The sequence below is a fragment of the Convolutriloba macropyga genome, chromosome 2 (assembly GCF_964194025.1).
Source record: "Convolutriloba macropyga chromosome 2, txConMacr16.3, whole genome shotgun sequence".
Lineage (NCBI taxonomy): Eukaryota > Metazoa > Xenacoelomorpha > Acoela > Convolutidae > Convolutriloba > Convolutriloba macropyga.
The window spans coordinates 51,570,977-51,698,919 of NC_134469.1; the positions used below are offsets into that span (position 1 = coordinate 51,570,977).

Genomic DNA, 127,943 nt, shown 5'->3' on the forward strand with positions numbered 1-127,943 from the left:
TCTCTCTCTCTCTCTCTCTCTCTCTCTCTCTCTCTCTCTCTCTCTCTCACTCACTCACTCACTCACTCTCTCTCTCTCTCTCTCTCTCTCTCTCTCTCTCTCTCTCTCTCTCTCCTTGAGGGGTTCCTGTGGTGTCGGTCATGTTGGTGACGACGTTGATTGTAGTGGTTGTGATGATAGAATGCGGAGGCGGTAGTTATCTTGCAGCTGTTGGAGGATTTGGTGGAAAAAATTGGTTGTGGTGGTACTGCTTCTGGTGAAGCTGATTGATGGTGTTGGTGGTTGTGGTGGTGGTGGTGGAGGTGTTGTTGTAGTGGGTATTTTCATCTTTTTAATGGTGCTGGTTGTGTTCCTGTTTCTGTTGGCGCTGATGATGGATATGATGGTGGTGATGGTGTTGGTGATGTTTGTGATGATGAGGTTCGTGGGTTTTGTGGTGATGGTTGTTGTGATGCGGCTGGTGGTGGAAGTACTGATGATAGTAACAGTGGTGGTAGTGCAGGTGGTTTTTGTTGTGGTGGCTATTGTGCTGGATCTGTGGGTGGTTGTAGTATTGATGGTGGTGGTTGTGAAGATGATAGTGACGTTGGTGGTAGTGGTGATGGCAGCGTTGTATTGGTGGTGGTGGTGGAGGTGATGGTGTTTGCGGTGGCTGGAGTGGTTGTGCAGATGGAGATGATGCTAGTGGCAGTAATGATGGTGATGTTGATGATGTTTCTGTTTGTGGTGGGGGTTGTGTATTGGAGGTGGGGGTGTTAGTAGATGGTGGTGGGGCTGGTGGTAGTGGTAATAGGTTTGTGTTGATGGCAGTGGTTCTTGAGGTGGCCTTGGTGGTGTTGGTGGGTATGATTGTGATGAAGATGGGGATGGTGGTTGAAGATGTTGTTTGCGGTTGTGGCTGTGTTGGCATTGTTGGTGATGTTCAGCCCAGGAACTTCGCAGAAATTATGTACTATAAATTGAAAAACGATAAAAAAATTCAACCCAATTTTTGCACACACTTTTGCGTGAAACAGTGAAAATCAGAAGAGATTTCACGAAATAATGAATCGCTTATATTACATAAATTCAGTTTTTCTATTCGTTAGCCTAGCATATCATCACTGCTTCTCAGCTTAGATTTTTCTTAAAACGTAGCCTTTTCAATCGTAGTTATTTAAAAGTGTGGCATTTCCAAGCATAGTTCCTTTTTAGTCCTAACGGTTCTGAGCGTTAATCTTGCATCATTTTAACTGTAAGTCTTCTGTTTCTGAGACTCGAACTGACTTTTTGCACGCTTGTTGTCAGCTTTGTCTATTCTTCTGCCACTGTACCACCATACGCTTGGTTTTTTTAGAACTGTATATCACGTACTCTGCCCAGAGAGGCCCCAAGTCTTGGGGTGAAGTTCACGAATTTCACCTGCAAATGATTTTTTTGACAGAAAACGTGTAATTGGGCGCCAAATTTGTAGAAGAGTTGCCCCTCATTAAATTAAAAAACATCGGATCTTCATGATGTCAACCTTAACTCTGCTCAGAGAACCGCAAGACTTGGGTTCTGCGCTTCCCAGAAAAACCCGTCTTGGCCTCTCTCTGCCCAGAGATGTCTCAAGTCTTGGCTCCGCTACCCAAGTCTTGGCATCTCTCTTCCAAGACTTGGCCTCTGGAAAATCTCTGAATCAGGCCTGATGGGCTCTGGGGGTTCGGTACGGGGTATTTTGGTAGATTGAATTCATTGAAGGGAGCTGACTTTTATTGAAAATTCAGCGGTAAATTCTAATGGGAAAAAATGGATTGCAACTGCCGTCCAACGGATTCCATGACCCCGCCAACAACTCGATTTCTTTTCCCCGTGTTTGTTCTCTTGTTTTATGCGTACATTTTGGACCAAAAATGGCACTTTTTAATCATGCAAAATGTAAATAAAAGAATAACGATGTCATTTATATGCTTACTTTTGGAATCAAAATCAAAGCTGAAAGACGCATAACTTGGTAAGAAGAAGGAAAAATTCGGCCAAGCACAGTCAAAAATGGAAAAGTGGGTTATTTAGGATTATTGCTGAATATTATCTTCGAAGCAATAAGTCGAATGCTAGGCGAAAATTGCATTTGATATTTATTCAACTCACATTTTAAATTTTTGATCCCCAGAACGCAAACTCTCAACAGAAACTACCAACAAAAACTAAAGTTTGATTCAAAAATCACTCACATTTTTAATGCTTTAATTGTTTGTAAGCATTATAACAAAATATGTAATAATAATAACTGATATTGCTCACATGGGCCTATAGGACTCCCTTACAAACTGATAGTACTTTGATTCACGCTTACAACACGTTGGACAGTCAGTCTCGCACGAAGTTATTATGTAACATTTTGAATTTGTTTGTAATAAATGCAAACGTTTTTCATTAGGGAAGTTGAAATAAGCTTCTGAGACTCATAAATCTGCTTTGGTATTCAAACATTGGCTAACATTGGTAAACCAAGACGAAATTTGTCATTGTTTGCAAATTCGTTAAAAATACTTTAAAGAAAAAATTGAAGCACCTAGCGGTGCTTCACGACACATGCTATACCACTTGGATGCTACAACATCACTTGAGCTTGGTTTCAACAAGATCACATGGTCTCGACTCTCTTAAAGTATAGCTGCAAATTTTCCTGAATTTCAGAGAAAAAGAATGTCCATTTTCACATTTAAATTTCCTCAATCAGCGTTGCATCAACAGCTCTAAGTTTCGAAAAAGGCAACCTTTTTTAAAATGGTGGCAACTCATGGATAATGTGACCCCTTGTGACAGACGATGTTGTTTGAAAATATAGTGAGAATGCACTTTTATACACTCATCAACTAGTAGTCTAGCATTTTAAAAAAAATTAGTATTAGGGCTGGTTTGTCAGAAAACATTCTCAAAGTCAATTCAAATAACGTCTATCAAAGAGTTTATAGTTTTTTGGTTGAGTACTTGAGTCTCTTTTCATGTAAGATGAACGCCATTATAAGAAACTATTTCTATAAGATCAATGCTATAATTTAAGCATTGATTATAAGTTAGATCAACCTAAAGTAAAGGCCAAACTGCCTAGAGCTAACACCTAATAACAAAGAAAAATTAAGCCAGGCGCAGTCAAAAACAGAAAAAAAGAGTTATTTAGAATTATTGCTGAAAATTATCTATGAGGCCGAAAGCTAGGCGCAAATTGCTTTGACTTATTTTAAGCTCCTAATTTAAATTTTTGATCCCCAGAAAGCAAACGCTCAACAAAAACTATCAACAAAAACTCATGTTTGAATCGAACTTCTTTTCACATTTTTCAATGCTTTAATTGTTTGTAAGCATAATAACAAAATATATAATGAAAACGATAACTGATATTGCTCAGGTGGGCTTATAAGAATCCCTTATAAACTGATAGTACTTTGATTCACGCTTGCAACACGTTGAACAGTCCGTCTCGCACGAAATTATTATGTAATATTTTGAATTTGTTTGTAATAAATGCAAACGTTTTTCATTAGTGAAGTTGAAATAAGCTTCTGAGACTCATAAATCTGCTTTGGTATTCAAACATTGGCTTACATTGGTAAACAAAGACGAAAATTGTAATTATTTGCAAATTCGTTAAAAATAAATTAATGGAAAAATTGAAGCACCTAGCGCTGCTTCACGACACATGCCATACCACTTGGATGCTACAACATCACTCAATTGAGCTTGGTTTCAACAAGATCACATGGTCTCTACTCTTTTGAAGTATAGCTGCAATTTTTGCTGAATTTCAGAGAAAAAGAATGTCCATTTTCACATTTAATTTTCTTCAATCAGCTTTGCATCAAGAGCTCTAACTTTCAAAAAAGGCAACTTTTTTAAAATGGTGGCAATTCATGGATAATGTGACCTCTTGTGACAGAAGATGTTGTTTGAAAATATAGTGAGAATACACATTTTTTGCACTCATCAACTAGTAGTCTAGCATTAAAAGAACTTAGTGAATGCGTTGGTTTGTTAGGAAGCAAAGTCTATTCAAAAAGCGTCTATCAAAGATTTTATATTTTTTTGGTTGAGTACTCGGGTCTGTCTTTATGTAAGATGAACGCCATAATAAGATATTATTTCTTTAAGATCAATGCTAAATCTTAAGCATTGATTATAAGTAAGATCAACGGTAAAGTAAAGGCCAAACTGCCCAGAGCTAACGCCTAAAATTAAGAATTCAAATGAGTAATAATTAACACCTACAGGAGCTTAAATTCTTTATTATCTTCACTTGTATTTTTTATAAAGCCAACATTTGAAGCACCCAATTGAAATAATACCTATGCCTGGAAACTCTATAATAATGTGAAATCAATGATTGAAAACACTAAATTAGGCCAGATTAACGCTAAAGAGGGTGATCATTTCTTTTCAACTTGCTGAGCTTTGATCTTACAAAAACTCAACACAATCACTACCACATTTTCCACATTTTTGCCGCTGAAACTAGGTGGGATATAGGGATATGGGATACTAGGTGGATATGATAGCTAGGTTAGGCATTTGTTGGATGTTGGTGGTATGACAGTGGTCACTTTGAAACCAGAGGACCGAAATAACAGCATTTGAATTTAATAAAGCTTTAAAAAGTAAAACTGATTTTTTGAAACATTCAATTTATGCAATGATTTAAAAAAGTTAAAACATAAGCATTTTTGGTTTTGTATGAGACCTTCAATGTTTAAATATTGGATGATTTTTTTCTCAGAAGCCATAGGAACAATTCAGTTTCCTGGCAAACATTTAAGACTTAAATGGTGAACGTCAGTGAAAATGTTGTCATCCGTATTGTTATTTTCACGCAGACTTTTAATTGTTGTTACAAAAAAAGGTTTTCATTCTGTTTTTTTTCGCCCACATTTGTATTAGCCTTAAGAACGGCATATTTGTAGTCTATGCCGAGCGAATTTTCGTGTGATATGTATAAATATTTTTAGCCAACATGCCATGATGCAACTAAATTTTGAGAAACTTTCGCATAGAAAGCAAACATTTTGAAGCAACTCTTGTTCCTGGCAATAAAATCTTCTGATTTTCTTAAAATGTTATTGAGGAACTCATCTGTTGCTTTTTGTATTCGTCATGAATTTTGTTACTGTTGGTTCCAAAGATTGAAATATCCAGGTTGTAATTTGCCATGATCACAAACTTGGTACAACCAAAATGAGGCCGTAGCAGACCAAATGACCCTACGGTCGACTGCACCTTATCTAAACCGTATCTGATCAGATTCTACTGCGCTCTAAATCTTTGATCTGACTGAAATGCCTTCCGATTGATCTCTATCAAACTGAAGTTGTTTTTGTTGTAGTTGTCGTAGATAATTTGCAGCCGCAGCAGTAGGAACATTGTCCCTGTTGTCATGGTTAGACTAATGACAGTTGTTTCTGAAAAATTTGCAACCACAAATAATTTACAAAGTGCGGCTTTTTTCTGAAAATTTTTCATTCTACATTGTGCAAAAAATGCGGTTTTTCAATTCAATTTTCTTGCTCGTATCTCTTCACTTACCCAACCAATTGGTGAATCTATGTTTTCAATAAATTTTTTTCTAGCTGTTTCTGCGCGTTTCTTCGACATATTGAAAGTTTTCGGCAGTCGCTCATGGTCGTATTGAACATCCTACAGTACAAATTCGCATTTTTTGCTTTGAGCAGCTAACTTTATGAGTATCAAAATGTCATTCAGTTGATAAAACAGCGGGAGTGAGAGAATATTCAGTTGTCATAATTAGTTTATACAACTTGTTTCTTTGTTGTCTGTAATCCATGTCACTGCTTTCTTTTGCAATTTTCGACAAGCAGAATTTCACGTTTGGACAACACCACGCACGGAAAACCATACAGAAGGTCAGAAAAAAATGAGTATTAAAAACTCAGTTTTATCAATGTTTTAAGGTTTGGCTGCAGGTTTAGTCCTCCTAATAACGAGTGTTAATAATAAAAGAAAGAAAGTTTTGAAGCAGTCGTTTGTTTTTTATGCCACTATTGTATGTTATTGAGTCGATAGCTGACATTTTGTCGGCATTTTTTCATTAAAACACTTTTTTGTTCTTTAAAATTACTTGTAAAGGGGACCGCAAATTGCTACCGGCTGCCCCATTAGTTCTGATGAGGGTCCTCATACTCTAAATGAACTGTTATGAGAATGCTGCAGTATTGTTGAATATCTCTTTGTCAAACATTTAGAAAAAACTGTGCAAAAAGTCTGTGATTGAAATGAGTTCTGATCAGACACATATGAATGCAATTGTTTCTAATTAGACACAAAGGCGCATGAAAACCTTATAATTAGACGCAACTGCCCGTGAAATGGTTTCTGATCACACTCAAATGCGCGCTAAATCGTCTCTGATCAGACTCAAATGCGATCGGGACTCAATCCCACCGTTAAATTTAGAGCGCAGAAGTAGCGTGAGTGTGCTCGAGTGAGTCTGATCAGAAAAAAACTAATAAACTGAAAAAATTAATTAACGCTGCAAATGACAGTGTGAAAATCTGAGCTCACAAATAGCTTCAAAGTTCTCAGAAGGATGGAAAAAGATTGCAATTTACATTCTCATTTGAAGACAGTCACTGATTTTAATTATTTTTCCAAATGTTGTTAATAAACATTAATTTTCCCAACACCATTCAATCTTACAAATTTTTTGGCAGGTTCGCAACAACATGTATTGATAATATATTTCGAATTTTAAAACGCGTCAACAGATTGGGAGTCAAATCGACTTTTATCTCGCTGATCAGAAGATTCTACAATGACTTCTGCGTATCACTAGGAATCATTTCCCTCAATTTTGCTAAATGAAATTCTTGAACAGATTGACTCATTTTTGAAGGATACTTTGATTGAGGTAGGAGCTTTTGAAAATTAACACAAACATGTATGTCCCACAATCATTAACATTCCTCATCGGATGTTCACTTGTGGTGATGTTTGTACAAATTCAACAAGGAGAGTGTGGCGTCAAGTCTTTGTCTCTCAAAGGACACAATGAACACAGGAAAAATGCAGGACTCAAGAAACTCAAATGGAGCAAAAAGTTGGCAAGCGGAGCACAAAAGGAATCCATTTATTTCCATAATATAACTTTTTTAAGCCGAAATTTCTACCCAACTGATCATAAAAATTGACTTCACAGTGAAACAAAATTTGAGGCATTATGTTAAGGCATGCAAGATCTTGGCTTTGTTGTCAGCTTGAGATGCCGGAGCAAGATCTGGTTAAGCGAACACTTCATGATAGATCTTGACATGTCTTAATGAGATCTCGGTAAAATATTGAACTTCTTGACACACGAGCAAAGATCTTAGAAATTCGATCATATCTTGACCAAAGTTTAAATTTCCAAGAGGATATGACTAAGAGAGTTCAGGTTTCGTTTCACTGAGTTGATTAACAATTGGCCCATGCTACGGATCACCAGTTTCTAATTATCAAGAGATTAAACTTTTGTACTTCTCAATACAAATATCAAGGAAGCTTATTGGCAGCCGTCGTTTTTGTTTTTTCATCGTCTTGCTCTCATAAGAAAAATTCCAGTCATTTTTTTAAGTGAAAAATGGTTCTTTGAAAAAATAAGTAAGCGGCGAACTCGGCAATTTTATCTTATATTAACAACTTGTTGTTGATAGCCTGAGATTGAGCTTTTTCGTGTTGAAAAGTTGGGGTTTTTTCATGTTTCACTCCACACAGTGTTTTTGCCCGTATACTTAGAAATCATGCGTTGCTATGTGCGCCTGGGGGGGGGGGGCAAAAATTACAGAACCATCTATAATAGCCCAACAGTTGCTCCGTGACTCTTAAAAAATGTGCAATCTAATCAAGCAACAAATTCCAACTTGCATACATACAAATATACATACATACATACATACATACATACATACATACATACATACATACATACATACATACATACATACATACATACATACATACATACATACATACATACATACATACATACATACATACATACATACATACATACATACATACATACATACATACATACATACATACATACATACATACATACATACATACATACATACATACATACATACATACATACATACATACATACATACATACATACATACATACATACATACATACATACATACATACATACATACATACATACATACATACATACATACATACATACATACATACATACATACATACATACATACATACATACATACATACATACATACATACATACATACATACATACATACATACATACATACATACATACATACAATACATACATACATACATACATACATACATACATACATACATACATACATACATACATACATACATACATACATACATACATACATACATACATACATACATACATACATACATACATACATACATACATACATACATACATACATACATACATACATACATACATACATACATACATACATACATACATACATACATACATACATACATACATACATACATACATACATACATACATACATACATACATACATACATACATACATACATACATACATACATACATACATACATACATACATACATACATACATACATACATACATACATACATACATACATACATACATACATACATACATACATACATACATACATACATACATACATACATACATACATACATACATACATACATACATACATACATACATACATACATACATACATACATACATACATACATACATACATACATACATACATACATACATACATACATACATACATACATACATACATACATACATACATACATACATACATACATACATACATACATACATACATACATACATACATACATACATACATACATACATACATACATACATACATACATACATACATACATACATACATACATACATACATACATACAACATACATACATACATACATACATACATACATACATACATACATACATACATACATACATACATACATACATACATACATACATACATACATACATACATACATACATACATACATACATACATACATACATACATACATACATACATACATACATACATACATACATACATACATACATACATACATACATACATACATACATACATACATACATACATACATACATACATACATACATACATACATACATAACATACATACATACATACATACATACATACATACATACATACATAACATACATACATACATACATACATACATACATACATACATACATACATACATACATACATACATACATACATACATACATACATACATACATACATACATACATACATACATACATACATACATACATACATACATACATACATACATACATACATACATACAATACATACATACATACATACATACATACATACATACATACATACATACATACATACATACATACATTACATACATACATACATACATACATACATACATACATACATACATACATACATACATACATACATACATACATACATACATACATACATACACAAAAACGCACACACACACAGATAATGTATATTTATACTTATATATAATGTATGTACACACAGATAATGTATATAGATATAAATATATAATAAATGTATACAGATATATATAGATATAGATATATAATAAATGATAAATAAGATCTATATACATTATCTGTGTGTACATACATTATTTAATTGAATTATTTAAAATGTTAGTCTATTTTCTGAAACAATTATCTCTATATTAAATCGTAAACAGTTTTGACATATTTGAAGACGTAGAGCAAAACAGACTCTGTGTGATATTGATGGAAGTAATTGATACTGATAACAGTTCGCTAAAATGTTGGCCGGGCATGGATGCAAATTAATGCAATCTCCACTAACTGGCAAGTATGGAGAGAATTTGGCAGTGATCAAACATGGAAGCGCATCAGGTATCCATCTGTTTAAATATTCGACAAAATTATTAGCTTTTCAATGGAGTGCGTCGATATTATGTTTCCGAATCGAGATAAGAATTAATTTTGTATTGAAAAAAATTTTTCTTGTGAGATATTGCTAGAGAGTTAATTTTGCAAAATACTTGTTAAATTTTGAACGATTAACCCAATTTTCACATGAATTTTGCACTTTTTTCAAAATGGTACCAAACAGTGATGCCCGCCAAGTCTGTAAGAAAACGTAAATCTTGCAGGGCCTTGTAAGAATTTTGTAATATTTTACAACGTCTTGTGAGAATCTGTTATATTCTCCCTAGTCTATAGATCTGGAATTTATTTAAATAAGGACCTAATAATACAAGTAGGGGACGGGGGGAGGGGGTAAACATAAAATTAAATTAGCCGAGACGGTTGAGGCTAATAGTTAAACTGAAGGCTAGCTAATTCATAAGTCCAGCAAAACTTTTTTCGTATACAATTTTAGTGGAGCACTGTCTTTTCATGTGTCCAGCCAAATTCTTCTCATAAGCCATGTTTATGCTCTTCGGCCTAAGTCTTGCATACCAAGACAACTTTTCATTAATATTTGTATTTCTGAAAGTCGCAACTATGGTAGCAAATCAAGCTCTATAAATACATCATAATTCGCGCCATTGGCACACAAGTTATGGTCAAAAACGGGAAATCCCTTACTATAAATAATATTGAAAGTGAACGTCAACCACTTCTGACTTCTTCAATAAAATCAACATATAAAAAGCTTCAACGAAAATAGGTTGGGGGAATGAAAATCATGAAATGAAAGGGTTTTGGAGGACGAAAGTGTAGGTGGGGGGGGAGGAAAATGAGGGTGTGGGGGAGATAAAATATAAAGGAACTTGGTTCCTTTACACTCCCGGCAACAAAAGCAAGCATTTGATGAAAATGTAAACACAATAAAGCAAAAAGTTTTCATTCCGACAATGAGTTTTGTGTGTGTGTGTGTGTGAGTGTGTGTGTTCCGATGAACTTGTTTCAGTGACCCTCCGGCGCACCTGACGATTGTGGGAACACACGGCTTAGGGTTACTGCTGGTCTTTGTACCATTCCTGTAGCCGTCTGGATGTCGAAACTCCTGGCTATCCCGTCTGAACCTCTGTGTGCTTTCACAATCTTCCCAAGAGGCCAGATGCCTCAGGGTGTGAACTCCTTGAGCACCCACACAATGTCACCTTCATCCAGCTCATCATGTGATCTTTGCCACTTCGTTCTCTTGTTGAGCTCAGGAACATATTCCTTCAGCAACCTGCTCCAGTAGTGATCAAGTAGTGTCTGCGTCAACTTGAAGTCCTTAGTGGAGAACCGCTGGTTGCTGTTCACAAGAGGTTTCAAACACATGTGAGGTCGGCGAAGGAGGAAGTGATTCGGAGTAAGTGGTCCCTCATCTGAGATGCTGCAGCCCACATGAGTTAGTGGCCTGGAGTTCAAAACTGCCTCGGCCTCTGCCACAACTGTCTGGAAAACTGAGAGTGCTAGTTTCCGACTGCCCAGCACTATTAGTAGACTCCTCTTCGCGGTCTGTATCAGCCTCTCCCAGACTCCTCCGAAGTGTGGTGCCAATGGAGGGTTGAAAGTCCACTGAATGTTCTGTTGAGCCAATTGCAGTCTGATGTACTCATTGTCTGGCTTGTAGCTTCTCTGGAACTTTAACTTCATTGCTTGGTTGGCTCCAATGAAGTTTTTGCCATTGTCACTCACAATGAGGTCAGGGTATCCACGTCGTGAGACAAATCTGCGGATTGTCATGAGAAGACAATCAGTTGAGAGGTCATGGCATACTTCTAGGTGGACAGCTCTGGTGACCAGGCATGTGAACAAGCAGACGTAGTGCATCTGGGTGCCCTCTCTCTTGTCCTCAATGTAGAAAGGTCCAAACATGTCCATTCCTGTGTTGACGAAAGGGTACTGCTTGTTTGCATCTGGAAATCTGAATTCAGGAAGATCAGCCATCTTAGGTCTCACATTGTCTGCCCTCCATCGTCTGCAAATGAAACAGTATTTCCCCAGACTTCGCAGCACTTTTCTCAATCCAATCATCAAGAAAGTCTGTTGCAGGTGAGCCTTCACATGTTCCACACCCTGATGGCCACAGTCATGGTGCGCCTTTTCAATCAACAGTCTTGCAATTTTGCTCCTGCTATGGAGAAGAAGCGGATGTTTTGCATTGTAGGTTAGAGGTGCCTTGTTGAGTCTTCCTCCTACCCTCAAGAGTCTGTCTTCATCTAGAAAGTGTGTGAAGGGCATCAGCTTGTCTCCTTTCTCAAGATTGCCTCCCTTCAACAGTGCAGAAATTGTTCCTGAGAACAACTCGTTTTGGGACATTTTGATGAGGTAGTTCCTTGCCCTGTTCTCATCTGATGCAAAAGTGTTAGTGTTGGATTTCTCAGGTGATTCGTTTTGTCTTCTAGTTCGAACTTTTGCCCTGAAGCGTCTTATTGCCTGGAACACCATTCTAGTAGAGTTGAGCAGTCGACTCCATGTTGAAAATTTGTCAACCTCAATGACCGGCGTCTGAAGTTGTGTCGCTTGTGTGGCGCATATGTGGGGATCACTGTCCTCGGCAAAAATCCAAGAGTCTTGAGGTTTGCTCAGAAAGTCCGGTGGTTAGAGCCACAGCTTTGGTCTGATGGGGTGAGGCCTCGTGTTCCATGGTCAGCGGGATTCATCTTTCCAGGGATGTGTCTCCAATTCTCTTGGTTGGAATTCTCGTGAATTTTGGTTAATCTGTTGGCAATGTACATTTTCTGTCTTTGCTTGGATTGGATCCAACCAAGTGTAGCGGTGCTGTCTGTCCAAAAGTGTTTTGAACTTATTGTAGTTGTCATCTCGCTCTCACAGAACCCAGCTAGCTCTGCTCCAAGTGTTGCAGCTTCCAACTCCAGTTTTGGAATGCTCAACTGCTTGATCGGTGCCACTTTTGTTTTACTAATCACATATCGGGATGTGGAAGATCCATCGGCGTTCGTTGTCCTCACATAAACTATGGCAGCAATTGCACTCATTGAGGCATCAGTGAACGTGTGAAGTTGATGGGTTCCATTGGTGCTGGGAATCAAGCATCTGGGAATTTCAATTGGAGTCATGTTGTCGAACTCATCCATCCACTCCTGTAGTTCCTGTTGGTAGCATTCTGACACAGGTTGATCCCAGTTTCTTCCCTCTTTAATGATTCTTTGGAGGCTGCATCTAATTCTGATGGCAAAGGGTGATATCAGTCCGATTGGATCAAACAGAGAAGCTGCCATTGAAAGAACCTTTCTTTGGGTCATCTGTTGTCCTGTGTAGAGAAACTTCGGTTTTGCAAACATCAACTTGTCAGTTTTTGGGTCCCACGTCTGACCAAGGATTCTTTGGGCTTTCATTTCCGCCTTGTCTTCTTCCAGTAGGTTTTCTAATGCGGCTGGTCTGTTGCTCAAGAACTTCGTCAGATTGAATCCTCCTGTATGTAAAACAGTTTTGATCTCCTCTGCACTTCTGCGGGCCTCCTCTTCAGAAGGGTAGGTCTGCATGGAATCATCCATTGTAGAACTGCTGCATGATTGATGTGTAGGCCTCTGGATGTTCTTGTTTGTGGTCATTTGCACACTTCTGCAGAACAAATATCGCACAAGAAGGTGAGCATGTGGCCCAAAAATGAGTCGATTGTATTTGAAGATCTTTTCATTGCCATCCTCTGTCCAGAGAAAACGGAGATAGTCTTGGTCTTTTGGTTGGATGCCAATCTGCATGAACATTGCCTCGATGTCCGCTGTGATTGCCACTGAGTACTGTCTGAAGCGGAGAAGAAGGCCATGCAGGTTGCAGAGTAGATCCGGCCCTGTCAGCAATGCATCATTGAGTGAGAGTCCTTTATATTTGGAAGCAGCGTTTGTGACTCTGTGGATTTTGTATGGTTTCTGTTTGTTGATCACTGGGTGATGGGGAAGGTACCAGACAGAGTGTCTGCAACTGGGGTCTGCAGTTGTGATGTAGTTTTTATCCAAATCTTTTTTGATTGTTTCCTCATAGCGGTCTCTCAAGTTTGTGTCCCTCTCCAACCTCTGCTGCAGAGCGTGCCACTGAACTTTGGCCATGAAGTAGTTGTTAGGTAGTGTGATGTCTTTCTTCCATGGAAGTCCAATCTGGTATCTGTCACGAATGTGTCTTATGGTATCATTGAGGATGGAAACCGCCTCCTTGTCATTTGAAGACTGTCCCTTTGAAGAACACTGATTGAAGTTCACTCCTTCAATTGTCCAGAAGAGCTGGAGAAGATCTTCATCTGGATCGTCTTGCCGTCTCTTGATATGATTGAAAAGTGTTATGTTTGTGCTGTTTGACTGTCCGACCCTCTTCTGTGTGTAACTCTGAGGAATGGGCCCTGTCAGTGTCCAGCCAAGCAGAGTGTTGACTCCGTATGGTGTACCAGTGGGTCCCGTTGTGAACTGTCTGGGAACTGTTGCTGTGAATGCGTCTGCTCCAATTAGTATTCCGATCCGGTTGTCCCTGATTGTTGGAAATCTTATGCTCTGGAGGTGAGAATGGTCTCTGCAGATCTCATTCAACATTTCAATTTGAACTCTTGGCATGCGAAACTCGTCCATTGCTGTTGCGTACACAGGGATTCTGATCACAGGACAACTGCTGTACAAAGCTCCTATGCCGATCATGACATCTGCTGTTTTGACTGAGTGTTCACCATGAAGTGAAGCTAGTGGTAGGGTTATGTCTTTTGGTTGTTGAACTTGAAGTGCATCAGCAACCTTCTGTGTTATTTGAGTATTGTCACTGCCACTGTCCAGCAATGCGTAGGTTTCAATGCAAAGATCTCTGTTGAAAAGTGTTACTGGTATTGCCTGCAACTGAATCTGCGGTCTGATCCAAGAAGTCTCCTGCTGGTTGCTGCAGGTGTAGTTTCGTTGCGGAGTAGTTGCCTGCTGCTGAGCCACAGTGCGTTGATTGCTACTCTGCTGTCTGTTGTTGTTGTCGTTCTGCGTGTTCATCGGCTGAGGGTGAAAACCATTTTTGTTCCAGTTGCCCCTATGTGAAGTACTGCTGTTAGATCCACCATGTCTGTTTTGAGTTCCACTCTGTTGGTTGTAGTTTGAACTCGTCTGCTGCCTTTGGTTTTCATTGTTAAAGTTACGTCCATAGTTTGACTGGTTTTGGTTGGTTTGGGGTCTGAAGTTATTTTGTGAGTTTTGGTTCCAGTTCCCATTTGGTTGTGCATATTGTTGCATCTGCCTTGCATCTGTCCTATGGAGTGTTGAGTGATGGAAGCCATTGCATCTGTCCACAAGGCACCTTGTTTTTGATTGACAGAGACCCTTTTCATGACCTCTTAGACAGTTAGGGCAGAGATTGAACCTTCTCACACAACACTGTCGGTCATACACTGTTTTTTCCAAGTATTCGGGACATCGACCAAGGTTGTGGTTTTGTGAGCAGAGTTGACATGACACATCTGGTGGCCCCCTTCTAGAAGAACTGTTCACTCTGGTTCTCTGGTTCCGTTGTGGGGAGATGTCCTCACACGCCTCTGCGTAGGAGTCAATCCAATCAGCAAAGTGGGTAAGGTTAGGTTGCAGCAAGGCTTGGCTTCTTGTGTGTTGATTCCATCTGATTATCATGGTAGCGTTCAGTTTTTCTCTGGCCATTCTCAGGACGGCTGAAGACTTGAGGTCAGCTTCAAAGTTGTGAAGCCTGAATGTTTGTACCAGTCTCCTCAAGAAGGATGAAATGCTCACAAAAGTGTTTGGTTCGTCCAGTCTGGGTTTCGGCCACTTCTCCAATTGATCTAGGTATGCAGCGACAATATGCTGTGGTTTGCCAAACTTTCTGGTCAGTTCAGCGATAGCTTCATGGTAGTAGTCCCCATTGTATGAGTATCCACTTATGGAATCTCTTGCCTTATGTGTTACAGAGTTTTGGAGGTATGTCATTTTTTGAGCGGCTGAGAGGCCACTGTTGTTGTGAATGGTCGCTTTGAAGAAGCTGAACCACTGGTGCCATTTCAAAGGATCACCTGTGAAATTATCAATTGATATCTTGGGCAAACTCATTGTGTTCTGTATCATCAGTGCCTGGTGTTGCATCCAGTCTGGTGGAGAACTCGGGAAACTCGGGAAGCCATTGTATAGGTTGTTGTTAGAGCCGTTGTTATAGTGTACTTCATGCCCGGTACAACTGTTCAGTGGTTGTTGATTTTGTGGTGTGTACCTATGGCTCATGGTAGGACCAGCTTGGCTATTGATGTGAAAAGAAAGTGGTTGTTGCAAATGCCCAGCTCTATCCTCACTCTCATGTTGGTTCTGTCCTCGAACATGGTTCTCTTCTCTCGATCGAATTGAATTTTGCCAGCCCTCATCTATTCTCAAGACCCCTGTGAGAAATTCTCTGTTCCTTCCTCTCTCTTCAATGTTAAAAACGGGTTGAGAATTATCAGGGTCTTCTGAGTCGGACGAGTCAGCTTTGTTTGTTTCCTGATTGTTGCGGCTTGCCAACTGATGTTTCATTTGTTTCATTGCTCTATTGCGTAAAGGGTACTGTTTTCTCAGCAGATTAGGGGAAGGCGCTGCTGATGTGTTGAAAGCAGATTCAGTGTCACTTGCCTCCGTTCTGTGTGCTTTTGTTCTCTGTTTGCATTTCAGCTTGGTTATGTTTCTTTCAGCAGATTCATTAGCAAGTGTTGTCAACTCTTCACTTGTTAGCTGCAGCTTCATGAGTTCACTGCAACTTCTGTCCAACTGCTCTTTTTGAGACCTCAAAAGTTCCAAAGTTTCACGTAGTATGCTTAGACCTTCGTTACTATTGCTTTGTTCTTCGAAGAGGTCTTTTACTGCGTTCCACTCTATCACTTTCAGCTGAAGTTGTTGCTTGAGGCTGTTCTTTGCTGTTGATGATGCTTTGGACTTGTTTGGCATGTTGATTGTGTTAGAAGACTTTTCTTATTTTACAAAGTTTATACTGCACTGTTACTGCACTATGTTTCCTTGTAACAGCCCTATTCTAGTTTTTGTTATGTTAAACCTATTATTTAAATGAGGCTGTTGCTTACTGTGCTTAGCTAATGCTTTTGTTTAATGTTTGATTGCTATGTTTATGCTTGTCGCTATAACTAAGTGATGTTTGATACAGATATGATGCTAATCAGAAGTTGCATAGAGTTAAACTTTTCCACTAATCAGTGAAATTCTTACAAACTTAGATAAATTAGATGTTTGTCTGGTTGCCTATTTGATTCTCGAGCGCGACAGAAGGAACCCTAACCTGTGGTGGTTAACTTTCGACTATTGTGTGTGTCTACTGACACTGGTGGGGGGATAACTTCACGTTCCTATAAACCTTAAGGTAGCAAGGGCATACCAGGCCTTGCAACTAATCCTAAGTTAATGTGTGTGTTGGTGGTGCTTTAAATTTCACCTAGAGGAGGACCTACTCCTTTCAAAACTAATGCGGAAAGATACTATATTGATCCAACGATAACTAGTCGCCTATTAAAATCCAGCCTTTGAAATGAAGACATTCAAATCCGCAAGCAAGACCAGCCCATCTGTCGTGACTAGGCATCCCACGCAAGCATCCTTTTCAGGAGAACTCTCATCTCAGTCTTCACTTCTAGGGCCAGCCAGATTAAAAATCAGTTGGATCATTTGTGATTGTGATGTTTTTGATTAAAAAGTGTGAAGTTATCAAAACCAGAGTTTAAAATGTGCTAAGTGTCAAATGTCTAAGTTCCCCCCTATAAAATCAAAAATTCCCCAGTCTGCGTCGAGCAAGTTTCAAAGGTCCTTTTTTGACCCTAGGATACGCCAGAAATGTTTATGCTCTTCGGCCTAAGTCTTGCATACCAAGACAACTTTTCATTAATATTTGTATTTCTGAAAGTCGCAACTATGGTAGCAAATCAAGCTCTATAAATACATCATAATTCGCGCCATTGGCACACAAGTTATGGTCAAAAACGGGAAATCCCTTACTATAAATAACATTGAAAGTGAACGTCAACCACTTCTGACTTCTTCAATAAAATCAACATATAAAAAGCTTCAACGAAAATAGGTTGGGGGAATGAAAATCATGAAATGAAAGGGTTTTGGAGGACGAAAGTGTAGGTGGGGGGAGGAAAATGAGGGTGTGGGGGGAGATAAAATATAAAGGAACTTGTTTCCTTTACAAGCCATTACCCCTACTCTTGTATCGTTTTACACCTAAACACAATACCTCCCTATTATCTTGGGGGGGGGAGGGTAATTGCAACACTGGCAGATTCTAAGTCAAGGACATTGTTGATTATCCAATTTCCCAAACAACTGAAATCGATCCAGTCAATTTCCAAGACACTTCAAGATATTTCCAAGACATTTCATTGCCCAGCCAGATTCCAGGAGACGTTTTTTTTCATTCAAAAATTGAGGACAGTTCTTTTAGTTCCAGTTGTTTTAGTCAAAGTCGAGGACATCACGCAAAGTCCAGAGAACTTTTTGTATTAATAGACTGATAAAAGCAGTTTTTTCATGCTTTTAACCGGTCCAGGACAATCTTTTAATAAGTACTTGTCTAGCCTACAAGTCTAGGTTTTTTAAAAATTTGGGTTGTTTATCGAATAATGTTGTTTAAACCATATTGCTCAAACGATATTGTGAAATTAAATCTTGGAAATTTTATGCATAATCCAGAATGGGTATGCACCTATGATACGGAATGATACGGACCTAAAGTTGCAGTATAGTTTCTAATTTGGTTTTACTTGTCTAATGAATCGTGATTAGCAGAAAGTGATAGTTTTGCGCAAATTCAAGTTGAAGCGGACAATTTCGAGCATTTTAAAAACTTTTTCCGTTTCTTTTGATTCATATCGCATTTACTTTGCATATGTGCTACAAATAAACATCGGTTTTCAAATATGGCACTAATCTAGACTTTGATAAAAAATATTTGGAAGGTCGCATGAAATTATTAAAGTTGTCTGTGCACCCGGTGCGCAGTTTCCCGAAATTTTTTGCAAGTTCTCATTTTTTCCCCGTTTTGTTCCCAATATTTTTCCCAGTGGGAAAAAAATGGGAAAAATCAGGATTTGTAAGTTTATGTAAGTATTTGTAAGATCCCATTTTTTCCGAGTGGGAACAATGGGGCACAATTTTTTCCCAATGGGAACACTGGGAAAAAATTGGGAAGCTAAACGGGATTTTTAGGGAGAAAACAGGTCCCGCCAAGAAAAACGGGAAATTTTAGGGAATCCCGTTACAAATTAAGGGAAATTTCCCGGGGAAAAAACGGGAAATTTTAAGGAATTCCGTTTTAATTTACAGTTAAAAACCAACAGACGCCAGAACCCCGGGTTAACCAAAATTAAAAGTGATAAATAAAAGTCATTAGGAAGAAACAAATAAAACCATTTGTACACAAAAAGCACACCGCGATTGTCAAAACGGGTGCATCATTTCTTCCCAGAGATCTGTTTTCCACTTTAACGGTGGCTCCTTAGGTTTAGAACAACATAACTAAAAAGAAATTTGAAAAACAAAAACTTCATTAAGAAGAGAAATTATTTCATTTCACCCCAAAAGCAGTCTCTCGACGAACCTACCAGGAGAAATCAACCTCATCAAGCCACACAATTGGCTTATTGATTACTCAAAAAGTGAACAGCCACACAATCGGCTGTCACTTTTTGAATTGAAAGCATAGTCTCCCAGCCCCACAATCAGCTTAGAGAGAACACTTTCATTCGGGAAAAGCAGCCCAGGGCGTTGCTCGTATCCTAGTTTAATCAAACAATTGACAAAATTGCAAACGAAGTAATAAAAAACTAATTGTAAACTTATAATCGTAAGTTTCATCAGATAGATCGGATTATTGACAACCAAATTATTAAACAAAAACTCAGTTCATTGTTTTTCATTGCGTGAACTGCTTTGTGTTGGAACTCAATTCTCACTTTTTTCACAATTATAACACGTCAAAGTACTCAAATTAACAAAAAATTTAGGCTCAAGCTCCAAGCATTTTTCACACAACACGAAAGAGGGCTTTTGGTAGACAACAGCTACTTCTTGTCGACATATGGGACAGCTTGGCGCGTTGCTTAGAAACTGTTTTTAGTAATTAATCAGCCAAGTTCTGATGCAACCAGGACAAGCAGCGTGCACAATCAAACCCGTTTCATGCAGAATACAGTTTTCTTCCATTTCCTCCAAGCAGAAGGGGCAATATGTATTGCTTGAAGACATTTCAAACAAAATTTGAAAAATATACGACAATTAGAGCAACAATTTCTGAAAAATATATAAAAGCAATATAACGGACTATTACAAAATCAGAAACATATCTTCACTTTTTCTAACGTAACGAACTGAATGTACAAAACTTTAATTTAGAAAAAAAGTTGTCAGATTTTCCCTCAAATGACTTCTATTTACCTCAGGGCCAAGTGTTTTAATAGTAATAGATATTGACTGAACATGAAAATTTGTCAACTATAATTTTGGGGACCATCAATTAAAAATTAAGTTTCAAACAATCCAATTACAAACAAAAACTTAATCACGGAACAGCTATTAAGCAAAACTGGAGTATTAATAAAATAAACTCAGAGAGATCTCCAAATGCGCTTTTTCAAATTTCAGCTATTCGTGCTCGAAAACGTTAACCAGGGGCACAAAAAAATAGCTTAGGTTTCTCAGAAATTGATTGCTGGCTGATAGTCAAAATAGTTGAAGATCTTTTGACCTGATATTAACTGCATACTTCACAGCTAGACTCAATCGGTCGAAACTCAGATACTACATCGAAGACCAGAATAGACGCTAGTTCTTGCAAATTGTGATTGAAAAAAAAACGCAAACTTGACCTACGCCTTTATCACCACCAGAGACAAAAGATACATAGGAGTTTTTTGCAGAACTGTGAACTTCGTTTTAATTTACAGTGAAAAACCACAGACGCCAGAACCCCGGGTTAAGCAAATTTAAAAGTGATAAATAAAAGTCATCAGGAAGAAAATGACGTACGCAACCGAGTACTATCTATAGGAGTTTAAAAAAAGGCCGCAAGCCAGCCCGCAGGCTGGCTCACGGCCTTTGAACAATCTCACTATTTCGTTTTAAAAAAAAATGATAAAAACATCAAACTTTTTGGCTCTTGGATAAAGAAGTAAACCGCGACTGTCAAAACGGGCGCATCATTTCTTCCCAGAGATCTATTCCCCACTTTAACGGTGGCTCCTTAGGTTTAGAACAACACAACTTAAGATAAATTTGAAAAAAACGTCATTAAGAACAGACAAATTATTTCATTTCACCCCAAAAGCAGTCTCTCGACGACCTTAGAATTACACCAGAAAATTTTTATTAGTGCAAAATGACGTACGCAACCGAGTACTATCTATAGGAGTTAAAAAAAAGGCCGCAAGCCAGCCCGCAGGCTGGCTCACGGCCTTTGAACAATCTCACTATTTCGTTTCAAAAAAAATGATAAAAACATCAAAGTTTTTGGCTCTTGGATAAAGAAGTAAACCGCGACTGTCAAAACGGACGCATCATTTCTTCTCAGAGATCTATTCCCCACTTTAGCGGTGGCTCCTTAGGTTTAGAACAACACAACTTAAGATAAATTTAAAAAAAAAACGTCATTAAGAAGAGACAAATTATTTCATTTCACCCCAAAAGCAGTCTCTCGACGACCTTAGAATTACACCAGAAAATTTTTATTAGCGCAAAATGACGTACGCAACTGAGTACTATCTATAGGAGTTAAAAAAAAAGGCCGCAAGCCAGCCCGCAGGCTGGCTCACGGCCTTTGAACAATCTCACTATTTCGTTTCAAAAAAAAATGATAAAAACATCAAACTTTTTGGCTCTTGGATAAAGAAGTAAACCGCGACTGTCAAAAGGGGCGCATCATTTCTTCCCAGAGATCTATTCCCCACTTTAGCGGTGGCTCCTTAGGTTTAGAACAACACAACTTAAGATAAATTTGAAAAAAAACGTCATTAAGAACAGACAAATTATTTCATTTCACCCCAAAAGCAGTCTCTCGACGACCTTAGAATTACACCAGAAAATTTTTATTAGTGCAAAATGACGTACGCAACCAAGTACTATCTATAGGAGTTAAAAAAAAGGCCGCAAGCCAGCCCGCAGGCTGGCTCACGGCCTTTGAACAATCTCACTATTTCGTTTCAAAAAAAATGATAAAAACATCAAAGTTTTTGGCTCTTGGATAAAGAAGTAAACCGCGACTGTCAAAACGGACGCATCATTTCTTCTCAGAGATCTATTCCCCACTTTAGCGGTGGCTCCTTAGGTTTAGAACAACACAACTTAAGATAAATTTTAAAAAAAAACGTCATTAAGAAGAGACAAATTATTTCATTTCACCCCAAAAGCAGTCTCTCGACGACCTTAGAATTACACCAGAAAATTTTTATTAGCGCAAAATGACGTACGCAACCGAGTACTATCTATAGGAGTTAAAAAAAAAGGCCGCAAGCCAGCCCGCAGGCTGGCTCACGGCCTTTGAACAATCTCACTATTTCGTTTCAAAAAAAAATGATAAAAACATCAAACTTTTTGGCTCTTGGATAAAGAAGTAAACCGCGACTGTCAAAAGGGGCGCATCATTTCTTCCCAGAGATCTATTCCCCACTTTAGCGGTGGCTCCTTAGGTTTAGAACAACACAACTTAAGATAAATTTGAAAAAAAAACGTCATTAAGAAGAGACAAATTATTTCATTTCACCCCAAAAGCAGTCTCTCGACGACCTTAGAATTACACCAGAAAATTTTTATTAGCGCAAACTGACGTACGCAACCGAGTACTATCTATAGGAGTTAAAAAAGGCAGCAAGCCAGCCCGCAGGCTGGCTCACGGCCTTTGAACAATCTCACTATTTCGTTTCAAAAAAAAATGATAAAAACATCAAACTTTTTGGCTCTTGGATAAAGAAGTAAACCGCGACTGTCAAAAAGGGCGCATCATTTCTTCCCAGAGATCTATTCCCCACTTTAGCGGTGGCTCCTTAGGTTTAGAACAACACAATTTAAGATAAATTTAAAAGAAAAACGTCATTAAGAAGAGACAAATTATTTCATTTCACCCCAAAAGCAGTCTCTCGACGACCTTAGAATTACACCAGAAAATTTTTATTAGCGCAAAATGACGTACGCAACCGAGTACTATCTATAGGAGTTAAAAAAAAGGCCGCAAGCCAGTCCGCAGGCTGGCTCACGGCCTTTGAACAATCTCACTATTTCGTTTAAAAAAAAATGATAAAAACTCCAAACTTTTTGGCTCTTGGATAAAGAAGTAAACCGCGACTGTCAAAACGGGCGCATCATTTCTTCCCAGAGATCTATTCCCCACTTTAGCGGTGGCTCCTTAGGTTTAGAACAACACAACTTAAGATAAATTTGAAAAAAAAAAACGTCATTAAAAAGAGACAAATTAATTCATTTCACCCCAAAAGCAGTCTCTCGACGACCTTAGAATTACACCAGAAAATTTTTATTAGAGCAAACTGACGTACGAAACCGAGTACTATCTATAGAAGTTTAAAAAAAAGGCCGCAAGCCAGCCCGCAGGCTGGCTCACGGCCTTTGAACAATCTCACTATTTCGTTTAAAAAAAATGATAAAAACATCAAACTTTTTGGCTCTTGGATAAAGAAGTAAACCGCGACTGTCAAAACGGGCGCATCATTTCTTCCCAGAGATCTATTCCCCACTTTAGCGGTGGCTCCTTAGGTTTAGAACAACACAACTTAAGATAAATTTGAAAAAAAACGTCATTAAGAAGAGACAAATTATTTCATTTCACCCCAAAAGCAGTCTCTCGACGACCTTAGAATTACACCAGAAAATTTTTATTAGCCCAAAATGAGGTACGCAACCGAGTACTATCTATAAGAGTTAAAAAAAAAGCCGCAAGCCAGCCCGCAGGCTGGCTCACGGCCTTTGAACAATCTCACTATTTCATTTCAAAAAAAAAATGATAAAAATATCAAACTTTTTGGCTCTTGGATAAAGAATTAAACCGCGACTGTCAAAACGGGCGCATCATTTCTTCCCAGAGATCTATTCCCCACTTTAGCGGTGGCTCCTTAGGTTTAGAACAACACAACTTAAGATAAATTTAAAAAAAAAACGTCATTAAGAAGAGACAAATTATTTCATTTCACCCCAAAAGCAGTCTCTCGACGACCTTAGAATTACACCAGAAAATTTTTATTAGCGCAAAATGACGTACGCAACCGAGTACTATCTATAGGAGTTTAAAAAAAAGGCCGCAAGCCAGCCCGCAGGCTGGCTCACGGCCTTTGAACAATCTCACTATTTCGTTTCAAAAAAAAAATGATAAAAACATCAAACTTTTTGGCTCTTGGATAAAGAAGTAAACCGCGACCGTCAAAACGGGCGCATCATTTCTTCCCAGAGATTTATTCCCCACTTTAGCGGTGGCTCTTTAGGTTTAGAACAACACAACTTAAGATAAATTTGAAAAAAAAACGTCATTAAGAAGAGACAAATTATTTCATTTCACCCCAAAAGCAGTCTCTCGACGACCTTAGAACTACACCAGAAAATTTTTATTAGCGCAAAATGACGTACGCAACCGAGTACTATCTATAGGAGTTAAAAAAAAAGGCCGCAAGCCAGCCCGCAGGCTGGCTCACGGCCTTTGAACAATCTCACTATTTCGTTTTAAAAAAAAATGATAAAAACATCAAACTTTTTGGCTCTTGGATAAAGAAGTAAACCGCGACTGTCAAAACGGGCGCATCATTTCTTCCCAGAGATCTATTCCCCACTTTAGCGGTGGCTCCTTAGGTTTAGAACAACACAACTTAAGATAAATTTGAAAAAAAAACGTCATTAAGAAGAGACAAATTGTTTCATTTCACCCCAAAAGCAGTCTCTCGACTACCTTAGAATTACACCAGAAAATTTTTATTAGCACAAAATGACGTACGCAATCAAGTACTATCTATAGGAGTTTAAAAAAAAGGCCGCAAGCCAGCCCGCAGGCTGGCTCACGGCCTTTGAACAATCTCACTATTTCGTTTTAAAAAAAAATGATAAAAACATCAAACTTTTTGGCTCTTGGATAAAGAAGTAAACCGCGACTGTCAAAACGGGCGCATCATTTCTTCCCAGAGATCTATTCCCCACTTTAGCGGTGGCTCCTTAGGTTTAGAACAACACAACTTAAGATAAATTTGAAAAAAAAAACGTCATTAAGAAGAGACAAATTGTTTCATTTCACCCCAAAAGCAGTCTCTCGACTACCTTAGAATTACACCAGAAAATTTTTATTAGCGCAAAATGACGTACGCAACCGAGTACTATCTATAGGAGTTTAAAAAAAAGGCCGCAAGCCAGCCCGCAGGCTGGCTCACGGCCTTTGAACAATCTCACTATTTCGTTTAAAAAAAATGATAAAAACATCAAACTTTTTGGCTCTTGGATAAAGAAGTAAACCGCGACTGTCAAAACGGGCGCATCATTTCTTCCCAGAGATCTATTCCCCACTTTAGCGGTGGCTCCTTAGGTTTAGAACAACACAACTTAAGATAAATTTGAAAAAAAAACGTCATTAAGAAGAGACAAATTGTTTCATTTCACCCCAAAAGCAGTCTCTCGACTACCTTAGAATTACACCAGAAAATTTTTATTAGCGCAAAATGACGTACGCAACCGAGTACTATCTATAGGAGTTTAAAAAAAAGGCCGCAAGCCAGCCCGCAGGCTGGCTCACGGCCTTTGAACAATCTCACTATTTCGTTTCAAAAAAAAAAATGATAAAAACATCAAACTTTTTGGCTCTTGGATAAAGAAGTAAACTGCGACTGTCAAAACGGGCGCATTATTTCTTCCCAGAGATCTATTCCCCACTTTAGCGGTGGCTCCTTAGGTTTAGAACAACACAACTTAAGATAAATTTGAAAAAAAAACGTCATTAAGAAGAGACAAATTATTTCATTTCACCCCAAAAGCAGTCTCTCGACGACCTTAGAATTACACCAGAAAATTTTTATTAGCGCAAAATGACGTACGCAACCGAGTACTATCTATAGGAGTTAAAAAAAAGGCCGCAAGCCAGCCCGCAGGCTGGCTCACGGCCTTTGAACAATCTCACTATTTCGTTTTAAAAAAAAATGATAAAAACATCAAACTTTTTGGCTCTTGGATAAAGAAGTAAACCGCGACTGTCAAAACGGGCGCATCATTTCTTCCCAGAGATCTATTCCCCACTTTAGCGGTGGCTCCTTAGGTTTAGAACAACACAACTTAAGATTAATTTGAAAAAAAAAACGTCATTAAGAATAGACAAATTGTTTCATTTCACACCAAAAGCAGTCTCTCGACTACCTTAGAATTACACCAGAAAATTTTTATTAGCGCAAAATGACGTACGCAACCGAGTACTATCTATAGGAGTTTAAAAAGAAGGCCGCAAGCCAGCCCGCAGGCTGGCTCACGGCCTTTGAACAATCTCACTATTTCGTTTCAAAAAAAAAATGATAAAAACATCAAACTTTTTGGCTCTTGGATAAAGAAGTAAACTGCGACTGTCAAAACGGGCGCATTATTTCTTCCCAGAGATCTATTCCCCACTTTAGCGGTGGCTCCTTAGGTTTAGAACAACACAACTTAAGATAAATTTGAAAAAAAAACGTCATTAAGAAGAGACAAATTATTTCATTTCACCCCAAAAGCAGTCTCTCGACGACCTTAGAATTACACCAGAAAATTTGTATTAGCGCAAAATGACGTACGCAACCGAGTACTATCTATAGGAGTTAAAAAAAAGGCCGCAAGCCAGCCCGCAGGCTGGCTCACGGCCTTTGAACAATCTCACTATTTCGTTTAAAAAAAAACGATAAAAACATCAAACTTTTTGGCTCTTGGATAAAGAAGTAAACCGCGACTGTCAAAACGGGCGCATCATTTCTTCCCAGAGATCTATTCCCCACTTTAGCGGTGGCTCCTTAGGTTTAGAACAACACAACTTAAGATAAATTTGAAAAAAAAACGTTATTAAGAAGAGACAAATTATTTCATTTCACCCCAAAAGCAGTCTCTCGACGACCTTAGAATTACACCAGAAAATTTTTATTAGCGCAAAATGACGTACGCAACCGAGTACTATCTACAGGAGTTTAAAAAAAAGGCCGCAAGCCAGCCCGCAGGCTGGCTCACGGCCTTTGAACAATCTCACTATTTCGTTTCAAAAAAAAAATGATAAACATCAAACTTTTTGGCTCTTGGATAAAGAAGTAAACCGCGACTGTCAAAACGGGCGCATTATTTCTTCCCAGAGATCTATTCCCCACTTTAGCGGTGGCTCCTTAGGTTTAGAACAACACAACTTAAGATAAATTTGAAAAAAAACCTCATTAAGAAGAGACAAATTATTTCATTTCACCCCAAAAGCAGTCTCTCGACGACCTTAGAATTACACCAGAAAATTTTTATTAGCGCAAAATGACGTACGCAACCGAGTACTATCTATAGGAGTTAAAAAAAGGCCGCAAGCCAGCCCGCAGGCTGGCTCACGGCCTTTGAACAATCTCACTATTTCGTTTAAAAAAAAACGATAAAAACATCAAACTTTTTGGCTCTTGGATAAAGAAGTAAACCGCGACTGTCAAAACGGGCGCATCATTTCTTCTCAGAGATCTATTCCCCACTTTAGTGGTGGCTCCTTAGGTTTAGAACAACACAACTTAAGATAAATTTGAAAAAAAAACGTTATTAAGAAGAGACAAATTATTTCATTTCACCCCAAAAGCAGTCTCTCGACGACCTTAGAATTACACCAGAAAATTTTTATTAGCGCAAAATGACGTACGCAACCGAGTACTATCTACAGGAGTTAAAAAAAAAGGCCGCAAGCCAGCCCGCAGGCTGGCTCACGGCCTTTGAACAATCTCACTATTTCGTTTCAAAAAAAAAATGATAAACATCAAACTTTTTGGCTCTTGGATAAAGAAGTAAACCGCGACTGTCAAAACGGGCGCATCATTTCTTCCCAGAAATCTATTCCCTACTTTAGCGGTGGCTATTTTGGTTAAGAACAACACAACTTAAGATAAATTTGAAAAAAAAAACGTCATTAAGAAGAGACAAATTATTTCATTTCACCCCAAAAGCAGTCACTCGACGACCTTAGAATTACACCAGAAAATTTTTATTAGCGCAAAATGACGTACGCAACCGAATACTATCTATAGGAGTTAAAAAAAAGGCCGCAAGCCAGCCCGCAGGCTGGCTCACGGCCTTTGAACAATCTCACTATTTCGTTTAAAAAAAAATGATAAAAACATCAAACTTTTTGGCTCTTGGATAAAGAAGTAAACCGCGAATGTCAAAACGGACGCATCATTTCTTCCCAGAGATCTATTCCCCACTTTAGCGGTGGCTCCTTAGGTTTAGAACAACACAACTTAAGATAAATTTGAAAAAAAAACGTCATTAAGAAGAGACAAATTATTTCATTTCACCCCAAAAGCAGTCTCTCGACGACCTTAGAATTACACCAGAAAATTTTTATTAGCGCAAAATGACGTACGCAACCGAGTACTATCTCTAGGAGTTAAAAAAAAAGGCCGCAAGCCAGCCCGCAGGCTGGCTCACGGCCTTTGAACAATCTCACTATTTCGTTTCAAAAAAAAAATGATAAAAACATCAAACTTTTTGGCTCTTGGATAAAGAAGTAAACCGCGACTGTCAAAACGGGCGCATCATTTCTTCCCAGAGATCTATTCCCCACTTTAGCGGTGGCTCCTTAGGTTTAGAACAACACAACTTAAGATAAATTTGAAAAAAAAACGTCATTAAGAAGAGACAAATTATTTCATTTCACCCCAAAAGCAGTCTCTCGACGACCTTAGAATTACACCAGAAAATTTTTATTAGCGCAAAATGACGTACGCAACCGAGTACTATCTATAGGAGTTAAAAAAAAGGCCGCAAGCCAGCCCGCAGGCTGGCTCACGGCCTTTGAACAATCTCACTATTTCGTTTCAAAAAAAATGATAAAAACATCAAACTTTTTGGCACTTGGATAAAGAAGTAAACCGCGACTGTCAAAACGGGCGCATCATTTCTTCCCAGAGATCTATTCCCCACTTTAGCGGTGGCTCCTTAGGTTTAGAACAACACAACTTAAGATAAATTTGAAAAAAAACGTCATTAAGAAGAGACAAATATTTTCATTTCACCCCAATAGCAGTCTCTCGACGACCTTTGAATTACACCAGAAAATTTTTATTAGCGCAAAATGACGTACGCAACCGAGTACTATCTATAGGAGTTAAAAAAAGGCCGCAAGCCAGCCCGCAGGCTGGCTCACGGCCTTTGAACAATCTCACTATTTCGTTAAAAAAAAAATGATAAAAACATCAAACTTTTTGGCTCTTGGATAAAGAAGCAAACCGCGACTGTCAAAACGGGCGCATCATTTCTTCCCAGAGATCTATTCCCCACTTTAGCGGTGGCTCCTTAGGTTTAGAACAACACAACTTAAGATAAATTTGAAAAAAAAGCGTCATTAAGAAGAGACAAATTATTTCATTTCACCCCAAAAGCAGTCTCTCGACGACCTTAGAATTACACCAGAAAATTTTTATTAGCGCAAAATGACGTACGCAACCAAGTACTATCTATAGGAGTTAAAAAAAAAGGCCGCAAGCCAGCCCGCAGGCTGGCTCACGGCCTTTGAAAAATCTCACTATTTCGTTAAAAAAAAAACGATAAAAACATCAAACTTTTTGGCTCTTGGATAAAGAAGTAAACCGCGACTGTCAAAACGGGCGCATCATTTCTTCCCAGAGATCTATTCCCCACTTTAGCGGTGGCTCCTTAGGTTTAGAACAACACAACTTAAGATAAATTTGAAAAAAAAACGTTATTAAGAAGAGACAAATTATTTCATTTCACCCCAAAAGCAGTCTCTCGACGACCTTAGAATTACACCAGAAAATTTTTATTAGCGCAAAATGACGTACGCAACCGAGTACTATCTATAGGAGTTTAAAAAAAGGCCGCAAGCCAGCCCGCAGGCTGGCTCACGGCCTTTGAACAATCTCACTATTTCGTTTTAAAAAAAAATGATAAAAACATCAAACTTTTTGGCTCTTTGATAAAGAAGTAAACCGCGACTGTCAAAAAGGGCGCATCATTTCTTCCCAGAGATCTATTCCCCACTTTAGCGGTGGCTCCTTAGGTTTAGAGCAACACAACTTAAGATAAATTTAAAAAAAAACGTCATTAAGAAGAGACAAATTATTTCATTTCACCCCAAAAGCAGTCTCTCGACGACCTTAGAATTACACCAGAAAATTTTTATTAGCGCAAAATGACGTACGCAATCGAGTACTATCTATAGGAGTTAAAAAAAAGGCCGCAAGCCAGCCCGCAGGCTGGCTCACGGCCTTTGAACAATCTCACTATTTCGTTTAAAAAAAAAATGATAAAAACATCAAAATTTTTGGCTCTTGGATAAAGAAGTAAACCGCGACTGTCAAAACGGGCGCATCATTTCTTCCCAGAGATCTATTCCCCACTTCAGCGGTGGCTCCTTAGGTTTAGAACAACACAACTTAAGATAAATTTGAAAACAAAACGTCATTAAGAAGAGACAAATTATTTCATTTCACCCCAAAAGCAGTCTCTCGACGACCTTAGAATTACACCAGAAAATTTTTATTAGCGCAAAATGACGTACGCAACCGAGTACTATCTATAGGAGTTAAAAAAAAAGGCCGCAAGCCAGCCCGCAGGCTGGCTCACGGCCTTTGAACAATCTCACTATTTCGTTTCAAAAAAAAATGATAAAAACATCAAACTTTTTGGCTCTTGGATAAAGAAGTAAACCGCGACTGCCAAAAAGGGCGCATCATTTCTTCCCAGAGATCTATTCCCCACTTTAGCGGTGGCTCCTTAGGTTTAGAACAACACAACTTAAGATAAATTTGAAAACAAAACGTCATTAAGAAGAGACAAATTATTTCATTTCACCCCAAAAGCAGTCTCTCGACGACCTTAGAATTACACCAGAAAATTTTTATTAGCGCAAAATGACGTACGCAACCAAGTACTATCTATAGGAGTTAAAAAAAAGGCCGCAAGCCAGCCCGCAGGCTGGCTCACGGCCTTTGAACAATCTCACTATTTCGTTTCAAAAAAAAATGATAAAAACATCAAACTTTTTGGCTCTTGGATAAAGAAGTAAACCGCGACTGTCAAAACGGGCGCATCATTTCTTCCCAGAGATCTATTCCCCACTTTAGCGGTGGCTCCTTAGGTTTAGAACAACACAACTTAAGATAAATTTAAAAAAAAAACGTCATTAAGAAGAGACAAATTATTTCATTTCACACCAAAAGCAGTCTCTCGACGACCTTAGAATTACACCAGAAAATTTTTATTAGCGCAAAATGACGTACGCAACCGAGTACTATCTATAGGAGTTAAAAAAAGGCCGCAAGCCAGCCCGCAGGCTGGCTCACGGCCTTTGAACAATCTCACTATTTCGTTTCAAAAAAAAAATGATAAAAACATCAAACTTTTTGGCTCTTGGATAAAGAAGTAAACCGCGACTGTCAAAACGGGCGCATCATTTCTTCCCAGAGATCTATTCCCCACTTTAGCGGTGGCTCCTTAGGTTTAGAACAACACAACTTAGGATAAATTTGAAAACAAAACGTCATTAAGAAGAGACAAATTATTTCATTTCACCCCAAAAGCAGTCTCTCGACGACCTTAGAATTACACCAGAAAATTTTTATTAGCGCAAAATGACGTACGCAACTGAGTACTATCTATACGAGTTAAAAAAAGGCCGCAAGCCAGCCCGCAGGCTGGCTCACGGCCTTTGAACAATCTCACTATTTCGTTTCAAAAAAAAAATGATAAAAACATCAAACTTTTTGGCTCTTGGATAAAGAAGTAAACCGCGACTGTCAAAACTGGCGCATCATTTCTTCCCAGAGATCTATTCCCCACTTTAGCGGTGGCTCCTTAGGTTTAGAACAACACAACTTAAGATAAATTTGAAAACAAAACGTCATTAAGAAGAGACAAATTATTTCATTTCACCCCAAAAGCAGTCTCTCGACGACCTTAGAAATACACCAGAAAATTTTTATTAGCGCAAAATGACGTACGCAACCGAGTACTATCTATAGGAGTTAAAAAAAAAGGCCGCAAGCCAGCCCGCAGGCTGGCTCACGGCCTTTGAACAATCTCACTATTTCGTTTAAAAAAAAAATGATAAAAACATCAAACTTTTTGGCTCTTGGATTAAGAAGTAAACCGCGACTGTCAAAAAGGGCGCATCATTTCTTCCCAGAGATCTATTCCCCACTTTAGCGGTGGCTCCTTAGGTTTAGAACAACACAACTTAAGATAAATTTAAAAAAAAACGTCATTAAGAAGAGACAAATTATTTCATTTCACCCCAAAAGCAGTCTCTCGACGACCTTAGAATTACACCAGAAAATTTTCATTAGCGCAAAATGACGTACGCAACCGAGTACTATCTATAGGAGTTAAAAAAAAGGCCGCAAGCCAGCCCGCAGGCTGGCTCACGGCCTTTGAACAATCTCACTATTTCGTTTCAAAAAAAAAAATGATAAAAACATCAAACTTTTTGGCCCTTGGATAAAGAAGTAAACCGCGACTGTCAAAACGGGCGCATCATTTCTTCCCAGAGATCTATTCTCCACTTTAGCGGTGGCTCCTTAGGTTTAGAACAACACAACTTAAGATAAATTTGAAAACAAAACGTCATTAAGAGACAAATTATTTCATTTCACCCCAAAAGCAGTCTCTCGACGACCTTAGAAATACACCAAAAAAATTTTTATTAGCGCAAAATGACGTACGCAACCGAGTACTATCTATAGGAGTTAAAAAAAAGGCCGCAAGCCAGCCCGCAGCCTGGCTCACGGCCTTTGAACAATCTCACTATTTCGTTTCAAAAAAAATGATAAAAACATCAAACTTTTTGGCTCTTGGATAAAGAAGTAAACCGCGACTGTCAAAAAGGGCGCATCATTTCTTCCCAGAGATCTATTCCCCACTTTAGCGGTGGCTCCTTAGGTTTAGAACAACAGAACTTAAGATAAATTTAAAAAAAAACGTCATTAAGAAGAGACAAATTATTTCATTTCACCCCAAAACCAGTCTCTCGACGACCTTAGAAATACACCAGAAAATTTTTATTAGCGCAAAATGACGTACGCAACCGAGTACTATCTATAGGAGTTAAAAAAAGGCCGCAAGCCAGCCCGCAGGCTGGCTCACGGCCTTTGAACAATCTCACTATTTCGTTTCAAAAAAAAATGATAAAAACATCAAACTTTTTGGCTCTTGGATAAAGAAGCAAACCGCGACTGTCAAAACGGGCGCATCATTTCTTCCCAGAGATCTATTCCCCACTTTAGCGGTGGCTCCTTAGGTTTAGAACAACACAACTTAGGATAAATTTGAAAAAAAAACGTCATTAAGAAGAGACAAATTATTTCATTTCACCACAAAAGCAGTCTCTCGACGACCTTAGAATTACACCAGAAAATTTTTATTAGCGCAAAATGACGTACGCAACCGAGTACTATCTATAGGAGTTTAAAAAAAAGGCCGCAAGCCAGCCCGCAGGCTGGCTCACGGCCTTTGAACAATCTCACTATTTCGTTTCAAAAAAAAATGATAAAAACATCAAACTTTTTGGCTCTTGGATGAAGAAGTAAACCGCGACTGTCAAAACGGGCGCATCATTTCTTCCCAGAGATCTATTCCCCACTTTAGCGGTGGCTCCTTAGGTTTAGAACAACACAACTTAAGATAAATTTGAAAACAAAACGTCATTAAGAAGAGACAAATTATTTCATTTCACCCCAAAAGCAGCCTCTCGACAACCTTAGAAATACACCAGAAAATTTTTATTAGCGCAAAATGACGTACGCAACCGAGTACTATCTATAGGAGTTAAAAAAAGGCCGCAAGCCAGCCCGCAGGCTGGCTCACGGCCTTTGAACAATCTCACTATTTCGTTTCAAAAAAAAATGATAAAAACATCAAACTTTTTGGCTCTTGGACAAAGAAGTAAACCGCGACTGTCAAAACGGGCGCATCATTTCTTCCCAGAGATCTATTCCCCACTTTAGCGGTGGCTCCTTAGGTTTAGAACAACACAACTTAAGATAAATTTGAAAAAAAAACGTCATTAAGAAGAGACAAATTATTTCATTTCACCCCAAAAGCAGTCTCTCGACGACCTTAGAATTACACCAGAAAATTTTTATTAGCGCAAAATGACGTACGAAACTGAGTACTATCTATAGGAGTTAAAAAAAAGGCCGCAAGCCAGCCCGCAGGCTGGCTCACGGCCTTTGAACAATCTCACTATTTCGTTTCAAAAAAAAAATGATAAAAACATCAAACTTTTTGGCTCTTGGATAAAGAAGTAAACCGCGACTGTCAAAACGGGCGCATCATTTCTTCCCAGAGATCTATTCCCCACTTTAGCGGTGGCTCCTTAGGTTTAGAACAACACAACTTAAGATACATTTGAAAAAAAACGTCATTAAGAAGAGACAAATTATTTCATTTCACCCCAAAAGCAGTCTCTCGACGACCTTAGAATTACACCAGAAAATTTTTATTAGCGCAAAATGACGTACGAAACTGAGTACTATCTATAGGAGTTAAAAAAAAGGCCGCAAGCCAGCCCGCAGGCTGGCTCACGGCCTTTGAACAATCTCACTATTTCGTTTAAAAAAAAATGATAAAAACATCAAACTTTTTGGCTCTTGGACAAAGAAGTAAACCGCGACTGTCAAAACGGGCGCATCATTTCTTCCCAGAGATCTATTCCCCACTTTAGCGGTGGCTCCTTAGGTTTAGAACAACACAACTTAAGATAAATTTGAAAAAAAAAACGTCATTAAGAAGAGACAAATTATTTCATTTCACCCCAAAAGCAGTCTCTCGACGACCTTAGAATTACACCAGAAAATTTTTATTAGCGCAAAATGACGTACGAAACTGAGTACTATCTATAGGAGTTAAAAAAAAGGCCGCAAGCCAGCCCGCAGGCTGGCTCACGGCCTTTGAACAATCTCACTATTTCGTTTCAAAAAAAAAAATGATAAAAACATCAAACTTTTTGGCTCTTGGATAAAGAAGTAAACCGCGACTGTCAAAACGGGCGCATCATTTCTTCCCAGAGATCTATTCCCCACTTTAGCGGTGGCTCCTTAGGTTTAGAACAACACAACTTAAGATAAATTTGAAAAAAAACGTCATTAAGAAGAGACAAATTATTTCATTTCACCCCAAAAGCAGTCTCTCGACGACCTTAGAATTACACCAGAAAATTTTTATTAGCGCAAAATGGCGTACGAAACTGAGTACTATCTATAGGAGTTAAAAAAAAGGCCGCAAGCCAGCCCGCAGGCTGGCTCACGGCCTTTGAACAATCTCACTATTTTGTTTAAAAAAAAATGATAAAAACATCAAACTTTTTGGCTCTTGGACAAAGAAGTAAACCGCGACTGTCAAAACGGGCGCATCATTTCTTCCCAGAGATCTATTCCCCACTTTAGCGGTGGCTCCTTAGGTTTAGAACAACACAACTTAAGATAAATTTGAAAAAAAAAACGTCATTAAGAAGAGACAAATTATTTCATTTCACCCCAAAAGCAGTCTCTCGACGACCTTAGAATTACACCAGAAAATTTTTATTAGCGCAAAATGACGTACGAAACTGAGTACTATCTATAGGAGTTTAAAGAAAGGCCGCAAGCCAGCCCGCAGGCTGGCTCACGGCCTTTGAACAATCTCACTATTTCGTTTCAAAAAAAAATGATAAAAACATCAAACTTTTTGGCTCTTGGATAAAGAAGTAAACCGCGACTGTCAAAAAGGGCGCATCATTTCTTCCCAGAGATCTGTTCCCCACTTTAGCGGTGGCTCCTTAGGTTTAGAACAACACAACTTAAGATAAATTTGAAAAAAAACGTCATTAAGAAGAGACAAATTATTTTATTTCACCCCAAAAGCAGTCTCTCGACGACCTTAGAATTACACCAGAAAATTTTTATTAGCGCAAAATGACGTACGCAACCGAGTACTATCTATAGGAGTTAAAAAAAAAGGCCGCAAGCCAGCCCGCAGGCTGGCTCACGGCCTTTGAACAATCTCACTATTTCGTTTCAAAAAAAATGATAAAAACATCAAACTTTTTGGCTCTTGGATAAAGAAGTAAACCGCGACTGTCAAAAAGGGCGCATCATTTCTTCCCAGAGATCTGTTCCCCACTTTAGCGGTGGCTCCTTAGGTTTAGAACAACACAACTTAAGATAAATTTGAAAAAAAACGTCATTAAGAAGAGACAAATTATTTCATTTCACCCCAAAAGCAGTCTCTCGACGGCCTTAGAATTACACCAGAAAATTTTCATTAGCGCAAAATGACGTACGCAACCGAGTACTATCTATAGGAGTTAAAAAAAAGGCCGCAAGCCAGCCCGCTGGCTGGCTCACGGCCTTTGAACAATCTCACTATTTCGTTTAAAAAAAAATGATAAAAACATCAAACTTTTTGGCTCTTGGATAAAGAAGCAAACCACGACTGTCAAAACGGGCGCCTCGTTTCTTCCCAGAGATCTATTCCCCACTTTAGCGGTGGCTCCTTAGGTTTAGAACAACACAACTTAAGATAAATTTGAAAAAAAAACGTCATTAAGAAGAGACAAATTATTTCATTTCACCCCAAAAGCAGTCTCTCGACGACCTTAGAATTACACCAGAAAATTTTTATTAGCGCAAAATGACGTACGCAACCGAGTACTATCTATAGGAGTTAAAAAAAAGGCCGCAAGCCAGCCCGCAGGCTGGCTCACGGCCTTTGAACAATCTCACTATTTCGTTTCAAAAAAAATGATAAAAACATCAAACTTTTTGGCTCTTGGATAAAGAAGTAAACCGCGACTGTCAAAACGGGCGCATCATTTCTCCCCAGAGATCTATTCCCCACTTTAGCGGTGGCTCCTTAGGTTTAGAACAACACAACTTAAGATAAATTTGAAAAAAAACGTCATTAAGAAGAGACAAATTATTTTATTTCACCCCAAAAGCAGTCTCTCGACGACCTTAGAATTACACCAGAAAATTTTTATTAACGCAAAATGACGTACGCAACCGAGTACTATCTATAGGAGTTAAAAAAAAAGGCCGCAAGCCAGCCCGCAGGCTGGCTCACGGCCTTTGAACAATCTCACTATTTCGTTTCAAAAAAATGATAAAAACATCAAACTTTTTGGCTCTTGGATAAAGAAGTAAACCGCGACTGTCAAAACGGGCGCATCATTTCTTCCCAGAGATCTATTCCCCACTTTAGCGGTGGCTCCTTAGGTTCAGAACAACACAACTTGAGATAAATTTGAAAAAAAAAACGTCATTAAGAACAGACAAATTATTTCATTTCACCCCAAAAGCAGTCTCTCGACGACCTTAGAATTACACCAGAAAATTTTTATTAACGCAAAATGACGTACGCAACCGAGTACTATCTATAGGAGTTAAAAAAAAAGCCGCAAGCCAGCCCGCAGGCTGGCTCACGGCCTTTGAACAATCTCACTATTTCGTTTCAAAAAAAATGATAAAAACATCAAACTTTTTGGCTCTTGGATAAAGAAGTAAACCGCGACTGTCAAAAAGGGCGCATCATTTCTTCCCAGAGATCTGTTCCCCACTTTAGCGGTGGCTCCCTAGGTTTAGAACAACACAACTTAAGATAAATTTGAAAAAAAACGTCATTAAGAAGAAACAAATTATTTCATTTCACCCCAAAAGCAGTCTCTCGACGACCTTAGAATTACACCAGAAAATTTTTATTAGCGCAAAATGACGTACGCAACCGAGTATTATCTATAGGAGTTAAAAAAAAGGCCGCAAGCCAGCCCGCAGGCTGGCTCACGGCCTTTGAACAATCTCACTATTTCGTTTCAAAAAAAATGATAAAAACATCAAACTTTTTGGCTCTTGGATAAAGAAGTAAACCGCGACTGTCAAAAAGGGCGCATCATTTCTTCCCAGAGATCTGTTCCCCACTTTAGCGGTGGCTCCTTAGGTTTAGAACAACACAACTTAAGATAAATTTGAAAAAAAACGTCATTAAGAAGAGACAAATTATTTCATTTCACCCCAAAAGCAGTCTCTCGACGACCTTAGAATTACACCAGAAAATTTTTATTAGCGCAAAATGACGTACGCAACCGAGTACTATCTATAGGAGTTAAAAAAAAGGCCGCAAGCCAGCCCGCAGGCTGGCTCACGGCCTTTGAACAATCTCACTATTTCGTTTCAAAAAAAATGATAAAAACATCAAACTTTTTGGCTCTTGGATAAAGAAGTAAACCGCGACTGTCAAAACGGGCGCATCATTTCTCCCCAGAGATCTATTCCCCACTTTAGCGGTGGCTCCTTAGGTTTAGAACAACACAACTTAAGACAAATTTGAAAACAAAACGTCATTAAGAAGAGACAAATTATTTCATTTCACCCCAAAAGCAGTCTCTCGACGACCTTAGAATTACACCAGAAAATTTTTATTAGCGCAAAATGACGTACGCAACCGAGTAATATCTATAGGAGTTAAAAAAAAGCCGCAAGCCAGCCCGCAGGCTGGCTCACGGCCTTTGAACAATCTCACTATTTCGTTTAAAAAAAAATGATAAAAACATCAAACTTTTTGGCTCTTGGATAAAGAAGTAAACCGCGACTGTCAAAACGGGCGCATCATTTCTTCCCAGAGATCTATTCCCCACTTTAGCGGTGGCTCCTTAGGTTTAGAACAACACAACTTAAGATAAATTTGAAAACAAAACGTCATTAAGAAGAGACAAATTATTTCATTTCACCCCAAAAGCAGTCTCTGGACGACCTTAGAAATACACCAGAAAATTTTTATTAGCGCAAAATGACGTACGCAACCGAGTACTATCTATAGGAGTTAAAAAAAGGCCGCAAGCCAGCCCGCAGGCTGGCTCACGGCCTTTGAACAATCTCACTATTTCGTTTCAAAAAAAAATGATAAAAACATCAAACTTTTTGGCTCTTGGATAAAGAAGTAAACCGCGACTGTCAAAACGGGCGCATCATTTCTTCCCAGAGATCTATTCCCCACTTTAGCGGTGGCTCCTTAGGTTTAGAACAACACAACTTAAGATAAATTTGAAAAAAAACGTCATTAAGAAGAGACAAATTATTTCATTTCACCCCAAAAGCAGTCTCTCGACGACCTTAGAATTACACCAGAAAATTTTTATTAGCGCAAAATGACGTACGCAACCGAGTACTATCTATAGGAATTAAAAAAAAGGCCGCAAGCCAGCCCGCAGGCTGGCTCACGGCCTTTGAACAATCTCACTAATTCGTTTAAAAAAAATGATAAGAACATCAAGATTTTTGGCTCTTGGATAAAGAACTAAACCGCGACTGTCAAAACGGGCGCATCATTTCTTCCCAGAGATCTATTCCCCACCTTAGCGGTGGCTCCTTAGGTTTAGAACAACACAACTTAAGATAAATTTTAAAAAAAACGTCATTAAGAAGACAAATTATTTCATTTCACCCCAAAAGCAGTCTCTCGACGACCTTAGAATTACACCAGAAAATTTTTATTAGCGCAAAATGACGTACGCAACCGAGTACTATCCATAGGAGTTAAAAAAAGGCCGCAAGCCAGCCCGCAGGCTGGCTCACGGCCTTTGAGCAATCTCACTATTTCGTTTCAAAAAAAAAATGATGAAAACATCAAACTTTTTGGCTCTTGGATAAAGAAGTAAACCGCGACAATCAAAACGGGCGCATCGTTTCTTCCCAGAGATCTATTCCCCACTTTGGCGGTGGCTCCTTAGGTTTAGAACAACACAACTTAAGATAAATTTAAAAAAAACGTCATTAAGAAGAGACAAATTATTTCATTTCACCCCAAAAGCAGTCTCTCGACGACCTTAGAATTACACCAGAAAACTTTTATTAGCGCAAAATGACGTACGCAACCGAGTACTATCTATAGGAGTTAAAAAAAAGGCCGCAAGCCAGCCCGCAGGCTGGCTCACGGCCTTTGAACAATCTCACTATTTCGTTTCAAAAAAAAATGATAAAAACATCAAACTTTTTGGCTCTTGGATAAAGAAGTAAACCGCGACTGTCAAAACGGGCGCATCATTTCTTCCCAGAGATCTATTCCCCACTTTAGCGGTGGCTCCTTAGGTTCAGAACAACACAACCTGAGATAAATTTGAAAAAAAACGTCATTAAGAACAGACAAATTATTTCATTTCACCCCAAAAGCAGTCTCTCGACGACCTTAGAATTACACCAGAAAATTTTTATTAGCGCAAAATGACGTACGCAACCGAGTGCTATCTATAGAAGTTTAAAAAAAATTAGTAATATAGTTTAACTTAGGCACACAGTTTCAACACAAGGTTATGATCTATCACTGAACGAGAATACCTACTATAAATAAGCGGTTGGATATCTTCAATCACGTTCGAAACTTGAGCAAACAACGCTAACGAAAAACCGATTGCCAACTTTATGTAGAATACAGGAAGCTGAAATGTTTTTCACGTCAACAACAATCAGATCGTCTGTTATTTCTTCAACTAAGAAATGTTTCGCCGTTGCATATCCTACCAACTCCAAACTGTCTTCTAGTTTAATATAAACACCTGCTTCCTCGTCACTTTGAGGTTCTTTTCCGTCCAAGAGTTCCAACATTTTGTCTTTCAACGTCGAAGCTATTTTGGGTTGCTTTATCTGCACGGACGCCGACCTTTGCGGTACGTCAACGTGGATTGCATGGAGCTGACCCAAAGTATCCGCTCCATTATCCTTATATAATAAAACATGGACACACGATCCAGTGGTCAGCCAATTGCATCGGTCATTGTGGCAATAAAAGTTATTTGAGTTCCAAGTAAAAGACTGAGCTGTGAGGAGTACATCGAATGACTCCCCCTTTTTGACGGCAATTTCTTTTTCATTTTTCAGAGTTAGTCCTCCAATAGAAACACCTGCAACAGGTTCCCAGGGAATATTGTTGAAGAAGCGCCTTTGATGTCGTCTCACGGCCAACATTGTAGCTTTCCTGGAACTGGTATTTGGACCTATTGCTCTTTTCAAATGATAATTGGCAGACTCAAAAGGCATGCAGGAAAGAGATGACAGTGAGCCACATGAACTCACTTGCATGCATAGATGGCTCAAACAGTGCATGTTGAACGTTTGGCAGGTTTCTCCGTAAAAAAAAGGTGCAATTTCACGAAACAAGTCTAACAGTGATCCAGCAAGATTAACGTTTTCCTTTTTGGAGTCCAGCAGCATTCTAATTGCAGCACTGAGAATGAAAAAGTGAATAAACAATTCGTGGGAAACAGTATCGATTAGACACACGAAACCGTAGAGCAAAAATGATTTCAATTCACTAGCTTTCCAGTATTTTAGAATATCAATTGATCGCAACTGACGCTTATAATCACAGGAAGGAAGCTTGCAAGAGAGCAAAGCTTGCGAAACTTTTGCTTTTGCAATTTTTGAAAACCTGGAAGATCTCACTAAATTACAGAGTGTTGTCCTAACAACCCCTAACAGAATCTGGTGCATGTAGTCAATCAACATAGCGGAAGGCAAGGGGACCAAGTTTTCGACAACCGATTCGCCTCTTAGACCACAAATTTGTTTGATATGCTTCGGACAAAAGTTGAGAGCCCTTTTTCGAGTTTCTGACGTACGTAGAGGGTCCTGCTTTATGGTGTAAGGATAAATCAGTGTGTTTTTGGATCGCGCTCGTTTTCCTTCAATAAAACAATGGGTGCAGCCGTAGTAACACTTAAACTGAACTTGATTCATAAGGGGCGCCCTCATGACTGCATCAACTACTACGTATTTCACTAGCACCTTGATAGAATAATTTATACCAGAAACAGAGACAAGTCCTTCAAAGTTAGCAAAAAAATTGTTTACATTTTCCATGAGAGCAGCACAATCTGGCTTGGTTGCTCCACCGTAAAGAGATGCCATTATCAGGTTTCTAATTGAAACTCTTCGTCGAGCTGGTAGATTTAGTAGCATTAGCCAGACTGGATATATCGAAAACTTCGCAGAATTAAACGGTGACACGCCATCAGAGGAGAAAACAAAAAATAGTGTGATATCATTAGACTCCAGAGGCAATGTTAGATCCTTCTGCATCTGCCATTTCGGGTATAGCACAATGTCTTTGTTATTATTCAAAAGACAATTAAGCTGTGTTTTGATACAAAGATGAATCATATCTCCTTCGTTACTCGGCAGAACTTTGACAACATTCTCGGTTTCACGTTCAGAGCATTTTATTGAATAGTATGTCGGCAAATTATGGCTAGGAGGCAAAACACTTTTGAATAAATCGAGCACAGATATCATGCCCCTTTCCGAAAGAGCACAAGTATCCTTAATTGCGAGGAATTGCGAAGTAAAGCTGTCAACAGAGCAGCGGGATCCCTCGCAGACCATTTCGTCACTTCCACTAAGTGAACCAGAGTCCGTTATACTATCCTCCTGTTCATGAACTGGAACTTCAAACTCAAAATCCGAAACACCGTTAATTTGCAATGGAGTTGAACAAAAGTGGCTATCAGCTTCTAAATCAAACTGACTCACGCTGAAACTGTACCGGTCACTGGAAGCCTGTTCGCAGGGTCCAGATTGCAACGGACGCCAGTCATTTTGGAAACCTACCGCCTCACTTTCAGTTTCACTTAATGCAGATGAGGAGCTAGCACTGGACGAGTCTTGATGATAATTAACTCTATAACGCACTTTATTCACACTCCTAGACTTATATGTGGCTGCACTACTTCTACTTTGCTTATATGTTGCTCCACTATTTCGAATTTTCTTATATGTGACTCCAAAATTTCGGCGTCTCTTTGTCAGTCTTGAGTCAGCGTTGCAATCTGTAGCTGATGAAGGAGCGGTAGCGCTTGGAACGCAAACTTCATTCTCAACTCGTATTCTCCCTGACCTAGTCCACGACCTCAAAAGTTCTGTACTACCATGCAGCTCTTTGTGCGGACATTCGCAATGCATTCTGTTTGGTCCAAAATATTCACCACCGTATAAAACTGTAATTTCATCTCCTGGTTGAATTCCAGATATTTTGGTTACACGAATATTGACTTTTGTTCTTTTCGCATTGCTAACATAACAACAGTTCTCTCGACACGAAGAGTTAATGAAAGCAACTGGTCCAAGCATTATCTTGGAACCAGTATGATGTCTGAACACTGATACATCGTTGTACCCGGAAATGATTTCGCTATCAGGCATAGGCGCCAAAAAACCGACAAGGCCTGGTAGAATTTCGTTTTTCTTAAAGCTGAACCTTGAAAAAACACCAAAACTTTTGTGCTCTGTCTCATTAGCAAAATTGTCTTCTAGTGGTTTTATTTCGAACCATTCCAAAGATTCTTCGTACGACCCTCCCATTTCCTGACGAAGATTGTTGAAACTCGCAATATCTAATAAGGTTGGACCAAAAGATTTGATTTTATGCGAGATGTTACCGTTTGTATCAATATGCGCTGAGGTAAGAAGTGAATCAATATTTGCGAGATCAATCCAAGAACACTTGGCCATTTACAAAAACTAAAACAAAAAATTTCATGAGCGCTTTATGACATCTTCGTCTCGATAAAGCTTGACTGAAGAAGGAAAATACAATATGTGTGGGAGCGGGTCGGGGAGCGGGTGGGCCTATTAATTTTTTGTTTGATACATTCAAAACAAAAACGAAATTTATTTGTATTGTTTGCTCAAATTGCGTGAAAATTATTTCAACATTCTTTTAGCATCCGTTGCAGTGAAGACAGAGAAGCATTTGATTTTGAAAGTTAAATATGCATTGAACTGCAGAAATTTATATCACACGAACAGGAACTCGGCATAGAAAAGGAGTGTGATAGAAGCAAATAAATTAAAGCCGTCAACATGACTAAAATTCATGATGTTAGCAGGTAGGAGACGTTTAACAAGCCCGAAGAAGAAAATTATAGAACGTCAATTGATGAAATTTTGATAGAAAATGAAAGCATCAATATTGGAATAAACGCATTTTTTACTCAAATTGCGTGAGTATTATTTCATCACTCTTTTAGCATCTGTTGCATTGAACTCAAAAGAGAAGCATTTGAAATTAAAAGTTACATATGCATTGAGCTGCTGGAAATATAAGTCAGACGAACAAGAACTCGACATAGAAAAGGAGCATGATAGAAGCAAAAACATTAAAGCCCTCAAAATGATTAACATTCATAATGTTAGCAGGTAGGAGACGTTAAACAAGCCCCAAGAAGAAAATTATAGAACGTCAATTGATGAAATTTTGATAGAAAATAAAAGAATCAATATTGTAATAAACGTATTTTTTACTCAAATTGCGTGAGTATTATTTCATTATTCTTTTAGCATCTGTTACATTGAACTCAAAGGAGAAGTATTTGAAATTAAAAGTTACATATGCATTGAGCTGCAGAAATATAAGTCAGACGAACAAGAACTCGACATAGAAAAGGAGCATGATAGAAGCAAAAACATTAAAGACCTCAAAATGACTAACATTCATGATGTTAGCAGGTAGATCTTTTAGCATCTGTTGCATTGAACGTAAAAGAGAACTGCAGATATTTAAGTCAGACAAACAAGAACAAAAATAAAACTACAATCAGAACAAACGAATTCATAGAAAACGACAGGATCAATGTTGTCACAAATGTTTTGTGCCCAAATTGTTGATTTGCGTGAATATTATTTCACTATTAAGCTTCTTCATTCTGGTTATTGGCCAGGTATTGTTCGCTGGGCTCTTCTATTGGTTGGGTCACCTCGTTTTTACTCAATTTGTTCACCTTTCTTCGTGAGTCCCGCACGCACCCGTTGATCGACTTTCGAGCATCAAACCAGCGTCCAGGAAATCTCGCCTCCACAAGCCGTTGTATTTGGCCCATTCTTTCTGCATCTAAGGCTGATTCGCTCCAGGCAATCGGCTGAGCTAGACCCTTACAGCGCTCGTTCAAGTCGAAGAACTTTTTGAACAGATTGATTCCATATTTCTCCGGAGTCTCGCCAGGTAAGTCGTTCATGAGTTCACCATTTACCAGAATCTTCTCACATGGAGTGCAATTCTCAGCATTATTGCAAACTTCTCTGCTGCCGGAACCTTTTTCTATTAACTTTCTCAAAGTTCGCGATTCTCGTCTCTGTGTGTTTAAAGCTTCAACACAATCTCTTAAGGCTCCATGTACTTCTTTCAGAACTTTGTTCAGATCGGAAGATGATGTCGGCAGGTCATTCAGCTGCGGCTCTTGATTTTCTCTCGAATCAACAGCAACGTCTTCTTCGTTCTCCGAAAAAATTGAGCAAGTGCCGTCAGAATCAACTACTGGCGGCTGGTCCAGCTCCGTTCGCTCAGATTTTTTGGTAGCATCAACCTGCTGAGGCAGAACATTCTCACCATCAATTTTTGACTTAATCAAAACGACTTCCGGTTCATTCTCCTTTTCATTTCCGTCGTCTTCACTATCCAGAATGGTAGCCCGCTGCAGGGTAGTGTTGTTCAGGTCATCTCGCAAAGTGGGCTTACATGATTTTCTCACATTCACACTCTTGCCCGAATTCCCAAAAAAATCTGACAACTTTTTTGACTTCTGCTGTTCTTGAGACCATTGTTGTGAACAAGCAGCTTTCTGGATTTCTGAAAAACTAATGTTCATCCCCGAGGTGTCCTTTGTCTTCTCAATTTTTTTCTCCATTTCCTTCGCCACAAACGAAGTTGAGAGCTCGTCAGTACAAGCAATATACTTTGCTTCAAAAGGTACCTTGTCGATGAAGAGTGGAATAGTTTCACCAATATTTTCAGGTCCTACAAACTTCAGTTTTTCTTCGATGGTCATAAGTGGGGGCCACAGAGGACTTGAAAGATCAATCTTATGAAATTTGGAATCGTACGAAAAGAAGAAATGGAAGAACTTATTTTTATTAGCAGCTTCCAGAGTCTTCTTATTTTGCCGCTCTGATTTTGTCCTCTGGCTGTCAGTCAGTTTTGACACAACGGTGGTAAACATGTTGAACTAAAAAAAACAAAAGTACAGTGACAATAAATGCGTAGTTAAGTAATCCGAATGTTCAAGATAACGCATTAGACAACATCGACGTTCCAAACTCTCAAAATGTAAATTTTATGAATAATTGCAGAGAAAAAGCAAACTTGATTGTTTTAGCAGATAAAATGCAGAGTTAATTGTTACAGTAACATAGAAAAATGTCAGAATTGAGCATTGAAACACCGTCATTTCATTCAAGAACCTCAAAGTAGAACCTTGGCACCATAGCCTCTGTTTAAAAAATGAGTCTGGGAAAAAGTTCAATCGTAAGAGTGTATTGAGCGAGGTGTTCTTTTGTAACAAAAATAAGTAGAAAAATTAACATCTGCCGATCAATTTAACGAGAGAAAAGTGTTGCAGCACAATATAGAACTTAAAACAGACTAGAACTAAAAGAGAAATTAACCCAAAGAACTATAACCGACCAAAGAACTATCATCAACATGTCAACTGAGGAAAATGTTCAGCAGAGTTTTTAGTTAAAGTAATAAAGAAAAAAGTTTTATAGAACTTGGAATAACTGAAACAGCGTCACTTCATTCAAGAAGTTCAAAGTAGAACACCTGCGAAGCACAACGTACAAAGCGCATTACTTTGACATATTATAACGCATTCACTGCAGGAGAAGGAATTAAACTTGGTGCAGCATAAAAAGTCTTCTTTCTGCTTTTTTATGTTCTTCTTGCAGCCTGTGCAGTTCAACGCAGGGAACGATAAATTCAGTTTGTTTCGCTGGCAGAACCCATGCCACCATTCCACTCCTGCTTTTTGGGTAGTTCTCCAATTTGATGGAATGTTCGACTTTAGCGTTAGTGCCTTTGAATAAACATAACCCAGAACTTGTTTCAATTGTCTTTTCCGGAAGTCCGGCCAATTATTGATCTCTTCTTTCATATCGTTTTCTTCCTTTTGCGAAAAAACAAATTTTCCCTTCCAATCTTTTCCTTTCGCTAAATGTCGGCGGATTGTAGCATCAGGCACACCTGTCGAATTGGCTACAGGCGGTATATTCTCGAGGCATAAATGATCTGGAAAAAAAACTTAAATTACAAGAAGGGCAAAGTTTCAAAGATTAACAAAACATGAAAAGTCGAGGATCAAACAAAAGCGCGCAAGCATTGAAAAACGCAACCGGTGAACTCATTTTACTCAGAAACAAGAAAAACGATTACGTGATTGCTGCAATTTTCAAAACATAGATAAACGTTACAAAAAGTTTACAAAGCACGCGTTAAGAAGCAAGTTTCACCGAATTCAATTTTATGCGATGGGTTCCGATATGGGTTTGCACAGATCTCGACAGTGCTTGTTGATAGCCCTGCGCGCCTCCTCATAACGGTTAGGGAACTTTCTATTTACTAGACGTTTCAATCGATCAACCTTGGGCCCATGCATAACAGTTCTTTTTGTTGACTCTCTTGGGCTGAAAATAGCCGTCTTCAACTCTTCTGTGCTGAAGAACTTCTCGACAAGCCGAATGCCGTACGCTCCAGGAGAACAACCACCTAAACTGAGCAGCTCATCATCACTGTTGGCGTTACAATCTTCCGTAACTCTTTCCTCAGAAGCAACAAAAGGTGTCTCAGGAACATCGGTGGTGGAAGACCTGTTGATGAACATTGGCCCGCTTTTTGGCCGCTTGCTTTTCAAACTGGCGACAGCTGCCTGGAGTCTACGACTCTCCAAGTCGGACTTCTTTTTTGCCTCTTTAAGGTCCTGGCAAGCGTTTGAATTATCAATCAGCAGCTCGTCGGTTGATTTACTCATTTTAATATCTAGAACAAAAACCCTCGTGTCATGTTGCGTAAGATAAATGACTTACTGAATTAAAAGTTTACAAAACTAGGAAAAACCACTCTGCGTTGAAAAGCAAAAAACACGTATGTGGAGAAAATTTTGACATTTTTGAAATTGGATGCAACAGCACGATTAAGAAATGGGTTCGAAAACGCAGCCAACAAGTAAAACACAGTTCACATCCCCTCCTAATGATCTAACCTAATGATCTTATCCCCGCACCACGCGATCGGCTTTTCAAAAAACCTTAACACTAGGAACACCAAACCAGGACATTGCTCGAATCCTAAGTTAACCCTCCTCAAGCCACACAATCGGCTTATTGATTAATCAAAAACTGAACAGCCACACAATAGGCTGTCACTTTTTGAACTGAAAGCATAGTCTCCCAGCCACACAATCGGCTTAGAGAGTACACTTTTATTTTGGAAAACCAAACCAGGACATTGCTCGAATCCTAATTTAACCCTCATCAAGCCACACAATCGGCTTATTGATTAATCAAAAACTGAACAGCCACACAATCGGCTGTCACTTTTTGAACTGAAAGCATAGTCTCCCAGCCACACAATCGGCTGAGAGAGTACACTTTTTTGGAAAACCAAACCAGAACATTGCTCGAATCGTAAGTTAACCCTCCTCAAGCAACACAATCGGCTTATTGATTAATCAAAAACTGAACAGCCACACAATCGGCTGTCACTTTTTGAATTGAAAGCATAGTCTCCCAGCCACACAATCGGCTGAGAGAGTACACTTTTATTTTGGAAAACCAAACCAGGACATTGCTCGAATCCTAATTTAACCCTCATCAAGCCGCACAATCGGCTTATTGATTAATCAAAAACAGAACAGCCACACAATCGGCTGTCAATTTTTGAATTGAAAGCATAGTCTCCCAGCCACACAATCGGCTGAGAGAGTACACTTTTATTTTGGAAAACCAAACCAGGACATTGCTCGAATCCTAATTTAACCCTCATCAAGCCACACAATCGGCTTATTGATCAATCATAAGTGAACAGCCACACAATCGGCTGTCACTTTTTGAACTGAAAGCATAGTCTCCCAGCCACACAATCGGCTGAGAGAGTACACTTTTTTTGGAAAACCAAACCAGGACATTGCTCGAATCCTAATTTACCCTCATCAAGCCACACAATCGGCTTATTGATTAATCAAAAACTGAACAGCCACACAATCGGCTGTCACTTTTTGAATTGAAAGCATAGTCTCCCAGCCACACAATCGGCTGAGAGAGTACACTTTTATTTTGGGAAACCAAACCAGGACATTGCTCGAATCCTAATTTAACCCTCATCAAGCCACACAATCGGCTTATTGATTAATCAAAAACTGAACAGCCACACAATCGGCTGTCACTTTGTGAATTGAAAGCATAGTCTCCCAGCCACACAATCGGCTGAGAGAGTACGCTTTTATCTTGGAAAAACCAAACCAGAACATTGATCGAATCCTAATTTAACCCTCATCAAGCCACACAATCGGCTTACTGATTAATCAAAAACAGAACAGCCACACAATCGGCTGTCAATTTTTGAATTGAAAGCATAGTCTCCCAGCCACACAATCGGCTGAGAGAGTACACTTTTATTTTGGAAAACCAAATCAGGACATTGCTCGAATCCTAATTTAACCCTCATCAAGCCACACAATCGGCTTATTGATTAATCAAAAAGTGAACAGCCACACAATCGGCTGTCACTTTTTGAATTGAAAGCATAGTCTCCCAGCCACACAATCGGCTGAGAGAGTACACCTTTACTTTGGAAAACCAATCCAGGACATTGCTCGAATCCTTATTTAACCCTCATCAAGCCACATAATCGGCTTATTGATTGATCAAAAACAGAACAGCCACACGATCGGCTGTCAATTTTTGAATTGAAAGCATTAAAATTATTGGGAGAACATGAATTCAAGACTTCAAAATTTAACAAAAGTCAACAAATGTAACACTCAAAACACAAGTTACATAAAAGAAGAAAGAGAGCGTTCAATATTTTCCACTAAAATCCTTGACACCTCATCATAAGTCAGAAGGTGAACACCGCTTTGGTCAAAATCTTGCGGCTTTAAATTGAGGTCCTTCGCATACTTTATGTGGTTCTTCCTCATTCTTTTTTCCAATCTACCATTAAGGTAGTCTGAGCCTCTCCAGTTGCTCAGACGAGGCAACACGTCCGCCGTTAAAACTACTCTGTTATGCCTTTTTGCAAACTCGTAGCACTCTTTGATGTGGTTTATCGCCTCGGTGATGGTGCACTTCGGAGCTTCAAAAGGAGTTTTGGAGGAAATATCGTTACCTCCAATATTAATGACCAACAAATCAAAATTTTGCAGCTGACTCCTGTACTCATTCCAATTCGACACAAGTTCCCCGCCTTTGCCAACCACAACTACGGAGTCGGGCAATGTTAGTCTCGTCACATGGGAGTCGCCAAATACGCCAACGCAGTATTGACCGAGCAATGACATCTAGATTTCTAAAACAAAATTTGTTAAGCGCTCACTGCACCACAAAAGTTTTTTCGATTGAGAAGATATTTAAAACAATTACAAGGTATGTATTAAAAATAAGACCACTGTTGAAAACCAATGTAATAAAATGCACTCGAAAAAAATTAACGCCTAGAGAGCAGTTCCCCTGATACCCGGGGCTGGGTGGTCCCACTTCGACCCGTGGTGGGTGGTCCCAGTTCACACTTGGTGGCGTCCCCTGATACCCGGGGATGGGTGCACTCAGTTTGGTTTGATTTGAACAACTTTTTGACCCAATGAAGAAGACCTATTTATTTTTAAAATTCGTTAATCGCGAAATTCGCAAATTTCCGTATGAAAACCTAACTTTGTCGTAGGCAAGCTATACCAAAAATTCGTTTTGTTTTACACTCTAATTACACTGGTAATACTGCATACCAGGATTGGTTCAATTTGGACAACTTGTTGACCCGATGAAAAAGAACTATTTTTAAAATTCTATAATCCCAATTTATTCGAAATAATAGCAGATTTCCGTATGAAATACTAACTTTGATTAGGTCATACAGTTGTCCAAATCGAACCAAACTTAGTATGGAGTATTCCCAGGGTAGGCAGAATCTGAGACAAAAAGCATTTTTGCTATAGCTGGCCTAGGAAAAAAGTTAGTTTTTCATACGGAAATTTGCGTATTTCTCGAATAACGATTTTTAAAAAAAGGTCTTTTTCATCGGGTCAAGTAGTTGTTCAAATCAAACCAAACTGGGTATGAAGTATACCATGAGTACGTAGAGTGTAAAACAAAAAGAATTTTTTGTATAGCTTGCCTAGGAAAAAAGTAAAGTTTTTCATACGGAAATTAACCAATATTTCCGAATAATTTTGAATAAGTATATTTAAAAATAGGTCTTTTTCGTCGGGTCAAGGAGTTGTCCCAATCGAACCAAATTTAGTATGGAATATCCCCTGTGTATGTAGAGTCTAAAATGCCAACAACTTTTGCTATAGCTTGTCTAGGAAAAAAGTTAGCTTTTCGTACGGAAATTTGCGATTATTTCCATGGAAATAATCGCAAATTTACGTATGAAAAACTAACTTTTTTCCTAGACAAGCTATAGCAAAAAGTCTTGGCATTTTAGACTCTACATACACAGGGGATACTCCATACTAAATTTGGTTAGATTTGGACAACTTCTTGACCCGATGAAAAAGACCTATTTTTAAATATACTTATTCAAAATTATTCGGAAATAATGGTTAATTTCCGTATGAAAAACTTACTTTTTTTCCTAGGCAAGCTATACCAAAAATTCTTTTTGTTTTACACTCTATGTACCCATGGTATACTCCATACCCAGTTTGGTTTGATTTGAACAACTCCTTGACCCGATGAAAAAGACCTATTTTTAAAAATCGTTATTCGAGAAATACGCAAATTTCCGTATGAAAAACTTACTTTTTTCATAGGCAAGCTATAGCAAAAATGCTTTTTTCCTCAGATTCTGCTTACCCTGGGAAAACTCCACACCAAGTTTGGTTTGATTTGAACAACTTTTTGACCCAATGAAGAAGACCTATTTATTTTTAAAATTCGTTAATCGCGAAATTCGCAAATTTCCGTATGAAAACCTAACTTTGTCGTAGGCAAGCTATACCAAAAATTAGATTTGTTTTACACTCTAATTACACTGGTAATACTGCATACCAGGATTGGTTCAATTTGGACAGCTTGTTGACCCGATGAAAAAGAACTATTTTTAAAATTCTATAATCCCAATTTATTCGAAATAATAGCAGATTTCCGTATGAAATACTAACTTTGATTAGGTCATACAGTTGTCCAAATCGAACCAAACTTGGTATGGAGTATTCCCAGGGTAGGCAGAATCTGAGACAAAATACATTTTTGCTATAGCTTGCCTAGGAAAAAAGTTAGTTTTTCATACGGAAATTTGCGTATTTCTCGAATAACGATTTTTAAAAAAAGGTCTTTTTCATCGGGTCAAGGAGTTGTTCAAATCAAACCAAACTGGGTATGGAGTATACCATGAGTACGTAGAGTGTAAAACAAAAAGAATTTTTGTTATAGCTTGCCTAGGAAAAAAGTAAGTTTTTCATACGGAAATTAACCATTATTTCCGAATAATTTTGAATAAGTATATTTAAAAATAGGTCTTTTTCGTCGGGTCAAGGAGTTGTCCCAATCGAACCAAATTTAGTATGGAATATCCCCTGTGTATGTAGAGTCTAAAATGCCAAGAACTTTTGCTATAGCTTGTCTAGGAAAAAAGTTAGCTTTTCGTACGGAAATTTGCGATTATTTCCATGGAAATAATCGCAAATTTACGTATGAAAAACTAACTTTTTTCCTAGACAAGCTATAGCAAAAAGTATTGGCATTTTAGACTCTACATACACAGGGGATACTCCATACTAAATTTGGTCCGATTTGGACAACTCCTTGACCCGATGAAAAAGACCTATTTTTAAATATACTTATTCAAAATTATTCGGAAATAATGGTTAATTTCCGTATGAAAAACTTACTTTTTTCCTAGGCAAGCTATACCAAAAATTCTTTTTGTTTTACACTCTATGTATCCATGGTATACTCCATACCCAGTTTGGTTTGATTTGAACAACTCCTTGACCCGATGAAAAAGACCTATTTTTAAAAATCGTTATTCGAGAAATACGCAAATTTCCGTATGAAAAACTTACTTTTTTCCTAGGCAAGCTATAGCAAAAATGCTTTGTGCCTCAGATTCTGCCTACCCTGGGAAAACTTCACACCAAGTTTGGTTCGATTTGGACAACTCTATGACCTAATCAAAGAGGCCTATTTTTCAAAATTATTTAAAATTAACTATTCGAAATAATCGCAAATTTACGTATGAAAACTTAACTTTTATCTAGAAAAGCTACAGCAAAAATTCCTTTTGCATTACACTCTAGAAACATATGGGACACTCCATACCGAGTTTGGTTGGATTTGGACAAGTTCTTGACCCGATAAAAAAGGCCTATTTTTAAAATTCGTTATTCGAGAAATACGCAAATTTCCGTATGAAAAACTAACTTTTTTCCTAGGCAAGCTATACTAAAAATTCTTTCTGTTTTACATTCTAGGTACAAATGGGATACTCCATGCCGGGTTTGGTTGGATTTGGACAAGTGCTTGACCCGGTGAAAAAGACCTATTTTTAAAATTCAATAATCTCAAGTTAATCGAATTAATCGGAAATTTACGTATGAAAACCTAACTTTTTTCCTAGGCAAGCTATACCAAAAATTCTTTTTGTTTTACATTCTAGGTACAAATGGGATACTCCATGCCGGGTTTGGTTGGATTTGGACAAGTCCTTCACCCGATTAAAAAGACTTTTTTTTAAAATTCAATAATCTCAAGTTATTCGTATTAATCGGAAATTTACGTATGAAAACCTATCTTTTTTCAGGGGCAAGCTATAGCTAAAATTCCTTCTGTTCTAGACTCTACATACACAGAGGATACTCCATACTAAATTTGGTTCGATTTGGACAACTCCTTGAGCCGATGAAAAAGACCTATTTTTAAAATTCGTTATTCGCGAAATACGCAAATTTCCGTATGAAAAACTAACTTTTTTCCTAGGCAAGCTATAGCAAAAATTCTTTTTGTCTCAGGGTCTGCCTACCCTGGGATTACTCCATACCAAGTTTGGTTCGATTTGGACAACTCCTTGACCCGATGAAAAAGACCTATTTTTAAAATTCGTTATTCGCGAAATACGCAAATTTCCGTATGAAAAACTAACTTTTTTCCTAGGCAAGCTATAGCAAAAATTCTTTTTGTCTCAGGGTCTGCCTACCCTGGGATTACTCCATACCAAGTTTGGTTCGATTTGGACAACTCCTTGACCCAATGAAAAAGACCTATTTTTAAAATTCGTTATTTGCGAAATACGCAAATTTCCGTATGAAAAACTAACTTTTTTCCTAGGCAAGCTATAGCAAAAAATATTTTTGTCTCAGGATCTGCCTACCCTGGCAATACTCCATACCAAGTTTGGTTCGATTTGGACAACTCCTTGACCCGATGAAGAAGACCTATTTTTAAAATTCGTTATTCGCGAAATACTCAAATTTCCGTATGAAAAACTAACTTTTTTCCCAGGCAAGCTATAGCAAAAAATCTTTTTGTCTCAGGGTCTGCCTACCCTGGGAATACTCCATACTAAGTTTGGATCGATTTGGACAACTCCGATGATCGATTCGTATCATTTTGAAACGAGTTACAACGAATTATAGTCAGCGATACGTGGAAAATTTAACATGGACAAAGAAACGGGACACATTCCCCGCGCCCGACGACACCCAAGGGCCAAATCACTACTACTACTACTACTACTACTACTACTACTACTACTACTACTACTACTACTACTACTACTACTACTACTCCTTGACCCGATGAAAGAGACCTATTTTTAAAATTCGTTATTCGCGAAATACGCAAATTTCCGTATGAAAAACTACCTTTTTTGCTCTACTTCAACAAGAAACTTACAATAAGTAATTGAAGCACAATCCAGATGATGGTCAGGGCAATCCAGATGATGGTCAATTTTGGTGAACAACAATCTGAAAGAGAAGAATTGAGAGAATATTGGTCATCTTCAGTGGTGTTTCTCTTCCCAGGAGGTGAAACCGGGGCCAAGTTCCCTGGCCAATTTCTCAAAAACGGCTGAACAAAAACAAACGCCCTTAGTACCGTTTGTAGCACAGCTTGAGACACGCGTCATATTAAAAAATGAGCCCAATCGGTGCATTTTTCAAGAAGTTATAGCAAAAATAAGGTACCGTACCAAGTGCCCTTGGAGGAGAGAAACACCACCTTCAGAGCTAAAATTGAACATCTAAACATCACAAAACGCTATATAAAGTATACATATTCTGAATCTACGTTAGATGAGCAATTCAAAACACTAATTTTGTCACCTGAAGTAACAAAATTTCAAGCTTTAAAACGGGTACCCAGTACAGGTACCCTGCTTCACCTGGTGAAAATTGGGGCACCCATCCTGGCGAATTTCTCAAAAACGGCCAAACGAAACGGAACGAGACCTATATCAAAACAAAGCTTAGCTCAAGCTGGGTCTAACAAAAAAAATCATCAAAATCGGTTCACTCTACAACGAGTTATTCCAAAGTAAAGGTACCGTACCAAATGACCAAAAAGCAAGGGTACTGTGGCTGCAGAGCCAAAATTGACCATCTAAACCTGCAAAAACGCTATATAAAGTATACATATTCGGAATCTACGTTAGACGGGCTATTCAGAACACTAATTTTGTAACCTGAAGTAACAAAATTCAAAGCTTCAAAACTGGTGCCGGATGGTGTCATCCGCTTCTGGGGCTAAAACGGAGGGCAAGTTTACTGGCCAATTTCTCTAAAACGGCTCGACAAAAACAAACGCCCTTAGTACAGTTTATAGCACTGCTTGAGATACGCATCATATTAAAAAATGAGCACAATCGGTCCACTCTAGAAGAAGTTATAGCAAAAAGTAGGTACCCTGACAAATGTCCAAAAAAGCGCGGTGACCTGACTTGAGCCAAATTTGACTATCTCAATTCCGTAAAATGCTATAGAAAATATATATGGGGATACTCCCCACTAACTGAGGATTCTGAAACACTAACATTTGTAGGGTAAATCGCGTGCTTTGTTGTACCGAAATTTGGGTCACCCAGAATAGCCCGAAAATTCGACCTATTTCAACTTTGAACATTAATAACTTTTTGATTAGCCCGATTTGGGAAACCAATCAAACACTGCAAGCAAGAGGGGTTCAGTGCTAACAAAATGCGACCACTCCCGTTTGATTTGGTCCAGTACTTTAGAAGATATTAACAAAATACTGCTCTGTACCCCATTTTTTGGGCTAAAATCGAAGCCCAAGATCTCCGTAACCGACGTAAAACAACGTGAAACCGCGTTCCCGGCGTATTTGTGGGTGTAATTCTGGTCCACTTCCACGTTCTAGGTCACGGAAAACCTTCATGGTGAGGTGGGAAAAAATTTCCCACCTCACCATGAAGGTTATGGTGTTTTGTGTGTTTTGACATAAAACAACATCCACAGAAATTTGATGAAATCGTGAAAAAAGGTAAATTGTTGAAGTGACCCCATTATTTGGTACATTTAGCTTCAACAACTTAAACAAAGCCTAGAAAACACAAAACGCACTCCGAAAAACGTGTTCAATTGCGCAAAACACCACTCAGCCATGAAATTTGAAAAAAATATTTATTTTTCCGCATTCATCATTGAATAACAAGTCTAAAGAAATTTTTCTGGACTGTGACTTGTCATTCCAGAGCAGAAAGTCTTAATAGAAAGAGATTAAGCCTGTAATTACTCGTTTTGGTCAAAAATTGAATGAGAAAATTGAAAAAGTACAAAACATTAAGTTCCTTTCTCAATGTGATAAAACAAGTACTTTCCTCCGCTAATGCAGATTTTGCTGGGATATCTGTTGCAAATAATCTTACTTACCACACCTGAGGTCTTTTGTTACGGCAAATTCTAATAGAGAGGTGGGAAACAACTTGGAAGTTGTTTCCCACTTCACCATTAAGGTTATAATGTTTTGTGTGTTTTGACATAAAACGACATCCAGCGAATTTTGACGTAAATCGGGAAAGAAAAAATGTTGAATTAACAACAACAATTGAAACTTCAGCTTCAAGCCTTTGAATGGTTTTTAAAAGGCGCAAAACTAGCGGCTAAAAAGCAGTTTAGTTGCTTAAAACACAACTCAGTCATTAAAATTTGAGAGAAGATAAGATTTTCAGCATTCATTCTTGAATAACTTCCCACAACAAATTTTCAGGACTTAAACTAACAATTTCATAGACGATCGATTTGTGTGAGAAAACAATGCGCTATTATTCACTAATTTTGTTTCCCAACTAAAAGAAAATGGTGAAAAATTGCAAAACATTCAGAAACTGTTTATCTGCGGTCAAATAAATTTTTAGTGATTAATTGAAGAATTTGCCTAAACATACCTTACAACTGTTTAATCCAACCGTTCAGCATTGATTTATGAGTTTGGTACGATGATATTATGAGTCATCTTAACCGGTTATCAACACAAACAATCTGATTAAAGAAAAATTAAAGATCAAGCAGTGAGCATGTGGTAATTTTCGGAGGTTTGGGGTTGAAAAATGTTAATAACTTCTAAAATACTGAACCAACCAAAACGAAACGTAGCTCATAAGATTAAACTTAAAACGGGCTTTAAAACTCTATATACCATGACTGGTTTCCTTTAAGTTCTTAGGAAATCAAAGCCGATGAGTATTCAGCCAATATGCTCTTTTTTCAATTCGTATCAAACGCTCGTTCTGTTATAGTTTCCCAAACGGTGCAACAAAAGACTTCGCGATAGTCTTAAAAATTCATTGGTTACAAAAACTAGGGAACTGGAAAATAGGAAACGCGACAAAGTGGTTTGGAACTCTTAAATGTCCAAAAATATCAAAATTTGCCTTTTACAGAAACTACAACAGAATTATAAGAACCGACCTCAAATCAATTAGAATAACCTTTTCCTTACTTTGATATAAACTGTAAACCTGGAATTTATGGTCTAATCAACTGCTGTGTAGATAGTAGAGACATTTTATTGTGAAAAACAGTCCAAGTTTTTTTCGATCCACCTAACAATAAAAAGTTTTATTTTTTCGAATTTGATTTTACTGCTAATCTGCTTTTGCGACATAATACAAAACAATTCGTGTTGTTGAAAAATGAATCTTGGTTTTTGGCACAATTCATTTATTATTAGAGTTGGACTTTTTTCTGATTGACAAAATGCATTAACTGCAAAAAATTCAACATTGTGAGACCAAGTTTAAGAAAAAGTCTGAAAGCAAAATGCAATTCTTTCACTACATTAGGCGCCAATAGAATCTGAGCTAATAAATTTCATCCACTGTTGCAATAAAGATGGAGACACAATCGGAAGGATATCCGAGATAAAATCACTGTTCATTTTTTAAATGCGCCAAAAATTATCAAATAAAAAATTTTGAAGGAAAATAGAACAGAACTAATTGAACCGAATGGAAATCAAAGTCGTTAATGTTTTCCGTTCTTTCTTTTAACCAATAATGCTGTTTTTTGTGCTCTAAGAACAAGCTGTATAAGTGGTTCAGAAAGTTCATTGTGTTAAAAAGTCCAAAAATTTACTTGATCCACTTAACAGCAAAGGTTTAAAAGATTTTTAGGTCAAAAATACTGCTAAGTTTTGTTTTTTTTTTCCCACGTTTCCCATTTTTTCCCCCGCAATTTTTCCCATTTTTCTCAATTTTTTCCCACTGAGATTTTAGCTAATTTTCCGGGAAAAACCGGGAACAGAAGTGAACGTAAGTTTCCCAGCGGGAAAAAGCGGGAAACTTACGCATAGGCAAGTTTCTCGCCGGGAAATTGTGGGAATAGTAAGTTTAAGCAAGATTTCCGGGAATCCCACCGGGATTTCCGGGAAACGATGCACCGGGCAGCGAAAACACACGTTTTTGACGTGAATTAGTTTTAATACTGAAGACAATAACAGCAATTCAACTTAGAAATGCAGAAAAGTAAAAGGCAGATTACGATCAAATCGAATTACAGAATTGTACCGCATACACATATCCCATAGTAAGCAGGAAGAGTTCGAGCAGTAAGTCAGTCGAGAGGCTGAGATAATTGTTACAGAACATGTTTCACAATAAAAACATGCAAGTGGTATAAAAAACCCAGTAGAAATTAGCACCACAGCATTTCATGATGAAGAATATAGGAGAAGCCATCGACTCAAGAATCCGGCTCGGTGGGTGTCACCAGAAGCATTAATTTCAGATCACGTTAACCAAGTTTTGCTTCGAAACAGTAGGACAACCCATATCAGTATTCAAATCACAAATAAAAGAAAAAAAGTTGTTATTCAGTGGAAAATGTTAGGCGACCTCAAACAGACATTGCATATAGTGCCATTTGTAAAAGAAGTATTGAGCAATTAGAAAATGAGAAGACAATTAGTGCGCAAAGCAGAAATGGAGGAAGAGGGCAATGATAATAGTAATAAAATTTTTACAGCAAAAACTATTCGCTGAAGGGATAATTTCAACCCAAGCTGAAATAAATTGCAAGGAACAACAGATTTTTAAATGTTTAACATTTTTCTATAAAATTGACTAATTGTTGCCAAAGTAAAACAAGCAAAAACAAAACAGGCTTCGATGCCAAGGATTTGATTTTTTAACAACGGAAACCCAAAGCAGTGAGTTAATCTTGCTAATTGAGCAAACTAACAATCAACACGAGGTACTGAGCTTTTATTGAATATTGTCTTGCAGAAAATTTGGGCTTCAAGGATACATATAGCTCTAGGTTTAAAAAGGATCAGTATTAAAAAATATTAAATATTTTTTGTCCCCATCGTGACAGAATTTTTTTATACTGAAGATATTTGTTAGTATGTTGAAACAAGGAATAAAGAACCAACCGGGGGACATCTCATTCAACAAGGAATAAAAAAAGAAGAATCACCTCACTTTGAAAGAGTGTGGAAGCAACTCATGACACTTTTCGCGACAAAAAATTATTTTGCATAAGAGCTCAGTAAAGACAACGGTTCTTTCATCATCACCTTTTTATTTGGTGAGCAGACATTGACCAGACACTCCCTTATTTATTGACTAAATTTTATCAGCACAACACCAGCCAGTTCAAAATTTAATGACTACTGAGATTTATCAACTCTCTAACACTTCTGGTTCGACGACAGGTGTCAAATGACGAGTGAGTGTCAAATTTGAAAATTCAACAGAAAAAATAATGTACTGCAAACAAAATTTAAAGAAGGCAATCGATTTTAATTGACCAAAAACATTGATATGAGAGGATATTAAAAACTGGACTTTGTTCCGTAGTCAATATTAGGACCTGCCTGTGGTGTTGAATCCACATTTTTTAAAAAAAATTTGGTACATTTAAAACGGGGGCACTGTTGTCAGAGCCAAGTTTATTTAAAAACTAACGTTTTTAAGGGAAGAAAAAACAGTAGAATGAGAGATGCGTGATAAAGACAACTTAACTATAATTCTAGACTTAGTTAAATTAAATATAAACTAGTACCTGAAAGTCCTACGTAAAGTCAATTTTAGGCTTAAGCATTGAACACTCCAACTATCACAAAGTCTCAGTCTCATGTCAAACCCACAAATAACCAAATCAACAAGAGTATTGCAGCAGATTTTCTTTACATTTGCAATAATTGATGTTGATGTAAAATTTTCTCACCAGTTCTCTGCGAATAAAATATTTTTGTCGCATCAAATTAAAACTGAACTATTTGAAGAACTGATTTTTTTGAAAACTGTTTGTGTTCTGTCGACTTTGTTTTCTAAAAATTATATTGTGACATGTGAATCATTCGACTAGCTGTATAACGTGATCTTTAAAAAGTACCAACAGAAAGCCAAAAAACTTTAGTCCCATAGAACATGCTACACTGCGTATTAAGGCATACTTTGTTTTTGAGCAATATATTACTTTGACGGAAAACATTTTCATAATGATTATTATTGGATCCCGGTAAGAGTAAAACTCCGGTTGTCACAATCAGTGAAGGGAATGATTTATCGCAAGCGAACACTCTCAACAACAACCAGCTGAAGCAGTTTGAAATTTGACATTATCTCACCCAAGTTATCTAAAGCAAGTTTTAGTAGGATGGGAGTTCTTCAATTTGGATTATAGTGCGAGTTATTAAGAAAAAATTGGAAAAACTTTTATTGTTGAAATTGAGAATTGTTTGAAGCTTTGAGCAAAACAATTTGGTTAACGAAGCCGAAAGGTTAGTTATTAGGATTAATTGAGCATCAACTATTGCAACGGTAGACCACGATACAGCTAATTTATCATATACACAGTTCAACATAGCTCACAACAAAAGCATAATATCTGGATTTTTAAAAAATTTAAATAAAGAGGGTTGCACAACCTTTTCCCTCTGTTAAGTAGAAGAGAGACCGGAGTTATTTTAAGGTGTTGTCCCACGCAAGAAAATTAAGACAAAAAACTTTGTCCGTGTATTACTTCAATGTAAATCAGTTCATGAAAATGACTTTAGCTTGACGAAAAGAACGAATTGTTCACGTATCGAATTGCAAATTTTTTAAAATCGATCAGTAAATTTTTTGGACGAACAGGGTCCATTCTTTCTTCTATCGTTAATTTTACCTCGAAAAAAATTTATGATCCCTTGAAGAACATATCAGACCTAAATTCAAATCAAGAAAACTTCCTTGTCGTTTTGCCTTTTCACACAATTTTTTTTGTTTTGCACCCATACATGGATTTTTTGCTGTTGTACATTATAGTTTTCTTTACAAGTTCAAGTTAGTTTTTGTAATGTATTCCTTGATTTAATCAAAAGCTTTTCCAAAAACTTTTTTGGTTTAGTAAAATTATGGTAGTTAAGTAACTTGGTCTTCTTCGATTTTCTGACAGCAAATTTTGGTTTTGGTGACTTTGCAATTTTTTTCTGTTCTCCACTACTATATTTTTAATCAGGATAATTTTATTGCTTTTATTGACATAAAGCGATGGTCGAAGGCCTGATAGGCATGATTTTTTGCATTTGGCAAATTTCCTAAAAAAAGTTTTTGCTCTTTGTAAACTTTTGTTTTTTTGTTTGTTGCTTATTGTGCCAATCGTTTCGTTATGGCCTGTCACCAAAACAAAATAGTTTCAAAAAGTCCCAAGAAGTCGACTCTCGGAATTTTGAGTATAGGGAAAATATACAAGTTTTACAGCTTCAAGTTTTTGAATCTGTTTGGGTAAATTTCACTTTCCCGTCTTTCTTGCATCTCTGGTTATTCGCCTTGTTTACGGTTTTGCCTGTTATGTTGTGATTTATTTAATTTCAATCAATGCATTTCGTATTTAGTCATGGTAACTGTTCAATCACAGTTCTCGCAAAAGACAAAAACCAATAATCAGTTCTTGTATTTTGCTCTTCAATTTTTTGTATTTATTCTCTTTTCATTGGTAAAACCATGAATATCCTAACAAAGTAAACAGTTTATTTTACTAGGTAGTCTTTTAGGTCAATCTCTGCTTCAAGTCAATTCAAGTTTTTTTTCTGTACTTCTGTTATTCGTTTCACTTCTTGTTGACGTTTTCTATTTACACGTGTCACGCATGGCTTCTGAATATTATTATCCTTATCTTATCAGATTAAAAGCTTACCTTTGGTTTTTTCACCTGAAAAGAGTTCACCATGGAAATTGAACGCCATATAGTTCTATGAGCTTGAACGGAACCTTTGTCCAACGAAAAATACTACATGACACTAAGCAAAGGCTGACAAGTTATTTTTTTTAATTATTCTGTTTTTATTTTTTTGGATGTCAAGAGCGTTAATGGTGGTAATAATCCAAAAATCAATTATTTACGGTCTGTCGTGAAATTCATGCCAACTTGAACCTGAATTCATTCGAACTTGATCCTAAATTCCTAAGCTGCCTCGCAGCAAAAGTTTCTCTTCTCAACAGCTTTTTTTAAAAAGTCATTAAAGAATATGTCTAAAGAACAAGTCTAGGTTTTGAGGTTATGTTCTCTTCGTCGATAAACGCAATTTCAATTTCCCATTTTCTGCAGAATTTACAAAAAGGTCTCATATGGTAAGCTATTTGCTATCTGCGTGAAAAAGCAGTAAAATTGAAGATCTTTAAAAAAAATTTAGGCCTCATTTTTACTTGAGACAAAAAAAAATTGAAAAAATCTTGCCTCAAGAATCAATTCTGTTTTTCAAGGTTTTCCAACGATATCACATTCCAAGATATCGCAAGATTCCTATCCCTCAAAAAATTTTGCACATTGCAAGCTAAAAATTTGGTGCGCTTACATGCTTTTACATTGCTCATATTGATAAGGTTGGATATTTTCCTTTTGCCCCCTATTATTTACACTCCCAACAGGAGCACTTGCTAAATGTTAACATAATGTTTTACTAGGTAACAACATGTGTTCTGTACCTGGGTAGGGGGAATTGAATAACGTACGGGCGCATGCATTGACGGAGAAATTTCTACAATATTTTCATAATTGCAAAAAACTTTATGGAAACTTTGTCTGAAGGAGCTGGGTTTTTGATTTCATTGTGAAAGACAGTATCGGCATAAAATAACATATTTGGTGTCAATTTTTTTGAGAAAAGAAGAAATGCAGACTTTTTTAAAATTAGCCCAATCTTTAGATGAAAAGTTTGTTCTGTATAAATTTGTATTTTTGTCATTATAAGGCTTCTAGCTGGGGACTGGCTAGCACCCAAAACACTATGAAATTTGAAAGGTTCTTCGAAGAAAAATGAGTTTGTCTGACCATTAATTATAGACAGTTGTCCCCGGTGCTCTCTCAAAGCTGTATATAAAAGATATTTGATGCACACAATTAATGAACACAATCAAATATTATCCTGTTATTCAAAACTAAAAATTTTATATAACTTACAACAGTCGGAGGAATCCCGATTCCAGAAAGTCAGAGTAATTTAACCTAATCAGAAAGAACGATTGGACACTTTTTTCTAACACTCTTTCTACCTAGGAGTTTTGAACTCACGTGTCAACTTCGTCTCTCAATTTATAAGTAATTTATTTAGTGAAATTATGAACGTTTAGTTTTGGAGCAATTAGGAACCTTGAAGCCGTACCAGAGAGTGGCAGATCGATATTTCATGCTCTCATAACTCAATCGATGAATTGGTGCGCACACATTTCTTGTTTACTCAATGAACTCATGCAAACATTAATAAACTAGCAAATCACCTGTTCATTATACTTCAATTCCTATTAGCTTTGGTTCACCTACTAACTTAAAACGCCAATGGATTACCAATTATAATATATATAATTCTAAAATTTCTTTGTCGTGGAGCAATTCCAAAAGATATCAATCTTAATCGACAGAAAAGGCACCATTTTAAACAATTATGCAGTCAGTTCATCAAACCAAAACTAATTTGTATTATTAAAAAGACTGGACTCAAAGTGTTGCATTCCAGGAATTCAAAAATTATCATCCAAAAACTACATCGGTACCACGAGCATATTAAAGCAGTTAAGCTCGAACGGCTTGTTAAATAATCTTACAATGTTCAGGGAGCACAGCCCATCGTTCGGGAAGTAGTACGTAACTGTGATTATTGTAGTGGTAAAATCATTCATCGGCGTTTTAACTGCCCTTTGGTACATGCTTCTCGCCCTACACTTGTAAGAATTTGTAACGAATTAGGCCTAGTGATTAACGAAAGTCCGTTAATTGAGAAAAATTGCTTCAAGAACGCCCCTTTGTTAAATCTTACATCCTTTATCCGTAAAACCATGGACACTATTGATCCCGATTTTAATTGCGTGTGCGCTGCACTTAGCACAATTTTGACCGGAAATCCTAATCAAGGCGGAACAGTTGAAGAAATAATTTGTTGATTCCAAAAGGAAGGCCCGGACCGTCACTTATTAAATTTATTGGGCTCTGCCCCTCTCATTAATGGCCCAGATGATCTCGTTACATTTCGTTACAACCCCAGATTTGAAAATGCTAGCACGAACCTTTAGAATTAATATTCACATTTTTTATGAGGCCAATGAGTTCGAGCAAGCCCAATGGGATTGTTATACTGGAAAAAAATAAGCCCAAATAGGGAGGACTTCACTTAAATGCCGGCATGAGCGGTGGAGCAATGCATTGTTTTACTGTTACTCGTGTTAAGCTAAAAAAGTGAGAGGTCAGTTGTTCAATTTTGATAACCTCTTTTATTAAACAGGACTAGCACACACATGGCAATTAAATAAATTAAATTAGAGTTAGCTAGTATTCAACATATGGACGCTCACTTTGTACTCTCTTCATTATTTCCATTAGCGATTGTTGCTCTGCTTTTCCATCTCCTGACATATCAAAAATTGGTTGTTTTTGTTGCTCGCTTTGTTGCTGTTGTTGCTCACTTTGCTGCTGTTGTTGCTCGCTCTGCTTCGCAGCCAAAGATTTTTTCCCTTAATGGATCTGCTGCTCTTTGCTCGTTTCTTTGTTTTTGTCTTGAAAACCCGAATAAGTTCTGGCCGTGACGTTTTTCCAGCCACTGGAGGTAGCATTATTGGAGCCTTTCCAAGTTGCTCTTTTAAAATTTTGTTGTCCATAACGCAAGTGAAACAATTTATTAAAGCCCGGCGAGTGTGGAGCAAGGCCAATTAACTAAGTTCAGTTTTAATTGAAAAAAATAAGGGCATTTATGTGATTGACCTCTAGACTTTCCAACTCGAATGATCTTGGTCTTATTTGCCTTGCCCCAAATCGCGCCACAATTTTGTATGCTTCTTATCAGTTGTTCGTTTCGTTAGCCCTAGTGTTAGCACGCATCTTTGTATTTGAGACCTGTCAAAAATCGGACCTATTTATTTTGCCCGCAAAAGTACCTGGTGTGAAAGATAAAATTGTGATTAACAAAAGCGTCAACTAAATAAGGAAACCACGCATGAACGAAATTCTACGGGTTCAAACAATACAGCAAATCGCTTTTATCTTTAACCCTGAAACCAATGAGACTATTGATAATAATTATCTTTTTTTGCATGCAATATTTATCAAAAAATCAGTAAAATTTACTAAAAATGTGAACAAATCAACAGCTATTTATGACAAGAAACCCACAGGAGTCATCTGCTTTTCTGTATTGACATATCAAGTTGTTCTACTCCGCTAACAACGGCTATATGTAAATACAATTAAGAAACTGTATAAAGTGGAAAATTTTGCCGAGTTCTGTAATTTTTTGATTTTTACTTACTTTTCTTACGTAGTGCTCAATTAGTACAAAATTGGTTTTGAAAAAACATTTTTTTTCTAATCACCAGTATGGCTTGAGAAGGTCTGGATTGTTAACTAAAAAAAAGCTGTGGTCAACCAACAAAAATTTTTATAACGTGGTTAGAGAAATTTTCTAACATTTAGGTAAGACATGAGATAAATTTTCAAAATTTTCAGCGCAACGAAATTTTCGTTTGCTCTGCAGTTAGCATCTGTTAATTTTGAGATGAATTCGCTGAAATTACCCTGCAAATTTGTAGGAGATGCGACGACAAAAGTGCTACACGTTAAGTAGGAAATGTGCTGAAAATGCGCGGAAATTTCAAAAATTCCATCACCTTTTCAAAATTTCACCGCATGTCAGCGCTTTCAGCGCATTCAGCGCATTCGTACATAAATTCAGCACATTCAGTTGCAAAAAATGCGCTGAAACGGCGCTGTCATCTTAACCTGGGACGACCAAAGGTAATGGTTTACTTAAATGAGCAAGATTTTTGTTTTAAGTTTATAGTAGTCTACTGTTTTTCTACGTCTAGATTGAAATAAGCCAGTAAGCTGGAATTTCATGAGTCTTTGTCTTCTGAAAATACCTTCCTGCAGAATATTAGGTGCTCCCTTATGAACAAAAATAGCCTCGACTATTGCAAGTTCAGGATAACAATTTTCTTTCGCCAATTTTCTGAGAAAAGAAATGACCTCGACCAATTCATATGTCTGAAGGTTAGTTCGACTTGGTCTGTCTTATGAAAAACAATAATCCGAAACCCCGAAAACAAGTCGGGTAGGGTTCTCTTAACTAGGGTTCTTGGTCGTGTTATTTAAGTCAATTTTTGTCCCCTCCTCCCTTTGACTTCCTCTTTATGGCTAATGTGCTGTTACTGAATTTCAGAAGCAGTACGCAAGGGCTGTCAACAGTGGTACAAAGAAGTAAAGAACTATATGTACCCAGGTCCGAGGGATTATCTGGGATGTGGGTCTGATTTCGGACCAACTGGGTACTTGACTCAACTTATGTGGAAAGAAACCACACACGTTGGCTGTGGAGTGTCTAAGTGCTCAAAAGGGTAAAAAAAATCTACTCAATATATAAAGTTAAGGTAAATACACCTGAAAAAATTTAACCGACTTAGCTCTTCAGGTAAATATGCCTTTCCGTAACTCATCTTAACTTTCGCTAGCTTTATCTCAACTTTAACTTAAAAAGATAATACCTCGCTACCTTAACAAAAAAATAGTAACAAATTACGAGGTACATTTAAAGTAAGTTAACTTCAACCGCTAGGGTAAAAAATAAGGTAATATTGAGGTACCGTATTGAAGTAAAATTAATCAACGTAAACCGATTAACAGTTTCAAAAAAAATTCAGGTAAAGACAACTTATAAGTTAAGAATAAAAAGATTTTGAGTAAGAAAATACTGTACCAAAGTAGATACCAAAAAACAAATGAACAACTGTGGAAACATTTTAACCAGTTAATTTAGCAAAAAAAAACATTGAAAAAGCAAACGCACGCCAAGCTTCTCTCGACATGGACATAATAATAATAATAATAATAAAAATAATAATAAATTGTTCATTTTCTGTTATCGAGCAACACAAAAGAAGTTTATTTTACTGTGCACAAAATATATCTACAATGAAGTTCAACAGAAAAAGAGCACACCATTAGATCATCAGTTGATCCGTTTTCAGGTGCCTCACAATATAGGAATATCAAAGAACTGTTGATTAAGAACCGAAAGAAAATTACTATAGTAATTGAACTAAATCATGGTTGGTTAAAACAAAAAAAAAATTTTAAAAATATACATAAACCGATAATTGAGTGCAGGGGGCTACCATTAGACGTACTCGAAAAAATAACTTGAGAAGTCTTGGTTGTCAATTATGTAATTTCTTAAAAACATATGGCAAAAATGTTTTATTTTTTGATTTGTCATTTTTAAAACCGTATTTACAAAGGAAGGTTCAAGAAAAACCAACAAATTCAACATTTTTCGGACCTTAAACCTCAATCGGTTTGTCACATTTTTTCGATCACCGCAATCAAGACACATTGTTGTTTTTCTTCTTTTTTTTACTCTGTTTAATTCGTTATCATTCAAGTAAGATTTGACGTGACTAACAACACATTCGTCTCTTAGCATTTTTATTAACAGTTTAAGTACTTCGTACAAGTGTAGTTCTTTTGCCTAAAACAGGTTAAATTTTCTCCTTAGATCACTCACTGAGTTGAACTTTCTTTTATTGAAAATTATCCTTATGAGTTTTTTTAATTTTGAGTCTATCAATGAAATATCTGACAAAACAGAATTTCCATAAATCAGTATACCATATTGCACTACCGGCTGAACATAACTTTTAAAAACCTGAATCATTTGACTTTTACTAAGAAATTTTCTCAGTCTATAGAACAGTCCAATGAACTTTATTAATTTTTGGTTAACAACATCAATATGATTTTTGAAAGACAATTTATTATCTATTGTTATTCCAAGATAACGTATTGAGTCAACGTTTTCAATTCTCTCTTTATCGATGTTAATCTGTTCTTTTTTGGAGTAAGTTTTATTTTTCCCAAAATACATTGATTTTGTTTTTTCAGTATTGATTGTCAATTTATTATTAGTTAACCACTGATTACATTTTTGTAATTGAGTTTTGTGTTTCATCACAACCTCTTCGGCGGTGGCTGAAGTTTCAATAACTGTGTCATCTGCAAAAAGTATGATATTAGATTCAAGATTAGTTAAATTGTCAACATCTTTCGTATTGCTCAAATCATTCACGTATATTATGAAAAGCAGAGGACCGAGAACCGATCCCTGGGGAACTCCAATATCAACAAAAGCAGTACTTGAAACAACTTCTGCAATTTGAACAAACTGAGAGCGGTTAGTTAGGTATGATTTAAGTATATTGAAAACATGACCTCTCAAACCAATATTACAACATTTGTCTATTAGTATTGTATGGTCTACCGTATCAAAAGCTTTTTTGAGATCCAGGAATGTGCAAACAGACATAACGGATTTCTCAGATAATTTTTGTCGCAAGAGTTCAATCAGAAACAAAACATCGTCAACTGTACTTCATTTGGCCCTGAAACTAAACTGGGAGCTTGAGAGCAGATTAAATTTCACTAAAAAAGAGATAATTCTTCCCTGAAGCAATTTCTCGAAGATCTTTGCTATCGTTGGTAATAAGGAAATAGGCATAAAATTTGATGGTATACTCTTATCTCCAGATTTGTGAAGTGGGAAAACTTTTGCAATTTTAAGACAATCAGGGAACACGCCAAGATTGAAGCATTCATTGAACCACTTTGAGAGAAAAGGACTCAGGACATTAGAAAATTTCTTGATGCAGTAGTAATTGAGGTCATAACAGTCCTCACTGTACTTATTCGGAGCATTATTAATGATAGCAAAAACTTCCTTGTCTGTAATATCGGCAAGAAACATAGATTGTTCTGCTTTATCGGTTGTTTTTAGAAACAATTTCGTTGGTAAATGTGCGTTCATTTTCCTTCCGATTGATGTAAAAAAATCATTTAAATGGTTGACTTCATCTTGAGATGGTATTTTTCCACGATTTTCAATTTTTTTGCCTGTTATGTCACCATAAACTTTAAAAAAGTTTCGGTTTGTGTTTGCTGCACCTTTTTCAATTTGATTTTGATAAAAAGTCTTCATTTTGTTTTTATCAAAGTTTTTACCTTCCTGCACTGTTGTTTGTATTCGTTATTGGCCGATATTGATTGAGCTTTGAGTGCATTCTTCCACAACTTTTTTTTCTTTGCGGCAGCGTTTTTGACTTCGTTGTCAATCCAGATCTTTTGCACATGTTTTCTTGTTGTCTTAGGTAAATAGTGATCTAATGCTTCTTGCACAGTTCTTTGTGAACATTTGAATTTATCATTAATTTCTTTTTCGGTAGAATCAATTTGTTTTAATCGCTGCCACAGAACGAAACTAATTTTTTCCTGAAGAAGAGGATTTTCAAGTTTTGCCCAATTTCTCGATTGAAAAAAATTATTTTCTGTTTCTAAGTTGGTTTTATTCTTCAATTTAAGTAAAAGTGAATAGTGATCAGTTATTTTTGTTCTTTGGCTGGTAACCTCTGATTCAAAATTTGTAAAGAACAGGTCAATATAAGAACTTGAATTTTTTGTTTCGCGTGTAATGAGGTTCTCACTTACCAATTTTAGGTCAAATGTTTGGGTCAATTCCCTTAAATATGATTGTTTGTTCCCTTTAGATAGAAAATTTACATTAAAGTCACCGCACAGCACATGCAGGCTTTGCGGATCGCTAATATGTTGTTCCAAGTAGTTACTAAGAACGTCAAAAGTAGCAATCGTGGTGGCATTAGGTGGTATATAAACACAAGTCATTGATAACTTTTTTGTTCCAATACTGAAGTAAACACTAACCGCTTGTATATTATTCAGGTTTAGAGACCCGCGTATTTTAACATTAAATTTATTTTGTACAAAAATTGCAACACCTCCATCTCTTTTTTCCCTATTGCTTGTAACCAGTTCATCATAACCATCTATGTGAAAAATATTTGATGAGAACTTATCTTTAAGCCATGTCTCTGTTAGGCAGATTGCTATAGGTTTTTCTTTCAGAGACGCAATTTCCAAAGTGAGTTCATCAAAGTTTTTTGTTAGTGAACGTATGTTCTGTAGCATGATAACCTGCTTGGTTTCGCCCAGTAACATTTTGTCTATGACGACCATGAGAGAATAGTTCAACTACACAATCTGAGCAATCAACTTTGACTAATGAAATCATTAGCAATTTGAGATAAAAAAAATAATTAAAAAAAAGTGTATTTGAAAAAAAAAATAAATAAATAAAAAAAATGTATTTGAAAAAAAAATGTATTTGAAAAAAAAAAATAAAAAAAAATAATAAAAAAATGTCATTGAAAAAAAAATATTAAAAAAAAGTTCATGTTTTGTTTTCAAGCATTTTGAAAAATTTGAAGCAAAGAATGTTAAAATTTAACTTAGAGGACGTCCAGTGACATTTTTTCCTTCTTTTTTTCTTTTTTAAAAAAATTGCACTCCTTTATGTAAGAATGACTTTGATCAATGGGTGAAAGTTTGGAAAGTTTGTTTATTTTAGGTGCTATCTTTAATATGCAGTATAAATAATAATGTTCCGCGGAAATCACAGAACTTTTCTTTTCATCTCAATACTCTTGTTTCAGACTAGATGACTGAGGAAATCACAGTCAGCTTGAAACTTGCTCGCGGAAATCACGAGCAGAGTATCAAAATGAATTTTTTTCTTTCTTTATTTTTTTCTTGTTTATGTTATACTTCTTCCCCCATTTTGTTTCTTCATGAAGCAATGTTTCAAAAAAAACAAGAAAAGCTTAAGAAGGAACGATTCACCAAATATAGTGCATTTCCCCCTATTATTTTGTTGGCAGGAAACAAAACTCAGTTATTCCCAATACATCAACAAAGTATAACAATTGTTTTAACAATGATTTTAACAAGTTAGCAAGTAAATACGAAACAAAAAAAATAATTGAGTTCATGTTCAAATATCAGTTATAATCTAGTCTTGCGCCAGACCGTTTCTTTTTAGTTTTGCGATTGTTTGTTTTGTTTCTTTGCAGCAGGGCAAAATTCGTCTTCGTCGTCACAATTGTTTCTTTTTCGTTTGATAACGTTAAGATTATCTAATTCGTCAATTTCCGTAACTCTGACAAATTCGTTTTTTCCTCTACCATTGTCTACTAACACTGAAACCACGCAGTTGTTTGTGCTGGTTATTAAGTCGCGTCGTTTAGCTTCGGCATTGATAGCTGCCTCGCATTCCTGTAAGGGCTCGTTCAAATAGATATTTTTGCTATTTGTTTGATTTTTTTGTTTCTCAGTGCTCTGCGTTTTTTGTAGATCATTGTTTTGTCCTCAAAATACAGAAACTTGCATATGACAGTCGGCATTATGTTGTTAACAGTACTTGGCACAACATGGCATGCTTTAATAGCATCGTATTGAATTTTCACACCCAGATAATTTTGAAAAAATTTGAGCGTTTCGCTGGTAACGTTCTGAACCCTGTTAGCATCGAAGGGAGGGTTAACTATCAGTAAACTGTCCTTCCTAGAGTACCTCTCCTGTGCACGTAAGCGATTATTTATGTTTTGCTGTTGGTTTTTTAAATTAGCAATAATTTTTTCTTGTTGTCCGACTCGGATTTTTAGATCCCTAACTTCATTGGACAGACTTCTTACCTCTTCTTCGGCATTACTAACGACATTTGCAGAACCTGCAGAAGGACTCGTTCCAGAGCACTCCATTACACAACTCGATCCAGTACACAACTCACAGTATAAGAAACTAAGTAATATAATGATAAGTGAAAAAAAACTCAAAGTAAATTTGAAATAAGCTCAATTGTCAAGTCAAAAATCAATCTCGGATGAAACTCAGATTGCGCAGTTTAGAACGTTTCAAAAAGTCATTCTTCTAAAGGTCAACCGACTGTTCACTTCGACGTTAAACTGTAAAATATACTGTTTTACAAATGTGAGAGGTAGTAATGGTTTGAAAAGGAACGACTCTTATGATTTTAAGAAGCCAAAGGAAAACGATCTTATGCTTGCAACTGGAACACTTGAAGTTTTTCACAAAAAGCGTGATAGTATGTTGAGATCTTCCATCACAATGCTAGATTACATCAATTCGCCTTGAAAAACGTTGTTGAGAGTGGAACAATAATATCCATTTGCAGTTTGGAAAATAATATTCATGACAAAAAATATTTATTTTGTAAAATAATGAAAAATTAGCCAGTAGTTTTATATCAAAAACTGTTTTGCATTGACCTCACCATCACTTTGTCGTTAGTGATCAATCAACATGATGTTTTCTTTTTGTTTATTGAGTTACAGGCTATCAAATCCACGAGGTTCTAAGAGATAAAAAATGTAATTAATTATATAGAACCTCAAACAAAGAAAAAATGTTGGCTGTGCTGATAATTTAGATTTTTGTATTCAAAAGTTCGCAAAAAATAATGGTCATAATCTAAGCAAGGCTGAAAAGCTCATCTTTTGTGAAATTGAAGGTATTTAACATTAATTTATGCCTACATGGGTTTGCTTTAACTTTGTTAATCTAAATTCAACCTAATAATAACTGGTTTTTAAGTCAAGCAAGCCAGATTGTTACAAATAAGATTTCAACTTCCAATGTTATCCAAGATTTTTGCAGTTAATATTATTCTAATTGATAACAGCTATCAGTAGAAAACAATTAACAATATTTCGGAACATACATATTTGGTATACCAAACAAGCAAACAAGACTTAAAATATGAATTGCTAAAAAGAATCCATAAAAGCTTAAGAAAACCAAAGCTTTCGTTTTCGTGGCGATATGGCATGCAAAATTTTGGATAAACTTGGCTGCACATAAAATCATAAGATTAAAATTTCAACATTACCATTATTAAAAAATTGATGTGAATATTTTTAAAGCGAAAAACACAAGCTAACATACGCACATAAACTGGCGAAGACACAAACACCACCACCACCACCACCACCACCACCACCACCACCACCACCACCACCACCAGCACCACCACCACCACCACCACCACCGCCGCCGCCGCCGCCGCCGCCGCCGCCGCCGCCGCCGCCGCCGCCACCACCACCACCACCACCACCACCACCACCACCACCACCACCACCACCACCACCACCACCACCACCACCACCACCACCACCACCACCACCACCACCACCACCACCACCACCACCACCACCACCACCACCACCACCACCACCACCACCACCACCACCACCACTCAGCTGCAACACGCCCCGCAACACAACTCTTTTCAATGAAGATTCGTCAAAGATAACAGAGAAGATGTTAGTTTATTTCAGATACATGTACGTGTGCCGCTACAGCCCGCCAGGTAATGACGTAACCAAGAAGTTGTTCGATATGAAGAATTACAAGAAGTTATGCAAATCAGAGCCAGGAGTGTGGAAATCGTGCAGCCCAAAGGCCCCTTGCTAGCCAAAACAAGTAATTCGATGCCGCCAAATACAACAAAATTTACAGAGCCCACGTCTGTGCCACTGTGCACTGAGTCCGTCAATCAGAATGGGCATAACAGCTATTTTCACTAGATTAAGAGAAATGTTGACAGCAAAACGACGATCTTTTCAGGATTTAATGATAAACAATAAACTTTGATGATATTAAATTAAGTAAAATTTTCGCTTTTTCATTTGCGGTAAGAATGTCAAATTAAAATACATTTAATGCCGATCTATTTCTTCAGCAGCGCCGTCTATAGTCACATTAATCGCAAAACAAAAATCACTATAAATGAAGTTGCTTTGGGACTACGGATACAAAATTCTTAAACGAAGATTGAAATGCAACCTTGAGGAGCTTGCTCACTATAAATTGGCTCCTCAAAATCTTGCCAAAAAGAGAGTGCTGATAGGCGCGTCAGGTTTGGCAAGGGCTATGATAGCGTCCATTTGTGTCTCATAAAAGATATATGGCGATCTCTCGTTCTTTTAAATTGAACAAAACAAGTGTTATAATTTTTCTTGAGCTGTTTTGAACTCTTCTGAAGAATTAAAAACAGCTGGAAGAACCCAGAACGAGCGGCTGAAAGGTTTTTCCGCAAAATATATATTTTTAATAGCCGCACAGCGATAGCTGGGGCTATTATTGGCCTTCTCTTGGTTTTTTTACAATTCAAAGAATTTGAATTGTATTGGGGCGATGTCTTTTTTTTTAAGATCTGTTCACACATTTTCATGATTTTTGAAGTCAAATTGGAGTAGTGATTTTGGTCACGCCGAAACAGGAAATGGAGCGAAAAAGCGAGTGGTTTTGCGGCCTGAATTTTATTTCGCTCTAATTTTAAAGTAGAGTGAGAAAACGGTGTTTGAACAAAAATTCGGTTTCTCGGTAGTGGTTTTTTGTTCACATGCGGAAATTTCACTCTGATTTTTACTGTTTTTTCGATTTTTTGAATCGGAATTTTTTTAAAATGGTTTTCCCAATCCATTCACAGCTCATTTTAGACCTAGTTTTTTGTTTGAATTAAATTTTCAATTCTCGCTAGTGGTTTTTTGGTTCACATGCGGCATTTTGACATTGATTTTGTTTTTTTTTATTTTTTTTATCTGATTTTTAAAAATGGTTTTCTCAATTCGCTCATAGTCCATTCTAGGACTAGTTTTTCTGTTTAGTCAATGAGAGTTCTTTGAATTGTACGTCAGGACTTGTCCTGCTATGTTTTTTTATTTCGTCGTCACGATTTTTGTTACGACCAAATGACGTCACAACCACTTCAAATCAGCTTTTTGTTCATTCGTTCATGCAATTTCAACTGAAGCTCGTGTGTGACGTCATTTTTCGCTCATAGTGGAGCTTGTTTTTTGTTCATTTGCGTGATTCAATTTTTGGTCACACTTGACTTACCTCACTCTCAAAAATGACTTCCTCACTTTGAAAATGACTTTTCTTCACTTTAATTCAAAGAGATAAGGTCAAATCGGTGTGCGTCACTCTAAATGAACGTTATTTGAGATCAGCTAATAGAGGCAGCAAAAATTTATACAGATTTTTAATCAAAATATAACATATCAGCCTTCAATGAAAAGACTAATTTTTTTGGTCGGTCTTTTTTACTGTTTTTTTGAGACTGCAGATCTACGAGTCCATTGCGGCTACTTTCTGGCAATCTGCCAGCTATAATTAGTATTTTGAGACCTGTTACATTTTTTTCCAGAAATACTTTTTAAAGATTTTCATCGGCAGTTTCGAAAAATAAAAGTTTTGTAGATTTCACCATGAAAAACAGCGAGCTGATCAAAACCCAAGTGTAGATAAACAGAACTGAAAAATGTTAAAAGGGTTGGTGAAAACGAATGGGAGAATGTAAAAATATCTATTATTAGCGGTTTTTACCTAAGAAGTATCCGCAACAAGACGCATTGTGTTCTGAACTTTTCAATCTTAAAGGTTACTGAACATTTTTTGTCATCTTTAATAACCAATAGAGTGAATTGTTGGTATTTCGGCCAAAAAAATATGTAATAAACTTTTTAAAAATCTTCATTGCTGGCAGTTGGCGATAACAAATTCTTTGGAAAAGAGCATAATATTAAAAATAGCTGTAGAGCTTTTTAAATAGAATAAAAGACGCTGGATTTTTTGGTTTGAGAAAATAAATGAGAAAAAAATAACAGTTGATTCAAGTTTGATTACCTGGTAAAACTTTAAAATTTCAACCTGGGAAAAAGTTAGAGCCATTTTATAAACATCAGGAAAGCCCAAATTTTCAACGAATTATCCAGAAAACTGTTTGCATTCTTCGAAAATATGATTTTTTAATTATATTTTTTCAAGTTTTTTATTAAAAAAGACAGAATACCTGAATTGAAAAATTTATCTTGCTCCTAACTTACCTGGGTAAGTTTTTCCAGCCTGGAGCAATAACTTGAACGTGATCTGTTGGAAAATTATAAATCAATGCAAGGATTATTCACAACTTTTTTCTCTGTTGTTTTATCTTCTGTACCAATAGGTTGACCCCTTTTGCAGATCAGAGCGGGTACTTCTGAAAAAAATTTATAGCAAGGGGGGGGGGGAATTGTTTTTTTAACAAGTGGTTTTAAGATGTTTTTTAAAATGGCCCATAAATAGAATGGCAAGAAATAAATAAGATGCCGGAAATGTTGGGAATGCTTTGCTAGCGTAATTTTGCTCTTGTTCCACTAGATACTGTAAAAAAGTGTACCTCGTTGATTAGGAGCGTTGTCTTCGCAAAATCATAAAATATTGAGAAAAAAAGAGAATTTTGAAATCTAAAAGTTTGAAATACCGAGTAATTCTAAATTTTTCCTAGCATCGGGGAACAAAACTGAACGAATTTGTTAGGTTTCCAAGTCTTTCTGATACAAGTAATATGATCCTCAAACGAAAAAAAAACTTTCCAAAATTTCATTCAGAGAATAAACGCTTTAGTCCCCAAATTTTGAGAAGAAACATACCTGTTGGTCATTCAACGGGGAAAATTGAAAAAATGGGAACAGTTGAGGACTCTCACTTCTGTTATTCTGTCTCTAATCCTCTACCCATTGACATGACAACAACTAAATTTGGTTCTACTAGCTATAAAAACGAGAAACTTTTGAGGAAGTTTTGGTGGCAACAAACACCATTATTGAGCTATATATGTTATTTTTCTGGGTTCATAAAATTAATCAAAAGACTCTAGAACAACCTCAATGGAAAAATTCAATCAAAGATAAAAACTTTTTGTGGACAATCTTTAAAGTTGCCACTCCAAAACAATAGCTCTCATTTAACAGCTTTGCACAATTAATTTCCATTTAATCAACAACCAACGACCTGAGAGACAAATTAAATTTACAATAACATTGAAAAACGGGGGAAACAAAAAAAAATCGCAAAACAAAAAAGTTTAAAATTCGTAAAGTGTCGTTTTTCAATTTCCTTTTTGAGGTCAACGTCCTCGAAATTTTTGTTCCGAACCCACTTGTGGGAGAGGAACTATATACTCAAATGAGATTTTTTTGTTCAGACAATTTTGACTTAGAGAAGGCGTTCAAAGCTAAGGGTTTCACGGCTTCGACACTTTCTGAGTTTTAGGTTTTTGCCTGTAATTGTTGTTGTTTTCATAGTCAATGACTTGTTGTAATGTCTTATTAAAAACTTATTAATGACAAGCATCGTTGTGGTCCCACCGGGGCATAATTCAGCGTAATTACTGGCTTCCGTTGAAAGCTATTGATTTTAGTGGCGTTGATACTACGAGTTTCCTCAAAAAATTGGCGGTTCTAACGTATTAGTTCATATTTCATCATTTTGTGGAGTCATATTATTTAAAAAATCCGATTGCTGTTAAAAATTAAATAAAACAGAAAAATTTCTGCTGAAAAGTTCGTTTTTAATGCCTTGGACACTTTCACTCAATCCTTTTTTCTTGAATTTGCTATTATTGCCTGTTTTTTTTGTTCTTTGCGTAGCCGCTAATCGCAAAAACCGTCTCATACGCTTGTAATTGAGAATTGAATGAATGATGTAACTCGTAGCTGTCAGTTTGTATCGAATAGTCTTAAAGTTTATGATAATATACCTTTTTTTAAAGATTTTCCAAATTTTTCTGTTTTTGTTGTTCTTTTCGTCAGCTTGTAACTCATGATTGAGAGATCCCATCCAATTTCTTTTAATTCGAACAATAACTTTTTCCCTGATATTATGTCGTCACTGATGTTTTGTTTGTTGGACAGAATGCGTTTTCATAAACGTTTTTTGATAAGTCACTTTTTGTGTTTAGCTGAATTAGTATAAACTATTGAATTAAAAATACAATATTCAGATAATAGCTAATGATTTTAGTGGAATCAATAATTCTTTTTCTTAAAACGTTTGTAATTTTTTGAGTTTTTCTGCATCTTTTGTCCGTTTCCATTGCTGAGTATAACCAAACCCAGGTCCTCTTGGTTTCATAATGACTTTTTAGCAAATTTATCATGGATTGTTTTGTTAAAAGCTAATTCCTTGGTTTAAAAAAAATTCATTCATTTTTGTTTTTCGCCTCATTATCTGTTCTCTTTGTCGACTTGTTACCTTGTATCATTAAAGAATATTTCCATCTGCTGTATAGTTAAGAAAAAGTAAGTTTGTGCATCTCTTGTGTATCTTTTGTTATCTCTTCATTTGGATGATAGGAAAGTCAGAAAAGTAGATGAGCTTGTGTCGGAACATCATGTGCAAACGCATATTAACGAGCCTCCTTGATCAATCAGAAATCGTATGATAACCTGTCTGTGAAATCAGTGACCATTCGCACACATGAGAAAAAACAAATTAAAAATCAATAATTGAACAAAAATTGCAACTGTAAAAAAGTTTCACAAACTGTTAAAATTAAAAAAGATAACGAAACGGCGAATTGAAACAGTATAAGCAACTTCAGCAGTCTTCAAAAATAGTAAAAATGATGGTGAGTAGCTCACAATTGCGTCAAAATGATAAAAATTAACTTGTATATGATACAAGCTCACGCCCATTTTTTAAGAAAATAATTGTGAGAAAAATGTCAAAATGGTTTGGGTGTCAAACTTTCAGAGTGAAAAGAGTGAAAACAGAGGCTCCATAATCGACTCGAAATCGAAAAGCACTGAACATTCCAGACAACTACTCACTAAACAAAATCTGAGCAATTTACTGTTCACACTAATCACTTTTGAAAAAAGAGAGGAGGATGAAAATATAAACAAAATCTCATGGCAATTTACTGAAATTTCTGTACAAGTTTCAACAACCAAACAATTAAGGGCAACACAACGCGTTAGTTTTTTTGGTTTCATTCAAGCAAAATGAAACATATGTTGCAGAAAACAATGCAAAAGATAATCACAATGTAAAACACGGAAAATTATATTTAGTCACTGAATCTCAAATTGAATTGAACAATTTTTTAAACAGATTCTCTTCACATTGCAACGCGTTCCAACGTCGCAGTAAAATTTTGTTAATACATTTTTTTATGATTTTGGTTTAATCAGTGGTCGTCTATTTGCCAACAGACAATGAACCTCAAACAATTCAGAAGGCAATAACCAAGAAATTATAATTTATACTTTCCGTAATAAGTGTTCTGTTTAAAAGTCAAGATTCTCCTCTGTTAACAACATACGAAGAGTGGCTTTGAACTAACGATTCAACAAACCACACTTAGTTGAAATACAGAAAAAAAAGAAGTAGGCAGGTAAAATGAACAACATATAGAACTTGACCCAAATTGATACAGCTCAATCATTTTTTAAAAACAAAAACAACTGTCTGACAACAAGGAAACAGAGACAATGAAACTAAAACGCCTAAGTGGTCACAAAGACCATGCCAGAAAAACAACAGTTCAGGAAGGAGTTCAATTTTGCTTGAAAACACTTTGTGGTACCCAGTCTGGTTTTGTACTAATATGATCGTAACAATCGTTCGATCACTGGACTTGTTAAATGATTTAATATGACTTTGTGCTCATATAATTTACATATTCCCGCTGCTAGCAAAATTACTTATTCATACTATATTTCTGTTGCTAAAAGTAATCTGAAAATTTTCCTTGAATTCAGTTGCAAATTCTAGTCTCATGATATGTATCATGAGAGATAGCACTCAGTTAATACTCCCAAACTCGTTACTTTTATCAATGACATGAAACTAGTAAAAATGCTGAGAAAAAAGGCTATAAACAATTAACCGCTCAATTATTTTATTTAATTTGTGGAGAGAGTCCAAATAACACCAAATCGCCACAATAGGGCCGGCCTCACATGCTCTACCTCACGAAGAGAGTATTACTTGCCAAATCTACATGTCAATCACGAATAGTCATGGTGCCATTCTGGAAGAAACCCACAGTGGATGCAGCTTATTGGCGGAAACGTGGGAGAATAAACCCCAAATTGCTGAATAAGTGTCAAGAATAATTCATTAGAGGTCTTTTTAGAGTCAAACAAGGAGGCATGATAATGTGCGTTTGCACATAAAGTTCCGACCCCGCTCATCCGCATTTTTGGCATTAATGTCTACCAAATGTGGAACAGATAGAAAACCCCCCAAAAAATCAAGTATTTAAAAAAAAAAGTGTAGGAACAAAAAGATCGCCTCCAACGCAGATAACTCAGTGGAGTAAAAAATGCCGCATTAGATTGATGAGATCAGCAATTATTAAGAAAGCAAGTCAAGGTGAACAACAGAATCAAACAACAATAACAAACAACAAACATTAATTACATCCAGTACTTTGGGTCCAATTTTTTAGACAATAAAAAATATTAGCAAGTTCAAAATAGCGTCAGATAAAACTGAAGCTAAACAAAACAACTTGTAGTTCACTAGAAGAAATATGGGACCACTCCATAATAAGGCTCGGTAACAATTAGACAAAAAAGAACAAAAAACAGCCAAGTTAAAGAATTGGCTTAAGTTTTTAAAAACAATTAGTTTGAAAACCATTAGATAGTGATTCAAAATATCACACATGTTTATGATCAAACAGGCCTCTATACTAGGGCATTAGGAACACTCTTAAGTCAATATTTAATGCGGTTACAAAAAAAAACAACAAATAGGGACAACAAACAAAAATTCAAACTAAATTTGCTAGAAAACGCTGTTGAAGCCGTACAGGCATATTTCCCGCCCCAAAAAATGTTCAATTGACCCTTTTTTGAACGCCAATAAAGTGATATAAAAGCTCTCTTTAAGGAGAATAGGTATTAGGCAGACAAAAAAAGAAAAAGGGTCAAAATTAAATAATACTTTGGTATCTTTCGAATACGATTATTTTCGAAGTTATGAAAGGCAATAGTTACAAAATGAAATAAATAAATAGGTTCGTTTATTTGACCAAAAAAGCGCTTAAAATCGGTAATTAATCAGAATATGACTTACGTATACAAAAAGAACATCAAATTTAAACAAAAATCAAAATTGCGTGTTTTTTTGCGAAAAATCTGTTTCGAAGCCTGTAAATTTATTTTGAAATCTTTAAAAACATTAGATTTTGTACACTTGCACCTTCCTTTGACGGTTAAAAAGACAAAGTAAACACAACAGTTAAAAACAAATGTAAGAAATTATATAAAATTCTTCGAGAAAGGGTTGTCCAAGCCGTTAAAACAATAATCCATGCCTCTACAGATGTTTATATGTTAAAGTTTGCCCTATTTCAAACGCACGCCAATAATCTAATGCAATAACAATGTGATAATGTGACGAAACGAGAAAAAAGTGAAAAATAGGCTAATAACAATTAAGAAAAAATTATGCGAAATCTAGTAGTATCAAAGCCAGAAAACAATAACTTAACTGCCGAAAAAAAAATAATTTTTTTTTCCGTAGAAAAAAGGAAGAAGAAAAATTTTTTGTTTTTGCTGACACTAAGCTACCAGTTGACCACATTAAAACAAAAATAGTGGCCATTTCAATAAATCATTTTTTTATTTTAAAGTCAAACTTTTTTATAAAAGCCAAAACGACCAAAACCTTACGAGTAAAGAAATTAGACACATTAATGTGGAACTGATTATGCTGCCAATTTGATCTATCAACACTGAGTTTTGATATGAATTGTTCTTTCTTTAATTAACAAGATTAAAAGACGAAAATTTTTTGAAATAAAAGACCGACTTAACACAATCCTAATTGTTTTTGGATTGTAACAGTTCAAGATTGGACCAAAAACAGCCTTGCTATTGCTGTTCGTCCATGAGGAACGTTCAATTGTTTCAAATATTATAGATCTACATAATTTCTTAGGTAAAAGATCAAAATAATTTTGCTGCATATTTGGTAATCATAGAGTAAAGTTCGCTAAAAACGGCAAAATTTTAATGGAAATGGAAATAGAACTAGCTCCTTTTGCAGTTTAACAAGATTTTTTTTGTTAGATGTTTTTGAGAGTGTATTTCCGGCGAAATTCATCAAAGTGGAATAAAGAAGCTTATTTCGGGCATTTTTTTAATGAAAAAGTCTGAATTTTGAAAAATTTCGCCAAAATTTTACCAAAACAATTTTATCAAAATAGTCAACAATGCTTTTTTGTCTTTAAAATGGAAATCAACAGGACTAATGTTAATAATTTATACATAATTAAGCAAAATTGACGTAGTTATAGGTGAAAATTCCGGAAATTATGAATAAAAATGTGAATATTACACTGCAAATGTGTCTAATATTCACAAAATTTTAAACCTTGATAACTTGCTCTACAAAAAAAATCCAAAAAATTTTTTTTAATTTCATGATCTACGATGGACGGGCTTCTTAATGATACTACTCACAACTGTCTACGATGAATATATCGATTGGTCAAAATTGTCTGAATAAAAAAACCAGTTGAGTATATAGTTCCGCCCCTCAAGGGGGGTCGGAACAGCAAGCATGGTGGACAAATACAGAGAGAATTGTTGAAGAAAAACGAATACACTGAAACGAGCAAGTGCAAAAACAAACAACAATGAAATTCAAAACAGTTTGTCAAAAAATAAGCCTGAAGATTACACCTGATCCTTTTTTGCTTCTATGAACAATATTGAACGCAAACTTGATGGAAACCACTGCCATAATCATTGATCTCGAAAGTGAGACAACGAAATATTGTATTTATTGCCTTGCTCGTTTCTTTAATCTAAATACTAAGAGTCAACTATAGGTATCAGTGCCCGGTTCGAGGTGTCACCGCCATTCAACTCAAAGTTATGTAAGATAAGCGGTGAATGCGTAACATTTAGTAAGATAAGCGGTGAATGCGGTAAAATTACATAAATCAGGCGGTGAATGCGGTGAAAAAAACCTTTATGAATGCGATGAAATTATATAAATTCACCGCTTTACTTAGTGGTGAACTTACATAAATTCACCGCTTAGAAAAAAGTGTTAAAGCTGTGTGGGATCAGCAGTGAATGCGGTGAAATTACATAAATTCACCGCTTAACTTATTGGTGAAATTACATAAACTCATTGCTTAGAAAAGTTTTAAAATTGTGTGAGATCAGCACTGAATGCGATGAAATTACACAAATTCACCGCTTAACTTACTGGTGAAATAACATAAATTCACCGCTTAGAAAACGCTTCTAATTATCTTTTGTTCAACGAAGTTAAGATACTTTTATTATAAGACGTACGGAAAATTTACCCACGAGTAAACAAACATCTTTTAGGAACTTTTTTCAAGCGGTGAATTTATGTAATTTCACCACTAGAGTAAGCGGTGAACTTACATAATTTCACTGCATTTACCACATTTCTCCGCTAAATTTTGTAATTTCACCGCTTATCTTACAAAAGTTCAACGCGTATGTTTTACATAAATGTGAGTGAATTTCATTTAAATTCAAAAATTTGCAAGATTGTAGTGAGAATTGGCGCAGTAGAAGAAGTGGCTGCCGTGCAGGAGGTGAGAGGTTCGAAGCCGTGCAGGGACGGTAACTCGTAGGAAGCGGGGAAATGTGGTGAATTTTTGTAAGTTCACCGCTTACTCTAGCGGTGAACTTACATAATTTCACCGCATTCACCGCATTTCACCGCAAACTTATGTACGAATTTTGCGTTGAAAAAACCAACTTTTCACCGCTTATCTTACATATTTTCCAATTTTTTCTCGACCCGGTGTTTTTTCTCTTTTGATCTTTAACCGCTCAACGGCTCAAAGCATTGATGCGGCTATATTCAGATAATACAGTCATGTTTGATGACTATATTATCTGAATATAGCACCATTTATATTATCTGATTTATCTGAAAACACATCGCTGACTAATGATGCTTAGTACCATCATAAATGCGTCAAAATTTAAATGCGTCAAAATTTAAATGAATTTCTAGTTAACCTGCGCAAAGTTAGTTGAAAAGGTATAAAATTGATCCAACAGGCAAGCAGTTCGTACATTAGAAAGAGCTTCTAAATCAATTTGTGAGTTTTCATTTTGCCAAGGACCAGGTCCCTAATTTTCCGGTTGTCTTCTTCCTCGCAAAAAGGCGCGAGACCAGAAGAGGTATCATTGACTTCTAGAATGTACTCTTTACGTACACCATTCACATCTTTGCAACACACAACATCCATCGTACAAATATCCAGCCCACCAAACATTCTAGAAGCTAATTTTATCCAATCACAATATCTGTGAAAACTTTTTGCAGTGACTTTTGGCAAGACCTCTGTGAGAAATTCGTCCACAGTATTTCCATAATGACAATAGACATCGTTTGAGGCATCATTCCCAGAGACAGAACATTCTGGAAGAAACAACTCACCAAATAGTGCGGAGCCGACGTTAGTTTTCCAGTTTCCAGATATTGAAACTCTCGTAAAAACTCTCACATCATTTCCTATTTTCTGGATTCTCAAATCAAATTTTTCGTCACCGTCAATGAATGGCTCCACAGTGCAGTATTGTCCATTTGTCATTTTTAGAACAGACTGGAAATCTTCCATCATTACATGGTCCTTGACGACCATCTTTCCAGCACCAGCATGAGCAAAGCCAACTTTGGCAACTGCTGGAAACTGATATCCGTACATCATACCGTGCTCACAGCTGAAATACACCTGGTCAATCAATGGAAAATGTTGACATTCAGGTGTTTGTGATCCAAGACCAGACGTGCATTCCCGGTCGACTTCTCGCTTGATCCTCACAAGCTCCGCATGAACAACTGGCCGATCACACGACAAATAGATGCTCGTTAAAGAGTTCACACTCGGTACTCCCGAATACATTAAACCGAGCAACATATTACGACAGTCTTTTGCGGGTATTCGCACTTCATTTCGGACAAGGATAAAATTCGGAACAACTCTTATAGAGGGTTTGTTAAAACGCTTTTTAGCCTCACGTGCGGGTAAAGTCGATAAAGATATTTCTACAGATGGGTTTGGTTTTTCACTTCGGAAAGGGTCACAACTCACATGAATGATATCATCCCAGCCACATTGGATGACTTCAACGTTTTCCTTCGATTCCTCAAATAGTTTTGCCCAGTTACATTTGTAATCACTATCCTTTTGCGTACCCGATAGCACATGCAGTGTGTTTTGGCGTTCTCCGTCAATCACGAGCAAGGTAGTCTTCGATTTTGCCATTTTCAATTAGCAGGAATTGCGCCTCGGTTATAATCGTCTAATCAGTATAATTTTCAGAGTTTCATTTTTTCAGTAAATCTTTATAATATAAATAGAACGCAAAATAAGATACATCACATTCTCCACGTCACAATTACGTTACAATCACAGCAGTATTGTATTGATTATTTACCTATTATATATCACCAACGCACAATGAAAACAGTGCCGTACTATTTATTCAAAACGTCACATGAAGTTATTTGCAAAGAATAAAGATCATATCACAAAAGAAAAATCCACAAAAATAACCGCAATAATTGACAAAAAGTGAGAAGGTAACATGTGAATTAAGGGAATCAATTAAAAACAACAGGATGCCATGCTCAGTACAGCTATGAAAAGACTCAAATTTCCCTTAAAAGAATTTGATCGACTTTTGTGACCATCGTATGATCTCAGATCGGCCGACGTTCTTACTGCTGGACTGTATATCGGGTCAAGAAATTATTTAATGGAAATTTGATATGGAAGTTTCCTGTTGCAAGTGGACTCTAAATAGAGGAAAAAAAGTTAGCGTAGCTTTTCTGTGAAACCCATGTTGTTATTGATTTTTTAAAAGATAGCGGGTTTCAAGATAGTCACGGAATTGTCATTATGAAATCAATATTTATCCTGGAAGATCTAAAGTATGAACCAAATAGGATTTTACATCTATTTTATATGGGAAAATGTCCGACTTCTACCTAATAGGTTGATCCAAGTGAACCCAGTTTGACACAGAAATTTTTTATTTTCCTACGTAAGTGCGAGTTCATGGTGAGCATGAATTCGTAACCTAGCTTGTGTTGGAAAACATTGGATTTCTCGTTCCTTAGCAAAATTTTTGTTCACAGCTTGTGGTTAGATGTTACTTTCTGATATTTATAAAGCTAGATTTTTTTGTTTTTTTTTCAGCCTTGTGTCAGAAACTGAGCTTTGATACTCGTTAATAGGAACTCGAAAAACTGCACCAAAAACGATTCATGGAAAGACGACACTCGAGCTTGATACGCTAAAAAATTAATTTGTGCATATTATAAGCTTTCAGCTGAAATCTTGACTAAAAGTTTAACCGTGCATATGTACAGTATACGTCTAAAACCCCGGAAACAAACACAGCTACCGCAAGAATGAATAATTCAGTGAACGCTTTGAAGAAAGATGAGATTATTTCAACCGGTGAAAAAAAACACTTCTCAGTTGGCTCTGCAGCACGATTGCGAGAAATTGAGAGAATCTGAAAAAAATCCATTTGTTCAAAATACAAATGGTATATGCTTTCAAATTTGAAATGTATCATCATTTGATTTTAAAAACGCTGGTGGTAACTTTTTTCAGACCAGTGCCTAATTTTTTGTCCTCTAGATGTTGTTATGAAATCTATTTACGAGAAAAATTTTGGTGAGATGAAAAATAATTTGACAAGTATATGGTTGTCGCTTAAAATTTTGTTCGTTATTAGCCCTTTAGGTCATCCAGCCCAGAGAAGAATAGTCAACATAACATTTCAGCAATTTTGTTAGTTTTTCCTTGCAAACTTTTTAAAATACAGTTTTAAAAACTTCTTGTAAGACTGTAATCAATCGAAATTTGCTTTCCAAAAAAACAGAACACGCAGGAAAACAAAAAAACGTGTAACAAGAAGACTTTATAAGTACAGAAAATATAATAACAGTAAAACGTAATAGTTGTATTAATGTGAATATCTTAACAAAGGAGTCCTATCTTTGCTCAACGTTCACAAAAGCGAGAAATATTGGGGAAAACTTTCATATTAACAAAATGGATGAGCACATCTCTAGTAAAAAAAAAAGTGACGATCGAATCGTTAGAAAACCAATGACTTTTTAATTCCTCTCGAAAGAGCTTTGAAGCAATTAATATAACGCGTGGTCTTTTGTATGCAATATTTTCTTCTGGACGTTTTGTTTATAAACACGCTGCTATTTCACTTCTTGGTTGGCTTTTCAAGCCTTATTGTTAATCCTATAAGTTAATTGAATTGTGTTCTCTCAGAAATTAAGCCTGTTGCCAAAATAAAAGCAATTATGAGCAGGAAGAGATAATAGCTCGTATAGCGTAGTGGTTAATGTCTCTGACTCTCTAATGTGAGGTTGCGGTTTAGAACCACAAAAAAACCAGAAACTTTTGCTGAATAAAAGATTGTCTATGCTTTCTATGAAACAAGCAGCAGAATCGTTGGTCTTTTCTTTTCAGTGTTGTCATACGTAACTAAAACATTGATGCCAGTGGTTCGAAAAATTTATCAAAGTTAATACATTGATACAAGAATCCAATCTCCAGTTTCTGGACTGAAACTGGACCGCAATCTAGTTTTCAAGCAGTCCCTCTTTTCTTGCAAGTTCGGCCAATTTGGTTAGAAAACAATTGAAAATCTCAAAACTGAATTAAATCAATCCTTTATCCTAACTTTTGGCTTCTGATTTAGAGTTCTGAAGCAACTGTTGGTTAATTTTTTTTCAAAATTGCACCAAATTAAGATATAATTCGCAACACTTCCTTTGAAACGATCAATGTTTTCTATTTTCTCTCAGATAGAAGATGTTGGGACAATGCTTGTTTTCTAAATATGACAACCTTTATAACTTAAGTTTTGGTTTTTCAACAAATTAATGACCTGCACATACATTTACCAATTTGTTTCTGAAATCAAAAAGCTAATAGAATGATAAGTTATTGAGCTGTAATGAGTGCTCAAATGCAAAAAAAAACAATAAAAAGTCTACTGTTTGATTATCACCAAAAATGAAGAACAAATTATTAAAAAATTGGCAATAAAACTTGATAAGAACGAATTTTCATAATTTGGAAAAAAAATCAATGTGATTAGTTTTTCAATCAACTAACAGGAACACTCTTCTTTCAAAGCCATGTTTGTTTGATGGCTTCAATTTTGAACGATTGAAAGAAAAAAGACAACAACGGGAAAAAATAAAAAGAAACAATAAAAAAATCACTGCAGGGAGAACTTGATACCTAACTTTAGCACAAAAAAGTTAATTAAAACTAATCTTTTTTCAAAACCTTAACTTTCTTTTCCAATTGGTTGTTTCATAATAATTGGAAGAAATAAACATTGACAGAATTAGCACTAATTTTTCCCACAAATTTGCGCAATAGAATAGTGGGGCGAACGAGATAAGAAAATTGATTAATATCGAGATTTCATTATGCTTCTACAATTATTGCCAGGTTGACATACTCAAACATTAACCACTTTTCGAAAAGAGAGGAACTGTTGACACTTCTCAATTCTGTTAAAGAAAAAATAGATCACTGCTATCAGGACAATTTTCCGTCGAAAGCAGAAGAATGAGCAGTTGAAAGGTTGGGCTCTTCTGCTGACTGTCTTAATGCGCAAATTTAGCAAAAGAAAAATTAATTTTTTTTTCTGAACATTGATGCATTTGGTTAGAAAATGTTATTAAAATTTAATTATTCAAATTTAATCGATTAGTTTGTTGGTTCCTTCCGAATATTTTCCTCCAAAAAAAATGAAAATACAATTTTGGGCATCGGGGGGACGGTGCATCCAGGGTTCAATTGGATGAAGTTCACCAACTGAGCAGTGTGTGACGTAACAGAGTTCAAAACTGGTAATTGAAGATCAGAAAAATGTATAGATAAGTATCGACCTAAACGAGCAGTTTAGCGATACTGAACGGCTTTTAACCAAGACCTGCGTTGTTCTGAAAAATCTTGCTTCCAACTCATGTAAAAATGGTGGATATTTGAAAGATTTTCAGATTTTTACCAAGACTGACAATCTGGGTGTTTAAAATACTATTGAATTACGACTGATTGCTGAACATATTATGCCTGATTGGTTTTAATAGTTGAGATCAAATGCCACAAATCAATATTACAATGGTCGACTTGGGCAACAAAAATTTTTACTCTCGATTGAATACAAAAAAACTCCGTTGAATGAAAACATTTTTTAATGGTGAACGATTTCAAACAATGGAAGTTAAACTCAGGCAACTTTTGAAAGACATGGGTATTTAACAATGTTAAACAACTGCTTAATATCACTTCAACGCCTAGAGGACAATGGTAAAACTCTTTACTTGCCGATAAAAGTGTTAACAAGTTTCAGAATTTAGAAAATCTTATCTAAAAAAAAACAAATCAGTGTGAACCACTAACAGGTAAAACTAACAGAAGAGCAGCTAGACATGAATCAGTTGACGAAAGAACCAGTTGAATGTAATTGAGTCTTTCAGCCAAAATTTAACAACAATTTGTGACGAGAACTGCACAAAATTCAAATGCACATTGCAATGGCTTCTCAAACAACACAAGGGTCATACTAACTCCCAATACATAGAAAAATAGCGTTCGACACACTAAACAAAGAAGAATTACTATCATTCTAAGAGAAATACGATATAGAAGGGATATGGAGATCTCATTTCTCTCATAAAATCCCAGAGATCTTGCAATTTTCGGCAAAATCCAACTTAGCATTTCTTGTTCTCCTTTACTTTATATCCTCTTCGTAAAAGTATGCGTCATATAAAAAAAGAAAAACTTCACAGTTCTTTTTTTGCTTTTGCCTAAATTATAAAATCAAAGCGAACTTAGATATGCGTTTACACACGCACACTAACAAACACAAACACACAAACACACACACACACACACACACACACACACACATATATATATATATATATATATATATATATATATATATATATATATACAGAATATATATATATATATATATATATATATATATATATATATATTATATATAAAATAAAGTATCAGAAAGATAGTAGAAGTTGAGTTAAATCAATATGAATGAGGTTGTTTTCTATTTCTTGCTTTTTTCTGTTTCTCCTCTGCAGGCGTTTTATATTTGTCTCCATCATTGATTGGAATTTAAACAGAGAGTGGCTGTACATCTCAAAATTTGCAGTGAGTTATCGGCACACAAACAGACACATAAAAAACTCAGAACGACCAGATTTTTTTATTTATATATGAACTTTGTAAAAATTCGAACAATCAAAATATGGATCAAAATTGTTGGCTGAACGGAACAGGACACAATAGATGTTAAGTATTAAAACTGTTACAAATTTTTTGTTATAGCGGCTCATAGCGTGCCTTGATTTCGAATGCAGTTAGCACTGCAGAATTTTTGACAATTAAAACAAACGTTGTTTTCAGCAATTATGGAAACAAAACCCTGCCTGCGATTGTTTGCTTTAGTCAGTCTTGGCTGCCTCAATCTAGTGAACCTCGATCGGTTGGGCTTTTACATAATTTTTGCGCCATAACCACAGAGAAAAAAATTAATGCGATTCCTAATTTCTGTTAAAAACGAGTATAGTTTTAAAGTTCAGAAAATAACAATTACAATACCTAATAAGATTATTTTTTGTCGCTACTTTTTATCGGACGAAAATAGGTCTCTCAGAGTATTGGACCTTTTGTAGCAGTACTTGGCTCAGGTTAACGTAAAGCATCCATCCAAACATTTTTTGTGTGGTCAATATAAAATTAATTTGTCTGCTTCTCAGGATGACAGTTAAATTGATGTTTTGACCGTAGTTTGTTAAATAAAACAATTTTCTCACAATCACACTAAATTCAACTTACCGACTGACTTGGTTTCTCAAATCTTGAAACTAAAACAACTGTTAGGAACTACCAACAATTGACTTTTCTGCTTTATACACAGAATAAGAAAAATAATAAGAAACTCAAATTAAGTAACAAGAAAATAATATTGAAAACTTGGAAACTAATTAGCAAAAAATGTTCATGGTATATGCTAACTGGCTATGAAAAAAGCTTTTGGAGCTGGTGCCGGACATTAAGTTCATTAGAATTAAATTTAATTGGCAACAGCTTATTGATATAACTATCGATTTGACTTATGCCAATTATGTCATCCCCATCAAAAATTGACAATCTGTGCACAACTGCCAGGGTTACAAACGCAGTTTTGTAGAACGGATTGAAAAAAATCAAAGAATTCTAATTGAAATCATAGAGGAAAACTTAAACAAAAAAGCAAAACAAAAGTGTACAAACTTAGTGCAGTGAGACAAAAATCCAAATAGTATAATAAAAAACTGAATTTAATAAAAAATTTTACCAATATGCGCAAAACATATTCACTAATATTTGGCAATGTGTTCTACAAAAAATTTGGTTGCAATGATATCACATTATTTCCAGAGCAATGAAGTAGAAGTTTTCAAAGTTTTTGCTAATGTAAAATAGAACACGAAAGCAGATGTTTTTTGACAACTCATTCTAAGCAAATTAAACCCTCCATCTGTGAATAATTTGCAGTATTGCTAAATCAGTGCTTTTTTTGGGAAATTTCCTGAAACTTCAAAAACAAGCAAGGTATTTTCGATACACAAAACAGGAAAAACAATTTCAAAACTGTCGTCCGATTACTGTTAAACCAGCCCTCGGAGGTGTTTTTGGAAGGCTTCTTTCTTCCGAATTAAAACAATTTTGACGTACAAGCAACATAATAAAATCAAATTTAATTTGTCTTCAGGGACACAAGAAGTTTTAATTTATCATATTATATTGTTAATAGTGATAATATTATATTCAGGAAGAAAGGACCACATTGTCCCTTAATTGACATAATAACGGTTTACATAAAGTAGATTTAAAAATTTGGACCGCCAAGTGTAAAAATTGGCTTGGGGGAGTATAAGGCAATTGCTTAAGCTTTTTTTCTTAAAACCAAAACCAAACTCTTGTTCAATGAACAAAAATCTTCGATAGAACTAACAATCATCAGGGCTCTACAGGTTAGTGTATTAGATCTCTATCTACTGAATTTACTAGTTTGACATCCATGTTAGCGCTACATTAGTATTTGAGACAAACTGAAACTTGATTTTCTTTGCTGGCACACTTACTGCACAAAAGAAAGTTATAATAGTGATAATATTATATTCAGGAAGAAAGGACCACATTGTCCCTTAATTGACATAATAACGGTTTACATAAAGTAGATTTAAAAATTTGGCTCGCCAAGTGTAAAAATTGGCTTGAGGGAGTATAAGGCAATTGCTTAAGCTTTTTCTCTTAAAACCAAAACCAAGCTCTTGGTTTTCGGGAAATTTCCTGAAACTTCAAAAACAAGAACAAGCAACGTATTTTCGATACACAAAACAGGAAAAACAATTTCAAAACTGTCGTCCATTTACTGTTAAACCAGTCCTCGGAGTTGTTTTTGGAAGGCTTCTTTCTTCCGAATTAAAACAATTTTGACGTACAAGCAACATAATAAAATCAAATTTAATTTGTCTTCAGGGACACAAGAAGTTTCAATTTATCATATTTTATTGTTAATAGTGATAATATTATATTCAGGAAGAAAGGACCACATTGTCCCTTATTGACATAATAACGGTTTACATGAAGTAGATTTAAAAATTTGGATCGCCAAGTGTAAAAATTGGATTGAGGGAGTATAAGGCAATTGCTTAAGCTTTTTTTCTTAAATCAAAACCAAACTCTTGTTCAATGAACAAAAACCTTCGATAGAACTAACAATCACCGGGGCTCTACAGGTTAGTGTATTAGGTCCCTATATACTGAATTTAACGGTTTGACATCCATGTTAGCGATACATCAGTATTTGAGACAAACTGAAACTTGATTTTCTTTGCTGGCACACTTACCGCACAAAGGAAAGTGATAATAGTGATAATATTATATTCAGGAAGAAAGGACCACATTGTCCCTTAATTGACATAATAACGGTTTACATAAAGTAGATTTAACAATTTGGATCGCCAAGTGTAAAAATTAGCTTGAGGGAGTATAAGGCAATTGCTTAAGCTTTTTTTCTTAAAACCAAAACCAAACTCTTGTTTATTGAACAAAAACCTTCGATAGAACTAACAATCACCGGGGCTCTACAGGTTAGTGTATTAGATCCCTATCTACTAAATTTACTGGTTTGACATCCATGTTAGCGATACATCAGTATTTGAGACAAACTGAAACTTTATTTTCTTTGCTGGCACACATACTGCACAAAGGAAAGTGATAATAGTGATAATATTATATTCAGGAAGAAAGGACCACATTGTCCCTTAATTGAAATAATAACGGTTTACATAAAGTAGATTTAAAAATTTGGCTCGCCAAGTGTAAAAATTGGCTTGAGGGAGTATAAGGCAATTGCTTAAGCTTTTTCTCTTAAAACCAAAACCAAGCTCTTGGTTTTCGGGAAATTTCCTGAAACTTCAAAAACAAGAACAAGCAACGTATTTTCGATACACAAAACAGGAAAAACAATTTCAAAACTGTCGTCCAATTACTGTTAAACCAGTCTTCGGAGGTGTTTTTGGAAGGCTTCTTTCTTCCGAATTAAAACAATTTTGACGTACAAGCAACATAATAAAATCAAATTTAATTTGTCTTCAGGGACACAAGAAGTTTTAATTTATCATATTTTATTGTTAATAGTGATAATATTATATTCAGGAAGAAAGGACCACATTGTCCCTTATTGACATAATAACGGTTTACATAAAGTAGATTTAAAAATTTGGATCGCCAAGTGTAGACATTGGCTTGAGGGAGTATAAGGCAATTGCTTAAGCTTTTTTTCTTAAAACCAAAACCAAACTCTTGTTCAATGAACAAAAACCTTCGATAGAACTAACAATCACCGGGGCTCTACAGGTTAGTGTATTAGATCCCTATCTACTGACTGAATTTACTGGTTTGACATCCATGTTAGCGATACATCAGTATTTGAGACAAACTGAAACTTGATTTTCTTTGCTGGCACACTTACTGCACAAAGGAAAGTGATAATAGTGATAATATTATATTCAGGAAGAAAGAACCACATTGTCCCTTAATTGACATAATAACGGTTTACATAAAGTAGATTTAAAAATTTGGATCGCCAAGTGTAAAAATTGGCTTGAGGGAGTATAAGGCAATTGCTTAAGCTTTTTTTCTTAAAACCAAAACCAAACTCTTGTTCAATGAACAAAAATCTTCGATAGAACTAACAATCACCGGGGCTCTACAGGTTAGTGTATTAGATCCCTATCTACTGAATTTACTAGTTTGACATCCATGTTAGCGATACATTAGTATTTGAGACAAACTGAAAGTTGATTTTCTTTGCTGGCACACTTACTGCACAATGGAAAGTTTAAAAAAGGATAATAAAGATACTGCTTTAAAAAAATCTTGTTTAATGATAACAGACGAACACTGAATAGCAGAAAACTTTTTTATCTAGTTAACGTGTTAAATTGGATGAAATTCGTTGAATGATAAAACTGCAATAAGAGGCAGATATCTGGGAACGGAAATTGATTATGAACTGAAATTTGTGTATTAACTTACAAAACATGTTCCAACGAGCTGCAAAATCAGCTTATATATCGTATCATAGGCGTGCATTCTTCAGTAACAACCAGCGATAACAGATCTATAAGACATACATTCAACCAACTTTTCAATGAGGAATTTAAATTACGGCACTGCTAACAAATCTGTTTTTAATCAAGATGAAAGAGCAACAAAAATGATAATTTGGAATTCTTTTAGGCTTTAATTGTATAAAAGCCTTGCTAATTTACAATAAGAATTAAATCTGCTACATTAGAGAACTGTATTTTTGGGAGCTATTGAAGTTAATGACAAAAATTTTGAAAAGGAATAAGAACACCTCAATGTTAATAATTTCACAACAAAAGGAGAAGTCTCAAAGTTTTTAAACAGCATAAGTAGACGGCGAATATAGGGAAACAGGGAAAAATTAACAACGAATAAAAAAATTGAAGACGGGGTAAGATTATTTTTGAGTAGATATGATTAATTTGGTAAGAAATAATTTGATATCTGTAGTAAGCTGGCAAATTTTCCGAGCGATTTGTTTTCTGGATAATTTGGATTGGGTAACGATCATCTCTTAAGTTCATTCTGGTAGCACTTTTATTCTGAAACAAAAATTGCCAGGGCTTGTTTCTACGGCGATGCAGCCATAAATCATAAATCATAATTTCCTATTTAGAGTAATGATGACTGAAATGAGACTCATCATTTGTTTACTTACCAAATACCACTCGAGGGTCTAAAGATCTGGGTGGTGCTCTCTCAAAAAGCTGTAATTGTTCTCCAATATGTACCTTGACAGCTTTATGCAAAGTTCATAATAATGATAGTTATTAAATTGGGCCAATTTGGAGGTTTTTGGGAGAGGGTCACTTATTTCGTCGAATACAGTTGGTCAAGGCTGGTTCAAAAAATTACCTACACTGACCCAGCGACAATAATAGTCTCGATGGAATGGCAGCCATGTCAGCTCTTGCTCAGCGATATAGCGTTGATTCTAAAGAAAATGAATCTGAGTGGTATTTGGTGTCTCAACAGGACGTAAACAAACATATAGAAAAGGTGAAAATTGTTAGCAGCTAATTTGTTATCATTTTTCCGGCCCCAGACAACTTTTAAAGCTCTTAAATGTTTTTGTAGCTAGTTTTTTGAGTTTTAGTTTAGAAGCGTTGGATACGCTCAGCAGTACATTTTAATTTTATTGCGGTATACGTTTCGCTTTAAATGGCCTTACAAACAGCGTTTCATTGAAAGTTTTAATTCAAATAATCCCTACGTCCTTTTGCTCCACGTATGTTACCAGGGCAACTTCAGGATAACAAAAATCAATTATAGACAAAACTTGATGGTTTTCCGCTCAAACCGTATAAAGAAATTAAACCATTTTAAGTGGTAAGATATCCCACTAGAAGAAGCTCTCAAAAAAGTTATTGTCAAACCATTACAGACATATAAAGCTTATTTCATATCTAACGTCTTTCTTCAAATAAAATTGAAAGCTCTCATTACCCCTTTTTTGCATACCTTTGAGGGGCTCCCACAATGATTTGTTCCCTATTATTTCTCCGTTGATTGATGAGACTCTATTTAAAGTTGAAAAATCTGGAGCGGTTACAACTTGACTTGGCCTCAACCAAAGTTATAGTAAAAAAAAGTAATTCAGTTATCCTAGCCTGATGGAGCGCATATGATTTTTTTTCCGAAAAACTGAGTGGCCAAAAAAGTTAAGAATCTATAGGCTTTATCAATTTTTGACAAAACTGGCCAAAACTTATTTTAGCAGGGTTTTAATAATAATAATAATAATTGTGGTTTCTGCGTAATCGCAGCGGAACAGCATTAGGCCTACAGTAGCTTGTTTTCAGCTGCCCTTTTGCTTATTATTCACCACATTTCAGACTGATCTTTTCATGAGCAGCATTGCTCTCTTTTTTTTGGTGACTATAGCCACTTTTTTTTGCGTCTGAAACTTTCACGTGGTACCATCATTGCAGCCAACATTGGTCAGGCTATGGTCAACATGAAGCTATGGTTAAGTAAAAGCTCATCCTCACACTCACAGCTTCACGGGATTGAACTCTCAATCATTGGCGTGTGAACCACACACCTTACCTCTCGGCTATCACGCGTGCGTAACAACTGGAATTGTTTGTTTCAATTTGATATGAAGATTGATATGATGGCTGAGATTGCTTTCACGTTTGAAAAACAGTTTTACGAATGCCAGAAGCGCTGTGGCCATTGGCCTCGTAAAAATACTAAAGTGCGTTTGAAAAAGATAAAAAATGAAAGGACAATACAAAATACTACTTTTAGACACTGCGATTAACAACAAACAACCACAATTGATCTCATAATTTGCAATAAAAGAAAGAGTTCGTATTATTTGTCTTCTCATTGTCTTCTATTCATTACGACGCAGAGGTACATCCCATAATTTCCACCAGCGTAGAAATCGACTGGAAATTAGATACATAAACTCTATAATTTATGTATTTCTATAATTTTCATTAAGAAGACAAGCTTAGCATCTATTTTTCACAAAAGTGTATCCATCTTTTTCGCGGAATTGAGACTTTCAAGTGGGACAATTTGTGACAAGTCCTGTAATATATTATTGTCCAATATAGTCATTAATTTTATAAACTGAATGTATCGATAATCCACAAATGTGCCCCGTTTGATGCACGCTTCTGACATGTAAAAGACGTTTCAAGTTCTATTGACTGAGCATGTGAAAGTGGATTAACGCTTTATTAATTGAGCATGTGAAAATGGTTGAAAAAGTTTTTAACTGAGCATGTAAAAGTGGTTCAAAGATTTATTAATAGGGCATGTGAGAGAGAGTTAAGGGTTTAATAATTGAGCTTACAAAGTAGTTTGAAGCTTAAAAATGTTCCCCATAGACTTGAGCTTATCATTTGTCACTGATATAAGATCGTATAGAAATCAAAACGCGTATAGAAATCACTATATTTATTCTTTAAATATAGTGGTACAAAACGTAGTTTATAGTCTTAATTTCTATCAAGATTTTTATATTGTTGAAAAATTAGAGAGGTAGTTGTAGAGAGGTAGCTGGGTTGAACCTAACAATTGGTTACCTTTCTAATCACCATAGTGAAACAAAAAAATTGCGAAGTGAATAGTCTTGAAGAGCTGCCACTCATCCATTGCTTTGTCCTAGAGATCCCTCAGAGGAATGGTAACGTCTAAAAAATCGCTATTGATGAATGGAGTAAATTTTCAGTAAAAAAATTAACAAACACTTTTGATTGAACCCCAGTAAATAGACACAAAAAATATTGAAGCAACTCAATTGAACAATTTTATTTGCTGAATTCAAATGTAAACCACTTTTTTGATGAACAAACAAAAAACAGTTACCTTTTATATTCAGAACCAAAAAACCCTCCTTTTTATCTTAGTGTATATCTTTTAATAAACACATGTCTATGATTGCAAAAAAATTAAAACGAATCAGTTGACAGAATGATTATTTGTTAAGTTTAATTGGAAACCACTCATTAACTGAAATTAGCGGAAAAAAACAGTTATCAATTCATAATAGAGTTTTGACAACAATCCCTCTTCCAATTGATTATGGACGAATAAGAGGAATTAATAAATTGCTACAGAAAATTTTTCCGTTTTCAGGGACTAAAATTGTCAACTGCAGCAAAATTGTTGTTTACATTATGGACTTAGTTGCTATCAAATAAAAAAGCTCTAGACCTTTTTAACATGATTAAAAACACACTTTTAGGCCCATTTGTGGGTTATAGATACATTCGAGAGACACAAAGAGAAAAATTCAGTGTGTAAAAGGCATACCTAAAAAGAGCGAAAAGTTTCACTCAATACGCTCGAACAAACAAGATATAAAACAGGTAACTCAATTTCTGGTTTGAAATTTTAAAACTTTTGCAAATATGTGAAGTGCAATTCCCTCCATGTTTGGTTGATTTTGCCAAAGTAGTATTGCTACATTTTCATTTTAATATCAAAGGTTGCATTTTGCCTATTTAAAACCACTTTATAGCCTTATTGGTTAAGCATTTAAATTTTGTTTAAGGTTTTTTAAAGCAGCATGTAAAAGGGGGTTAAAAATTAAAAAGATAGGAAATTGAAGAGAGCTTGTCATTTGTCTCTGATTTAACATCGCATAGAAATCAAATGCCGAAATGGTTTTTTAAATTATAGTAGCATAGACTTATTGATAATCTTTTTTTATATATCAATACTTTCATAATGTTAAAAATCTACTTAGAAAACTAGTTGTAGAGAGATAGTTGTGTAAATCTTAACAATTTCGGTTATCTTTCAGAACACCAAAAGACAAACAAAAACACCTGGAAATTGAATGTTTTCGAAAAATGCATTGTCCTAAAAGAAACCAGGGGAAGTTTTCATTTAAAAAAATCAACACGGAAGAGTGCCTCAATATCCTAAATAAGCTAAGTTGTCCATAAAAATTTTCATCGTGGCAAATTTTCCTACTTTGAGATTTTCGGAAGTGTGTCCACGTGTCATTGGTCAAAAATATTGAATTAACTCATTTAAAAAAACTTTATTTGGTAAACACAATTGAAAAACCACTCATAAATTGAAATAAGCAAAAAAAACAGTAAAGTTTTTTATTAGATTTTTTTAAAAGACCCAAAAATTAAATCTTATTGATGTGGACAAAAAAGAGGAGTTAAGAAGTTGCTACAGAAAAATCCTTCATTGTGCAGAGACAATCATTTCAGTGAAATTGCTGTTTGTTTTATAAACTTAATTGCTATCAATTAATAATGATTTAAATTTTTTTAACAGCTCAAAAATGCATTTAACTAGGCTGAATTGTGAATTTTGATACAATCAATAGCTATATAGAATAACGCTTAGTGCGTAAAAGGGATTTTCAAATTGAGCAATAAAGCTTTATATAGCTCGCTAAAAGTAGGATACAAAACTTTTATCTCATTTCAGCGGTTAAAATTTGGACATTTTTGCCGAAAAGCGTAGCGCATTCCCTTTCAATTTTGGATTCAATTTTTGCAGTATTGTAAAATTTTAAATGTATTAACATATGAGAAACAATTAGGAGATACATATTTCGGCCAGATATACCTGTGAAGATTTGGGTCTACGTCTGTGGCGTAAGGTTTTCTGTGCCAAGCCTCGATCATTTTCTTGTGGTTTCTATTTTGATGTAAAACATCGAAACAAGGATGTCTCTGATCATGTAACTTCCCTCTTTTTGGAGGTCATAGAAAAAGCAAAATTTAGCAAAATTTGTCTTAGTAATAATTAAAAAGATTTTACCAGATAAAATGTTTACGTCGTATAAATGGTACATAGTTTTACATAGCTTTCAACAAACATTCCAGTTTGCTACTGATTATTTTAGCAGAAATATCGAAAAAAAAGTTTTTTTTCATAGCAAGTACACCAAGTCGCTTATAACACGAATTACACTTGAGGATGTTAGTAAAAAAAATCCAACATAAGTTGTTTTTAAAATAGTGTTATGTTCACAAAATGATTTTTGGAAAATTTGAAATTGAGCGTTTCAATGGTACTGATTTTTTGAAAATACTTTTACAAAATTTACATTGATATACCATTCATAAAAGTGTTAAACCTCAATTTGAGCTACTAAAAGCTATGAAAGATTTTTTTGATAGGATACTTATTTCAGATGCGACGGGATGAACGTTTTCGTTGAATTATTTGTAAACTGGACTCCTGCCAATTTTAGATCTCATCCGCCCCTGTCAATTTTAGATCTCACCCGCAGAACTGGCAATTATTAGATAACTCATGGTACAAATTCTTTGGCTACCAAAGTTTCGAGCCAGAGAGCTTAGTTTGAAAGATTGATCTTAGACTGAAAGATTTATAAGCCCAATTTTTTGCCCTAAACTTAGTGTTCTAATTGAGGACCCTGAGTTTAGGTCTCAATAATAAAATTAGTTAAAAATGTTTTCACAGTTGAATCAAACCTCTATAAACAATCGGCTGCTTCGCTAACGGAAACGGAGACGTTTGGTTTAACTCAACGCCTGTAATTTTTAAAGAAAAATAGTTTTTCTTTCACTAATCTACAAAATTTTACTTTTAACTTCAATTTCAAATGCAATTTAACACTTTGGTTCTCTAAATACGTCTCAACAATATCTTAGTTCCCTCGCGCCTCGTGCCCAGCTTTCTAGCGCAAGCGCCCTCGTGTCAGGGCACTAAATCCCTCGGGCGACTAAGATTTTGTCCTAACATATAAATAGCAGCATTAGCAACATATAAATTAGCAGCATTCTATATAAAAGAGTGGTTGAAGAAGACAGTCCAATCCCAAAGCAAAGTTTTGCCGTTTTTTTCAGATTTTTTGTACTCTTCATCGGTGTGCTATGCATCAACTTGTTATCGCTACGAAAATTGATTAAATACAAACTAAATCAGTAAATTCATTACCTCTTGGTCTGAGCCCCTAACTATCGATTACGCTGGGTTGCATGCAAGATGGATGCATGTCATTTTTCATTTCACACAAACACCGAAGTCAGTATAGTTCTCGTGTGAGAAGGCACTAATTACTTGATGCAACACAGATGCAACAATGTTAAACTTGACTTTTTGCAGGAACTTTGGATTGTGATGATCCTTTTGGTTTTTTTTCAACAAAGCGAGGTTCATTTTTTATTTTTGAATTCAACTTATTATTCCAATAATTAACAGAAAATTCAGAAAAACTGAATGTTTTTTTCCAATATGAGAGATGAAATACTTCATAATGTTCTGTTACTTTCATTATTATTGCATAGTTCAATTACGGATTATTCTTACTTTACAGAAGAACAAGGCACAGTTATGAGAATGGGCTTCTATGACCCTGATTTGCGAGCTAACTTTTTGAAAGCCAATTTGATTTGCAACTCGTGCAATGGTTTTCTGTTGGGGGATGATGTTGGATGCGAACTGAATAGTTCTTTGTCATACTGTGGTCAGAACAGAAGTGAACTCGACTATGTGTGGCAGAGTGCCTATTTCACTAAATCAGGAAACAACGGGTAAACAACTTGAACGTTCTGCGATTGTTTTTCTGTCCCCTTAAGAAATTGCCCAATAATTAAAAATCCGAAACTTATTTCTCCCAACCCACTAAGTTATATCATTATAGCCCCGATTTTATGGTTTATTCGCAGTAATGGGGTGCTATGCGGTCTATGCTCGCTGCTAAACTGTGGGAACACAGTGTGAGGTGCTCGAAATATGATTTGACTATTATTTGTCTGAGGGAATACCATCCGAATCGTGAATTACACGGTCTGGACCACACATTTGTCGCGCTATTTGGAGTCATAGGAACGCAATGTCGGATCATAGGATCGAATAATTGAATCCTAGTCCCGATACTTCTGACAAAATTGCGTTAATTCGAATCATGAGACCACTCTTTTAGAACATGTTCCCACAAAATATGGAATCATGTTTAGCTAATTTTGAAACATAAAGCTAAAATTCGCACATACGCGAATCCTAATCTGATTCCTTCTCTCATGATCGCCTAATTTGGAAAAATGGTTAGAAAAAATTACACTACGAGCAAAAAATTTTGACTAGTTTTCTCAGAAAATTACCTAATATTGAAATTATTCATAACTATATAGGTTTATCATAATCTATTTTACGCTTTAGGTATCACTCACTGTCACGGATAGAGTTAAAAGTTGGTAATCAGTCCAACTATTCAAGAAAAACACAATCAAGTGAAAACAAAGGAGTCTAAATGGGAAAGATCTACAGTTTTACAATCCTATAATTATATATATATATATATATATATATATATATATATACATATATATAAATGTATATATATATATATATATATATATATATATATATATATATATATATATATCCTTGTTGACCAAAAAAAACGCAAAATTGAAATATTATTTTATTATTTTACATTGTTAATTTGCTTTTTTTGAGGTCAATATGGACAGCATAATTTAGCTGTTTCGTTTCATTTTTATATCAGTCGACAGTAGTGATGTGTCTTTCTGGTCAAACTACGGGGGGGACGTTAGTGTCTTCCCGTTAACACTACGGGGGGACATAAGTGTCTTCCTGGGCAAACTACAGGTTGGGACACTTGAAATTCTTTCTCCTTATTTCCCGCAATCATGCATGAAACTAATCTTAGGAAAACATTTTCGCTCAACTTGCGTGACTGGTTTGCGCTTTCGGCTGGAAGCCATTTTAACTACCACCGCTTTTGCTTTGAAAGTTAATTCGTCATATGTCTGTGCCAGGGCTCTTTAATCTTGTTTTGGTCTGATTCCATTTCAAAATTTTACCCACAGCTATAAAAACCTACACACACAATACAAGAATACGAATCCCAAATGCCACCAAAGTGTCACACCAAAGTGCCACCAAAGGGACTTCTTTCTGTGTCACACCAAATTTTTAAATTTTGAAGATCTTTTTACTCATTTCGAAGAAATACACTCCAACAATTTTAAATATCAATGTGAAACCTGCAATCGGAAATTTTAGCGTTTAGTTGACACATGATACCACCAGTGTGAAAATTCAGCAATTATTGCGTCCCCTCTAATTGCCCAAAACCCTGTTTTAAGGTTGAAAATTGGCTTCAAACTTTTTTCCCAGCAAAATGGTTTGACTAATTATGTTAAAAATCATCCACCCTTGGAAATTATTCTTAGTCGTCTTGGAATCCTAAAAAAACGACGTTAGAGAAACCTTTTCATTGTCTTCTTTTTACAATAAAGTTTTATTTTTTACATTAATTTGTATTTAGTTTATATGAATGCTTTTTATAATTTGTTCATATACTTCAACTGCAACTAAATGTACGCTAAAAGTTATCATCACTGCTTGAATTGTAAAAGACTAGACGTCTGCGTTTTGGTGTTGGTTCTATTATAAGACTATTACTTGAAGATAAATCGGACATATCACTATTATTGCTTACTTCGCTTTCAACTGCTTCCATTTCAAGAAAAGAACTGTGAAGTGCTGGCGGGGAAATTGCGTAGGGTTCATTCCAGTCAACAATTTCTAGATCAGGCTCACTTTCTGAATAGTCTGGCTGATTGAATCCTGGATCGGGGGAGAAAAACTATTATTTTCAGATATCACATTTTCCGGGGTTGGTTGTGAAATTGAATCCAAGTTAATTTCGTTTTCTGACTCCCAATCCCAACCATTTTTTATAACATCGTGAAATGCAATTTCTCTAACTTTCTTATGTCCAAATGGTAAGGCATTTATTGGGTCAAGGTAAAACCACCTGTCACAAAAGTTCGAAAGCGCAACGTTGTTTTGTTCCAGTGTCATCAACTGATGTTTCTCTGATTTTTTACGCGGACAATTTCTCCGCTGTTCAATACTTTTTTGAACACATCGTGCTTTAATTTCTTTTGCCTCTCATGTGCTATTCTCATTCCACTTTTCTTCTGACCGTCTGAAAGAACATTACAATCAATCCATTTTCTATTTTAGCCTATATGCTTTCCTAATCTAGGCTCCAATGTTCCTGTTATATTATAAAGACACCTTCAAGAATTCAGTTAGTTTCAAAACTGGAATTTGTTTTAATAAAACATAATGTTACACAAACACTTCGCTTGTGTTGAATACATTTTGGGTTTCAAGCCACAGAACTCTTCCATAATCACTACTGCCAGTTCGTCTTTGAATTTGAGAGTTACCATATGATTTTCTGTGTTGTACGATGCGTTATCAGAAGGGTGATCGGAGAAATCGATTTCTGTGTTGACTTCTGCTCGTGCCAGCTCCTCATACAAACCATCACAATCAACCGCATAGGTATGTGAGTCCGTATCAGAGTATAAAAGTTCACACATGAACAACTGTTTCATATTCTCGTAGTGAAATCGAAACATGAATGCATTAGAAAGATCCCGAATTGAAGCAACAACTAATGTAGGTTTCACCCAGTTTATTTTCGGTTTTCTTTTTGTCACGACTGCCATTTATTAAGAGTTTTAAAAAAATTCATTTCAACCTATTTGTGTGGTTGAGGAGAGCCAGTTCATCTTGGACCAGGAAAGCGTTAACTTGGTTTCGCATGCTTTCACAACAGTTTCCAAAAGCAGAGTTGTTCATGAGTTTGAAGAAGTTTTCAGCAAATTTACCGGTTGCTGCTTGCCGCAATCTTGTGTTCAGATTGATTTTTTTTGCCATCAAATTTGATTGTCTGAACTTGAGCACTTCGTGCAGTTTTGAGACAGTAAGACCGTTGCATCAATAAATCTTCAACGTTACATAGCGTAGTGTATAACCCTTCTTATCATAGAGTGTTTGAAGCAGTTTGTTACACTTTGAAACTTTTTGAAGATGATATTCTTCCAAAAGGTCCAACTGGTAACTACTCAACCACATGCTGTCCACAGGTTCTCGGGTAGGTGACATTGAAAACTCTTGGTGAGCATCGTGAATTGAGTCGGGGTAGTCCAAGTCGACGCATACGATATATCCAAATTCAGCGTCATCTGGAGTTTGCAAAATTTTTTCAATCGTCATTTTTTTTGTCCGTTTGGAAGGAATTGAGTGGCAAGCAGAAATCCTTCATGATCCCACCATAGAGGTTATTAGCATCTATGGTGAGACAATATGTTAATTTCTGAATGTCATCAAAACTTTCCAGATCTTTGTTGTTTGGCGTAACAGTAAAAGTATATCGAAACTCTCTCCAGGCGAAGACTGAACTAGTTTATCTAATGACGAGTGCATGAAGCGAGGAGCATCGATAAAGCGAAATTCATCTTATATGGGTATGACGTTTTCGTTTTTGTCAACAATATCTTTGACCCAAACTTTAAAGCCAAAACTGATATAGTTCTCATCAGTTTGAGGAATTATTGAAAATTTATTGTTAGGGTTGCAGTGATGAAAATTCTTTACAACATGATGCAAGTCATTTGCTCACAAATTGCGTGCAATAATGGCAACGAAGCTTTGTGTTCTGCGCTGTAGGTTGCACTTTGAGTTAGCCTAGCCAAGAAACTGTTTTGAGACATGGCAGTGATCCGAGACATTTGCGCTGTTCACAGAAGAAGTAGTTTCGCATATCTAATACTGAGTCGCAAGCTCTTTTGCTTTTCCAACGGCTCCGGTGAAGTACTTTTGTTTTCGCTTGTTCTCTTAGATATCTTTTGCTAGTGTCTCCAATAGCTTGACAAAAATTTGCATGCAATCTTCCCCTCTGTACAGATGAAAGAACTTCAAATTTGGACTTCCATGCGAAATGGCTACACAACAGTAACAGCTCGGAATGTGTTTGTCCACGACACGAAATCCTGAAGTCGGCGGATTTTGTTCAACTGATGATACCAGTACAATGATTGACTCTAGGTCAAAATAGACAACCAGTGGAAGAGCTGTTTTTGCTTGAATTTTTTTGAAAGCCAGACTGTTGCTGTCTGGCTCAGGTAGCATAACTTGACAAGTTTAAAATTGAGAGCAACATTTTTTCGTGTTTTTGAAGCGTTTCGTTGTTCGAACAAACATGAAAGCAGTTGCGACAGATTTTCGCGCGTGCATCAATCTGCCGCCCTTGCACTTTTCTAACTAATTTTACCAGGTCCGTTATTAGAACGTAGTGATAACGTTTACCGTCAGTTATCATTAGGAGATCAACGACAAAACGACAAAATCAGAGTCGTGCTCTAAAACGCGGAAAAGATACAATTTTTTTCGCATCAAAAAATCTTTACTTTTACTTCCTTACATCTTTCAAACGCGCTTATTTGGTCAATTGGCATCGGCATCGGGAAAAGTCCTACTGCTTGATGAGTTACAGGGTTTGAGCGATGATATGTTGTGGGGTTTGTGTTTCTGCTGTAGCGATCCCCAGGTTGCGTGAGGGGGCAACCTTTCCCCTGCAAATGGTAGGCAGTCGTGGAACAAAACAAGGAACTGTTTCGCAAGTTTAAAATTTCGGATATTGAGCAGGCATTTTAGAGCATTTAGTTCAGATGGAAGTGCTATATAGGTTGATCCCCGAGTAGGGTTGAATTTTGCAAATCGAATTTCGAGTTTTTCCTACCTTTTCAAAAATCCATCCACTTCCACACTTCCACTTGTGCCATACCTTGAAACCACGTTTACAATATGCTGCACCGACTCAAACAACTGCTGTTCGGACATACCATCCGTAAACACAAATTGAATTTCAGCGCTAGCTTAAATTGTACCGTGTTTTTCCTACTCATTAACCCCCTTAGTGAGTGTAATACTTAGAGAAAATTTAACTTTCTGAAGACCTTAAAGTGTCTTCTGACGAATAAATTCATTGATGTGATATTTCGATGAGATCATGAAAGACAAACATCAGTGCGATTATTACCTTCTATCTCTCAGATCTGAAAAGAACTGTGAAGTGCTGGCGGGGAAATTGCGTAGGGTTCATTCCAGTCAACATTTTCTAGATCAAGCTCACTTTCTGAATAGTCTGGCTGATTGAATCCTGGATCGGGGGAGAAAAACTATTATTTTCAGATATCACATTTTCCGGGGTTGGTTGTGAAATTGAATCCAAGTTAATTTCGTTTTCTGACTCCCAATCCCAACCATTTTTTATAACATCGTGAAATGCAATTTCTCTAACTTTCTTATGTCCAAATGGTAAGGCATTTATTGGGTCAAGGTAAAACCACCTGTCACAAAAGTTCGAAAGCGCAACGTTGTTTTGTTCCAGTGTCATCAACTGATGTTTCTCTGATTTTTTACGCGGACAATTTCTCCGCTGTTCAATACTTTTTTGAACACATCGTGCTTTAATTTCTTTTGCCTCTCATGTGCTATTCTCATTCCACTTTTCTTCTGACCGTCTGAAAGAACATTACAATCAATCCATTTTCTATTTTAGCCTATATGCTTTCCTAATCTAGGCTCCAATGTTCCTGTTATATTATAAAGACACCTTCATGAATTCAGTTAGTTTCAAAGCTGGAATTTGTTTTAATAAAACATAATGTTACACAAACCCTTCGCTTGTGTCGAATACATTTTGGGTTTCAAGCCACAGAACTCTTCCATAATCACCACTGCCAGTTCGTCTTTGAATTTGAGAGTTACCATATGATTTTCTGTGTTGTACGATGCGTTATCAGAAGGGTGATCGGAGAAATCGATTTCTGTGTTGACTTCTGCTCGTGCCAGCTCCTCATACAAACCATCACAATCAACCGCATAGGTATGTGAGTCCGTATCAGAGTATAAAAGTTCACACCTGAACAACTGTTTCATATTCTCGTAGTGAAATCGAAACATGAAAGCATTAGAAAGATCCCGAATTGAAGCAACAACTAATGTAGGTTTCACCCAGTTTATTTTCGGTTTTCTTGTTGTCACGACTGCCATGTTTTTATTAAGAGTTTTAAAAAAAATTCATTTCAACCTATCTGTGTGGTTGAGGAGAGCCAGTTCATCTTGGACCAGGAAAGCGTTAACTTGGTTTCGCATGCTTTCACAACAGTTTCCAAAAGCAGAGTTGTTCATGAATTTGAAGAAGTTTTCAGCAAATTTGCCGGTTGCTGCTTGCCGCAATCTTGTCTTCAGATTGATTTTTTTTGCCATCAAATTTGATTGTCTGAACTTGAGCACTTCGTGCAGTTTTGAGACATTAAGACCGTTGCATCAATAAATCTTCAACGTTACATAGCGTAGTGTATAACCCTTCTTATCATAGAGTGTTTGAAGCAGTTTGTTGCACTTTGAAACTTTTTGAAGATGATATTCTTCCAAAAGGTCCAACTGGTAACTACTCAACCACATGCTGTCCACAGGTTCTCGGGTAGCTGACATTGAAAACTCTTGGTGAGCATCGAGAATTGAGTCGGGGTAGTCCAAGTCGACGCATACGATATATCCAAATTCAGCGTCATCTGGAGTTTGCAAAATTTTTTCAATCGTCATTTTTTTTGTCCGTTTGGAAGGAATTGAGTGGCAAGCAGAAATCCTTCATGATCCCACCATAGAGGTTATTAGCATCTATGGTGAGACAATATGTTAATTTCGGAATGTCATCAAAACTTTCCAGATCTTTGTTGTTTGGCGTGAAGAGTCTTTTTGTGTATACTGAGGGCATACCCCCTCCCAACAGTTGTTCTGCTACGTCAAGATGGTTGCGATCTATGAGAAGCTCCAGGTCGGGGTGACATATCTTCAGAAAGGCATCGGCCGCTAATTGTGGTGCTAATAGATATTGAGCACACTCCAAGCTGTACGAGTCCAGACGGACTGCTCGTAACCGTTTAAACCAACGGGCGAGCTGGAGGTTGTCGACTGTCAAGTACAGAATGTGATGGTAACCCATGCTTCTACATTCAAAATTTTCGAAGATCAGCTTTGCTTTTAAGTAGTCGTCTTCCGTTATTGTGACTTTTCCTGATTTGAGCTTGTCGAACCAACACTTCTTAGGCGGCAATTTTTTTAGCTTGAATTTTCTGAAGGTGTCCATGTAGGAGTACGGGTAGAGTCCTTTACCGTGCAGTAGTTTCACATCATTTTGATCACAGTATTCAAAATGGTTATCGAGTATATCGAAACTCTCTCCAGGCGAAGACTGAACTAGTTTATCTAATGACGAGTGCATGAAGCGAGGAGCATCGATAAAGCGAAATTCATCTTATATGGGTATGACGTTTTCGTTTTTGTCAACAATATCTTTGACCCAAACTTTAAAGCCAAAACTGATATAGTTCTCATCAGTTTGAGGAATTATTGAAAATTTATTGTTAGGGTTGCAGTGATGAAAATTCTTTACAACATGATGCAAGTCATTTGCTCACAAATTGCGTGCAATAATGGCAACGAAGCTTTGTGTTCTGCGCTACAGGTTGCACTTTGAGTTAGCCTAGCCAAGAAACTGATTTGAGACATGGCAGTGATCCGAGACATTTGCGCTGTTCACAGAAGAAGTAGTTTCGCATATCTAATACTGAGTCGCAAGCTCTTTTGCTTTTCCAACGGCTCCGGTGAAGTACTTTTGTTTTTGCTTGTTCTCGTAGATATCTTTTGCTAGTGTCTCCAATAGCTTGACAAAAACTTGCATGCAATCTTCCCCTCTGTACAGATGAAAGAACTTCAAATTTTGACTTCCATGCGAAATGGCTACACAACAGTAACAGCTCGGAATGTGTTTGTCCACGACACGAAATCCTGAAGTCGGCGGATTTTGTTCAACTGATGATACCAGTACAATGATTGACTCTAGTTCAAAATAGACAACCAGTGGAAGAGCTGTTTTTGCTTGAATTTTTTTGAAAGCCAGACTGTTGCTGTCTGGCTCAGGTAGCATAACTTGACAAGTTTCAAATTGAGAGCAACATTTTTTCGTGTTTTTGAAGCGTTTCGTTGTTCGAACAAACATGAAAGCAGTTGCGACAGATTTTCGCGCGTGCATCAATCTGCCGCATTGCACTTTTCTAACTAATTGTACCAGGTCCGTTATTAGAACGTAGTGATAACGTTTACCGTCAGTTATCATTAGGAGATCAACGACAAAACGACAAAATCAGAGTCGTGCTTTGAAACGCGGAAAAGATACAATTTTTTTCGCATCAAAAAATCTTTACTTTTACTTCCTTACATCTTTCAAACGCGCTTATTTGGTCAATCGGCATCGGCATCGGGAAAAGTCCTACTGCTTGATGAGTTACAGGGTTTGAGCGATGATATGTTGCGGGGTTTGTGTTTTGCTGTACCGATCCCCAGGTTGCGTGAGGGGGCAACCTTTCCCCTGCAAATGGTAGACAGTCGTGGAACAAAACAAGGAACTGCTTCGCTCGTTTAAAGTTTCGGATATTGAGCAGGCATTTTAGAGCATTTAGTTCAGATGGAAGTGCTATATAGGTTGATCCCCGTGTAGGGTTGAATTTTGCAAATCGACTTTCGAGTTTTTCCTACCTTTTCAAAAATCCATCCACTTCCACACTTCCACTTGTGCCATACATTGAAACCACGTTTACAATATGCTGCACGGACTCAAACAACACAACTGCTGTTCGGACATACCATCCGTAAACACAAATTGAATTTCAGTGCTAGCTTAAATTGTACCGTGTTTTTCCTACTCATTAACCCCCTTAGTGAGTGTAATACTTAGAGAAAATTTAACTTTCGGAAGACCTTAAAGTGTCTTCTGACGAATAAATTCATTGATGTGATATTTCGATGAGTTCATGAAAGACAAACATCAGTGCGATTATTACCTTCTATCTCTCAGATCTCAGGGCACCTCGAATTGCCGACTGTACTGCTACTGCTTGATTGTTGCTTTGGCCTCGGTTCCAAACAGGCAGTCCGTGAGCATTCTTCAGAAGTTGATGAAAAATACTCTGGTTGTTGAAAACCAGAGTGCAGTAGGCACACTGATTTTGAACTCCTCCACTGTGCTCTCGTCGGGTGTGTTGGTTCATTATCAGAATGTTGTAAGTCTCAAAACCAAAACTGCTACCCTCGAAGGCTGGAAATTCCGGTTGAACTCCATGAACGCGCTGGTTGTGTCGTCGAAGGCTTCTTTAGTCGGCCAGTTCCTTTGCGTAAATTTCACACGGTTGGGTCAGTTTTGAGTTTTTCAAATTTTTCTTTCAAAATTTCCCACTGACTGTTTTACTTTGAAAACCACTGAGCGAAGGAAGTCAAAGTGTAACAACAGTTTACTGGTACAATTAGAAGGAGCGTTAGTTGATTGAAAGTTGCGTTTTACACGAGAACAAATTCCATATAAGGTTTTGCTTGCACTTTGGCACAATTTTCCGCGTGTGGAACGCAACTATTGGTAAGAGTGTAGGTCAACTTTAACCCATGTTTTCTTTTGTCCAATAAATTTCTGTTTCAGAACTACTCATTTCCATTATTTCATGCATGGTAAACGGTTATGGTGTAGATCTAGTTCATCTTTTATCTACCTTAACTGAAACATAGCAAACACAGTAGAATTACAATATACTCTTTTTTGTCGGGAAACAGTTCAAGTATTCAAAATACTCTTCTACAAAACTTTGTTTTAGACGTTTTCTACTCTTCGAGGGGGTATCAATATAATATATTATTTTATTATTTATAAGATAATATTTTATTTTCAATCTTATTATCAGTTTTCACTTTTAGGTTTCTGGAAAACTTGGCAGTATTCTTATACTATTGACTAAAATTGTTCTAAACTGCTATTATCAGCGTGTTTGTGTGGACACACTGTAATTCCTTGAAAGACAGTAAACATTTTATCTTATCATTGTGCAAAAGTGAATTGTAGCTATATATAGAACAAAGATAGGTAGCAAGCAATTGACATTAAAAAATTGACTTTTACAAGTAATAGTTATAACACATTTACCAAATGTCATTTGGTGAAATAAATGTGGTTGTGGAAGAACTAAATGCGTTCTAATTAGAGAAATTGAACTTCTTTAGTGTTTAAAAAGCGTTTGCTACTATGTATTGAATAAAATAAAAGTTTCTTATAACTACTTAAGTAGTAAGATTTTTGCACTTTTATTGAATTCTTACATATGAAAATTGACTTTTTACCTATTAAAAACATTCTTCTACTATACGGTGAATAAAACAAAAGCTCTTAAAAAAACTACCAAAGTAGCGAGAATTTTGCATTTTTACTGAATTCCTACATATGAAAATTGACTTTTTTTCTTTTGAAACCTTTATCTACTATTTGGTGAATAAAATAAAAGTTTTTTAAAACTACTTAAGTAGTCAGAATTTTGCACTTTTACAGAATTCCTATATATGAAAATTGACTTTTTACCATTTAAAAACTCTTTTCTTCTATATGGTGTATAAAATAGAAGTTTTTTTATAACTACTTAAGTAGTGAGAATTTTGCAGTTTAACAGAATTCCTATATATGAAAATTGACTTTTTACCATTTAAAAACTCTTTTCTACTATATGGTGTATAAAATAGAAGTTTTTTATAACTACTTAAGTAGTGAGAATTTTGCAGTTTAACAGAATTCCTACAAATGGAAATTGACTTTTTACAATTTTGAACACTTTCATTCCTTCAATATGTGTTTTAGACGGAACTTTAATTGCTGTTTTTTAATGTTATAACATGCGAGATTGTTTTATTCCAACGTTCACTAACTAAAAATTTGACGGAATACTTTGATTTTGCATTCTCTTTCTCGTTATATTCTTTAAACAAAAAGAAATATTATGATGTTCAATTTTACTTAAAATTGCAACTTGATAATTTTTTTACATAATCACACGCAAAAATTTTATTAAAGCACATACAATTTATTTATTTTGAGGTACATATAAATGGTGACTGTTTGGAGAAGTTTCAGTTCTCAAAGTTTAGTTTAGATCTCAAATACATCTCTTAGTGGTGTTCGATTGGCACGTTTTTTTCTGTGGAGCATTGCATACTTTGGGAGTCTCTGAATTCAAGGGTGTTGTGTTGGTTGAGGTTCTGTACATTTCGAAGGATACTGAAGCATTCACTGCACTCTGCGTCTTTGAAAGAAGAGAACTACCGAAATTTGGTTCGAACTGCTCGGTTGACCCCATATTCCAAGACATTTTGTCCATGATTGAAGCGATATCTGTTTTTTGTTTTGTATCTGTTGTTTCCGGCGTAACAATGGGGCTTGGGTCGTTTGTTGCCGGTGATCCAATTGGTGAAGTAGCTGGTGAGGTTGGCGAGGTTGAATTCCCCAAAGTTGAGTCAGTTCTTCAATTGCCTGGAAGTGGCCGAGTTGATTCTCAAGAAGAGGCACTCAGTCACAATCGTATCGGTACAAAAGTCTTTTTGTGTCTGGAGAAAGTGTGTTACTGTCATAGGAGAAAAAGAGAGACATTTTTCAAGGAACACTGTATCTGCAAGCTGTTAGCACGGTTTCTGTGCCATTGTATTCTGTAGATACGTATTTTCCTGGTAGTGTTGCAACAATATTCATGAACATTTTTGGGTATGATGCATTGTTCAATTGATCTCCAACAGCTTTTTTTGCTAGTTTTCTTTTGCTATTTGCTGTATAAGAACCCTGTTGTTTTCGTATTAACTGTGATAGACAATACTGCGCTCCCAAGAAACTTCAGACTCCCAAAAATTTTGGTAAGACATTATTGGTAAAGCACTTTTACAATGTGTTCTGTTGAAACTAGAGCGGAACTGAACAACTATAGTCTTGAATGTAAACATTAGCAACACTTGTGTGTGAAATTTGTTGAATACTTAACACATCTAGGTCAAGGGTTGTAACTGTAATTGTAAATTTTTATTCTACTTGAACTTGTCTGTGTTATAGTTTTATGTATTGGTAATTAGTTGCAAAGATTTAAGAAGGTCTGATCTACACAGACTCAAATATAACAATTTTCCGTTTTAATATGTTGATGTGTTTACTAACGTGCATAATGTATAAATAGCAAGAATTTTTTAACCAGTTTAGTTTAGTATAGACTGTGTTATATCAAACACCTAAAGCCCCCAAGTTTTTGCTTGCTGTGTAATTTTGAGTTCTTTCTTATCTTTGGACACACCCAGAGGTCACAATTGGTTTCCATTAAATTGCACTAGATCCTGTTCTATATTGAGTAATACTATCCAAATATAAATTTTACTAACTACGCAATAAAGCAGAATATGTGAGGGTCACTTGTTTTGTCTCAAATTTTAACAAAATTGCTAAATTTTATAACCCAGATTCACATTCAAATTCAAATCAAAAACTTACATATTAACAAAGAGCGCTCTTATCAGTAGCAAGCATTTCAAGTGTTGTTTGTGTGTTGTGTGTTAAAGGTAATTGCACATAAAATATTTCCAAAAATTCTTTCAAAACCGGTAGTTTGACACAGTTTACGTACACAATTCTTGAAAATGTCATTTACTGCTGATGAGGACGCAGAGTTTGGAGACATGTATTTTGAAACCTCTCAAACAGAAAAAAACTGATACGTGCAACAGTAAAGTCTTTTAAATATACGGGTACCTATGTATTTCTCAAGCTGTTTTAAAAAATGATCAAGAATTTGAAATTGAACAACGAATTACTCTAACTTTAGATAAGTTTGAGTTTTTGTCTGAAAAGTCATCAAAAATACAGTCTGCTGCTGTAGGTACAGCAACGGAAAACGATCAAGCTAACAATGCTAAATTATAATATCAGACTAATTATCAGACTAATCATAGTATCTTAGAAAAGGTGGAACCAATGTATGTTCTTCGGGATTCTTCAAGCAGTTTCAGAAAAACTTTAAATATTTTATATCGGAAGAAAACCTAGTTTTTCTTGTCTCAAGAACTTTGTCTTTTGGATGCATTTTGAGAGTGCCCACTGTGATTATAACCCTACTATTCATTACCATGTTCTCATCACCGTGTCGGTGTTCTCAGCAGATTTTCTAAAATAAACAAAATCCATTTTCAGTTTCATGTTTTTTTTAAAACTTTCTGGTATCTGCTCTCCTTTACGGATACACTGGAGGCAAAGGGAGTTGATTTTCAAAAACTACTGCTGGCAGTGGAGTACAACAAAAGCAATTCAACGGATACCCAAAAGCGGACACTGCTGCTTCCGTACAAGAGCGTTTGCCAATGCTTACGAAAAATGTCACTAACAAACTTCAACAACCAGAACGCTTACAAAAAAATTTTGCTGGACACAAATTTTTGAAGAAAATTCATCGAAGCAGAAAAATCAACCAATTCAAACTGATCAACTAACAAGTGAAACTCTGAAAAGAGTTCAATCAATTCTCTCTGGACCGCATGTTGGTGCTTTTTGTAAAACAATAGATATTTTTTAGTGGATATGGAAAGCTAGAAATTGATTCTGATTTTCTGTGTGTTCGTTTCTTTTATGAAGAAAAAATTAAATTTTGAAAAAAAAATTATTTTCAATAGAGATTAGTAAAGTAAGAACATTATATGAAGCGCAAAACGAAGCAAATCAATATCACTCATTTTTACAAGTTTTTGTCCACTGAAAATAATATGAGCAATATAAAAACAAAATAAGACACGCAAAATTGAATTTTATTTCTGTATAGGTTGGTTTCTCAGTAATTCATACACGGTATTAACATTAAAGTTTGAGCCGATGCTGCCCTGCAAGTGTTTGTATGATTGTATGACAAAAGAGTTTAACCTACGGGATCTGCAAAAACAATTTTGATCTTTTTGGGCAGAGAAGAACCCAATGGGTTCCAAATGATGTAGACGTTGAATTTTTGACTATAATGAAACTGTTGTCGGTAAAGTCGGTTGGAAAATTATCAGCCGCATAAACTCCACGAAATGCGTATTGTAGTGCCGAGCATCTCTGAAATTTTGTTAAAATACGATTCTTTGAAACTTTCGGCGCCGAATCAATATAATAGGTACTTGCTTTTTCATCAATAATGAATGTTTCTACATTGTGAGCTAAGGCAACAGAAAACTTTAGTTCAATTGATACAAAATAATTTGTAAGTTCAGGGTGAATAAACTCAACAGACAACTGCTGAGTACTCATCAGATCAAAGATCATAAAAAAATGATTTGGGTAGTCTTCTAGACTTATTCCATGTAAAATGTCGATATAGGCTAGATTTGACATAATGTTAAAGTAAACACGTTTTGAATCATCAGTTGAAATAGGACTATCAGCAACTGAGAGACCATTATGTTGAATGAAAATTTGTTCCAAATTGAATTTTCTGTTGTGAAATGGGTTGAGCAGCTTGCTTCCTAGGAAAGCTTCGTTCATGTTTAAGCAAATGGCGAGTCTTGTAATGGCGATCTGTACCAAAAACATCTTCTTGCCTCCAGGTCCGCAAACTGGCAGAAGCCAGAAAAGTTTTAGTAATCGTATCTAGGTAAAAATAAGATGCTGGACTGCACAGCAGGGTCTTTTCTAATGCTGACACACCATCATCGTTTAGCGTCATTTTCCTTACATATAAGTTAGCTTCTGTAATTTTTATTTTGTAGGGTTTTCCAGCGTTATCTGAAATTAAAGAAAAATCGTCAATTGACTTTCGAAAAGAGATTCGAAGTGTTACAACGCTGAGAAGAGATCGATCACAGGTAAGGAAATTAACCACCACCTTTCCGTAAAAGGCGCACTCAGCAGATCTTCTGTCTTGAGTTTTTCGTCTGGTGACATCAGATGCTGCTATTCCTCCTGGGTTTGCTTCATAAGAAAAAAAAATTGACATGCCAACCAGGTGCTTTTGACTGTGAGAAAACTCGGTTTATTTTTATTGTGAGAAAACTCGGTTTGGATGAAACTTTTGTGGGCATAGTTACCATTGGCACTTTAAATTTTCAAACCGATAGCAGATACTGTACAATCAGAAAAAATTGAATGTAGGACATTGTTACAAAAGTATGGTGCGTTTGTTTTAGTCAGATCTGCAGCAGCAGTATTGTCATATCTCAAATCAGCGTCAGATGACTGTACAATCTTGAACTTGATTTCAAGAAAAAAATTTTGGAGATCAATGAAATTGTTGCGGTCTCTTGCAACTTCAAACTCTAGCATTGGTCCGTTAGGACTGTAAACTGGTCCCAATTTCTGACAAAAACTTCCATCAAATGTAACAAGGAGAGCTAGTTTCTCGAATAAATCCAACAAACTATTAGTTGCTTCGGCTGGTAAAATAATACCGGTCATCTTTTACTTTGGCAAAGAAGTCCGACCGACTTCTTTTGGGTACTCTTTTTTGTGAAATGGTGATTTTCAATACCGGTAGTTTGACACAGTTTACGTACACAATTCTTGAAAATGTCATTTACTGCTGATGAGGACGCAAAATTTGGAGACATGTATTTTGAAACCTCTCAAACAGAAAAAAACTGATACGTGCAACAGTAAAGTCTTATAAATATACGGGTACCTATGTATTTCTCAAGCTGTTTTAAAAAATGATAAAGAATTCGAAATTGAACAACGAATTACTCTAACTTTAGATTTTTGAGTTTTTGTCTGAAAAGTCATCAAAAATACCGTCTGCTGCTGTAGGTACAGCAACGGAAAACGATCAAGCTAACAATGCTAAATTATAATATCAGACTAATTATCAGACTAATTATAATATCTTAGAAAAGGTGGAACCAATGTATGTTCTTCGGGATTCTTCAAGCAGTTTCAGAAAAACTTTAAATGTTTTATATCGGAAGAAAACCTAGTTTTTCTTGTCTCAAGAACTTTGCCTTTTGGATGCATTTTGAGAGTGTCCACTGTGATTATAACCCTACTATTCATTACCATGTTCTCATCACCGTGTCGGTGTTCTCAGCAGATTTTCTAAAATAAACAAAATCCATTTTCAGTTTCATGTTTTTTTTAAAACTTTCTGGTATCTGCTCTCCTTTACGGATACACTGGAGGCAAAGGGAGTTGATTTTCAAAAACTACTGCTGGCAGTGGAGTACAACAAAAGCAATTCAACGGATACCCAAAAGCGGACACTGCTGCTTCCGTACAAGAGCGTTTGCCAATGCTTACGAAAAATGTCACTAACAAACTTCAACAACCAGAACGCTTACAAAAAAATTTTGCTGGACACAAATTTTTGAAGAAAATTCATCGAAGCAGAAAAATCAACCAATTCAAACTGATCAACTAACAAGTGAAACTCTGAAAAGAGTTCAATCAATTCTCTCTGGACCGCATGTTGGTGCTTTTTGTAAAAAAAAATAGATTTTTTTTAGTGGATATGGAAAGCTAGAAATTGATTCTGATTTTCTGTGTGTTCGTTTCTTTTATGAAGAAAAAATTAAATTTTGAAATAAAAAATTATTTTCAATAGAGATTAGTAAAGTAAGAACATTATATGAAGCGCAAAACGAAGCAAATCAATATCACTCATTTTGACAAGTTTTTGTCCACTAAAAATAATATGAGCAATATAAAAACAAAATAAGACACGCAAAATTGAATTTTATTTCTGTATAGGTTGGTTTCTCAGTAATTCATACACGGTATTAACATTAAAGTTTGAGCCGATGCTGCCCTGCAAGTGTTTGTATGATTGCATGACAAAAGAGTTTAACCTACGGGATCTGCAAAAACAATTTTGATCTTTTTGAGCAGAGAAGAATCCAATGGGTTCCAAATGATGTAGACGTTGTATTTTTGACTATAATGAAACTGTTGTCGGTAAAGTCGGTTGGAAAATTATCAGCCGCACAAACTCCACGAAATACGTATTGTAGTGCCGAGCATCTCTGAAATTTTGTTAAAATACGATTCTTTGAAACTTTCGGCGCCGAATCAATATAAAAGGTACTTGCTTTTTCATCAATAATGAATGTTTCTACATTGTGAGCTAAGGCAACAGAAAACTTTAGTTCAATTGATACAAAATAATTTGTAAGTTCAGGGTGAATAAACTCAACAGACAACTGCTGAGTACTCATCAGATCAAAGACCATAAAAAAATGATTTGGGTAGTCTTTTAGACTTATTCCATGTAAAATGTCGATATAGGCTAGATCTGACATAATGTTAAAGTAAACACGTTTTGAATCATCAGTTGAAATAGGACTATCAGCAACTGGGAGACAATTATGGTGAATGAAAATTTGTTCCAAATTGAATTTTCTGTTGTGAAATGGGTTGCGCAGCTTGCTTCCTAGGAAAGCTTCGTTCATGTTTAAGCAAATGGCGAGTCTTGTAATGGCGATCTGTACCAAAAACATCTTCTTGCCTCCAGGTCCGCAAACCGGCAGAAGCCAGAAAAGTTTTAGTAATCGTATCTAGGTAAAAATAAGATGCTGGACTGCACAGCAGGGTCTTTTCTAATGCTGACACACCATCATCGTTTAGCGTCATTTTCCTTACATATAAGTTAGCTTCTGTAATTTTTATTTTGTAGGGTTTTCCAGCGTTATCTGAAATTAAAGAAAAATCGTCAATTGACTTTCGAAAAGAGATTCGAAGTGTTACAACGCTGAGAAGAGATCGATCACAGGTAAGGAAATTAACCGCCACCTTTCCGTAAAAGGCGCACTCAGCAGATCTTCTGACTTGAGTTTTTCGTCTGGTGACATCAGATGCTGCTATTCCTCCTGGGTTCGCTTCATAAGAAAAAAAGTTGACATGCCAACCAGGTGCTTTTGACTGTGAGAAAACTCGGTTTATTTTTATTGTGAGAAAACTCGGTTTGGATGAAACTTTTGTGGGCATAGTTACCATTGGCACTTTAAATTTTCAAACCGTTAGCAGATACTGTACAATCAGAAAAAAGTGAATGTAGGACATTGTTACAAAAGTATGGCGCGTTTGTTTTAGTCAGATCTGCAGCAGCAGTATTGTCATATCTCAAATCAGCGTCAGATGACTGTACAATCTTGAACTCGATTTCAAGAAAAAAATTTTGGAGATCAATGAAATTGTTGCGGTCTCTTGCAACTTCAAACTCTAGCATTGGTCCGTTAGGACTGTAAACTGGTCCCAATTTCTGACAAAAACTTCCATCAAATGTAACAAGGAGAGCTGGTTTCTCGAATAAATCCAACAGACTATTAGTTGCTTCGGCTGGTAAAATAATACCGGTCATCTTTTACTTTGGCAAAGAAGTCCGACCGACTTCTTTTGGGTACTATTTTTGTGAAATGGTGATTTTGCGTTTGGTTTTTTCTTTGGTTTAGTGCGTAAATGTTTTGAATTCCTTCTCATTCTTCTTTTTCGTCTCTCTCGGAGGTCTAAAGTTCCACCTGTTTGTTTTTTCACTGTCTTTGATATGGTGTTCTTTAGAGCTTGCTTAGGGGATTTCTTTTTACCCATGACATCCACCAACTCAGGGATATTTTGCAGCAACAGTTATTCTCCCATGCGCTTAACTGCTGGCAAAACAAACTTCTGAGCAAGTAGCAGTGCAACACATCCATACCGCTAGCTAATGCTCCAAAACCACTACCCCTTTGTCTATAGTGACCGGAAAAGTGAGGCAATGATGATGCTTGGCTTGCGTAGTAGGAATCCAATTAATAACCAAATTTTTTAAATTGTAATATTAAAACAACTTTACCAGTCCCCGAAAATGGAAATAACTGCTCCGTTTCAATTCGTAGCTCAATTGATATTGATTGAATGGTGTTCGAAAGTAGCTTTTTGTATTCTAAATTTGTGAAAACAATCCGGTGAGTGATCTCCAACTCACAAACGCTACTGTTTGTTAAATGTTATTTTCAATCAATGACTCTTAAAATTGTTGCTTTTGCATCACCCACATACTGATACACAATTATGTTTGTGTCAGCAAATTAAATGCTTTCCAGCGCAAAGGTCTGCAGGAAAATCACCTTAATAGGCTTTCGTATCATCGTTTTTATTAATCGGTTCGCTGTTGTGGTAATCATTTTTTATCCTATTTGAACTCTGTAACCATCTGGAATACCTTTAGAGCCAAGTATGCAATGTATTTCTTCACTTGGAAACGTAATTCCCTCGTATTTACCAAAAAAATTCATATTTACCACTGCTTTTGATTTTTAGGAAAGAAAACTTAGGCAGTCCGACTGTTCTCTTGATAGTTGCTAGAAGTTGAGCAACTCTATCATCAGTGCCGGCCACAAATGCTATTTTTTCTCCATTGTAGGGTCGTGAAATGACATTAGATCCAGTTGCCCGGTTTTGCGATAACTCATATTCCCTGAGACTGAACGCAACCAAATCTCCATTAACTATGTGTTCAAGTTTTGTCGGAAAAATAAATTCACTCAGAGCCACTCTCCAGTCTCCTGAGAGATTAATTTCATCATTACGAAGAATTTCTGAAGTTTGCGAAATTGTTTTCTTGGAAAATGTCTATCAAAGCAGATGATATAACGTAAACAGTGAACTCATCTTCAAAACGGTTACTGTTCAATTTGATCTAGAGATTCTCGTACTAGTTGTAATTCTGGCTGGTAAAACTTTTCCTGGATAATTTCTTTATTAGAATCAATAAGAGAATATGTAAGTGGATTAAGCGTTGGAATACAGGAAACTTCAAAATCTTCGTCAGAGAACAATTGCTTGTATCCCTTTCGAAATGCTTCTTTCTTTTTAATCATTCGAACAAAGTCATCAAAGTAAAGTTTTGGTTTCTGACTCCGACGTGTCTCCACAGTTAATGATACAAGTCTTGACACATCTTTTTCGGTAACTTTGTTAGGAGCAAGTTTGGTGATAAGATTAACACGGGAGTTGATAGTTTTTACGAATGGTTTCAAATTATTAATATAAGAATATGTCTATTTTTCCATCAAATACCTGTAAGTAATTTTTAAGTGACCTGATGTTTCTCTCTGCCACTCTCCAGCCTCATGTGAGATTAATTTTTTCATTAAAAGAATTTCTGAAGTTTGCTAAATTGTTTTCCTGGAAAATATCCCTCGAAGCAGATGATATAACGTCTGCAGTGAACTCGTCTTCAAAACTGATACTACTCAAGTTGATCTAGAGATTCTCGTACTAGTAGTAATTCTGGCTGGTAAAACTTGCTCTGGATAATTTCTTTATTAGAATCAATAAGAGAATATGTAAGTTGATTAAGCGTTGGAATACAGGAAACTTCAAAATCTTCGTCAGAGAACAATTGCTTGTATCCTTTTCGGAAGGTTTCATTCTTTTTAATCATTCGAACAAAGTCACCAAAGTAAAGTTTTGGTTTCTGATTGCGACGTGTCTCCACAGTTAATGATACAAGTCTTGATACATCTTTTTCGGTAACTTTGTTAGGAACAAGTTTGGTGATAAGATTAACACTGGAGTTGTTAGTTTTACGAAAGGTTCCAAATTGTTAGTATAAGAATATGTCTATTTTTCCTTCAAATATCTGCAAGTAATATTTTTAATTGAGCTGATGTTTCTCTCTGCAAACACAGACTTCTTACTGCTGAAAGTAATCTACAAATAAATTCCTCGTTTGTTGCAGAATGTTTTCAAAGCCCCAAAAACTCAGTACCATCATCTACCCAAACTTTTTGTGGTTGCTTGTGTCTGATGCTTTGGAAGGCCTTTGCGGTTTTTGTTGCGTATTTTGTTTTCAACATTTCAACAGGTAAATACTTCGAGAGGCAATCAACTGCTACGAGCCAATACTTGACATCACGATTGTATTTTGCAAGCTTATCAAAATAAGCTATGCCGAAAGACCAAATTTCATTCAGATCGTTGAAGATTACTTCTAATCGCGGAAAAACTCAACCGCTGAGCACGATATTTTGCGAAGAGTGGTTTTGTTTCCAAATATATTTTGACTTTTGTCAATGTTAGTTTGCTCAAATCTTGCAATCGCTTTGAACTTCCGAATGATTCTGGACCTTTAGAATAGAGTCTAACCAGTATTTGCACAGCTTCAATAGTGAGACCATGTTGTACTTTCGTCTCCTGCTCTGTCTTTTTGTTTGTTTGATTTTTTGATTCTGCAGGTTTTGATTCGAAGGCTTTACTTTGACTTTCACTGCTCTGGTCGCTTCTTTGTTGTTCTCATTTTCTTTGACGTTGTTCAATTTCCTCTTCTTTCTCCTCTTCGATGTATAATTCTTTGAGAACTTTTTTTGCATGAGTGTTGGATAATAAATGCTGAGGAATCTTGAATTCATACAAAAGATTTGGGTACACGGCTAGGTCAACTTTCTTTGTCGGTTGTTGAAAATTGTACAAAAATGTTGATACTTTAATTCTCATAAATTTGTCCTCAATATGAAGAAAACCACTCGGGTCCTCAATGGAAACTGTTTTTGAACTAAATATCTTGTCGAGGATGACTTCAGCTCATTGAAATTTGTTTTCTCCCATTACCTCAACTTGTGACACTTTAGAGTCAAAGTCTGATTGTCTTTTTTTCAATACGGGCTCAATTTTGCCATCATCACTCAAGAAAGATTGTACGCTTTCACTTCCTTCGTCTAATTCAATTTTTAAATCAACGCTACTTGTTCTTCTTCTTTTGCTCTGGTTCAAAATATTAATATTTTTAGTTTCTTGTTCACTCGCATCTTTGCTCTCAAAATCTGTTGGGTTGTTTCGTTGGAGGAGTGACAATTGAGCTGCTTTCTGTTTGTAATTAGGATTACTCAAAGTTTCTGACTTCTCTGTTGTTTTGACACAAACATTCTTTTCGGTATCAAGACAAACTCTTCCGCATGCATTACTAATTCTTCAAATAAAGCTAACAAGAGAGACTTACGCTTCGGAGTAGCTGCAAATTTTTTACCAATAGCTGACGCATTTTCCTCAAACTTGTCTCCTTTGAAAGAAAATGTCGAAATAATGATGCGTAGTTTTCAAGTAAATTTTTATTTGTGGGCACGTTTCCAATTATAAAATTGAGGAAACATTCACAGAGAAACTTTATAAATTTGTTTGATAATTTTTGATGATTTTTTGGCATGCTTTCCGACATCTCGAGCATTTGTCTCAGCATACATATTTCTTTCTCGTTCATTTGTGAGCCGGGTAATTACAGCTTTGGAAGGTCGAAGATAGAAAATTGTCGCCCCCGGTGGTAGAAAAATTGAACAATACGTAGTGAGTCGGTTGTTTTTGGGCCTAAATCAATCAATAAGTGCCCGAACGGTTTTTTTGTTGCAAGATCATAGCTGTCTTTTAAAAAGTTTGTGTTATTGAGTTCTTTTCCAATATAACTTAGCTGCTGTACATCTCTGGGAGATTTGAACAGAAGGATGTGTGTTGTGTTGAGATCAATTGTTCGATACCATTTACTCTGTTGAAACAAATTATGCTTAACCTAGAGAACACTCCTTTTTTTTGTGGCGTCCAGCTGTTGTAAGTTTCGAAAACTCCTTGTCATTGAAAATTTTCATGCAAGAATCGTCAAAGACAAGCAAACAGTTTTTCAACTGTGAAATAAATTCAAATCCCAAAAAATTGGCGAAAACAAATTTTCAAGTTACAGTCCATCGTTTGAAATTTTGGTTGACCATGTTGATATTAATAGTATTTTGACTTCAAATTAGGGAAAAACGTATTATGAAGAAGCATTTGAAAAATAATTTCCGTCATTCCACAACCTGAAGGACCACAGACTGCCATGAAAATGGATCACTTGTTGAGATTATTTTATTCATAACTTAGCATTTGGAAGTGCGTATCTAACTGTGCACGATAGCAATGTAAACCAAAATGTTAATTTTTCACATTCAATGTGGTAAAAAAATTTTTTGATTAGTGGAAAAACAATAAGAAAAATTATTATAGAAACTTGTAAAATAAACTACCTCAGAGCGCGGTAGTCTAGAGTTGCAAAACCTCCAAGACCGTCTCTCTTGGTTTTGATCATCAAAAACTAAACCAGTGATTCCTGCTCCTCCACCACCAGCGCAATCTAATTGATCTTCTGATTGACTCATTTTTAAAGGAAATGATTTTCATAAATGAATTTATATCAAAATTGTGTAATTTGTTAGTTTATTATTTAGTTAGTTCATCAATCAAAAAAAATCTTAAGTTATATATTCAAGAGTTTTTGTCTTCCTTCTTGAGGTTACCGTATAGTTCGCTTCGAATCCGTAGTCACTGCCATAGTAGACAGTTTCCACTTTCCCTTCTCTGACTACCTCTTTGACTTCATCCGGGAGACTCTCATCGTCCACGGGTATTGGTAGTGGCACTGGATACTTGGGCGTAGGTAAAGGGTTAGTTTCAGTCTTTTCATTTTCTGTTGTAAAGAAATGATACAAGTGAAAGTACTCCGGCAGTGAAAGATATTTCTTTAGTGTTTCAATTTCAGCAGTATTACAAAGTATTTTCTGCTTCCTTGGTACAGTTTGTCCACGAGAATCAATTTTTTTTTTTCAGAAAAGTCACTGTCAACTGGTTATCACTCGCAATGCAACTGCATACTGTCAAATTTGGAGATATTTTCACTGAAAAAACTGAAGAAAATGCTCTCTCCACACGACGACTCATTAGTTGGTATTTTTATCCAAAAAAAGTAAACCTGTGCCTTTCTCTTTGCGCAATGCTTTTTCTTTTGTTTGAATGGGAGCATAGATGAATGAAGTGAACAAGTCGACTGATCTACTGGAGTAAAGATTTCTTCAACATTTGGAAATAGCAAGGTTTCTAAATTTGTGACTTCTTTTTGAAGGAGTTTTTGCAGTGTCTCCGTCTTATCCTTCCCCCTTTGCGTATAATTTAGCAGTAGGAAATCAGATCTTGATTGCTATAAATATTTGTGATAGAAACCAGTAAGGGTAGCTGCAGATGTCCCACGAAATACCATGCAAATGCAAATGCTTCGTTACTTACTGATAAGATTTCCTCTCACTCGAGGAAAGCGAGTTGCAGGAAATTAGAGGAAGAAAAAGAAACATCTCTGAGTAGCTGTTTGAACAAATAGATAACTCTTTTATAATGAATCCACTCTTTTTTGCGAAAACCTTCAGAATCTATAACAACAATCTCCGGGCTCAACTTTCCAACATACTGAATAATTTACGATTGAACGTTTTCCTGAATACGAAGAAGAAAAAACCAGTCAGGTGGCCAACGTAAGCTTTTGTGACTGGAAAAGGCAAAACGTAAAAGTATCCTGGACCCTTTTGGCTATACTCTGTGATAAATCCGGAGGCATCATGAAGAATTGCATGTAAGCGAAGCACTTTAAACGATTTCAAATAAAAGTCCTATGAAGAGTTATCTATTCCAATGATACCACATAGGGCCTCAACTTTAGTGCAAATTCTAGGTTAACATCGGTGTCCAAGTTCAAGCACGTTGCCAAAAAGTAAAGAAATCTTTCATTATACTCTGGATAGTCTGTTTTTATTAATTTATAGATTTCATAAATGGATTTTAAACCTACCGTCGCGATAGTTGTTGTCATGCTGTTTTTGAGCAAGCATTATAGACAAATGAAAATTAGGTGACTTCTGCAGGGTTTGATGATTACTTTTTTTTTGTGTGTCTACATGACAGCTCCTTTTCCCCAAGGTTTTTGAAATTCTTCCTGGTTGGTTTCCTTAAAATGATTTTTTATCAAAGTGTCCCCCATCCCCTCCATAAGACTCAGGGAAAAGGAAAGATAAAATCTTAAGTGTCCCCCCGTCGTTTGACCGGGAAGACACTTGTGCCCCCCACCCTGTAGTGTTCACGGGACGGCACTTGTTTCCCCCCTGTAGTTTGACAGGGAAGACAATTGTGTCCCCCCTATAGTGATCACGGGAAGACACTTGTGTCCCCCTGTAGTTTGATCGGGAAGACACTTGTGTCCCCCTTGTAGTGTTCACGGGAAGACACTTGTGTCCCTCCTGTAGTGTTCAAGGGAAGACACTTGTGTCCCCCTGTATTTTGACCAGGAAGACACTTTTGTCCCCCCTGTACTTTACCCCGGAAGACACTTGTGTCCCCCCCGTAGTGTTCACCGGAAG

The 127,943-nt window shown here is 36.3% G+C and overlaps 3 protein-coding genes across 3 annotated transcripts in view; 2 read left to right on the forward strand and 1 right to left on the reverse strand.

Moving 5' to 3' along the window:
• Positions 1 to 6,829: 6,829 nt before the first annotated feature.
• On the forward strand, positions 6,830 to 74,776 carry LOC142335338 (Golgi-associated plant pathogenesis-related protein 1-like). The gene is made up of 4 exons (XM_075383789.1): positions 6,830 to 7,089; positions 9,899 to 10,003; positions 67,350 to 67,524; positions 74,386 to 74,776. The coding sequence occupies exons 1-4, from the start codon at positions 6,909 to 6,911 to the stop codon at positions 74,519 to 74,521; spliced, it is 597 nt and encodes a 198-aa protein (XP_075239904.1). The 5' UTR covers positions 6,830 to 6,908; the 3' UTR covers positions 74,522 to 74,776.
• Positions 74,777 to 84,974: 10,198 nt separating this feature from the next.
• Positions 84,975 to 86,156, reverse strand: LOC142334928 (synapsin-like). The gene has a single exon (XM_075383257.1). The coding sequence runs from the start codon at positions 86,154 to 86,156 to the stop codon at positions 84,975 to 84,977; it is 1,182 nt and encodes a 393-aa protein (XP_075239372.1).
• Positions 86,157 to 101,956: 15,800 nt separating this feature from the next.
• Positions 101,957 to 127,943, forward strand: part of LOC142335339 (coagulation factor XI-like) — a 74,531-nt gene continuing 48,544 nt past the window's right edge. The window contains exon 1 of the mRNA XM_075383790.1: positions 101,957 to 102,607. Coding sequence (XP_075239905.1) covers positions 102,294 to 102,607 — 314 coding nt within the window. The 5' untranslated portion in view covers positions 101,957 to 102,293. The remainder of the gene's footprint in view (positions 102,608 to 127,943) is intronic.

Excerpts from the sequence above, each read along its gene's own strand:
- LOC142334928 (XM_075383257.1), bottom strand. The coding sequence starts at position 86,156 with ATGGCAAAATCGAAGACTACCTTGCTCGTGATTGACGGAGAACGCCAA.
- LOC142335338 (XM_075383789.1), top strand. The coding sequence starts at position 6,909 with ATGTATGTCCCACAATCATTAACATTCCTCATCGGATGTTCACTTGTG. Across the intron at positions 7,090-9,898 it reads GTTGGCAAGCGGAGCACAAA|AGTTCGCTAAAATGTTGGCC; the intron begins AGGAATCCATTT and ends GATACTGATAAC. Across the intron at positions 67,525-74,385 it reads GTGTCTAAGTGCTCAAAAGG|ATACATGTACGTGTGCCGCT; the intron begins GTAAAAAAAATC and ends AGTTTATTTCAG.